Source organism: Mytilus trossulus, chromosome 8 (genome assembly GCF_036588685.1).
Source record: "Mytilus trossulus isolate FHL-02 chromosome 8, PNRI_Mtr1.1.1.hap1, whole genome shotgun sequence".
Classification (NCBI taxonomy): domain Eukaryota; kingdom Metazoa; phylum Mollusca; class Bivalvia; order Mytilida; family Mytilidae; genus Mytilus; species Mytilus trossulus.
Window position 1 is genome coordinate 14,650,582 of NC_086380.1, and position 144,179 is coordinate 14,794,760.

Here is a 144,179-nt window from a genome sequence, read left to right on the forward strand (position 1 = left end):
TTATCAGAGGAATTTGAAATATAAGTTAGTAAACATGTCTCCCTTATATCTACCTTTAATTGAAATGTTTTTTACAGGATCAAACTAGGATATTGAAAACAAGTTACTTTGAAAAAGGACTTCACACATATGACATAATTAGATATAATGAAACTATAAGTTTGATCAACTTATGCAGTATAACTTGGTTTGTCAACTGCATGGTTGGAGAGAAGAGCTTTCAAACGAATCACAAGACAGATGAATGTGGAGCTAATAGTGGTAAGATCTGCTATATCATTATAATGTTATTAAAATTGATAATCAGATCGTGTAAATAATATTGATCAATGAATGATATCAAACGTTTATACATTTTAACTTATCATTATCTATAATGATTTTTGAAAGTACTAAACTGCCGGTAAAAAAAATCATAACTATCACACACTTGTATGAAATTTCAATCTTTATGCGTACAATTTCAATCGAAAGGTGGAGTAACTAGCTCAACATAATAATTTACATCTTCCGAATATGTTGGAGAAGTAAAATTGCGCGGGTACAATATCTGATTTTATAGAAATATTTACATTTCAGTTTTATGAATAAGTTGCACCTGTAAACTAATCTATACTGGGCCATGTCCACTTGTATTTTTGTCTATCTGATGAGTTAAGCCTTTTTTAACTAATTTTTATAGTTCGTTCTTATGTTGTACTGTTATACCACTGTCCCAGGTTAGGGGGAGGGTTGGGATCCCGCTAACATGTTTAACCCCACCACATTATTTATGTATGTGCCTGTCCCAAGTCAGGAGCCTGTAATTCAGTGGTTGTCGTTTGTTTATGTGTTACATATTTGTTTTTCGTTAATTTTTTTACATAAATAAGGCCGTTAGTTTTCTCGTTTGAATTGTTTTACATTGTCTTATCGGGGCCTTTTATAGCTGACTATGCGGTATGGGCTTTGCTAATTGTTGAAGGCCGTACGGTGACCTATAGTTGCTAATGTCTGTGTCATTTTGGTCTTTTGTGGATAGTTGTCTCATTGACAATCATACCACATCTTCTTTTTTATATACCATGTCAATCAGTGTAAAGGACATCATAAAACAACCGACTTTTTTCTGTGACGTAATAAAATACGCATTGTGACATCGGAAATATACGTGAAATTGCACGAATGTGAAAGTCGTCTATCATCAAATGATACGGGGCGCCGAATGGGACTCTTGTGGTTTTGTACTCAAAATTCAATTTTGTACGGACAAAAGTGACTTTTGTTCAACAAAAATGAGTTCAGTTTAACAAAATTTGTATCATACTACAAATTTGAAATTTTGTCATACAAAATTATCTATCAGCGGACAAAAGTCACTTTTGTCATGACAAAATTCATTTTTGTTACACAGACTTGACTTTTGTTACCTAATTTGAAAATTGAGCGACAAAAGTCAATTTTGTATTTAAATTAGTTTAGTTTGGTTTCTGTGAACTAATTTGCATACAAAATCGACTTTTGTTACACAAAATTGACTTTTGTTACACAAAATTGACTTTTGTTACACAAAATTGACTTTTGTTACACAAAATTGACTTTTGTTACACAAAACTGACTTTTGTTACACAAAATTGACTTTTGTTACACAAAATTGACTTTTGTTACACAAAATTGACTTTTGTTACACAAAATTGACTTTTGTTACACAAAATTGACTTTTGTTACACAAAAATTACTTTTGTTACACAAAATTGACTTTTGTGAGACAAAATTGACAAAATTGATTTTTGTCTCAACAAAATTGACAAAATTGAATTTTGTCTCAACAAAATTGACAAAATTGAATTTTGTCTCAACAAAATTAACAAAATTGAATTTTGTCTCAACAAAATTGACAAAATTGAATTTTGTCTCAACAAAATTGACAAAATTGAATTTTGTCTCAACAAAATTAACAAAATTGAATTTTGTGTCAACAAAATTGACAAAATTGAATTTTGTCTCAACAAAATTAACAAAATTGAATTTTGTCTCAACAAAATTAACAAAATTGAATTTTGTCTCAACAAAATTGATTTTTGTCTCACGAAAGTCAATTTTGTCTCACGAAAGTCTGAATTTTGTCGTCACAAAATTGACTTTTGTCTCAACAAAATTGACAAAATTGACTTTTGTCTCAACAAAATTAACAAAATTGACTTTTGTCTCAACAAAATTTACAAAATTGACTTTTGTCTCAACAAAATTAACAAAATTGACTTTTGTCTCAACAAAAATGACAAAATTCAATTTTGTCTCAACAAAAATGACAAAATTGAATTTTGGCTCACAAAAGTCAATTTTGTCTCACGAAAGTCAATTTTGTCTCACAAAAGTCAATTTTGTCTCACAAAAGTCAATTTTGTCTCACAAAAGTCAATTTTGTCTCACAAAAGTTAATTTTGTTTCACAAAAGTCAATTTTGTCTCACAAAATTGAATCTTACCGTACACAATTGACTTTTGTGATTTAATTTCCATATCAGGTAACAAAAGTCAATTTTGTATGCAAATATGTTTATATTTGCATACCTTTAAGACAAAATTGACTTTTGTCATGACAAATATGAATTTTGTCTACAAAAATGAATTTTGTTATGACAAAAATGAATTTTGTCTACACAAATGAATTTTGTCATCACAAAATTGAAGTTCTCACAAAACAAGTCTGTAGCACATAGTTTTGTAAGACAAAAATGATTTTGTTATGACAGAATTGAATTTTGTACAAAACCACAAGAGTCCCATTCGGCGCCCCGTAAATGAACATTGCTGGACATTAATTGGTGTTTAATGATAGAAGCACAAAAAAACTAAGGTAACTTACATCAGAATGGGGAGCAAAGAAAAGTCGCTGTGGTTGTTAATATTATTTTCGTTTTTTACAGATACGAACATAAGGAATTTAGCTATCGGTATTTCCGCTTCTGTATTTACATGTATATTGGTATTCGGGATATGTGTATATCTACAAAGATCTAACTGTTTGAGACGTAAGTACTCTTTATTCAGAAATTATATCATTTTTGGAGATGATTGGTGTGCTTCAAGAATCAACTTGTGTATTAATCATCAACGTTTTCATCGTATACGTCACTCGGGCTTTCCGTCTACAAAACAATCATCAGTAACGCTCGAATAAACAAAACGTTACATGTTCCTGGTCAAAGAAAGCAAGAAAAATAGAAGAATAATGAGGACATAAAATTCCATAACAGTTTATGGTTCAAGAGTAACTTGAAATCACAAATCTGTTATAGACGTAATATATTTATAACCGATACAAAAGGTTTATATAAGTTCAACTGTTTGGAGTTTCGATCTTTGTGTTTAGCCATGTATTGTTATTCCCTAAATTACAAACATTACAGTCACGTAAATATGTCGTTTAAGGTAATGCTAACACAGAAGGGAAAGAACAGCATTCAAGCGCAACTACGTCAAGGCAAGAAGAAGAAATACCCATGTTGACAACTTCTTAACTTTAGATTGTTTCAAAAAGAATAGTTTTGTTTATTAAATCTACAAATTGGTGACCATTTCAAAACGTAACCACTTTGGGTTTGTTTGGAAACAAGTGATGTCCTAGTTACATGATTACTGCATCATCATATATCGCGCATTACATGCTGGTTTTTGATTGGTCAAATATATCTAAATAAACTGACAACGCCATAGCTAAAAATGAAAAGACAAACAAACAATAGTACACATGACATAACATAGAAAACTAAAGAATAAACAACACGAACCCCACCAAAAACTAGGGGTATCTCAGGTGCTCCGGAAGGGTAAGCAGATCCTGCTCCACATGTGGCACCCGTCTTGTTACTTATGTGATAACAAATACAGTTAATAGTCTAACTCTGTAGGTCACATTCATGAAAGGGAAGGGGGTTGTAGTTACGACGTAAAGAACATATCCGATATCACTTGTGAAACGGTTATTAATTGTTTCATTCAATATTTATATCAAATTGATGGCGAAAGCTCTTTTTTGAGAGCTCAGGTGGTCGTGTGGTCTAGCGGGACGGCTGCAGTGCAGGCGATTTGGTGTCACGATATCACAGAAGAATGGGTTCGAATCCCGGCGAGGGAAGAACCAAACATTTGCGAAAGCAAATTTACAGATCTAACATTGTTGGGTTGATGTTTAGACGAGTTGTATATATATATATATATATAACATCTTCATGCCTTATATATCATGTACTGTAGTACGCCGCTAGATTAAAACTGACGTGGAAAGGTAACACATGCCCACCGAAAGCTCTTTTATTGAGAGCCCAGGTGGTCGTGTGGTCTAGTGGGACGGCTGCAGTGCAGGCGATTTGGTGTCACGATATCACAGTAGCATGGGTTCGAATCCCGGCGAGGGAAGAACCAAAAAATTTGCGAAAGCAAATTTACAGATCTAACATTGTTAGATCACAGCGGCACATCACAAGAACAAACTAAACAAAACAATATACGAAAAACAAACATGAGAAACAACGAAAAACGACTACTACTTAATTACATGCTTCTGACTTGGAACATGCGCATATAGAATGCGGCGAGGTTAAACTAGTTAAAAGTCATTAAACTCTCCCTATAACCTGAGACAGTGGTGTATCAGTACAAATTACGAGTAAAACATAGATTACGTTCATTGAAATCCAAAACGTCAAAATAGACACGGGTATATATGAAACGAGATGTGATATATCAATACTGTAAGATGACGCAAGAACATCACCGTCCAAAAAATTAATAATAGACAACGAAAAATCACTAAAATAGTATAACATATGGATCAGAGTTTAAAGAACGAAATGTAGACCGTTTCTATTATATAAAAGAATACATTGTACAACTTTTCTGCAAAAGTATTTTACTTGTATCCTTGTATCATTATCACTAAGCTTAGTTTCTTTTGTTACCTTTTCTGATATCGGAATCGGACTTCTTTTAAACTGAGTTTTACTGTTCGTATTGTTTTGTGTTTAGTTTGTCCTACTGCATTTTGCACCTTCTCTGGACTTTGTCAGTCTTATGCGATTTTTAATTTTGGTTCATTTACATGTTAAGGAGTTTGGTTTTACGTTCATTTTCACTGAATTAGTACACATTTTTGTAGAGGACTAGCTGAAACCCAACTCCGAATGCGGAATTTTCTCGCTGTGTTGAAGACCCATTGGTGGCCAGTTCTGCTCTTTTGACACAGTCCCCATTTCTATTCTCAGTTTTACTTTCTGTCGTAAGTTTAACTGTGGAGTTTCCAGTGTACCTGAAATATCTAAATATAGGAAAGGACAGTTATTACCGTGTTAATTGAACTTATCTAAATTGAGTTCCTTTGGGTAAAAAAATATTTTTCTTCAAAAAGTTTTCATTAAGAATTTTTTGAAAGTTTGAAGTCCAGCACAAATCAAGAATTTATTAAATCGTATCCTTGATGAGGATTAAGCCAGTTAACCTTTGTTGAGTTTTCATTGAGCTTTTTATGACTCATTTATACCTTGATTTACACCTTAATAAGCATTTATTAAGGTTGAGAGGAATCATTTCCTTGGACTGATATAAGTCGTGTCAATGCATTATCGGTATTTGTCTTTGTGTTTGACTTTTTCGGATAGTCGGAAGGTGCCAGGTACTTAAGAGCAGTAGCGAAGACAAAATTGAGACATAAGAACGAACGGGTGAACGGTGATCCATTCCCATCACAATAAACAAAAACTTAGATTTTTACCCCATTTGCATACAATTGGTAAAAACAGTTTTGAATCGTAGACGTGAAATGAGTCCTATACAAACACACATAAGAAGATGCAGTACGATTGTGAACGAGACATCTTTCCATTAGAGAACACATGAAATGAAGTAAGCAACTGTAGGTTCATAAGCATTATTATCAGTGGTTGTCTTCGATAACTAGTTTTTCGTTAATAGTTGGTTGTTTGATATATTGTCAAGCGTGTGTTCTATTACGTTGTATATCTGCTCATTGATGAAGGTCGTACGGTGGTCAATAACTGTCTATAAATTCCATTCATTTGTGTTCTGGAACACGCACCTGTCATGTCGCTATCATACTGGGAGCTTTCAGTAAGTATTGAGGGAATGTTTGGAAACAATTTTGATGTGAAACAGAGTCAATGGAATTTGCAATTTTTGTATGGATGTATCACTATGTATGCTTAAACTGAGGCGTTTGCTGCTGTTATTTGTGGGCCTTTCTTGCTAATCATGCTCTCAAATGTTCTTTATTTGACTGTTCAAAATCTTGGTCAAGATCGTAATTGATGCAGGTTATTCAAGAAGCATAGGGCTCTCGGAAATACATTTTCTTTTCTAACGCTAATATCGAAGAAATAACATTTCCACGAATGAACAGTAAAATTGAGAATGGAAATGGGGAATGTGTCAAAGAAACAACAACCCGACCAAATAAAAAAACAACAGCAGAAGGTCACCAACAGGTTTGAAAGTACAAATACACTAGAAAAATACTTTATAGATATGATATTTGCATACATACTGTGACATACATGAAAAAATATATTTATAACAAAGAAGGTGTAAGATAGGTAAACAATGTTTACACGGAAAAAAGAGAGATATTTCCTGTCAATTTGTAGATAGTGTACAGTAAAGGCTTATGATAAAAAAGAATCCTCTTAAAAGAGGATACAATAAATGCATCTTTATGGTATCGAATTAAATTGTTGGAGTATTTTTCATTCATGTTTAAAAAATCAGAATATGCAACATTCTTTCCACATTCTAACAAAAGGACATCTAGGTAAAAGATGAAACATGCATTAAGATAAAATTAAAAGACTGGAAGTGTGGAATGTGTCAAATGGACAACAACCCAACCAAACAGACGGAAACAGCCGAAGGTCACCTATGGGTCTTCAATAATTTGTATATTTTAAGATTTCTTTTACTTAAAATCAAAATTTTTCTTTGAGGCATTATATCTACCAAAATACATTAAAACATCAAGCTCCAATCGCATTTACATATTGGTGATTCATGCTTTTAGCGAGCCTAACTTTAAACACTTTGTTAAATGAACACAGTAGGTTATAAGAACTAAAAAGGCCTTAAAATAGAGTCACAGATTTAAAATGAATTTTAATTTAATAAAATTGAGAATGGAAATGAGGAATGTATCAAAGAGACAACAATCCGACCATAAAAATACATGTATGTGATGTTGTTTTCAAAAGTTCTCATTCGTTTTCCAATATTTTTCAAAAGCAATGAAATATTGTGTTTTCAAAATGTATGTATGTGTCAAAAACTGGTTCTTTAGGTTACGTTGAGAATTTTTACTGAAATTTCATAATAAACTTTTATTAATCCAATTGCCTGTTTTGGGGGAGTTTGTTTTGTAAACTACGGTTGCCAGACAATTTCCTGCTGATGCTGTAAACAAAAATTGATGACAAAAGGTGCATGGTCATAGTCCTATTATGGGTATGCATGACTTCAAAAATTGTCACTACTTGAATAGGAATATAGATATACTAATGAAAGTGATTCATTATAATGCACCTACGTCAATCATATTTTGGGACGGGGGTACCTATTCCTTTTGTTTTCGGATTTATTGGGGAAAAAACATTCGGTATTAGACTCTAGATTTTTGGGAGACGATGTTGTTCCTTCGAAAATCTCTTCCTCCCGTGTTATTAAAAAATACAAATAAAAATATACATTTTTAAGGGGATTTGTAGGTTGTTATCTCTTTACCAACTTCCTCGTTTCTATTCTCAATTTTAAAGTTTTACCTTTTTTATATTTAAAAGCATGCTCCAATATACAGCCAGCATTCAACGTATTTAAAATTCTGCATGGAAAAAAAATCGAACTGGAACATGTAGATGACTTTATCCGTTACAATTTCTGTCGTATCATTTTGCTCGTATCAGAAAAAAATAAACATATAGCCTGTCTTTGTATTTTTATTATTTGTAGACTAAATACCCCACAGTAACTTTACTGAAAGTAAGTAAGTAAGTAAGTAAGTAAGTAAGTAAGTAAGTAAATTATTTATTATAGTGACATGTGTAAATATGTACAGATTATAAATAATTAATGTTCATAGAAATAAAGGAAGAAGTTAACAAAAGTTCACCAAAAACATGTTCTCGTATATCAGAATAGAATGTACAGTCCAGTAAAAAAATGAGTTTCAGTTTCGGTCACGTCTGCAGTGCAAAATTTGCAAAGTCTTACTTCTGGTACGTACGTCGCGTCTTTCCCCTATATATCGTCCTGTTTCTATCCTCAGAGGTAATATTCCACACCTGAATTGTGCTAAATGCGAGCGTTCAACTTTGGTTAAACTTAGTTTTACATACTGCTCCTGATTAAAGGCAGATTTGAAAGGTACGAATGAATTGTAGACTTTATCGTCCATAGATAAGAGTCTGGGTCATAAAGTGGTATAATACATGTATTATCATATGATCCTAATTCAATGAACTTCTGTCCTATATTGGACGATAGTCAAACATGGATTCTGAAATCGTAATTCCAAAGGATAAAGTTCACAATTTTATAGTAAGCTCATTGGAAGCTGTTGGATTAACTCCAGCGCGTGGATCATTGGTTGCAGATATACTGGTATCGGCAGATTACAGAGGAATCTATAGTCACGGGGTCATATTACTTGGTAGCTAGTATCTTATTTCAATAATGAGGTGTTAAATTTTACGGAGTCAACAACCAAACAATGTTAAGTCTCTAGTGTTTTGTTTGTATTTTATTTTATTTTGCAATGTATTAACGAATCAACAGAACACATATAACATTTAATCATGATATTTATAAAATACCTTTGTTGAATAAAGTTATTATCTTTTTTAGAATAGTCTCGGTCTACTTTTCGTCTTTTTAATATCTGGTCCAAATATAATGCTAATTTAGGCAGAAACAATTGTAAATTCTGTGGCATTAGTCTTTTGTGAAGAGTTTTCTCATGTGGGAATTATACCACCGCTTTTAAATACATTGTCAACAATAAGAAATAATCGCATTGTTGAAGGTGGTACGGTTGTCTATAATTGCTAACATCCTTTTATTTGAACTATAGAAAATACAGTTGTTTCATTACCAACCATACCACATCTTTTCTTTTTAAAATGTACTTGTTTGTTAGTAGGACTAAACGTTAGGGGCTAAATATTCATGTTTGTATTGTCTTCCAACCTGGTTTTTAGATATAAGATATAATAAAGAGCAGTAATGCTATGAAATATCGAAATTATTTTTTTTATACGTCAATTTAAACTGTTGACCTTATTCAACCTTTGTACCAAAATGTATTTTCTGGCCTTTATTCACATTTATTGAATTAATGCATCAGTTTATGAATTGTCGGTATATGTGTGATGTTGAGTGGAAACTGTAAGACATACTAATTTTGACTGTAACTTCTTTTAGATAAATATATGGACGAAATCAGATCAGGGGTCATATCATTAGAAGACAAAGAACCAACAGTTATTAAAGAATCAATAGGAACGGCACTTGTAGACGGACATAGCTTAATTGGTAAGTTAATTAAGGTTGTGTTGACTGTAATGAATCAATTATTGCTATGAAATTACATGTTATCATCCTTGGTGACATTCTTTATTTCGTCCTCGGTTTACACATTTGTCTTAGAATGCGTGCTTAGACCGTTGGTTTTCCTGCTTGAATGCTTTTGCACTTTTAAGTTTTCAAATATATATAAAATGACTGAATAAATAGTCTACTGTAACAATCAATCTTACAGGTCGATGGATCATGTAATATGATTCTGTACACTACAAAATATAATTTATAACAAGTCAAAAAGGGTACAACATCACAATTAGATAACTGTTAAATGATCAAAAAATAGATATTTCTTATAACAGATATCCTTCTTCAATAATAGCACGATGTCAAATGAATCCTGTAAATCTATTCAAACTGAGAAACTTTTTTCTAAATCTTCAAATTTATACAATTTAAGCGAACATCACAAACGCTGGTACAATTTTAAAATGTCCAAACACGGCGCAAAGATTACAAAGATATGCCAAATGAAAATAGTTATTTTCGATGTGAACTGGCACAACTCTAAATTTCCAAAGGTTGTGACAGTTTAGGTGTTATAACTGCATTGAGGGCAGTCCTCAAACAAAAAAATCACAAATGTCCTAACCGATCCAAGTTAGTATAATATGTCAAATTTGATAACGGTAGTGCAATTGCAACATAAACTAAATTTTTAAGCCTCCCAAACGAAAAGCAGTCCAAAAAAAATTAGAAAAATAAGTTTTATCTAATGAGGTAAAATAATTGAACGTGGCTACGTGTTTATACATCCATCCTGGATGAATGGAGCCCTGTAATTTGAACTGGTATTTAAAAAAAAATTCAAACTGCAAAGCCATTACTAAAGCCGTAGTTACTGGAAACAAGTGATGACAGGAAAGATGAGGGACTCATTCTATTTTTTCCATTAATGCCCTCTGGGGAAACTGTCCGTAACTTTCCTATCCAAAATCTTTCCCGATAGACTATGTCGACCTTCTACCAACCCTCGTTGTGGTCTATGATTGTGATGGTAAGGTTTTTGAAATCAGCTTGTGTGTGCCCAGTGATCTCAAATGACGACTTACGGGTAGTTTAAAAAAGAAGATGTTGTATGATTGCCAATGAGAAAACTATCCACAAAAGACCAAAATGACACAAACATTTAAAATTATAGGTCACCGTACGGCCTTCAACAATGAGCAAAGCCCATACCGCATATAGTCAGCTATAAAAGGCCCCGATAAGACAATGTAAAACAATTCAAGCGAGAAAACTAACGGCCTTATTTATATATATGTAAATGAATGAATGAAAAACAAATATGCAACACATAAACAAACGAAAACCACTGAATTACAGGCTCCTGACTTGGGACAGGCACATACATAAATAATGTGGCGGGGTTAAACATGTTAGCGGGATCCGAACCCTCCCCTAACCTGGGACAGTGTTATAACAGTACAACATAAGAACGAACTATAAAAATCAGTTGAAAAAGGCTTAACTCATCAGATAGACAAAAAATAAAAATGGACGTGGCCGGGTACTTATACATCCCGACACAAAAAGACACAATAAACGTTCACACACAATAAGTGGGAAAAGACATTTATTGTTCAAATGAACAGAATCGCAACTTCTTTGTCAAAAGACATCAACATGTATAGGTGATCAAATTACATAGATGCATATTGTATAATCAAATATAAAAGTATTTTAGTGACCAAATGTAAACAAATCAAACGAGAAAACTAACGAACTGATCAATGACAAAACAATTAGCGAAAACAAATTTAACAGGCAGCAATAAACAAACCAATGAATTATAGACTATTAGTTGATACTTTTATCAAAACAAATGTACCTGGCTTTCTTAATTCTTCCTACATGTACATTGTGCGAAAATATATTTTAAATGTGAACAAGCATACGAGCCTAATACAAATTGATTTAAAATCCTACAAGTAATCGAAGTTTAGTACACCAATTCTACCTATAATTCCTGGTTTCAAAAAATTTCAATGCTTTTTTTATTATTTCCATTAAAAATATTTTCAGGTGCGTATGTTGCCCGGTACTGTATGGATATTGCTATCAGAAAAGCAAAAGTAGCTGGAATTGGATTTGTCACGTGTAGAGGTGAAAATATTGTTTCGTCTTATCATGGCATTTAATTTACAAAAAAAAATACATCCCTTCGGTAATGTTTCATGTCAACACATACATGTTGACTAAAAGATTGCTGACACACAGGATAAAAATATGTCCACTAGCAGTTTGGGTCAAATGCACTTTTTAGTTGATTAAGGCGCTACTGGTTTTCAGTTTACTTATTGCAAACTTCGTGTTGATATTTTTCTTCTACTGTATATTTGCGCTTATTTTTATGTTGTTTATCTTGCTATATATGCTTCTTTTTGCGAACGATAACGAAGGACATAAAATAAACATATCAAATTACATTTAAACGTGTTATTTGGTCGCAACTCAAAGGCGTTAACGCTGCTTTTTCTTTTATTTATGTTATCATTATTTTTTATTATTTTAGGAGCAAATCACTTTGGTATGGCGGGATGGTACAGTATGTATGCGATGGAACAAGGATTTGTAGTAAATTATATTTTTTATTATTTATTAGTATGCATGTGATAGTAAAAAAAACCATTTCTACTTTAATATCAATATAAAACAAGAACTTCAACATATATTACTCGTTGATGTGCTTGCATTCAGTATTTCTATTTGTTTTCTTTTTTTTTGTTTTGCCATACACATACTTTATTCTACTTAATAAAAACATGATATGAAAGTATGTTAAAATTAATGGGTTAATAGGAGACTTTGTATTAACTTTCATACCTGAAAAATATAGATATTTTCAACTGATAATCATTGTTTATTTTGTTAGGTCTGTTGTTCTATCAATTCAGCTGTTTTCTTTTATCTGCAATCAGGGGCGGATGCAGGAATTTTCGAAAGGGGGTGCTAACCCAGGGCAAAGGGGGGGGGGGGGGGGGGGCAAAACATATGTCCCGATACAAATGCATTGATCGGCAAAGATAAAGGGGGGTGCGCACCCCCGGAACCCCCCCTCTGGATCTGCCACTGGCAATTACAGGTTAACAGACAATAATGTCATGTTTGTCAGTTTTCCTTATCATCTTTTTATATTTAAGATAATTTATTTTGTTTTCCTACTCAATTACAGGGAATAGCGTTGTGTAATACTAATCCTCGAATGGTTCCCACTAGAGGGACAAGGGTAAGTACAGGAATGGTTCCAACGTAATAATGATGGGTACAATAGTAGATATAAATAGACAAGTAGGATATATGTACTACTATAGTTCTGGCTTTTATAATACATTGAAACACTTGTATAGATTTGGGCAAGACAAATATCTAAAATCTATTAGGAACAAAATTCAAATTTGCAGGTTGACAGTTGATGTAAACCAAGTTGACTAAATCAAATTATTTCATTCCATTTAAACACCAGAATAATGCTAAAATGGTAAAAGTTAACAAGAAAATGCTCTGAATAAAAAGAGCAATACTTGAAAGTAGGGATAGTGAAGACATTCCCCGAATAGTTCCGAATATAGCAACAATTGTAAATATAGATACTGAAAACAATCGTCGAATAGTTCCTAAAAGAGATACAATGACAAGCACATATAGCCTAAACAAGCATTTAATGGTTCCGAATACAGCATCAAAGATACATACATGTACATATAGCCTAGACAACCGACAAATGGTTTCAACTTCAGGAACAATAGTATGTAATCAAAAACCGTCTGGATAATCTTTAGGTATTTTAGACTACTAAGGAGAATACTTGTATTGAAGGTACAGTTTGGATAAGACGAAAATGCTTCCTACTAGATGAACTGCAGTGTACATGTATTTGTTGTTTGACGTCGAAAATTTCATTTATAAAAAGGTCAAAGATTAGAATGACTATAGGATAGCACGGCCAGAATTATCTTTTGTACAAATAGGTCATTATATGATGTACTTAATTTTTCATTGTCAGAGTAAAAGAGGGACGAATGATATCAGATGGACAGTCAAACTCATAATTATAACCTTCTTTTGTTTTTGTTATTGTTTTTTGTTTACTATTTTGGCAAATCAGAAAGAATATCATTGAGTTTTATTCAAATGTTTTTTTCATTGAAGCCGACTTTAGGTACAAATCCAATCAGTATTGCAGCTCCTGGAAATGATGGTGACAGTTTTATCCTCGACATGGCTACTACAGTGGTGGCTGCTGGAAAGGTTAGATTGTTTGTCTTATTCGTGATAACATCCGATTATCCTAGTCTTATGTAGACGAAACCTGCGTATGGCGTACTAAATTATAATCCTGGTACCTTTGATCAATATTTACACATCTGGGTCGATGCCACTGCTGGTGGATGTTCGTCCCGGAGGGTATCACCAGCCCAGGAGTCAACACTTCGGTGTTGACATGAATATCAATGATGTGGTCATTTAATAAATTTCCTGTTTACAAAACTTTGAATTTGTCGAAAAATTACGGATTTTCTTATTCCAGGCAAAGATTATCTTAGCCGTATTTGGCACAACTTTTTTGGGAATTTTGGATCCTTAATGCTCTTCAACTTTTTTCTTGTTTGTTTTAATAAATATTTTGATATGGGTGTCACTGATGGGTCTAATGTAGACGAAACGCGCGAATGGCGTAATGAATTATAATCCTGGTACATTTTTTGTACATTTGATATCTATTTACACCACTGGGTCGATGCCACTGCTGGTAAACGTTTCGTCCCTGAGGGTATCACCAGCCCAGAAGAATAAACGGAATATAGTATAATTTTAGCTAATTATACAGAAAAAAAATGTAAAAGAAAAGATTCATTCTTTAAACCATAACTGCATGAACTGAATAGAGATATTTATTAAGAGAACTGTACAAATGTGTGATTAGGATTCATAGTTTATATAACAAAAGCACATTTATCAGTAAGAAATTTATTCAAAATATGTATATGTTTGGAAGAAATGATGCCAGTACAGCAACGTTATCCATCTGACAGATAATATATTTGATGACTCAGTGTCCTTAATTTTTAACACACAATTAAGTCGTCTTTATCCCTCTCAATTTCATGTAGTAAAACATAACGGAATTGTATTATTTGATAGATTTGCTTATAAATAACACGCAGGGTGCTTATCACAGAACATTGAAAACAATTGTTTTTCTTTTTTAATTCAGTTGAAGATCATGGCTTCAAGACATAGTATTCTTCCAGCAAATATGATTGTTGATGTGAATGGGCATGTGAGTATCCATACAAATGATTATATCAACATTATATTTTAAAAAATTCCAAAGATCAGATTATTGATTGCTGTTAACATTATGAATTATAAAACGTACTAGAAACTAAGCAATTGCCCAAACTTTAATGTGATGCTGGTCCAATATTTCAGTACATTCCTGTCTCAAGTATCATTGAATTGAAAAACTTAAATTTAAGGGTTTAACCGAGATGGAGCGAGCTGCAGCTACGTAAATCCGTGAATGAAACGTGAATGTTGGCGGGAATAAGGAGGAGAATGATATATGGTGTAACTGCTTGTCAATGGCAGCTTCACTTCTACAGTTGAACTTTACAAATCTGTTTCTTTATGGACTAGACTAGTATGGTATCTAGTGGCCATCGAGACGACTGCAAACGTCAAAGCACGGTATTGGTGCCACTCAGCGTTACACGACGTTCCTATAAAGCAACCCATAACAACTAGTATTTACTACCCAAATGAAAATAATATTAGGGAGCACCGATGTCAAACAGAACAAAACATATTATGATTCTACTTTAATATACTTTGATAATAAACTGTTGAAGATATGACACAAGAGGATCATATAATCCTGTATACTAGTGAGTGAATGTACTCTATGGTGACTTGACTGTACGTTAGGAAGCTACCATTTGACTTTTATGGGGGGGGGGCTAGGATGAAAAAGTTTGTCCTGCTTTTTTTTAGCTGTAATCTCTGTCCTGCCTTTTTGTTTTTCACTCTGTTCAGTCCTGCATTTTATTTTAGTTTATCCTGACTTTTTTTTTGCAAGTGTCTCCCCCCATGAAAATCAAATGGTGGCTCCCTATAATAATATTGAATCAATTGGTTGCCATCAATACTATGATTTTATCTTATTATTTGATATCCACAGGAAAGCCGTAACTACAAAGATTTCAATGGAGTGTTTCCGGTCGGGGGTAGAGAAGAAACTGGTAGGGTACGCAATTAATAAAGTAAAGTTAATATTTGCTTAGATATATATCGGGTATATTCGTTCAGTTAATATGAATACAAGTTCTCAATTACTTCAGTGATTTTGTAAATTTCTTAGTCAACAGTGATTTTGTAAACTCCATAATCAATCAGTGATTATTCAAATGATTTTTACTTTTACATATACAAACGAAACAAAAAAGTCATGCACTCCCTTTGCCGTTATCACTTAATACACAAAACCTCAAAACTTAATCAGAAAGACAGTCTTAGTTAAATGAACGCTAGACGAAAACTTCGTAAACTAGTGAATATTGTATTTTAAATTTAGATTCGTACATTTAGGAGTGTCTCAAAGTCATACAAGGATATGTGGTATGATTGCCATTCAGGTAAGTTTTTAACAAAGTCAAAATAATGTGGATTACAGCATTCACATACAGCACTCAACACCGAGCAAAACCCATTCCGTATAAAAGTTCATAAATGTGAAGAAGAAAAAACGAAACCACGAAGAAAAACATCTTTGGCCTTATCTATAACAAAACATGGATTAAAAAAGTCTTCCACCAATCATCTGATTTGTATGACAATCAATCACAGTTTTAACTTCTTTTGAATAGATCAAGTTATTAGACTGATTATTTCGAAAATAAATTCATCATAGATACCAGGATTTCAATTTTATATTTGCGTCAAACGCCCGTTTTGTCCATAAAAGACTCATCAATATAATGTCTCTCGAATAAAACAAGTTTAAAGGCCAAATGAAGTACGAAGATGAAGAACAGTTTGAACAATTTCTTGACCAAAGAATTGTAGAATACAAAAAATAACACATTTGTTGCTTCTGATCGTGTCTCCAAAAGTCTGGGATGTCAAATTAATTGGACATGATTGATAGATTATTGTCAATACATCACACATGATTATTGATGTTTTTTTCTCTCTCCTAAGGTGGTTATAAGGGGTTTGGTTTAGCCATGATGATTGATATCCTTAGCGGTATTTTAAGTGGTGCAGAATTTGGGCCAAATTGCAAAGGAGCAGGAAATCTGGTAATATATTGAAAGAACTTTGATTTTAACGTTTTTGTTGATAAGCCAATACTGTTCTTCTGCTCTTGAATTTTGGAGAACATTTGATTGAATTACGTTGTTTTTGCTGATTTTCCCCGCAATATATGTTCTGCTCTCTATATATATATACATTATACAAATAATTCGTGTTTAACCGAACTTCTTCTTTTGCATTTGAATTTAAGAATTGTATTTGTAATATTCTATTTTATACTGTTTTATGTGAAGACAAATATGCTTTCAGTACTTAAGGAATTAACCCAGTTACGAAATTTGATGACTAATGTAAACAGATATATATCATGTTCACAATTTTCTCAAAAGAAAGGCAAAGGATACCAAATGGACATTCAAACTGATAAGTCGAAAATAAACTGAAATTGCCATAGCTAAAAAAGAAAAAGACCAACAGACCAACAGATCTAGACAAACAATAGTACACAAAACAGAACATAGAAAAATCTAAGTACTGAGCAACACGAACCCCACTCAAAACTTGTGTGATCTCGTGTGTTCCGGAAGGGTAGGCAATGTGAAGATCGCAACTGTTGCCACTTTTTGTTGTTTAATTTTTACATAATTGTGAAGAATATACACGTGATACAGTTATAAGGGATAAAAGCCTTGATTCTTTATGATTATATTTTTTCATTTTTTTCAACAGGGTTTAGGTTTTATAGCAATTGATCCTAATCAATTTGAAGATGGTTTTACAAACAGAATGCAATGTTTGATAGATGCTTGCAGAAATCAGCCCCCTGTATGTTATTAGACTCCATTAATTCACAATAACGTAAATAAAAATATATTTAACTTCATTGTTGATGTAACACGTCCTCTAACTGGCTGCACTATCTATGTTTATCGCCTCATAGGCATGGTGTTCTATATGAATTGCTCATTAAGAATGGAATTTAGAATTGTATTATAAGTAATGACTGTAAAATTCTATCCATACGAATTTACATTGTAATAACGCGTTATGTGTAGACAGAACAATATTACAGTTACCTATTCCTTAAATGCATTTGTGTACTATGTTAACATTTATAACAACTTTGAAACAAATTTCATAATTCAAAGTGTAGGTTTTTTTTTTTTCATTTTCTTTATTATTCAAAGATTACAAAAACAATTATATATAATACTATAAAAATGTCTTGAAACTAATAATTTCTATGTTGCTAGGCATGTAAAGTCAAGACTTCAGCATGAAGATACTAAAACGTTTAAACAGTTTTATATAAATCTATTTTGGTAGAACAGCGACAGAAAGTAGTCAGAAGAAATCGCTGTTTGTATATAAATTTGTACTGAACTATGACATATGTCTGTGAAAAGGGGACTCCTGAACATTAACATTTCAATATAGTATTTTATTGACTTCAAAGGCTGACAAGGATCGTCCAGTATTAGTTCCAGGGGATCCAGAAAAACAGCACATGGAATTGTGTGATAAACTCGGTGGTATACCATATGCAAGAAATCATTTACAGTTTGTTGTAAGTAAATAAAGACAAAATATAAATTGCTTCTAACGTAGCTTACAAAACAGGAGTTATCCTGCTATTGATGTTACCACAAAATGAACATGCATATGTAACCAATAGAAAACAGTCTACTTTTTAAATAAGAGCAGATAGATATGCGTGGTAAGAATCACTTCACTTGGTCCGTCACTGCTCTGCATTATGCGCATTCCTCTAAAATGACGAGGAAAATATTTAATGCGACTAATCAAAATCAAAAAAGTTTTGTGACGCCTTGATTGAGTTAATACAATATTTGACAGGAAACTAGTCCATTACACGAAGTGGGTTATACTTGGGGTTTGGTTTTTTTTTCATCTTCTCATGGTTGGCCAAGTTATATAATAATATGATGATGACAGAATTGTTTAGCACAATTAGTGAACAGGGAAAATATTGTTTTGAAATTTTGAAATTTTACTGACTAGACTAGATTCATAAATTTTTATGTTTGAAGTGAAAACATTTCATTTATTCTAAATAATGTTGTGTTTTGTCTTTTTAGGAACGTATTGCACAACGATATAAAATCACACCACTACTATAGGAGATATATCATTAATACAACTAGAGGAGCGACGTAATAATAAATATTATTTTGCACACCTGATGTTGATTGTTTTACAAAAGCAACTGTAATTTATAAAAAAACAAAATAATGTGCCTTTAGAAATTTTCGCCTCTATTTAAGAACTTCATTTTAGTGCTGACGTTTGGGACAAAGATCGATATACTTTCATATGGAAGTATGGACTCTTGGTCAGTGATATCATTTTAAACAACCATTTTAAAATTAGAAAACATTAGTATTCAGCTTCCTTTCATTGTTCCTTATACGATACTGGTAAATGATAAATACAGGTGATAACTGTGAAAACTTTATTAATCTACATGTGGCTCAGTGTTTGTTTTCAAAATGTTTTAAAAGCGCTTTGGCTTAAAGGAGGTTCGCTAGTAATGTTTTGGCTTTTTTGTCAGATTTTCGGAATGGTTTTGACAATTTGAATGCCTTAATAATGTTTGCCCATTGACCCTCGTTTGTCTTTTAATAAATCTTTCACGTGTACAATTATCAGCCATCTGTAAAAGTCTTATAAAGTGGGTCTCATTGGGGTTTAAGCGTGACGCGGGATTTCCGATTTGTTGTAAGCGTAACACGTGGAAGTCAAATTATTGTGTCGTGAAAACGGGAAATAAGGTCTAGCGGGACCCGGGAAATCACAAAAAGATGAGAATTGCTTACGTACATTGTGTAAGCGGGATACGGGAATCTGACAAAACAGGAAGCAGGGTCAAGGATCGGAACCCCCAATGAGACCCTTAAAAAATCTTTGTTATTTTTAAAAGTTTTTCAGACCTTAAACTGGTCAATACTCAAGCTATGAAAAATCAAGGAAGACCATTTTCCCGCTACATGTCAATGGCTAATATCTTGAAAACAAGCACATTACCCTATATCTTTTCTACTCTTTCGGTTCCTTTATTGATCTCCTACATGTATCAATAGAACAAGTGTTATGAAAAACTTGTTATTTTTAAACTAAGTAGCGAACTCCCTTAACGGTTGGATGGCTTCTTTTATTTTGTGCCCAATAGATTGAGTTTGATTTTTTCAGTAACACTTAAGCCTACAACCAGTGAATCCTTTGAATTGTTTTGTTCGTCTGTACGCACAGGACTCCAAAACACGGTGGGCTTCATGGAAGAGCGTAATTTCTGAAAGAATAATAAAATAATAGCAAAAACTAAGTACATGCATATATCTATAAGGACTTTGGTCTTGTGAGGTAAAGTCTACCGTTTGGTCATTACAAATATGACGGTGAGGTTTCATTATGTAATAAACTACTAGTATATAATATGTTCATTTGGGTTATTGCCCATGTCAATATATTAAGATAGTTCAATAAACTGAATGCTGTTTGGGAGGAAAAAGTGACAACTTCTCGCTATTACCCCTACCGGAAATTAAATGCAAAATTGTGTATTAGAAAAGTTGTGTCCTAGTATTTATTAACCTCTTGATTCAGCCTTTTGCATTTGTTAAATGAATCTTAATATATTAGAAAAGAATATCATCTAGGACATTGAGCAACAGTATTTAACCGATGTTCAAATCGATTATAAAGATACAAAGTACGAACAAAAGCAGAAGAATTGATATGAACTTTTATATGAGCGACAATGTTAGAGTCTCTTTTGAAAGTACCACACACCATAAGAAAACACAGTTTTCGTAGAAGTGCACATCATATGTATAATTTTTAACCTTAAAAAAGTTAAATCATCTTTTTTTTCTAAAATCGCAACATCCGGTTTGTATGAACATTATATCAGACAAGAATTTACACTGGATGTGATCAATTATACTCACTTCTGAAAAAGAGCTCCCTTCTGCTTTCCGAATGGCAATGATTGCAAAAACTATAATAGGTATAATAGGAGACACGGATATAAGTATTCCAATAACGGCTGCATATTGTGGATATACATAACTCCCATACGCTGGTCTTTTATATCCTGCAAATGTTGATATAACTAATACCTAGAAAGAAATTAGGAAAGACAATATGAATCTGGTGAATCAGCAATTCATTCAATATCATCACTTAAGCAATTCGGTATTTCCCGAGGTGTGTCGTATGTGAAAGGGAATGGTAGTTGTGGATCATATTCCTACAAACAAATGCATGCCACTGATGGTGCAGGTATTCTCTTCAAATCTTGAAGACTTGTTTTATCATTATTATGGTCGTAAATATAAATCAAAAGTGTTTACAAGCTTTTCCATTTCCTATTGTTAATTATCCATTTTTAGATGATGACGTTCCCTTGTCACCATCTTCTGGTGTTTAAATATCTCAACTTGTATGATTCGCTCATGTATGTAATAACGTATTTGATTTCAGAGAAAGAAATCTATGAATTACAGAAATTATAACAACAGGGTTTTCGATATCACAACTAGTCAAAACATTTACTAAATCTTATCATCAGTACAATGACACCATTCGTAAATATAAATGAACATGCAGGCATCTTATACGTTCAAGTAATTCACATCCAATTGTTTATTACTATATTCTTTACAAAGCACAAATATATTGACATATTCATCTCAAAAGTTAACTAAACCTGTAAACAGACTTATAGAGAAGGGGTATAGTTACGATACTGTTGTAAGGAAATGGCATATTTTTGATTTACTATTGGTTCCATTATAGGATTTTGCATTGGGAATAAACTCATTATAGATACCAGGATTAAATTGAGTAAGCACGTCAGACGCTTTTTCGACTACAAAAGACTCAACAGTGACGTTCGAATGTAAACACTTTTTATTATAAAAAAAACAGTTGTTGGCATGTGACGGGTTATGTTCTTCTCATATATTTCATGATGGTATGATACGGGAGTGGTTGTGCCTGATAGTCACATGATGAAGACATAAGCTTTCAAGCAGTGTAATTGAGGTCTTGAGTTGGCATGTCAGTACCTGCTAGTAGTCCTTTGTTTATGTATGAATCACTGTCATTTTGTTTAGTTCATTTTGTTAATAATCTAAAATCGGTCTTCTTTTAAACTGAGTTTTATACTGTGCGTATTGCTTTTCGGGTTTTTTTTTCTACATTGGCTACATGTACCGGGGGATGGTTGATATCCCAAATAACCTGTTTAACCCGCCGTATTTTGTGCATGTCCCAATTTTTATATGATTTTTAGTTTTAGTTTTTTTATATATGTTTTAGTTTAGTTATACGTCCTTCATAACTGAACAAGTATATATTTTCTTTATGGGCCAGTTGGAGCACGCCTCCGCGTATGAGATTTTCTGGATGTGTTTAAGACCCATTGGTGGCCTTGGGCTGTTTAGTTCTCTTTGTTCGGGTTGTTGTCCCATTTCCATTCCCAATTTAATTTTAATATGCTTTCCACATATATCGATTATCGATTACCCAGATGAATTTGGAAAATAATGGGATTTTGGTCCATAATGCTCTTCAACTTCATGCTTTAGTTGTTTCGGTTTTTTTTATTCGAGCCTTACTTCTGAGTCTTTTGTGGACGAATTGCGCGTCTGTCGTACACACATTTTAACCTGGTATCTATGATGGGTGTTGTAGCAATGTATTTGAAATCATGCATGTTTTATTTATTCAATCTTTTTCTTTGTATTTGCATTACGGGAATATTAAATGTACATACATATTTTATTTAAACTTCAGCTGATTTAAGAGGAAGATACTAATAATTTTCTGCAATATCTAAATAAATCTCAATATATTTTAAGTATTTAACTAACCATCAGGATTGCAGGCGTAACAACTGCTATACAAATTCTAAAAAAGGCAGGTAGTCGTTTACCAATCATCAGGTGAAGGTCGTGTGATAGACGTTCGAGTCCTGTATATGAATTCATTTGGATTAGAAATATTTAATGGAAAATATTATTTCTAAAATATCACTTAAAGTAAGCATTAACTGTGTGGTAAAGTTATTGAATCCGTTAAATTTGACACTTACCTTAGTAAGGAATCTTTCTGTGTTGCTGTCTGCAATGTTATTTAAGTATATGTTTGATCTTTGGTGTCTCGTCGGGATTGTTGTCAGGCCTTAACGTGTACTGTACGTTATAGTTTTTTTCATTTCTAAGGATCGTGCGATGGTTAATAGATTTTTTTACATCCGAGTACTTTGATTTCTAGTGGATATTTCTCTCAGTGGCAACCATGATAGCACAGCTCTTTGGTTCTTTCAACAATGACACGTGTAAGAAGGTTTTATTTTAATGATGAACAAGCATCAATAGTAATGATAATATCGTCCGAACGTTTAAAAACAAGACATGGGCAGTCCAAACATTGACAACTAAATTACTAAGTACATGTTAAAGTCTACAGCTAGCAAGATTCAAGATTTCAAGATTTTATTCATAACCTCAGACACATACTTGTGTACAAGAGGACAATATATACAAACATATTAAGATAATACATAACGAAACAGGACAAACGAAACACAAATACATAGTATATTTTAAAAGACATTTGGTATAATTTTATAAAGTATTTTATGATTTTCTTCGCAAAAATTGATAAATCCCTTGAACTTGTACGTTACAAATAGACAACAAGCCAGTGAACTTGTTCTTGCTTGGATGCATTACATAGTAATTTGGTATAAACTTTGATCTAAGAGCAGAAACATCAGCATTTTTACAGGTAAACAATATATGAAACTCATCCCCTATTCCCTCAATACATAATGTACATATCCTATTTTCCCTCGCGATCCCCGCCCATCTACCCGTCTCAATAGGTAACTTCAGATTCGAACATCGAAGTTTAGATATGTAATATCTGTCCTTGGGTAATAATCGCAATAGATACGGTTCCAAACCAAACTCGAGTTTGAATAAAGAATAGAATTCACCCCTAGATGCATTATGTATCTGCGAGAACCAATGCTAATAGTACTGATCTGTTAATCGCTGTTTAACCATACTTTTTAACCAATCAATATTTACAACTAATTGATCGTTCCATATAAAACTAAGACCTGTATCATCAAATATAGATTTTACATATTGAATCCATTGAGTCATTATGCATTAAAATTCATTTTTGCACATAGTATGTGATTAACCTTCAAGTAACAATATATAAATCAAAATACACACCATATATCCATCCAAATATTAAACATTCTAAAATACCAATGATTGGTCGTGAAAATGCAGCAATATACCAATCTATTAGTTGGAAAATATATATCCCTCCCTGAAAAAAGGCAGAAAATAAACATCAGTTTGTGTGGAGTTAGTGTTGCCCAATCCTGTTTTTTCATATCTGTTAATTAATTATCCTATCATCCTTTTTGTCTGTTTTTGTTTTATCTTATGATGTTTCATTTTCCCTTAATTATCTTTTCTCTTGAATCACAAGTTCAGAAACATACCATGAAAATTCAAGGTTACGAAAGTCATATACTCTTTCTATACATTTGTTTAATTATTTTTCATTTCATTTCCGAATTGTCACTTTCAACCTAGTAAATAAAGCATCAGCATTTGATATTTTTTTTGTTTTTACTATCATATCTGTTTTTCATTGCAAACCTGATTGATATATGTACGTATTAATGCATACTATCAGCATTATACTATTTAAGAATTCTTATCGATATTACGTTAAACATATGCTAATCTTTTTTTCTGTATGTTTTCTGTCAATATCATTTACTAACTAGTATGTGATGCATTTGTCTCGCAGTATGTTTTTACAATACATCAAATTTATAGAAAATATAAACTCACCTGGAAACAGAAAATAATTCCAAGCACAAAACACAGCAAACAAAACAGGACTGTGATAGCGCTTCTCCGTCTTCGTAGTCTCGGGAAACTATCCGTTAATACACCAACAGCAGATTCACAAATGGCAAACTTAAAAAAATAATATAAGATATAGCCCTCTCTCTTTGAGAATGTTAATAACTCTCCTTAATATATACATGTAACACACCGGTAACTGACTCTTAATAATATATGTTCTTAAGCATAAATCATGTATGAAACATCTGTTATGTGTATGAAAATATCGTCAATACTACCATCAATATAATACCCCTAATAGGGAAAATAAATCTCCCTTGTTACTACCACTCAGTGCTTTGATTTTGACTTGAATTGTGTTATTGTGACATTATAAGTGAACAGTAGCAAATTAAACTGTTAGGTTAAAATAAACCAGAAATGAGTTTGTTCTTCTTTATATTTCCTTTAAAAAAAACAATCCGCTTTCTCAATTTTTGAAGCAAACTATGTGAATATTTCTCCTACGTAACATAATAAAATGATTGTGATATGCGCAGGGAAATTACACACTATGTTCGTTTCTGGTGTTTGCAAAATCTATAAATAAATCTTTGTAAATAAATAAATATTTTAGTAAAACAGAGAACGAATACTTTTGCAAGCAGCATGTCAACCAAATGCAACTCACAATCAACATACACACAAAGCATGTTAAAAATAAAATGACTTACTATTAAATAGTTTTTGCTAATTTTTATAAATTTTCTGTTACAAAACTTTGAATTTTTCGAAAACCTAAGGATTTTCTTATTCCAGGAATAGATTACCTAAGCCGTATTTGGCACACCTTTTTGGAAATTATGGGTCCTCATTGCTCTTCAACTTTGTACTTGTTTGGCTTTATAGCTATTTTGATCTGAACGTCACTGATGAGTCTTATGTAGTCGAAACGCGCGTCTGGCGTATTAGATTATATTCCTGGTACCTTTGATTTCTATTGCTATAACAATTCCTTACCTGACTATCTAAGCCAACAGTTAAAAGCATTATGAAGAAGAGACACGACCAAACATTCTGACCTGGCAGATGTGCTAGTGCTTCTGGATACGCCATAAAACCTATTCCTGGTCCTTAAAGACATAACATATTCCTCTTATTGATATAGCAATTAACAATTAAACAAGTCTGTTTTCATGTTACATGAATAACAAAAGTGTATTGCCTCAGATATGGAAATGTACGAAGATTTTATTTATATTTTTTTCTGATACAGTTCGTCATATTTGGTAATGAAAAAGTCTGTTATAATAAAGATTCCCTATAGGCTATAAATACTTTGATGTTGTCCTGGTATTTACATTGCAGCGTCACTGTGGTGTTGCTTTTCTGCACGTTTTGTTGGCAACGAGATTAATATCACAACTTAATACATCAGTCAATAAACTATTACAGCCATTATCGACCAATTAGATTAAACTAAAACACATTCGTTCATGTGATACACTTTTTAATATAGATGCGGAAAGAAATGTAAAACACTACGGATTACTTTGATTAAAATACTAGAACTATTTGGTTCCAATTGGATGGTGCACGAGTGGCGTTTTAAAACTATTGATTAAACCCCAAAACAAAGGAACAGCGCCTGAATTGGTGTTCTTTATCGAACAAAATACCCAAAACGCTAACCAGCTCAGTAAAATCGATATCAATCTAGCAACGATTAGAGAGGATTTTTATTAAAGAGGTCGATTACACTGCAGAACCGCACGCTGTTTATGAAAAATATTCAACCGATCGGGAAAGTACAATTAAATCGGCTAGGCATTTGAGAAACATAAAATTCAACACACCTGATTTAACTATTTTGTCGATAGGCAGTCCAAACTTTGTAGCCATGAATCCTAGGACAGTAAATATGACCAGTCCACAATATATACTTGTTCCTTCACTTGTAAACGACAACAGAACAGAATCCCTTAAATAAAATATGGGGAAAACACAACTTAATTTCTGATAGTAAAATGTATAATATATAATAAAAATTATTTATCTATGGAATACACTACACAATAACATATATATATATCGTTCAACAACTGCAAACAATAATTACATTGCAATTGTATATATCCCAGTGCCTTGTATAGCGGAATAAGTTTCGCTCAATATTTGTGATCTAAAGTTGTTGACCATTGGCGGATCCCGGGTGGGATGTGTACCGGGGGATGGAACCACCGCCCTTTTTTGGCCGATCAATGCATTTGAATGGGGACATAAAGTTGGAACCCCCCTTTTTTGAATGGCTTGATCCGCCCCTGTTAACGTATATATTGCTTTGGTCTCTGGTTGAGAGTCGTCTCATTGGCAATCGTACCACATCCTCTTATCTTTTTATGCTTGTTTTTTTTTATTTGCATCCCTTTAAAACATCTAGTTGCCTGTATACTGTTTATATGGTGTGAGTACTATTCCGAATTTATTTTTTTTATATTTTAAAGTTCAGCTGAATGACGTGAAACCATCGAGAATAGTATGTTTTGCTTCGAATACCAATCATGATACCAAGGGACAAAGAAACAATGAATGATAAAATTACAACATAAATAAATTAAGATTTACTGTCCAAACGACGTTAACTTTTAATTAGTATTCACAAAAGTGTATTTCTAATGCGAATTGGATAATTCGAATTAGCCAATTCGAATTATTTCGAATGAAAAAAAGAAAAGTGTGTGAACGCGATTAGCGAATTAGATTCACATTCGATTCGAATTCAATGTCCGAATAAAAGTATAACGCTTCTTTTGTTAACTGGGTTTTGATTGAAAATAGTTTCATTATTTCAAAAGGAGTTGGTTTATTATATTAACCTCAAGCAATTGTTGTCAAATTTGTTGAAACTAGCGAGAGAAATAAGGAGACCGGTCCCAGTTCCTAATGAAAAGAATACTTGTAAGCCAGCTTCGATCCAAATCTGAAATTGAGAAAAAAAAAACATTAAACATTAAACATAATTAAATTATAAATTTTAAAGTCCTCGCCGAGACGGCTCGGACTTTAAAATTGATAATTTAACTATCTTGATTGGATAAATCCGATAATCAACTGGTATCAATGTAAGAATCTATATGTATCAACCTCATCAAAAGTCAATAATTGTATAACATTTACCTCACCAAAAGACAGTAATTGTATAATATTACGGATTACAAATGTGTCGAGGTTTGTGATTGGATAACAACACAGAGATCTATGTCAGTGTATATTCAGGAAATTGCCGGGGTATATACGACGTTTTTATCCCCAATTGGAACCTCAAAAACGTCATCAATAACACCGGTTACTATGTGACGTAGTCAAAAGCTATCAGATTGTCAGAGGCTCACAGAGGGAAAATAATGACGTGCTTCAGTCAATAAAACATTTTTTATACTTAAATTTAATGTTAAAAGTGTTATTATAAATAATTACATACACCATAAAATTATGATAACAGCAAGTTAGAAAATCATTCACGTGTGCCGAACATATTAAGGTTTTCAACTTATATGTGTTGTGAACAAAAACCTGCACTGGAAAATAATCCGTGATATATATGTTATTCAGGTCTCAGAAAGGGTATATACTGTGACATTCCCGGCTCAGGGGATATAAACTCTAAGCCGGGAATGTCACAGTATATACCCTGTCTGAGACCTGAATAACATATAATTTTTAGTTGGATTTTATGTTACATTTGTACCTCTCTATATCTTACATCACAATGCTTTAGAACGAGCTTTTCGATATCAGAACCAGTCTCTGGTATATCCGTTATTGCGCTTGCATATATATCATTGCTGCCCATTTTTTGCCTTTCTAATACTTAGTACATGTTTATCATAAATTAAATTCGATGTACTTAATGCGGATCGCAACAATTACATGATACATGTATATACATTCATTTATACTCTCAAGTTTCATACAAAAAAGATAGATGAAGCGAGAAGTCTCTTTCTCTCTATCTATCTTTTTCATTTTAAATTTCGTGCACATCTTTTTTGTTATATCTTTATACTAAAGTTAAAATATGAATATACTTATTATATCTTATATGATTGCCTTATTACATAAATTTAAAAGTATAAGCCAATTCTGTTTTGTTTATACTTTAGTGTACATGGTCTCCGAATATCATTATAGTACACGGATGTCTGTGAACCCACTTTTAAATTGTATGCACAACAGACAATTTCTATAACGATGAACAAATTCAATACTCCTTCAAAAATATTATAATATCCATGCAATGAAATACAAATTTATTTAAAGAGTCATTGGTCTTAATCTATTTATCTAATAGCATTCGAACGAACAACTCAGCATGTATGCCGATACATTCGTTTTATATTGTAATAGGAAAAATCGGTGAAAAATCAGTGATGTGCACCGGCCGTTAGTCATTGTTCACCCCTAATTTGACACCCGTCGTATTGTTTATGCTACATGTACAAATCCAGTAAAATATCTCATTCAGTAATATCATATCAAAATAACCAGAGGACGGATTTGTTGTTACAATCTGCGCATATCTGTGGTCACCATAATGGGATATATATCTCGCACATTTTCATGAATTGAACATTAATTTTAATGACATGCAGTATCAATCAGATGTTGTTTTCCCGCGACCAAAATAGTTTGTTCTTTAAAGATGGAAATCACAATATTTTTTCCAGTTCTCTCACAGCGAAATGGTTGTTGCAATATTATAATGTTTCATACTTACACTGATTTCTAAAAGTTTACTAAAATCTGGATTCAGAAATGTCATAACTCCGTAAAGAGAACCCTCAAGTGTCAGTCCTCTGATGAATATCACTGTCAGTAAAATATACGGTAATACTGCTGTTACGTACACAACCTTTAAAAAAAACATATATACATGTAATGTAATTGAGATATTTTATACACTATTTCTCCATATAGCTCATATTAAAAGATATTTTCAAAATTGCCTTATAAGGATTGACTTTATGCAAATGATGTCCAATCTTAATACGTAGTGCTTTTATTGTTTTAACTTATGGAAAATGTTTCAAACCTTTTTAGAATTATTTGGCTTTTTGAGGAAAATAAAAATGGCTTTTTAAATGTAATGCTTACATATTCATGTTAAAACGTTCACCAACACTCGTAAAATATACTAGTAGGTAAACATTTATAGTCATTCACACGATGGCGATAAAACACAACCCTTACTATTAGGTATGCATGAGGTAACAATGTATACATTGAGAGTTGTCTCATTGACATCTTCTATCTTATATCTATGTAGTAAAGGGAAGAATGTCGAGAACAATATACTAAAAGTAAATCAATGATCATAAGAAGAAGAATAAGAATAGAATATTTATAATTCCAATCAAGGGCCCTTGACGGGCAGCATAACATGTACACATAGAACAATACATCATGATTTGTGACAGAAAAACATTTTTATATAATAAAAATAGATCATATGATATAAACTACTGTATACTAACTAACCTTCCCTATTGATTTGATCCCTTTCATTATGCATAATCCTACAATAACCCATGCACCAAGCAAGCACAACAATAAACGCCAGTTCAAATTACCCAAGTCTTCTAAACCTGTGGACATTTGCAGTACATTGTTTCTGCAATGAAGAAAATTTGTTCCATAAGAAATGCGTATTTATTTATATTTTTGGCTAATCAGTAATAGGATATTGCAAGAATGCTAAAAAAAATGAGACTGATGCTTTTTTGCTTCATTGTATATGTAAATGCATTCGACATGCAAAACCACAGATCATTCGGATATGAGTCGGAATAAAATGTCGTAATAGAGATACAGGTTTTATTGCAGAGAATTACCTTGTGAACGTAACTTGGGAAACATTCGATTTATTGTATCTAAAAATAAGGAGATAAAGTAGGATTGCCAAAGATATTATCCACAAGAGACCAAAGGACAAAGCTTCAAAAAAAGTGTTTTTATTTTCAATAACAAAAATGAATATCGGCGTATGTAGAACCTGTTTTTCAAAAAGAAATGAACATGTGGTATGATTGCCAATAAGACAACTCTTACAATAGATCAAATGAGACACAAATAAACAACTGTAGGTCGACATACGCCCTGCAACAATGAGCAAAGCCCGTACCGCATAGTTAGCTATAAAAGGTCATGTTGGTGATATATTTTCTAGGAAGAATAACTTAAGAGAGAACTGAATAAGCTTAACACCAACAGAAGGGCTCATTTTGAAATACATGATGTGCATTTCTATCACTCAATGGTCCTTAAATTATATAAGCCCAAAAGAAGGATCTATAAGGCCCGAGAACTTACTGCCAAAAGTCTTCCTGTGCAGTAATCCATTCGGAACTTCTGTTCGCTACAAACTCCATTTCTGTGGTATCTTCATACAACTGCGAACTAATGTTTAAACTCTGCCCTGTTATGTTATTAATATTCTTCAAGAACCCGTGGTCCACTACACAATTAGGACTATTCCAGTAGTTGTCACAATTTGTCCATGGTAACGGACTCAGAAAAGAGTTTCCGATGTAATACAAAGTCCATGCGATGATCATGTTGTAATAGATACTAAATACAAAAATAGGAATCATCATACCAACACCTATTCCTGGAAAATAAAATCATCATTCCCGATATAATACAAAGTCCATGCAATGATCATGTTATAAAAAATACTAAATACAAAAATAGGAATCATCATACCGACACCGATTCCTGAAACATATGATAAAATTATTCCCGAAGTAAGGGGGCTACCCTTTGATTTATAGGGGGAAAAGGGGGGTTAAGGATGCTAATTTTGTTCTGCATATTTTTTTACGCTTTGATGTCTTGTTCTTTTTCACTCTTTCTATCCTGTCTTTTTTTATTAGTTTATCCTGCTTGTTTTTTTTTGCAAAATTGCTTACTCATCCTGCCTTTTTTTAAATTTTATCCTTGACCCATAAAAATCAAATAGTAGCCACGTATATCTAATGATCATGTTATAAATATACTAAAATTAGATGTAGGAATCATCATACCAACATCTTTCCCTGAAAAATAAAATCATCGGTCAAACAACCTACTATGACAACTCTTATTTCATTTCAGTGGTAAAAATTCTTCAAAGTTTGACATTGTCACATACATACAATGTTCCTGTATAAAAATATAAAAATGACGTTTGTGAATTTGTACAAAAAAAAATCATACACAATGAGTGAGTGCCTTTTCCAAGACACACACACACACACACACCCACACACACACAGAGAGAGAGAGAGAGAGAGAGAGAGAGAGAGAGAGAGAGAGAGAGAGAGAGAGTATATAGAAAGAGGGAGGGACAGATTGAGACAGACACAGAGAGGGAGAGAGGAGAGTATACATAGAAAGAGGGAGGGACAGATTGAGACAGACACAGAGAGAGATAGACACACAGAGAGAGAGAGAGAGAGAGAGAGAGAGAGAGAGAGAGAGAGAGAGAGAGAGAGAGAGAGAGAGAGAGAGGATGGGGTATGGCAAGTGCGTTGAAATCTAACATAGTTTTGACAAATTTATTATCCCCCCCCCCCTAATGTGTTTCTTCGGTAGAACAAATATGTTTGCATTTATCTATATATTGAACCCACTGATAGAAAACGGTATTTTACCTTCAATTGATAAAAGAAATTGATGAAAATTTGCATAAACGAATTTTAACATTAAACAGTCGTGTCTCACTACAGATAGATACACATGCTACATTAAGGGGCGCCGAATGGGACTCTTGTGGTTTTGTACAAAATTCAATTATGTCAAAACAAATTTTTTTTTGACTTACAACACTATGTGATACAGATTTGTTTTAAGAGAACTTCAATTTTGTGATGACAAAATTCATTTTTGTAGACAAAACTCATTCTTCTCATGTCAAAATTCATTTTTTTTTTTTTATTCAACAACAATTCATTTTTGTAGACAAAATTCATTTTTGTAGACAAAATTCATTTTTGTAGACAAAATTCATTTTTGTAGACAAAATTCATTTTTGTAGACAAAATTCCTTTTTGTCATGACAAGATTCCTTTTTGTCATGACAAGATTCAATTTTTTCAAATAGATGTGCAAATATAAACTTATTTGCATTCAAAATTAGCTTGTATGACACAAAATTGACTTGTGTGACACAAAATTGACTTGTGTGACACAAAATTGACTTGTGTGACACAAAATTGACTTCTTTAACAAATTGAATTTTGTAACTTTTGTGGTAAATTTTCACTTCTGTTTAACAAAACTCAATTTTGTATTCACAAAAATAAACACAAAATTGAATTTGGTCATGAAAAAAGGAATTTTGTGTCACAAAAGTCAATTTTTTCAACACAAAAGTCAATTTTGTCAACACAAATGTCAATTTTGTCAACACAAAAGTCAATTTTGTCAACACAAAATTAAGCACAAAATTGAGTTTTGTCATGACAAACATGAATTTTGTGTTTATTTTTATGAAGACAAAATTGACTTTTGTGTGAAATTTTCACTTCTGTTTAACAAAACTCAATTTTTTATACACAAAAATAAACACAAAATTGAATTGTGTAACAAAATCTCAGTTTTGTATGCAAATTAGTTCACAGAATCCAATTCAAACTAATTTGCATACACAATTTACTTTTGTCGTCTAATTTACAAATAAGGTAACAAACGTAAAGTTTGTGTTACAAAAATGAATGTTGTGATGACAAAAGAAACTTTTGTCCACTGAAAGATAATTTTGTATGACAAAATTTAAATGTGTAGTATGTATGCTACAACATTTGATAAACTAAACTAAATTTTGTTGAACACAACTCACTTTTGTCCGTAGAAAATTCAATTTCGAGTACAAAGCTACAAGAGTCCCATTCGGCGCCCCGTACATAACACAATTATATTTCCATTTCAATACAAAATGATAATTTAAATCTAGTATAAACACAGCTTCTACCATATTTTTGAACAGCTTTTTACCAGCTCAGTATATGTCACAGCATGATGAAGCAAGTCAATATGTATATAAATATATATGTCATTTTAATAATCTGCACGGATCGATTGATCCTATTTGTCCCGAACGACGTATTAGTCAAAGTGAGTGTTTAATTGGTCATTTCCAATTGACTCGTTGAACTTAAATGAACAGTAAAGATATAGAAAAGAACATGTGGTATGATTGCCAATGCGTCAACTCTCCACAAGAGACCGAATTGAAGATTTTTAAAAGGTCACCGAACGGTCATCAACAATGAACAAAGACCGTACCGAAGAGTCAGCTATAAAAGGCCCAGAAATGGTCGACACTTGTAAAACAATTCAAACAAACAACAGAAGGCCTAATTTATGTACAACAATACAATGAACGAAAAACAAATGTTTAACACATCAACAAACGACAAACACTAAATTACAAGCTCCTGACATTAGACAGGGACATATGTACAAACTGTGGCGGGGTTAAACATGTTAGCGGGATCCCAACTCTCCCCTATTAGATGTTTCTCAACATCTTACGAACGAACGAAAATCGCCTTGACTTGACGTAACATACCGTAACAAGAAAAGAGGAATCATTCATTTATTGAATTATTTTTTGAGCTATTGGACGTGCACTTCCTTTCATTAAGATATGCAAGCACGGTTCTTTTAAACCATTTCGAGTTGTGGACATATTATTATACTGAATGCGAGTTCTCTCTCATGTGTACTAAGTGTCCTTTTTTTTTAATTTTATCTAGGCTCAGATCAAAGGTAAAAGGTCATGCGCAAAAAAGAAGTTAATTGAATCTAGGAGTGAACGACTCTAGTTTTTAATTTGAAAAAAAATCTTAGGTCCGGAATAACTTAGTTGCCTCAAAGCTCTAAAATCAAACTGGTTAGTTTTTCACCTTATATAATTATCATTGAACTATGTTCTACCTAAATTGCCAAGAAGGTGAATTCAGGGAAATACTGAAATAGATATTTGAGAAAAAAAATCACTTGAAATGATATTCTGTAATATAGTGTAGATTTTTGTTTTATTTTTAAAGGGTTTCTTATCCTTTTTATCTATGTTTTATTATAGTAAACATATCAGAATATTAGTATAATTAAAAAAAATTAATGAACATTTTTGATAACTATATTACAATGAGTTTTGAGGATGCTGTAGCACTAATACTTGCCATTAGAATACACACAACTTTATAACTTACGATATAATCGCCCACTCCCCCCTCCAAAAAAAAGTAATAATTAAAAAAAATAAAAAAATAATTAAAAACATATAAATAAATAGCAGTTTTTACGACATATATATATCAAAGATGTATGAAAAAAAGAGTTCCTTATATCTACTACTGAATACTATCGAATAAATATGGAGATAAATGGAGAAATTTAAATTGTCTTAAACGACATCTTATATCTTTATCCGTTTTTATTCAATATGTAAAAAAATGTATATTTATCGAAGCTGCTTTCCACTTACACAAGTATTAACACTTATCAGAATACTTGTATATGAAAAATGGGTTATGGTTTGATAAATAATAAGCGAATATGCCGTGGTTCCTATACAGAAAAAAGCGTTAAAACGTTATATTTTAAAACTGTAACATAATAGCTGGACATTTTGAAAATTCAGGTGTTCAGTCTGAACTCGAATCATTCGTAATTTGCAGATTTTTTAAAACCCCTTGTAATGCACATTTTGAATATCATATAAAAAGAGAAGATGTGGTATGATTGCCAATGAGACAACTATCCACAAAAGAACAAAATGACACAGACACTAACAACTATAGGTCACCGTACGGCCTTCAACAATAAGCAAAGCCCATACCGCATAGTCATCTTTAAAAGGCCCCAATAAGACGGCAATGTAAAACAATTCAAACGAGAAAACTAACGGCCTTGTTTATGTAAAACAAATGAACGAAAAACAAATATGTAACACATAAACAAACGACAACCACTGAATTACAGGCTCCTGACTTGGGACAGGCACATACATAAATAAGCATTTATCAAGTCATTTCGAAAAAAGAAAATAGCAAGAACATAATTTTTTTTACCGATTCTTCCATTTTCTAATATTAATCCTTCCAAATTACTACTTCTTACACATAACGATTCTACATTCCAAACTCATCAACCATGTACATTTTTGAAAATTCGTATGAAGTCATAGTTCAAATCCGTAAACTTTTATTGTACAAAAATGCAGCTAAATACGTTAAATTTTACATAAGTTTCATTTATTTTTGCACTTTTATCCATGTTCGTTTCATACTCTAAGATTTAATTTTGATAACAATTTTTATTAAAAGGATTTTAATGGCTATCTTAAATCATTTTATCATAAAAAAAAATACCATTCAAAATATTATGTTTAACACGGTTGTACATGTATACAGCTACTTTTAAAAGCTCATTTAACAATGGCTGTCAACTTTGTGCACGCTGTCACAATTCAATTCAATGTTTGATTAAAGTCTCATCTCTCAACAAGTACAATCAATCATTATACATTGTAAAATAAGATTTAAAATTAAAATTAGAGCCATTCTATACAGAATTATAAGAGACTATTAAAATGCATAGATATAATACACAATATGAAATAAAATACTATTTACAATATATACATAAAATTTCTACGTCTTTTTAAAATCAAATGACAGGTTTTGGCACACACACGTATCATATGTACATCTGAGAATAAAAACACTAACTTTTGATTATCATCTAAAGAATTATAATTATCATTAAAAGTTTCAGCAACATAATATAAATGGGTTCTTAAATCGTCATAAAGAGGACATCTAATAAAACATGCGCTTCATCTTCAATAAAAACGTCACATATATGACACACTCTATTTTCTAAAACAATATTTTTATATCTCCCTGTTTCAATTCTTAGGGGAGCAACACCACATCTAAATTTGGCGAAAGCACTTCTGTGAATGAAGGGTAAAGCTATGTTGCAGTATTCCTCCGGTTCAAAATTTGTCTTAAACAGTCTGTAAGTTCGTAGCTTATTGCCACTTCTGTCCAATATAGATTTATCAGAATGTAAAACAACAGGCCAATTATCGACATGTTTTCCGTGTAATTTTGACATAAAAAAATTATATGTTCAGTGAGGGGACCGTGAAATTGAAGACACACTCTAATTTGGCATTACAACTAGAAAGATCATTATCATATGTAATAATTTTCAAGTTGATTGGACATCAACTTCATAAAAAAAGACCTTCCTGAGCAAAAGAAAGGATGCATAGGCCGAAAACTATAGTACACCTAGGTGGGGTATACAAAACACATAATACTCATCGTGATTGACATTATATCCAGTCGCTATCGCTCGTATTGAATTAGTGGTAATCATCGATATAAATTCAAACCCCATAAATTATTTGTTAACTTGTTTGTACTGATACAAATACTTAAAGTTCAGGTGGACCCTATGGCTAAAATGGCTGTATTTTCACCTCAAAATTTACTCTGAGTACAGACAAACCTGCGCATCTGTAAAAAAATTCAGGCATAGCATGCCCTAGATAACTAAATTTCAAGTATGTTTTATGTTTTAGAAAAATAAAAACTTACCAGGATTTTGTCGTGCACTTTTTTTCATTCCTCCAGAAGGTGCCAAAATAAACTAAGTTGGGAAACAGGTTTGAGAACTTCCCCACAGGTAAAAATTAAAGTGAGTATTTTTAATTGACATGGACATTAGATGGACAATAGATACCTGACAATAATTGGTTATTTAAACTGTGTACCTGAGTGGACCATATCAAGGTTAACTCAACTGTTTGTTAATTTCATCATCTTCTCCAGAGACGAAAAAAAGTGTACGGCAAAATCCAGTTAAGTTATGAATTTTCTTAATCATACAATGCATTTGAATTCTATTTATCTTGGGCATGCTATGCTTTAAAACTTTTCCAGATGCACAGGTTTGCCTGTACTCAGAGAACATTTTGAGGTGAAAATACGGCCATTTTAGCCATAGGGTCCACATGAACCTTAATATCTTCATCAAACGAAAGATTCATTGGAACTATTCTCTTTTTGTCAGAATTCTTGTATTATTCGTTGAAATATGGCATTAATTTAACATCTGCTAGGAAAAAAATGAACTAGATATAGTGACCTGTGTCCATTGATAAATTTACCTTTGAATAGTGGACATACTTCCCAAACATGGAGAAATCCTTTACCACTAAATTGTCCAATGGTGGTCTCCAGGAATAATAATGGTAGTCCACATAGAACCAAGAAAAACAGAAATGGAATCAAAAATGCTCCTGAAACAAAAACATGATGTTCTTTTTAGTAAAAAAAACAACTAATATACATGTAGTTTTTAGAAAAATTATGAAGTGTAAATGTTGGTAATTTTTTTGATTTAGACTGGATTTCGTTCTTTTTTCCATTTCAAAAAACGCATCTGGGAATTTATTACATTTCCTCTTTTTTAATTTTTAGTCACTAGTTCGAACTTCAATTCCCATTTCCATGCAAAACATATATAAAAAATTGACAAATGATACATGCTATACTTTATTTTATCTGGTAAATATTCGGTCAATTTGAGAGAAAAAAAAACATGCCTTCGTCTAAACAGTTTTGTGACTAAAATTTGGCTAAAAGATTACTAAGTTCCAAATTATCCGATGTTAGAATAGGTACTATGAAAATCTTCTGTAAGCAATATGTACAATTTGCAAAGTATAGAAAAAAAATCTAGGGAAATAATAAGTGCGCCATCTTAAAAATCTTTAACAGCATACACATTACAACTCGCACATCAATGGTGTAAGAAGGTCTCAAAAAATGTAAAATAAAATGATATATATATATATATATATACACGTATATTAAAATATATAAACATGAAGTGTATCTTTTTTTTTTAGTCTTTTGAGGGAGAGGTAATTATTTTTTGACGGGGGAATTTTTCACAACTGTAAATCAGACTTAAAAGGAACCCTAGATTTGATACACGCATGCAACTGTATCCCCTTGATGGTATATCATTGTTTCACCTACCTCCACCGTTTCTCATGCAAATGTACGGGAAACGCCACAGATTTCCTAATCCAACAAGATAACCCACCATTGACAAAACATATTCCACTTTTTTGCTCCATTCTCCCCTTTCCTGGCGATTTCTTTCAAAGTCGTTGCTGCTGTTAGATAAACTGCTCATTTTAAAATAAAACATATAAAATTCTCCTACAAAATGAAACTTTACGACATTGAACGGTCATGTATGGTTGGTTGAATTATATTCTATATGCTTACTGAACGAATTCAACTTTTCAAGGTTAATATGTGAAAACTTCATGCATGAGAATATCTGTTTTTCACTTCTTATACTTAAATTGACTTTAATTTTTTATATTTACTTTTTTTAAATACGCTGATTATGAACATTCCCAGTTCCGTAAAATCTTGAATTGCAACTTTTATATATTTATATTCATATTTAACTAAATGTCCCAAATTAATGGGGTGTACTACCATAAAATTAACTGAATCTTATTGTCGTTATTTTTAACACCGTGAAAACTTCAATGCCATAAATATGGAAATGTAAATGAAACTATATTATAAATCGCTTGGTGAATTTTCTAGTTGATGATAGTTTATATACCAATTCTTCGTTTGTGACAATTAAGACTTGAAGTGACATTTTCGGTTATGAGATACATTTTTGATAGATCATTACTGGATGTGTTAATGTATTATTTTATTAAAGTTTTTTTGAAATTTGGATGCATTTCTTTCTAACCAAAACTTTGTACAAACGTTGTGCGGCGTGTGTTGTTGTTTTCTAAACGCTACAAAAGTACAAAACAAATACATTGCTTAATAAGTCTTTACTGGACCTGTTTGAACTTCCAATAATGCATGCACATGTTGTTGGTAAACAGACTTTTTACAAACGTAGAAAACATACATCGTTATATCAGGATGAAGTTAGAAACAAATTTAGCGTGTGTACTAACAAAAGATTAACAATAAACTGTAGACGCATCTTTAGCGAGTACATGTTCAAATTTTTCCAAAGTTTATGTAAACTTTGCGAACGTATGTTAGAAACAAATTAATGATCAAAACATGTGCGCGCTTAGTCGATTGCATCGTTTGTGTTAGAGAAAAATGCACTCTAAAACTTTAATTATTATATCTTTCAAAGACATACTCACCCAATGTTTCCCAATTAATTTTTTGGGGGTTCAAACTAGTTTGTAAAGAATTTTCTACGTTGTATCTACGATATGTTTAAGGGCATACGATACAGTTACAGGGAAGGTAATGACGTTGCTAACGTAATTTGTTATTTTCGCGACGTCAAACTGTGAGATATCGGGAAAAGATGCATTTTCGAACTATTTACACCACTGGGTCGATGCCACTGCTGGTGGACGTTTCGCCGCCGAGGGTATCACCAGCCCAGTAGTCAGCACTTCGGTGTTGACATGAATATCAATTATATGGTCATTTTTATAAATTTTCTGTTTACAAAACTTTGAATTATTCGAAAAACTAAGGATTTTCTTACCCCAGGAGTAGATTACCTTAGCCGTATTTGGCACAACTTTTTGGAATTTTGGGTCCTCAATGCTCTTCAACTTTGTATTTGTTTGGCTTTTTAACTATTTTGATCTGATCGTCACTGATGAGTCTTATGTAGACGAAACGCGCGTCTGGCGTATAAAATTATAATCCTGGTACTTTTGATAACTATTTACACCACTGGGTCGATGCCACTGCTGGTGGACGTTTCGTCCCCGAAGGTATCACCAGCCCAGTAGTCAGCACTTCGGTGTTGACATGAATATCAATTATATGGTCATTTTTATAAATTTTCTGTTTACAAAACTTTGAATTATTCGAAAAACTAAGGATTTTCTTACCCCAGGAGTAGATTATCTTAGCCGTATTTGGCACAACTTTTTGGAATTTTGGGTCCTCAATGCTCTTCAACTTTGTATTTGTTTGGCTTTTTAACTATTTTGATCTGAGCGTCACTGGTGAGTCTTATGTAGACGAAACGCGCGTCTGGCGTATAAAATTATAATCCTGGTACTTTTGATAACTATTTACACCACTGGGTCGATGCCACTGCTGGTGGACGTTTCGTCCCTGAGGGTATCACCAGCCCAGTAGTCAGCACTTCGGTGTTGACATGAATATCAATTATATGGTCATTTTTATAAATTTTCTGTTTACAAAACTTTGAATTATTCGAAAAACTAAGGATTTTCTTACCCCAGGAGTAGATTACCTTAGCCGTATTTGGCACAACTTTTTGGAATTTTGGGTCCTCAATGCTCTTCAACTTTGTATTTGTTTGGCTTTTTAACTATTTTGATCTGAGCGTCACTGATGAGTCTCATGTAGACGAAACGCGCGTCTGGCGTATAAAATTATAATCCTGGTACTTTTGATAACTATTTACACCACTGGGTCGATGCCACTGCTGGTGGACGTTTCGTCCCCGAAGGTATCACCAGCCCAGTAGTCAGCACTTCGGTGTTGACATGAATATCAATTATATGGTCATTTTTATAAATTTTCTGTTTACAAAACTTTGAATTATTCGAAAAACTAAGGATTTTCTTACCCCAGGAGTAGATTATCTTAGCCGTATTTGGCACAACTTTTTGGAATTTTGGGTCCTCAATGCTCTTCAACTTTGTATTTGTTTGGCTTTTTAACTATTTTGATCTGAGCGTCACTGGTGAGTCCTATGTAGACGAAACGCGCGTCTGGCGTATAAAATTATAATCCTGGTACTTTTGATAACTATTTACACCACTGGGTCGATGCCACTGCTGGTGGACGTTTCGTCCCTGAGGGTATCACCAGCCCAGTAGTCAGCACTTCGGTGTTGACATGAATATCAATTATATGGTCATTTTTATAAATTTTCTGTTTACAAAACTTTGAATTATTCGAAAAACTAAGGATTTTCTTACCCCAGGAGTAGATTACCTTAGCCGTATTTGGCACAACTTTTTGGAATTTTGGGTCCTCAATGCTCTTCAACTTTGTATTTGTTTGGCTTTTTAACTTTTTTAATCTGAGCGTCACTGATGAGTCTCATGTAGACGAAACGCGCGTCTGGCGTATAAAATTATAATCCTGGTACTTTTGATAACTATTTACACCACTGGGTCGATGCCACTGCTGGTGGACGTTTCGTCCCCGAGGGTTTCACCAGCCTAGTAGTCAGCACTTCGGTGTTGACATGAATATCAATTATATGGTCATTTATATAAATTTTCTGTTTACAAAACTTTGAATTATTCGAAAAACTAAGGATTTTCTAACCCCAGGGGTAGATTACCTTAGCCGTATTTGGCACAACTTTTTGGAATTTTGGGTCCTCAATGCTCTTCAACTTTGTATTTGTTTGGCTTTTTAACTATTTTGATCTGAGCGTCACTGATGAGTCTTATGTAGACGAAACGCGCGTCTGGCGTATAAAATTATAATCCTGGTACTTTTGATAACTATTTACACCACTGGGTCGATGCCACTGCTGGTGGACGTTTCGTCCCCGAGGGTATCACCAGCCCAGTAGTCAGCACTTAAGTGTTGACATGAATATCAATTATATGGTCATTTTTATAAATTTTCTGTTTACAAAACTTTGAATTATTCGAAAAACTAAGGATTTTCTTACCCCAGGAGTAGATTACCTTAGCCGTATTTGGCACAACTTTTTGGAATTTTGGGTCCTCAATGCTCTTCAACTTTGTATTTGTTTGGCTTTTTAACTATTTTGATCTGAGCGTCACTGATGAGTCTCATGTAGACGAAACGCGCGTCTGGCGTATAAAATTATAATCCTGGTACTTTTGATAACTATTTACACCACTGGGTCGATGCCACTGCTGGTGGACGTTTCGTCCCCGAAGGTATCACCAGCCCAGTAGTCAGCACTTCGGTGTTGACATGAATATCAATTATATGGTCATTTTTATAAATTTTCTGTTTACAAAACTTTGAATTATTCGAAAAACTAAGGATTTTCTTACCCCAGGAGTAGATTACCTTAGCCGTATTTGGCACAACTTTTTGGAATTTTGGGTCCTCAATGCTCTTCAACTTTGTATTTGTTTGGCTTTTTAACTATTTTGATCTGAGCGTCACTGATGAGTCTTATGTAGACGAAACGCGCGTCTGGCGTATAAAATTATAATCCTGGTACTTTTGATAACTATTTACACCACTGGGTCGATGCCACTGCTGGTGGACGTTTCGTCCCCGAAGGTATCACCAGCCCAGTAGTCAGCACTTCGGTGTTGACATGAATATCAATTATATGGTCATTTTTATAAATTTTCTGTTTACAAAACTTTGAATTATTCGAAAAACTAAGGATTTTCTTACCCCAGGAGTAGATTATCTTAGCCGTATTTGGCACAACTTTTTGGAATTTTGGGTCCTCAATGCTCTTCAACTTTGTATTTGTTTGGCTTTTTAACTATTTTGATCTGAGCGTCACTGATGAGTCTTATGTAGACGAAACGCGCGTCTGGCGTATAAAATTATAATCCTGGTACTTTTGATAACTATTTACACCACTGGGTCGATGCCACTGCTGGTGGACGTTTCGTCCCCGAGGGTATCACCAGCCCAGTAGTCAGCACTTAAGTGTTGACATGAATATCAATTATATGGTCATTTTTATAAATTTTCTGTTTACAAAACTTTGAATTATTCGAAAAACTAAGGATTTTCTTACCCCAGGAGTAGATTACCTTAGCCGTATTTGGCACAACTTTTTGGAATTTTGGGTCCTCAATGCTCTTCAACTTTGTATTTGTTTGGCTTTTTAACTATTTTGATCTGAGCGTCACTGATGAGTCTCATGTAGACGAAACGCGCGTCTGGCGTATAAAATTATAATCCTGGTACTTTTGATAACTATTTACACCACTGGGTCGATGCCACTGCTGGTGGACGTTTCGTCCCCGAAGGTATCACCAGCCCAGTAGTCAGCACTTCGGTGTTGACATGAATATCAATTATATGGTCATTTTTATAAATTTTCTGTTTACAAAACTTTGAATTATTCGAAAAACTAAGGATTTTCTTACCCCAGGAGTAGATTACCTTAGCCGTATTTGGCACAACTTTTTGGAATTTGGGTCCTCAATGCTCTTCAACTTTGTATTTGTTTGGCTTTTTAACTATTTTGATCTGAGCGTCACTGATGAGTCTTATGTAGACGAAACGCGCGTCTGGCGTATAAAATTATAATCCTGGTACTTTTGATAACTATTTACACCACTGGGTCGATGCCACTGCTGGTGGACGTTTCGTCCCCGAAGGTATCACCAGCCCAGTAGTCAGCACTTCGGTGTTGACATGAATATCAATTATATGGTCATTTTTATAAATTTTCTGTTTACAAAACTTTGAATTATTCGAAAAACTAAGGATTTTCTTACCCCAGGAGTAGATTATCTTAGCCGTATTTGGCACAACTTTTTGGAATTTTGGGTCCTCAATGCTCTTCAACTTTGTATTTGTTTGGCTTTTTAACTATTTTGATCTGAGCGTCACTGGTGAGTCTTATGTAGACGAAACGCGCGTCTGGCGTATAAAATTATAATCCTGGTACTTTTGATAACTATTTACACCACTGGGTCGATGCCACTGCTGGTGGACGTTTCGTCCCTGAGGGTATCACCAGCCCAGTAGTCAGCACTTCGGTGTTGACATGAATATCAATTATATGGTCATTTTTATAAATTTTCTGTTTACAAAACTTTGAATTATTCGAAAAACTAAGGATTTTCTTACCCCAGGAGTAGATTACCTTAGCCGTATTTGGCACAACTTTTTGGAATTTTGGGTCCTCAATGCTCTTCAACTTTGTATTTGTTTGGCTTTTTAACTATTTTGATCTGAGCGTCACTGATGAGTCTCATGTAGACGAAACGCGCGTCTGGCGTATAAAATTATAATCCTGGTACTTTTGATAACTATTTACACCACTGGGTCGATGCCACTGCTGGTGGACGTTTCGTCCCCGAGGGTATCACCAGCCCAGTAGTCAGCACTTCGGTGTTGACATGAATATCAATTATATGGTCATTTTTATAAATTTTCTGTTTACAAAACTTTGAATTATTCGAAAAACTAAGGATTTTCTTACCCCAGGAGTAGATTACCTTAGCCGTATTTGGCACAACTTTTTGGAATTTTGGGTCCTCAATGCTCTTCAACTTTGTATTTGTTTGGCTTTTTAACTATTTTGATCTGAGCGTCACTGATGAGTCTTATGTAGACGAAACGCGCGTCTGGCGTATAAAATTATAATCCTGGTACTTTTGATAACTATTTACACCACTGGGTCGATGCCACTGCTGGTGGACGTTTCGTCCCCGAGGGTATCACCAGCCCAGTAGTCAGCACTTCGGTGTTGACATGAATATCAATTATATGGTCATTTTTATAAATTTTCTGTTTACAAAACTTTGAATTATTCGAAAAACTAAGGATTTTCTTACCCCAGGAGTAGATTACCTTAGCCGTATTTGGCACAACTTTTTGGAATTTTGGGTCCTCAATGCTCTTCAACTTTGTATTTGTTTGGCTTTTTAACTATTTTGATCTGAGCGTCACTGATGAGTCTTATGTAGACGAAACGCGCGTCTGGCGTATAAAATTATAATCCTGGTACTTTTGATAACTATTTACACCACTGGGTCGATGCCACTGCTGGTGGACGTTTCGTCCCCGAGGGTTTCACCAGCCTAGTAGTCAGCACTTCGGTGTTGACATGAATATCAATTATATGGTCATTTATATAAATTTTCTGTTTACAAAACTTTGAATTATTCGAAAAACTAAGGATTTTCTTACCCCAGGAGTAGATTACCTTAGCCGTATTTGGCACAACTTTTTGGAATTTTGGGTCCTCAATGCTCTTCAACTTTGTATTTGTTTGGCTTTTTAACTATTTTGATCTGAGCGTCACTGATGAGTCTTATGTAGACGAAACGCGCGTCTGGCGTATAAAATTATAATCCTGGTACTTTTGATAACTATTTTATCATTCAAACTGATTTAATTTGAAAACGAGTTCATGGACTCCTATTTTTCAAAACGGCATTTTGTTTCATTTTGCAGGGAAATTATGTGACCCAAATTTTATAAAACTGTAAATAGAGGATTTTTTTTAATTTAGATAAACATGCAGTAAAAAAATACGTTTTTTCCTCAAGTCATGAACATTTGATAAATATAAGTTATTTCTGAATAAAATATTCATATTTTTTAAAGATATTTATAAAATACAGAAATTACCGATTATTTAACAAAAAACAATTTGTTATCTTTTATAACAAAAAGTTATGTCTTTCTTTTGAAAAAGAAATTACGGCCACAAATCTGAATTTTGAGCAAATATACAAAATTTCTACCTCATTTTCCTCAAAAGTAACACATGAAGGTATATTTTTTATTACATATTTGATTTAATTAGGTAAAAAATAGCCTATATGCAAATGTTCATGAACTTGTTAATACAGGATCAAAACTGTATCGTATGCCCTTAAAACTCTGTGTTCAATTCAGTCACGGCGAACGTTTTGGTCGATTGACACATATATATCATAAGACATCAAAATATTGAGAAACGAAAAACTGAATTTTTCATTAAAAATGCACCAAAGGAAAAACTCAACAATTTGATTTATCAAGTCAAGTATAAAAAAGAAGATAGAATTAAATGAATAATATTGATAATTTATAAAAACTAAAGTGAAATAGATTAATACTTACAGACTTATGTTTCTGTCGATCGATCGATCTTTTGAACGTGAACTCGTAAAATGTGACTGTTTCATAATTTCTGTATCAATTTTCCTTATGCATAGTAGTTTAACTTTTTAATTTTCAGTGATAAACATATGTTTTCTTTTGCCGGCATACATGATTAACCCCGCATCATTCCGTATGTGCCTGTCCCAAGTCAGAAGCCTTGCTAACTATTGTGAAGGCAAAGAAATATGTAGAACATTGTTCATCCAGTGAAAATACCTGTTAAAACAATTGACATTATACTAAAAATATCAAACATTGTAGACCGAGATAACGTTAATCACTTTCTCTGTTGTTTGTAATAACAATTCTAAATATAGTTTTATAATCATACACAAGAAAAAAATTAAACAAATTATGAATAAAAAACAAACAATATAGGCAAACAATCACATACAATATACATAATCCAGTTTATCACCACTTTCAACACAATGGTTCGAAGAAAATTAAACGCTATTGTAATAAAATAACAGAGTTCCATTGTCCCCTGCGTTGAGCATATCATATAAATCCAAGATGCAAGGTCGATTACTAAGTAAAACACTGTGTAACGCTAACGAGGAATTTTTTCATGGAATTAATATTTTAAAGAGACGCAAAACCACACATGCTTCTTTTCCTTCAAAGGCAGTTTTTATTTTAATCTCGTATTTTAATCTTCTGATCTCATGTCAAAAAATACAAAATTCAGTAAAGCATCCAACGATCTGATTCCATACGACTGGGGTGCTCGAACTTCCTTAATGTCTTTACCTGTCAAGCTTTCCACAATGATATATTCTTTGCCAATTTTACATTGTGCCCATTTAATGATTTTATCCATGGTTGGTGTTTTTACGCTTACGATTTCTGCTATACCTTTCATGACAACAAGACCAAACGGAATGTCCTCTGTTATGTAGCGATATTCAAAATCTGGAACATATCCATTTTCTATGACCTTCATCGGATGTACAAACTGAGAATATGATTGGTTTGTTCTCATGCACGTCATTACTGAACTATCATCTGATATCTGCATATAGTAACGCTGTTTAAACCAATCATGAATATGAATGACGTCAGACATATCCATATCCCGTTTCAGGTCTGATATCCGCTTTGCCGTAGCCACTAGTTCATCACTTAAGGTTGACATGATATCAGCTTGTTCCTCACTTACTGTTGTAAAATATGAAAGAACTGCAGATAAGGGTTTTCCATCCCAGTCTTTCCATTTACCGTACATTAGTGGAGGATGAAGAATAGAACCAGCCATCAATGAAACAGACAAAAAATTAGAGGCTAGTTTTATTATTGGTTTCTCACCGATAATGTATTGTATAGTTTCAATTACTTGAAATGGAAGGTGACAGTCAAAACCTGTGAGCATTGTGGCATACACTACGTCTTTTGTTCCTAACAAGCGAACATGTTTACCATAGTCCACAATACGACATCCCCAGGGTAAGGAGTCGAATCCAACGATTGTACATATTCTGGATTTATCTCCTAAAATGTACTTACATTGAAATTCAAATCCTGCATGACCCGGGAGACCGATTAATAGCATGTTAGGTTTAATGTAAGGGAGTATACTACGGATATAAAGTTCATGTCGGTAAGCCGGGGCAACAATAAAAACGACCTGTATTTGATCCATTGCTGCAGCTGCATCGTTTGTTACAAAAGACGGTGATGATTCAATATTTTCAACTGAACCATCTGGTTGCGTTGCTGAAATAGTCAGGCATCCATCCTTTAGAGAATTGTTCCAAAGATCAGCTGAGTCGTCATGCAATGTTAGTACGTTAACTTTGATATTCCTTCTTTGTGACGCAAATACTGATAAGCAATGAGCGCCGTTTCCTCCCCCACATATAAGAATTTTAAGTTTTGTATCCATCGTCAGTGGTGTATCTGGATAATAAAGAAAACCGATTGTGAATCTTTTTTTTAGTTTAATTCTGTTGGCTTGTATGTTGGTAAGTTAGCTAATTATCACTACACGATTGAGGTTCTCCTAAACAGTTGAGATCGATCCCGATTTTTGTCGGGGTTAATGTTGCACAGTCTTTCATATTTTAAGTTGTGTTTACAGTACTGTTGTTTGTGTTTTGTGCCTTTTTTATTTTCATGATGTTGTCAGTTTATTTTCGACTTATGCGTTTGAATGTCCTTTTTTATATGCCACTTGTTCACGCCGTGTGTCCATGATTCATTCCGCTGGTTACATTATTGTTGAGAGGCAAGCTGAAGTAGTAAAGATAAAAGTCAAACGCATTAAAACTTTGTCTTGTGTAATCGTGTAATGCCTGAAGATCGAGGCCCTCTGGTCAATATGATATAGCCAATAGGGATGCCATCTAGGATAACAACATCAATAAATCAAACATTACAAATATTTATCGCATGTACGCGGCTTAATAGTATTGACCACGATTTCAAAAATACTGCCGCAACATATTTTTCGCATTTTTTTTTTACAATTATTGTGCATAACTCTAAGAAGATATGAACAGAGAAACCTCATTCTGATTGGTAAGTAGTCATTTCTTAAAGTATGTCCCACTGATCGGTGTTCTGGCAGACTTTGAATGCTCTTATAGATATTTCACTATTGTATTTAGAAAATTGAAATCCGTTTAGGTTGAATTTCTGTAAATATAGACCATCCAATTTCTTATAGGAACTCCCTTTGCGGCTGAAACTGTGACACTTTAAATATGAAGTTTCGTGAAAAATTATATCCTAGAATTGAAAGTTGATATACACTTTAATTCAAAGGTCATACATAGGGCTATGCGGCATATATTTTCCACATGTATACATTTCCATTCTCAATTTTATGGTATATGCGCTGAACTTAATGATTAAACTTGTACTAAAATTATGTACTATCCATACCTTTACTTTTTGCCTACTTTAGAATAATTTTTTCACCGCAAAAGTTACAGTATGTTTTTTTTATATTTTATACTGATAACAGCTCCAAGTTGTATATCTATGAGATGAAGCATAGAGAACATATCTGGGACCCAGTATGTCAACAAATAAATAATCTATAAATATCTTCCAAAAATAGGCATAGTTTAACAAACATCTGTATTTACAAAGTGCAACCTTTGTGTTTTTCCCTCATGTTTTTGTTATGTATGTATTATATTGTTGTAATATGCATATGTATTAATGTATTATTGTTATACATACCACTCTACAAAGATAAAAGACAGTTAAAGATAACAAATGTGCCTTTAATATAATTAACGATCATGTACACATACAGGTAACATATACAATGTAGAGGTAAATGGTCACACATGTATGTAAGATAAATTAAATCATACACATCGACGAACGTCTATATGGTTCATGTTCATATGTATTTGTATCTTTCCTTACTTTGTGTCTATTAGTTTGTGATTTGTCTTTTCATTATTGTAACCGAAACTTGTGTGTCCCTCCCTCATAGATATGTATTTCTCCTTTCGTCTGTATCAATATAAGAATCGTCGCAAAAAATTTAAAAAGTACTTATTTAATACTATAAAGCACAGAAAACAGGGCATTACATGCATAAAAGTATTCCACAAATATATTATATATTTCTTATATAAATTTGGTCTCCGGCACAATAAACAAACAATGAATAAACAGAGACTTAAATAGCTTATATTGACTCACGAGATACATTGTACATGAGACATGTTAATGCATGAAGCCCGCCTCAAAGTGCTTTAATTTCTCGCTGCATTAAATACTCACATGTACATGTAGCCATTTTCTGGTTTTAAACACGACACTTGTACCGTTAATTTCATTTGCGTGTCCATCTGATTTGTTTGCGCGTACAATTCACTCAGTTTATAAGCAGCATTCAATAATATGTGTGCATTCAATTTACAGGTAAAATCATGAAAATAAACTCATCATAGATTAAAGTTTGTATTTACGCAAGACGCGCGTTTCGTCTACAAAAGACTCGAATCCAAAAAGTTAAAAAAGCCAAATAGAGTACATTGTACGAGGTCAAAGATATTTGAGTACGAGAATATCTAAATATTTTGCGAAATACAGCTAAGGTTATTTTTTCGAGGTAGAAAAGTCTTAGTATTTCAAAAAATCAATAGTTTTGTTAACAGGTAATTTATAAATATGACTCTATCAATGATTATTCAGAAGTGATGATTCACCTTCATCTGGAATGCCCAAAACACAAATTTGTCTTTTGTACCTAATCACGAAAAACTGTAAATGACTAAACGGAAACTAAAAATGATTGTAAATTCAATTTGAGCTTACAATGCCATATCACTTTCTTCCTATGTAAATTTGAAGCACGGAAAGAAATCACTTGCTTCATGTCTATAGCTGGACGTATTCTCAAACGAAAGATATAAAAACCAAAACTTTGAAAGGTATGCGTTGTCTCGGTTTTTTCCCTTTCTTTTTAAGTAAATATAGTTGCTTTTGTTTTCAGCAATACAAATAGTTATTTCGGTTTTAAAATAAACGAAAAAGCAAACAGAAATATTCAGAATAAAACAAAACACAACGGACTGGTGGTCTAAGATGCATGCGAGAAACAAAGAAATTATCTTAATAAGAAAGACATAGGTATTCGTTTGATTGAAAATAATGTTGCTCATGTTTAAAAACCCGGAAATGGCCTAATTCATTAGATCACATTCGTGGAAAGGGAACGGGATTATAGTAACATATCCAATATCATCTGTGAAACGGATATTTCGTAACGGTCAACTCGTTATAACAAACGAAATAGGTAATTGAACAACATAATTGTTTTTAACATTGAAGTTTTCTTTGACAGATATATATTTGCACTAGTACTATGCTAATGCATCCTTAAAGGTCTGAATCTCCCTCATGCAAAGCTCTGATGCCTTTCACGGATTTGGCTATACTTTTTGGACCTTTTGGAATATAGCTCTTCATCTTTTATTTAAGCTTTATACTTCAAATATTTTTGCCACGAGCATCACTAAAGGAACATGTTTTGTCAAAATGCGCATCTGGTGCAGGAAAATTGGTCCCGTTAATGTTATTGACAACAAGTCGTAAATGATAGTTGCAGATGGTCAAGCTCTTATTGAAAAAAATAGATTCGCGGGCTATTTATAAAAGATTACTTATAAGAATTAGTTTGATGGACACACATACTGTCGACTCTCGGGTTGATATCATGACCTAGGGCTGATATGACAAATGCCATGTTATAAGCTATATATTTCATGAATCAAATATCGTGGAAGATCAAATTGTAAAAAGGTACTTTGAGTTGATTGATTATTTATTGTTTGCCAACATATTTAATTTATATACCAATAGGGAACACATTAACATTTATACAATGTGTTAACACTTCCAATTTAAATGGCGATTACAAATTGCACTTTGTACAGCTAAATTACAAACTATTTCTCTTTTGAAGCGACATATTATTCATAAATAATTTTTTTCGATTACATATTGATATAAAGATGTTGTCTCTTCGTTTCATATCACAGAGAAACAATTAATTTTAACGAATACATTCTGTTTGATAGCGGACAAATTGAATTCCTAGAAAGACTGAACATGAGGAGTTGAGCAGTACAGAATCAAAGTTTAAGTTTAAAGTACATCTTTCTTAGCTTGACGATATAGAATTGAAATGGAATTGGGTATTTAGTTTAAGAGTTGAAAGGCTTTTTTTATATAGCTCATTCATATTCGAAATACTCGTGAGTTTACCATGATAGATAAGGATAATCATATTCATAAAAGTAATTTTTGTATTTCTTGTGTGTCACAAAAAACATTGCAACACGAACCACACTAAATCACTGATCGTGACGGGTAAACCAACTCTGACCCTCATTTGACAGCCGTCGTGTTGCTCAGGAAATCACACAGAGATGGAGCAATTTGAACACATATATCGTTATTTGTAAAATATATATTTCATAACGATGTTCAAATTTGTAATGGCTTCCGTAAACGTTCCCAAAGCATAATTTCAACTTGACCGCTTTCAACTCTTTGTTGAGTAGTCTACTCGTGATCAGAAACCATTTATCAAGGTAATCATGATGGGAAAGCAAACTTTGCACTGCTAGAATGTTGCTATATAGAAACCAAATCTATATAGGTAAGTCATGAAATTAGATAGGCTTTCATGTATCTGTTGTATCAACGTTCGATGGGATTGATGCGTTCAAAATAGTCACCAACTATGAACTATTTAGTAAAAGGATAACATGTATGTAATGGAACGTGAAGTTAAAATCTCATTCTAGGTTCTTCTCATTCTTTAATTCTCAAACGCTCCTGTAGGACGTCAGACTCATATACAAACAGTTACAAGTCGACAAGAAGTGGAACACTGTTGGTTATCATATGACTGAAACTGAATTTTAAAGTTAAATCTTTTATTGCGCATATTTATTTTTGTCATGTAAAATATAAGTATAAGTATAACATTAAAAAAAATGTAGAAAAAATAAAAAACAATACAAAAAACAGTAAAAAAATGGTTTCTGATCACGAGTGTATATATAAATATATGAAATACAGAAAAATTGTAAATATTATCATTATATCTGTTAATTTTTTAACACAATGAAAGTGTGTGCATTATGTTTTATAGTTAATGTGTACAATAATGCATTATAGACAATAAACCTGGTTACAAAATGTAATTTTTTGTATGTCTACGATTTAATTTTATATGAACATTTCTTTAACGCAATGTTTCTATAATTAAACTCTTCTGAAACAGGTACTACGTGGTAAATCATATTTCATTTAGAAGCTAGTTATCAATCTTGAACAATGAGTCAAACCCATGTCGTTTTGTAAACGATAAAATGCACTAAGGGTGGCACATGATAACTGATCCCTCAACGTTTGAACTGTTCTGTGCAACAGTAAGTGATAAATAATGTAGGCAAGATAAAATAAATATTAAAGATAGCTATCTTCTTTATGTTTGTTCTATTCTGATCAACAATAACTAGTTAAAATTTAATTAGCTACTTAATGTTTCTACTGTTCTGTTTAAAAGTTACTGATATAGGCAAGATTTACTTAATATAAAATATAACGGACTGCTTAGCATTCGTACTGTTCTGTTCAGCATGCTAATACAAGGGATTGGCATATAGTTCAAAAAATATTTTTTTAACGTGTCTTCGTATCCTTTTTTATATTAAAATAAAATTTAATCAAATACCCCCTGTACAAATATATATATTCAATTTGATTATTTTTTAGGAACATCAGTCTAATATCGTTTCCCTTGTTAGTTATATAAAGATGACAGTCAGTGGCTATACACTTCAATAATCAACAACACAATATTGTCAAAAGTCATTCTTGAAAATATACATGTATAATATACCATATAGAAGGTATTTTTATTTTCTTACAACAATTAGAATAATTTTAAATCTTAGTTTTCTTTTGTATTCTTTTAAATGGCGTTTAGAATAGTTTGTTTTATAACTCATTATATAATGTTTTATTTCTTTTGTTGCATTTTCTTTTATTTAAAAAACATCGAACGGAAAAGGTTATCCTTTACAATCTTTCTTGCATCCTTTATAACATAACTAATTTCCCTAAAGTTATGAACTGTTAAATATCCAACGAGGAAGCAGACTTAAATGCACATGCGAAATAATTGAGAAACAAAGTGCAACCTGTAGAGGACGTCATGTAAACCAATATCCCTGTTGAATCCTTTCACTTTTTTTTATATTGGCGTTTTTCTCGTTTTATATATTGAATTCTTCCATCAGGATTTTTCGGGTTTATAACCGAATGTACTTCTGTGTAAATGGTTGTATCATATCCTTTTTGTTTTATCATCAGGTATAGCACTATAACGACAACCATGAAAATAAACATGAAAATGGCCACAATCATTGTAATCAGCATTTTGTTGTTTACGAGATTTCCATCCGTTCTGGACTGAAAAGTCAATAATACAATATTTTATTAGTTACATAAAAATAGTATTGATTAATAGTTGCTTAGCGTCCAGTGGCAAATATGTCATGCATGTTCAGCACGAGATAAGAATAAAAAAGTTGGTAGGATTGTAATTACGGCATTTAGAAACCAAATAACGTAGTAAGCAGGTCAGTTTTTATCATGTTTGTGGTGCATAACGCATAGCGCATAGATGTGTATCTGTAATCTTTTTGGAAACGACAAAATATGTGTATAGTCGTAAATGTACACCGGAACCACCAACAACGAAAATATTGTATTTCTTTATATTTATACTAAAACAATATACAATTAACAGAGCACGTGTTGTTTCTTAATTCTTATGTATAACTGTTGGTGAAGATGTCCTTTGGTTTTGTGAGTCTTTGTTTACTCCTTGGTTTTGATTGTTATTGTCATAACAGCTTGTTAACAACAGTCTATCCCTTTTTTAGGGGTGGGGAATTTAAATGACGTCCTCTACAAGTCTAAAAAGCAATCAAAATAGTGTAGATCAATTGATAAAATTCCAAGCAGATAAGTTAAGCCTGAGAGAGTTGTATCCTTAATGCAGACCCTTTAAAAAAAAGTGTACGGTGAAAATGTATACAAATGTGTACAACGTATTTTAGGTATCAAGACAATTGAGAAGCACTAACAACAGTGGACAACTTAAAGATTGGTGCCTCTAAACAACGCGTGTCTGATATATTTAATACATTTTAAACAATTGAAACAATTAGACAGATAAACGTAACATTCATCCCCAGTTTTATTGGACTTACAGCAATGGTACTGACCCAATCATATTAGTCAATTTAATGAATGCAAACATGTGAGCTTCATGCATTTGTTTCAATATACATGTTTTATCAATAGGTTGAATATCGATTTTTACCATGTCTATCCGTGTAAGAGCCTAATAACTAATACAGCTTTAAACAGAAAAGACGAACCCGTCTAAGGTAAACTTACAGATAATAAGTTGTAGCACTGCCATAAAAAAAAATGTTTGATGAACTAAACACTAAAACTTCACTGTTTGTTTGCTTCATTTTCTCCTATGATTGTTAATTATGTGTTTGTTTGTATATAACTTGTTCATTTATATTTCATTTTTCATTATTCGGAAGGTGTTAGTGTTCACACATTAGTATACTTGAATATTGGTGATTCTAGTTACTATGTGCCCTACAAATGTTTGCATTTTTATAAATTAGAACAATGCGGCAGATAAAACGTGCAAATATATGTATGTAATGATCAAAAATGATCTGAAGTCGTAAACGTTATAATACACTAGAACACACCCGTGACTGAATTAAAGTATATAACTATGCGCAAGCCTTATTTTAGTATTAGTATTGTCATCTGATAAAGTCATGCCGGTTATACGATACACAGTTTTCTCTGCTTTCAAATCTTTCTGTTTGAACCCGTCGAACTGGAACTTATCAATTATTGGTAATATTAATTATTTGGAAAACAAAAGGTCCTCGAATGGAGTATTTTTTAATCAACAGCATTGTCCTATATTAGTTATGAATAAAGTTGAATTCTTTGATTTGCTGTTTTACGTCATGCCCGCTAACAAATTGAAAACTGTACCTATACGCCTTATTCTTAGTCCAGATTTACAATAGGTAACAATTTGACAATTTAGTAGTGTCAACCCTGTGATTATGACCCGTGTATATAGCTTAAGCCTGAATACACCGTTTGTTGGTGCGCCTGTCAGATGCGGAACGTACAGATAAGGTAATAGGTAACAGGTGAATATACTATTGGTATCGGTATCGGACTCGACCCGGAACTTCTTAATTATTGGCAATATTAATTACGTGGAAAACAAAAGGGCCTGGAGTGGTATAATTTTTAATCTACACCTTTGTACTATATTAGTTATATATAAAGTTGAATTCTTTGATTCGTCGTTTTTACCTGATGACGGCTGACAAATTGGACCTCGTAATTTTAGTATTATAGATACCTGTGACTGGACAGGTGTGAAATTGTTCTCTGCCAATCTCGATACGCTTAGTACCAATCTGGCATGAATCCAACATTTCACCACTACACACATCACTTTTGAAGACATGCTTTAGACTCATTTTAACAGAAAATAGCTTGCCATTTTTCGTCTTTGTCACTCTAATACGTTTTGCAAAGTTTAATCTCTAACAAATTAAATGAAATGTCATAGTTTTGAAATTATTACAACACACATTATATCCGCAACTAAAACATGAAATTGTAGAATGCAAGCAAACGCTCGCAAAAATACAATTAGTTATCAATGGACCAGGTTTAATCCACCATTTTCTACATTTGAAAATGCCTGTACCAAGTCAGGAATATGACAGATCTTGTCCATTCGTTTTTCATGTGTTTTGTCATTTGATTTTGCCATATGATCATGGACTTTCCGATTGTATTCTCCTCTGAGATCAGTATTTTTGTGATTTTACTTTTCACATTATTTTAAATTAAGGTTTGAAATCGAAAAGACTAGTTATGATATAAATGATACAAATACGTTTTTCTTAATATGAGGACATCAGCAAATATACAGTACAAAACTTGTTTTTTTCTTATTTCTTGTTCTTCTCTCCTCCTGCGTGTTGTATTGCTGCGTGTTTACCTTTTCGTAAAGAATAAAATTTGTCAGTAAATGTACGAGGTAAAACAATACTCTATTCCTACTGGCATGTGTTTTATTTTTAATGTAAACTATCAAACAGAATACAGGACTATAACGTTACCTCAAATATGATTTCACAAACCGGTATCGGCCATACTTTCACAAAAGTTATGGTTACACTAAAATGTCCATGCCTTAGGCTTGATACAACAGTTGTAGATTCCCTTGAAGGTAAATCTACAACATGTATTAAAACAATCAAACTCTCAATGAATACATAACATTAACTCATCATAGATACCAAGATTAAAATTTGATATTTGCGCCATGTGCGTGTTTTGTTTACAAAAGACTCATAAGTGACGCTAGAATCAAAAAAGTTTCCTAAACAATTTATTTATAATTATGACCATATCAATGAAAATTCAGGTCAACACAGAAGTGCTGATTACTGGGCTTGCAATACCCTCCAGGAATTAAAAATCCACCAGCAGTGGCATCGACCTAGTAATTGTAAATAAACTCATCATAAATACCAAGATTGCAACTGCATTTTTACAGGCTGAAGGACAACATCTTGTATCATGAAATAATGTAAAAAATAATTTGTTTCATTGAGTGAACCAGTTAAGTGGTGAAGTTTTTCAGATCGAAAATTTCTAGTACATGCATGTCGTTCTTGCTAAAACTTCTATTGATTAATTAAAATATTGTTAAAATGAGACGTCTACATGCATAACAACTTGTTGTCTCTTTGACATATTCACCATTTCCATTCCAAGTTGTTTTCTGTTTACAGGGTTTGTCGTTAGTGCCATGTAATGACAGTAGAGTGCATCATCGTGCTTCAAGTTTGTGCTCTTTTAATATTCTAAATGATGAAGTGTGTCATATTATCGCTGCGTTTAGGAGCCATTGGTGGTCTTCGAATGTTGTCTGCTCTTTGTTTTGGGTTGTTGTCTCTTTGGCATTTTCCCCATTTTCATTCTTAATTTTATATTTGTTAACCATATCTTAATCTTAATTTAACATATATATATATTTTTTTGGTGAAAATTAAATTTTATTGAATTGTTCTAACGAGCATTCTATAAAACGATATTTACATTCATAGTCTTTCTGGTTGAGAGGAAATGTTGATCGTGTGATATCCACACCAAACACACATGTATATTTACAATCAACGTCCATCACAGAAAAGTTACTAATTTCTAAAATGTACTGATTTTTAGTTTTTCCTTTTACTTCATTATACTTTGAACTATCTGCGGAAACACCATTCATACACAATAAAGCATTATAAGGTCCTCCTGACCAGCTCCTGCTGTGTGGTTTATCAAGGGGAATCTCGGTTTCGTTGGCCATGCATGCAAGTTGTACACTTTCTCCAAATACCCCCGGTTTTGTTAACATAACTAAGTAAGCTGTAATGAATTAAATTATCTATAATATGAACGTAATGAACAACACTTTAAACAATCCTACACAAAAACAGACACATATGCTTATTCATATTATTACTCGATTTATTTCACTTGACTAGGTGGAGTTTAACCGGTTCGCTCATAATAAACAAGTCCATCTATAGATAGGTGTTTTAGGATAAGCTCATCAATGAAGTGTCCAGTCATTGTTTTGTAAATTCCTTTGCTGACATTGAGAAGTGATTTGAAATCAGTAATCATTAAAACGGAAATCATCCTTATCACATACATATATAGATTATATGCAAATTGCAACGTACGCTCCGCCCGATCAGTTGAAATAACCTTGGTAAAAATAATATATATTTAAAAGTCAAGAAAAAATGGCTATAATTTTAGCACTGTTTAGCAATGTCGTTGGGGTAGTTTGTTGTGTGAAACGCATTAAGTTCTTTAAAACAACCCTATCACACCAAACGAACAGAAAACAACTGTCATATTATTGACTTGGTCCAGGCGTTTCCTTATGCAGATGAATGGTTAATTTGAACTGGTTCCATACTGAGCTAAACCAGTCGCATAAATGCAAGTAAATGAAAAACAGTGTGTGAACAAAACAAACTGACATTATAGGTAAAAATGTCAAAAAATTAGTACAACATTCAACATTGTGTTATAATCTTAATCACTATAAAACAAACAAATATGTCAACAAAGAAAAACAGCATTATAGATTACAGACAAAGCATGAAAATAGAAAATAGACCGTTGAATTTCCCGTTTGAATGGTTTTTGAACTAGTAATGTTTGGGGGCCTTTATAGCTTGCTGTTCGGTGTGAACTTATGCTCCGTGTTGATAACCTTAACCTGGCTTATAATGGTTTACATTTTTTAAAGTGTGACTTGGGTAGCGATTTGTCTCATGGGCACTCTTAATGGGTCCTCAATGCTCTTCAACTTTGTATTTGTTTGGCTTTTTAACTATTTTGATCTGAGCGTCACTGATGAGTCTTATGTAGACGAAACGCGCGTCTGGCGTATAAAAATATAATCCTGGTACTTTTGATAACTATTAATGCATCTTTCTATATCTATAGGATGATAACATAATGACGGGAAGTACCTAAAAGGATAGGGACTAAACAGTAATGGTTTTAATTGATAAAGAAAAATAATAAAGGAAACGCTTCACTCAATCGCAAGAACTTTCAGTTAAATTCGTTGAATTCATTTTAACCGCAACAATAATTGAAATTATCTTGTTATCTTTATATTTAATAATTAGCTCATATTTCTGCTTAACATAAGCATCCCTTAAAAAGTGGAATTAGTTGGGGGGGGGGGGGGGGGGGGGGGGGGGTATATAGTTCTTTCAAAAATATAAAACTACACTACAATGGTGGCAATAGAAAAAATAGGCAGCATTAGTGAGCGAAGATACACATTCATTAAGAAAATAATTGTAAAGTGCAAATTAGAATTAAAAAGAATGTATTGTATACTTACTGGAACGGAAAAAAATCAAAAATTAAAAAAAAAATAATAATTACCTTTTGATGTAATCTTCACTATTTAATTATTTCATAACGATACTGTGTATGAATTAGATTAAATGAAAACTGAACATTATATTATTATCTTGTTCAGAAACAAAACGACCAGCAGATATCACAAACTAAGCATCAACGTCATTTGCATTTCTTTGGTGTTTATTTGAATCATTAATATATTTTCTAAACCTGTATGTAAAAAAAACAGGCTGGCACATTTTTTTGGAATTTTGGATCCTCAATGCTCTTCAACTTTTTACTTGTTTGGCTTTATAAATATTTTGATTTGAGCGTCACTGATGAGTCTTATATAGACGAAACGCGCGTCTGGCGTACTAAATTATAATCCTGGTACCTTTGATAACTATTTCATCAATTTCATGTATCTTATCCAGAAAGTTTTATTATATCTAATGTGATCTGTATTTTTCTAGCCTTTGTTGATAATACTACGTTATTTTGAGTTTAAGTCTGACGAATGACACATTGTTTCTATAGTTTACACTTACCGCATCCTCTTGCATAAAGGTAGAGTAATTGAAAAACTATAATGTATTTCAGAATACAGCTCATTTTGATTGTATTTGGCTTTAACTAGAAAGAAACAATAAAACTACGTTTATCACACCATATTGTATTTGTTTTTAAGTTATATATATTGTTTCCAATCTATATATAGAAAAAAAATGGTATCAAATCTTTTGACCATCATCTCTTTAATACAGAGGCGAATAAAGTTTTATGAAATATTTAAACATTTCAATACTTAAATTTCTCTATTTTTCGAAAACCCGAAACAGTCACTAAGCCGTTTCATAAACAATCATTAACACGTCTTGAACAACGTATTTGATTGTTGCGTTACCACTGTTTTGGTTCTAGCGCCACTAACAAGATGTATATCAATGAAAAGTACATCTGGTGAGCCAAATTACAAGCTCGGTATTTTTATGAGTATTTTATGAATAATGTTTACAGTTTTAAAACGTAAATTGAATTTATGTCTGTACCTTACCTTTTAATTTTTGTTCAGTCTTGTATCATACATCGCGTGACTGTTTGTTTTTTTTTGTTTTGTTGTTGAAAATTTTGGGTCTATATTTAGTCATGAAAAAAACCTAAAAGGAAAAAATATTCTATTATAAGTATAAAAGTTTCCATATCATAGTTTGTTTGTTAGAGCAATTTGAATATAGCATGTCAATATAGTATTGTGTATAGACAAGACATTTAACTGGACTTGATATAAATCAGAAAAAATGTTTTAAATGGTTAAATATATTTATACGTGCGTATGTGTGCAGCGAAGTCTAACATTCGTGTTATATTCGTTCTATTTAAGGATCTTTCTAAACCTCTTTCCACGTAATAGTATTATATCCGAAACCAAAATCGCGTTTCAAAGTTACTTCTGTGAGGCAACGTATACAGCGGTTAAAATCGAATGTGCATCCTGCCTTATATATACGTGCCTTACCGTACATATAACGTTTACTCAAATTTTCTTTTGATAATCTTATTTAAATTCAAACACACTGACTCTTGAAAACAAGTCCCTGGACATACATATTTGTATTGAAAAACATTCTTCATTTCTATTTGAACTGACTGACCTTTTATTATTGAAAAGTGGTGGCTTTTTTTTAATGAAGCTATCTTTATACAAAGACTTTTTTTTTAAAAACAAGATGTCCTACATTCATACTTTTGCTTACTGTACATCTACAAATACAACGTTCTCATATCGACTATGTTTTTGTCTGCAGGCACTGTTGTTTACATTTATCCTTATTGATTTCGAAAAGTAGATACTGCAGACACATATATATTTTCATTCGTCATCTAGACATTCACATTTAGTGTTGGTGTAGAACTTTGATACATTTCAATTTCTTGCGTTTGTTTTCGTTTTACCTATTCATTCATATACTGAAACATTCAAGAAAGAAAAATCTCAATTATACAGGCATCCCGAGACCAAACATTTAACGAAAAGACAAACAACAGCCTCGAAAACTATACATAGAAAACACGATTTCATTTTTCTTTAAAAAAGAAGAAAAAAGAAAGAAAAAAAACCTGATATATTCGCAAACAAAATCAAGACGGAAGACATTAACCACCAATATTTAACTCGTTCGAAAGGAATGCAAATAACCATATTCATGATATGTAAATCTACAAGGGCCAGATAACCACATCTGTACAGACACCAACTATTGTTGTTTTAACTATATATTGCTATGAATATTAGCTCCTCAATCTAGACCAGGTGGTCTCTAGTGTATAGTTATCAAAGGCAATCATACCACATCTTCAAATTGTTTATTTATACGCGTTTCGAAAGATTTCTTAAGAGGCTGGTGATTGTTTACCATGTCATAAAAACTAAGCTGTTGTTTGAAAAAATTGAATAGCTTGATATTACAACACAAGTGTCTGTTTGTGTTTGAATCGTGTAGTATAAACGGTTGGATATAGATGTGCGACGTACAGCTTTTATCTACATATGTTATGCCTTATAGGTTATATTTAGTTATGGAAAATACTTTTTTTTATTTTTAACATACCAATCATTAAAAAGTTTCAAAATGAACTATTTTTAGCCAAAACTTTGTTGTTTGTGTTTTCCAAAATGCGACATAATTGAAATCATGTTTGCCTAATAAGTACTGATAACCTTCTTTTTTCTGCATGCAACACGCGAGAGAAATAGTTCGTTTCCATTAAATCAGCCTTTGTTTACTTTCAATACCAGCAATTTCCACCACAATTCTTTTACATTCTGCTGCTGTTTGTAAGGTTATTTTTTAATTCAATTTTATTTCTTAATTGTTTGACTATATTTTTCTTAAATGGAATAAATAAATGTTTACCTTGAAGTAATGAGTATAAATATCCAAGAGGTATATAGGTATATAACTGTATAAGGCAAATTGTTTAATATGTATTCTGTTGTCCATTCATGTTCATCGACCAATAAATTTAATTCTATTGTTCATTGTGTTCCTTTACTTTAAAATGTTTGTATATATTTGATTTTTTCATGATATAATTCATTTCACACAATGTTTGATTAAATCGCACGTGGAGGCTGCATCATACTCAACAATTTGACAAACATTCAATTTAGTGATGACAATACACTTACTTTTATACATGAAATGTGAAACTAAAAACATTGTGGTAAATACGCGTATAAGGTTTCACCTATAAATATATACATATGTCATAAGATGTATTTTACGAACAAAGAAATTATGTCGAACATAATTAGTTTAATTTATATTTAGCATTGGTGTAATTAAGTATACAAAAATACCAACGGGACACTGAAACTCAAACTTCAATACATGCATGAAAATATGGATATTGTGTTATCATGTAAGTTTTAATGCCAAATGTGGTTACGTTATATTATTGAAGCACGCATAAGTTAAAAGCACACAGTTTTGCAAACAAAAACCGATAATCGAATAAAAAATAACGATATAGGCATAGAATAATTTAACAATGCCATAGGTCGATTACTTCACAAACGCATCCAGTCACCCATCGCCTGTAGTTCTCAAGTTCTCGCAATTTCTAAAGTTTTGTTTAAATCTTGATTTTAAATAGTCTTTATTTTATTGATGAGATTTGATCATCGAATAACTACTGTTGCGTCTAATGTAGTAAAAACTGTTGGGTTGATTGTACCCATGGTAGTCGTTAACTTTATATGCGAGTTTTAAATTTAGCTATAACCCATAAGATACTTAATGTCCACTAGCAACGGTGTCGACGTAGAGCATATAATTGATTTTTTTTAAATATACATGTTGACTTCTGAAGCGCAGAATTATTATTCCAAAGGAACTTGTACTTCAGTGAATGTCGTGTGTTGCTGTTTCTCACCGTATTTTTTGCTGATTATTGTGTACATGAATGAGGGCGTTTGTGTTCTAGTTTAAGTTATATTACGTTTGTTATCTCTAATAGTCTTTTATAGAGTACTATACGGTATGGGCTTTGATCGTTGCTAAAGGCCTTACGGTGAATTATAGGTGTTATTAAATGTGTTATTTGGTGTCATGTGAAATATTGTTTCATTGGCAATCATACCACAACTTTTTTTTAAATTTTACGTGTTGAATTAATATTAGTGTATTATATAATTGAAAATGAAAATGGGAGATGTGTCAAAGAAAACACAACCTAACCTAAAGTTAAAAAAACAGCTAAACGCCACCAATATGGGTCTTCACGGCGAGCAAATCCCTCACCCGAAGGAGTGCCTCAGCAGACCCAAGTAAAAAATGTGTACTAGTTCAGTGATAATAGAGGCCATACTAAACTCCATACATTTGAATGATCTAAAATTAAAAATTGAACTTACAACTGCCAGGGTAGCCTTATTTGGCATAGACACAAATGTTTTCAAATGTATACTTTGATTCTTTTAATGCTTTATCATTAATATTTGACAGATTGTCCCTTTTTTTATCAATTCAAGCCCGTGTTCGTTTATCTCCAAAAACATTAAAGAAAATTTAAAAAAAACAATGCATTTGCATTGTCAAATGATTAGCATTATCTGACTTTATCGTCATAAAAGTAGACGTTTAGGCTAGCTATTATACTAAGTTAAATATCAAACTGACTAACATTTGTTTTTTCTAAAAAAAAGATCAGGCGCGGAAGATCACAAAGACGTATGAAAACTATTTAACGAAAACAAACTGACAACGCAAAACATGCTAAAAAGATTAAAGACTAAAGAAACAATGGATCATAAGATCCGGATCCACATGTGGCATCGGTCGTTATAGTCATAAAGGTACAAAACTGATAATAACGCTAATCAAAAGTTTACATCCGAGTTTCGTCCACCAATAAAAATTGTATGTATTTATTTTAACATCTTTGACGAGTGATAAAGGAGTCGTATCATACAAATAATTAATCAATAACTGTATGTTATGCAAAAAAGTGCACTTCTCTGCTATTGCTGATTTTTTTATTTATCCCCCAATGATGCATAACTAGTACAGAGACTCCTATAATAAAATAGGAAATACACTGCATTGTCAATAACGTTGCGTTTATATATGATGTCCTTCTATTAAATTATCCTAATGCCTAGGTCACACATTCACGGATCTACTCACCGGATCAAGTACGGATTTAATATCACGGATAATCTCGGAATGCTGTTTCCGCATTCTGATACGGATGCACAACGGTATGACTACGAGTTTTGACGTTACTAATTCAGATAATCAAGGAGTTGGTTTATTTTGGCAACATGAGTGATAAGGGTTCTTACGGTAAGAAACGGTAAAATACGGAAATGAAACGGCTCAGTGCGAAACGACATGTGTCCTGACGTGTGTACTGCAGATAAACAACGGTTTGCTACGGTATAAGTAAGAGTACGAACGAATGAGAACGGTCTGAAACGGAATAGTACGAACCGTCACATTTCTATAATTTACTTGTTATTGATTATTTCGAATTCTATATGGTAGTTAATCGTAGATTATTTCTCGTTGTTGTTGAATAAAATATTTATCGATCTGTCTGTACTATGTGGTGTTATTCGTAATCCTCGGACCAATGACATGAAGCAGTTCTTATATATAGAAACTTATTTAGAATTATTCTTTCAAAATTAAGAAATGGAGTTGAATTTTCCGCACATAATTAAGTCATGAGGGACTCAAACTGGCCATTGATAGGGAAGTCAGTCCTTAGTCCACCATCTTCTCTGCCTCATGTTACCTCTACGTCTGTCATTATGTGCCATACCAATATCCAATTCCAGTTAACTAAATGCAAGTAGCATTTGTTGATTGTTCATGAAAAATAATCATTGTGTATACCTCAACGTAAAGACACATAATAAGTAGGGCCCTATAAGTATGGAGTATTTATACAGAAGCCTAATGTCAGTTTGTCGTCGTAATATTGTGCATTCATTATTATTCGTCGAATACCCATATGTGTGGGTTTCATGGGTTTTCCGAGTATAGGTGAATCCCGAATTTAAATATCAAACGAAAAACAAATTACTATACAGTTGTATCCAGACTTTTGCATAACCATGAAATCAAATATACTCGAAAATGCAAGGTGTTCGCAATCCACAAAAGTTGGTACAAACGAAAGTAAAAGAATCCCAAGTATTCCGTTTTTGTCGTGTTGTAACGTTGTAACCCGTAATAGACTTTATGAACCCTGGCTGACACCTAGCTATCCGTATTGGAACGTAATGATATGGTGCCGTTTCGTTACACATTCGTAAAAAATTATATTTTTTCCTTTCTAATACGTGTTTTAACCGTAATAGTACGTAGTTCTCCGAAACAAGCCGTAGGAATCATTCTAGTATATGATTAAGTACGGATTTATACGGTTTTGATAAGGACTAAAACGGATAAGTACAGTCTTATACTGTTTAGTAAGAAATTTCTACGATCGCTAGATTCGTGGTCAAATTTTTAACACATTCAAAAATTGTCAAGGATACATAAGTTCTACTACGTATGACTTAGACAACAATACTGATATCTACGGACTAATACAGATAACCACGAATGATGCCAAATCGTAACAGTTGCTAATCTAATCCCGCGTCAAATTCGTGAATGTGTGACGTAGGCATAATATAAACATTTAAAAGATTTGGTATGATTGTCGATGAGACAAATCTCCACTATAGACCAAATTGCCAAAAACTCAACATCTGTTAGACATTTTACGGCCTTCAACAACGTGCCATACTGAAAACAGTAAAAAAAAAAAGATATATTTCAAAATGATTTATTGGTTATCAAAGGTACCAGGATAATAAGTTTCCTTGTAGTGCGATATTTTTGTTATCTTACATTTTATGATGACTGTCAAATTATTACGAAATTTAACAAAATCAATATGCTCTATTATATAATTAGTTTTTATGCATTAGTATTACATGTTTTAGGTCCCTTTTCTTGATCACGGTCTATAACAATCATATATGCTGGTCCAGGGATAAGGTAATTTTCATCGTCTGAATTATGATCTAGAATTGGTATTTCAAAACTTATTGTTTTATAATATTCACTTTTGTTTTGATTTCTTTCCGTGGGTGCAACATTCAAATCTTCGTAAACATTGATGTATGGAGCAGGAATAGTTTCTCCCGCGATTTTGAAATGTTCCTCGTCGATTTCTCCCTCTAGCACTTGTTCTGAGATTGGTGTTGGACATGCATCAGCGTTTTCGTTGCAGATTTCTTCATGAATATCGTCCGATAACGTTGGATGTTTAACATTCTGAAGGATAATGCCATTACTAAAAAGAAAGAAGATAAAATCAATATTATCAAACCTGTACTATATTCGATAACCAGTATTATCAAAACTGTAGAATTAGAGAACTTTTAAAATGCATTATCATAACTGGACTGGACGTGGTTAAACATGTAGGTTCAGTTTGTATAACCGGACTAGATTAAATTTGAAAATATAAAAGATATTCCATTCAGATGTTTTCAACACTATGTATTCAATTAATGAATTGCAAACCATCTGAAATTAACGAGTACAGGAGAAACAATTATAAAATACTGCATTGTCCATTTCTTTAAGGTTGAAATTACAGTGTTACGCAGTAATATGATTTTGTATTAATGAAGCATTTCTTTACATACTAATATAATATCTCACTGACATATTGTCGGTCGCTTGTTAAATTTAGTTGCCAATCGTTCATTGATATGATCAGTTTAAAGTGTTTTTACATTACAATTCTCTTATCGAAAATAGACTGCCATATTTTTTCGTTGATTGTTTGGGTCATAGATGACGTCATAACTTCGTGTTAATGCTTTTTATAACCAACTGCGTAATGTTGAAAATCGTACACTGACCTACAACGTCATTTTGTTAACGGTTACTTGTTTCATTTACTACCGTATCACGTATTTTTTTCATAACTGTAACTGTTAGATGGTATAACAGTGTATTTCCTAAATTTGTATACATTACTATAATATTTTAGTTACTTTATTTGTATTTCCGTTTCAATGGTTGTCGTTTCTGTAAAATAAAATGCAAAATGTATATATAATAAACTTCCATTTTCTACATAAGAAAATGTCTGTATCAAGAATATGACTATTGATATCCTTTCGTTTGATGTCTTTGAGCTTTTTCTACCATTTGATAATGGTCTTTCCGTTTTTCTTTTTTTTCTTTTTACCTTTTAGATTAAAAAAAGATATTGGGCAAAATAAATAAGGAATAGAGAAAACTGTATTACAAATGTAAAGACCTCACATCCAGACTGTAATGTATTTATTAATTTGCACATATACTTAGATAAACTCACAAATACATATCTGAAAGTATTAAAGTAAATATGCCTTTAAACAATGATTTGTACTGCCACATTGCACCAGCTAGCGTCAATACAACAAATAGAGTCAGTTCATCTATCAGAAGTATGACTGTGGGATTGTCTTTTGCAGAATCAATAACTGTAAGGATAGAATTGTTAATTTATTGTGTAGTACGAATAAAGCGTATTTTTATCTAGAATGTGTTGTATTGACATTGTTTCATCTTTTCGTGTGAGGAAAATGGGTCTGAAATAATACTTTATGGTCTGTTTGTACTTCTATATTACCGCATGTGTTTTAATGTTATCTTTCTTAACAACAAAATTGTATTTTAAATGTTATTACTTCCACTGGGTCAATTTATCTGCTGGTAGACTGTTAGTCCTTTAGGGTAACGCAAGCTCAAAAGCCATACAGTTTTTGAAAAGATTTTGTTACTAGATGTTGGTAAATATTCTTAATCAAAAGTTATATCTCACTTTCACTATGAATCATTGCACGTCCTAACCTTTTTTAAGCTCTTCATATCAATAATATTCGTATTTTCAAGTATTTTGTATTTGCATATCTGGTACAGAAATGATGGTACCATATTGTTAAAATGTAAGTTTTAAGGTCAAAGGCAACTTTTAATGTAAAAAAAACTTTTTTCATTCGAAAATTATTGTTTGGTTTATGATTTTGTATTTATTATAGTGACATCGATGTGTTGAGTTGCAAATGTGAGAGAAAAGAAAACTAACCTTCAGTGTTAACCTCAGACGAATTCAATGGATGCATACTACTGTATACTATTGCCTCTCTGTGACTATCAGTTGTTGTGAGTGACTCTCTTAAAAGTGTTCTAATGTATAATGCATTAGATACTTTTTCACTATTACCAAATCTGTTCCTTATTAGGCATGCAAGCCATCCCTTTTCAACACTTCGAGGGTCGAGTAATTTCAGATCTGTTCTTATGCAGTTTATATGAATATTTTTATCGTAAATTATGATATCAGAAGATGCCCTTGTAGATGAGATTTGAAAAATCGTAGACTTTGATTTTATTACACTTTCTTTGTTTCAGTCATTTAAAAACCAAGATATACTCTTAGTTGGAGAATGAGATACAAAGTACGTTGATAACACAATGTAATTGCTATATCCATTCACTTCGCTTTTCAATATAATGGGTGATCCTGAAATGTAAAAACTTATGAAATTTACCGCAAAGTTTTGTCTACCCTTTGTTTTGAATGGTTTATTGTGGTGGTATTTTTTATTTTTATTTTTTTTTGTTTGCTTTTTTTTTGGGGGGGGGAGTGCATTGTTTATTGGGTTGATCTTGTTGTTGTCTTATATCTTATCTAGTTTTTTGCTTTTACTTTTTACTGTATTTATGTTTACTGCTCCATCAAGGTCTTGATTAAATATAGGTTTCAATATTATGAATACAAATGAATTATATTTGATAGGTTATTTGAAAACGATCAAATTAGTCAACAGAGCATTATAATTTTAGAAAAGAAAAGCCTGAGAAACGTATACTTTAAATGATTATACAATTCAAGTAAACCTAATTATAATCCTTGTGTAAAACACCATTGTCTTAGGACGATACGGGTACTAAGTCAGCTACCGTGTTGCTAAGACTTTAGTTTTCTATCTTGAGTTTTTTTGTGCTGTTATTTGTTGTTACGAATTATTGAGAAAAACTAACATTGGTTGCATTACAATAAGTGTGTCACCTTTAATAGACAGTTCTGCATTGGAAGAAAAATTCCATGTTGGTGTTTCCAAACTACATTTATAAATGCCAGTATCCATGTAGTTACAAAATTTGAAATGTAATCGAGAAATGCCATCCTTTACATTACATGGCAATGACCGTATGAATTCATCATTGTAAAAGTGCTGCCAATCACAAGACCATTCTTTGTATAAATTCGTACTGACTAAGCAATTCATAGATGTTGAAAAGCCTGTGCTACAAGTGTTTCTCCTTGGTGTTGCCAATACTCGAGTATCTGTGAATATGGAAAAGGCTACAAACTATTCAGGACATGTGCTATGCTTGATATTGCGAAAAAAACATCCACTACTATATAAAACAAAACGAATGAATATAGTATAAGTAAATCATACTGTCTTAATCAATGACTAAACTCAAGCTGTTTTAAAAGTGAAGAGCTACCTTTAACTGGTTAGGCCAAAATGTATGCACTATTACAAATTAATATAGATTTTAAAAAGCAGTGATTGTTTGTTATTCAGTCGATTTGCTTTTTTGTTTAAACAAACTGGAGTTAAATAGCCTGAACACATTTCAAACAGAAAACCTAACAGCATGATTAGAGCAAATAAATTGCAATTTTTCATTTTCGTCAGAAACACAATTCTTGTTTGGGTTTCTTTATATATCATGACCACTTCTAAACATACCTGTATAATCAAGCGTTATATCTGCGTGAATACTTCCAACAATATTTCTAACACTGATTGTGTATTTTCCAAAATGAGGATGAGCACTTGGAACTATCTTTCCCTCAATGACAAACATGTCTTTTTGTTTTTCTTTTACACTCAATAAACCAACCTGAAGATTTTCTTCACTGGACAGAGTCCACGAAGCAGTAGGTTTTTCAAAACTTGGTATAGGAATTGAAATTTGTGCTGGTTAATTTATTTCCGTAGTAAAAACTAGAGGAGCGTTTGAAACAAGTCATGGCTTATCTGAATGAAGTAAGATAAAAATAAAAATACATTTAATGAATTTGTTCCTGTTTTTTGCTGATACTATGCAGATAACTATGACATTAAGGATGCTTGTGGTTTGCAAACTAGATAGTTTGGCATCTTGATTATATTTATCTCATAGGTGCAAATGTTTAAATGAAAGACTTAACATTTCTATTTTCAGAATATTCGATGCACGCTAGTGACTTCATCACTTGGAGCTGCATTAACATGGGAGAATTAAGTTTTTGCAGAATTAATGAACTGTTCATAGAATTACCGTTAGTTAAAGTTAGTACTAATCATAAGAATAGCAAATACAACTTAGCCAGACTGCTACTTAATACTAAAGCGAGAAATAGTTATGTGCATGGTCACAATTGTTCTATACGATGATTATTTGTTAATCTCTATCACAATAATACTCTGGAGCGACTATTTCAAAGTGTTGACGTGATGATTGTTTTAAGCTGTTTCTGTTGATGCTTAATTATATGTTACCATTCGCTAGATTATCAATGTACAATGAGCCTGCGATTGTGAGTTCGGAGGGTTTCGATTGATGAATAATGTTTGGTATTTTGATGGGAAAACATAAATCTAAAAAAGTACTCACATGTTACAAGTGCGTCTACTTCAGCATTCCCAATCCCTACAGTGTTGTAAACGTTGCATCTGTAAGTCCCTGAATTAGTTCTGCTTAAATTGGTAATATGTAAAGTGCCATTTAATGTATCTTTCTCAGAAGATTCGTCCAGAATAGTGTCATTATTGAATATCCATACCAGTTTATAAGGCTCGACGTTAGTTTTATATTCACATTGCAAAACAATATCTTTACCTTTGGCTCAATTACAGTGGTACCAACAGGTTGAATAGTTGCAAATTGTAGCTCTTTAGAAATTTACCAAACCGATCATCAACCTGTACATTAACATATATAATTTAATCAAGATTACAAATAATTGATTATTAACAGATAAGTTGTTGTTTTCTAAATAAAGGCACAAAAAGTATACGTATCTTAAGGACTACATAATGAATTATATAAGTTTAACTTAGAACTACGAATGAAATCTTTGCATACAGGTTGTGTTATCAATAAGTTATATTTGTTTGTATAAAGTAATAAAGTGTGACTTCTTCCACAATCATTCGTCTACATCTTATCTTTTCAAAATACCCTGCGTCATGTAAAATTCGTCTGTATTCTCTATGTAGGGTGTTGTCGATAATGGCTTTGTATTTGCAACTATTCAACCTGTTGGTACCACTGTAACTTAGTATGCTAACCTCCTTTCAAGAAACAAATCTTACGATACAGTTATCTTTCTAGATCGAGAGTCATTCTACCTACTTCCTTAGTAATGTTTACAACTTTTAACACACATGATGAATTCGTGTGTCTATTTTGGCTGTACGGAATTTGGAAACTAATAGTCACGTCCTATTATAGTAGGAAGTTTAGTATAAACTCTGGATAGAGTGAGCTACGCACTTTCTGTCAATTAATCAACCCTTGCAACAACTATCTGTTCTCACTTACAAACATACCCTTAATATTCAGTTGAAGCCGATATTTCATCCCCCCATCCCACTTGACTTTTGTTTGCTCTCGTCCTGAATATTTAGGAAACATTTGCCACTAGAAATTAAGTAAACAACAACTAATCAATTGATCAACGAAATCGCAACACTAAAAGTTTGTGTGTGTTTTTCTAATAATTTTTTTTTGGCAAATAGCATATTAATTGATGATTTTTATAAATTAATCATCTAGAAAAGTTGTGTTTGTCCCATGCAGATTTATAGTATGTTTCTTTTTTGAATTGATCAATGAGAAATGTGACGTTATCATGATGATGTTTCGTTTTCGAATCGTGCACATACGCCTTTTTACAACTTGGTTGTTTTCTTTGACATCACAATATGATTTAACACCGAATTTTTACGTAATATGCAACACTTTATGTGTCTGAGTGTATTGTGACATAATTTCTTCCTGATCATTACAAAATTTTACTTTCGATTCAGTTAAGACTGTATCTTGTACTGATAATTGTTAAACCTTTAAAGGCGTCAGGCTAGCGACATCAATCTACATTCCATTACGTGACGCAACTCATAAATATTATTTTACTAAAAGTATCACGGCCGCTGTCACTAATAAAGACAGAAAAGTTGACTTTTTCCAGATGAGATTCTCCAAGATTTTGTAAGGTCAAGTTCGTTTTGCTTAGTTTTTATAATCTATGTAGAAGTTTTTTGTTCGTTTAATCATTATTTTCTTTTTCTTCATGGCGTTGTGTGTTTTAATTCGATTTATACGGTTCCAGGTGAAACCGTGGACCCTCACCTGTGAATCGAACAACATATTGCGCCAATGGCTTTAGTGAGTGATAAACATATGCATGTTAGAATGCCATGTATGAATACAATAAATTAGTTGTCGTTAACCGTTCAAATTGTAAAATACCTTTTTTCATCAACCAAACAAAAAATTAAATAATAAAAGAATCAATTTGATGAAATATAAAGCAAAATATTATTAATTATACACTTACTGTAAATTTCTAAATGTACAGCTGTGGAACCATTTATGTTATTACAACGGTAGAGTCCTTCGTCTGCAGTTGAAAACCCGCTGATTTCCAAATTGTATTCTCCAATTCTATGGTTTCCAGTGATACATAATTGGACAAGGTATTCCTTAGATATGAACCATCACTGTAAGCCGTTAGAGATTTTGGTCCAACCCATTGTGCTTTGTGAATTGTTGATTTGAATGGACAAAGTAGTGTCGTATTTGATGCCTCTTTTATATACCAAGTGTCTGCGTATGTATAAGTATAGAGCAGACAAAATACTTGAAAAATAGAAGAAACAAAACATGGATGATAACGGTAATAATTATTGGTTGCTCAGTTTACCGCACTGACACATGTGACATGCTTGGGTTGTTAAGGTTGTTCTTTTGCATGTTATCAATATTAGCGAGCATTGTTATTATGGGGACGAAGTCCCCGATAACTGTAGAAAATTCAATAAAAAAAAAATCGGGAAAATTTCCCGAATTTTTCTTTGTACTAATGAACTCAAAATCGTTCAATTTTTTTTATATCCCGGACCTGCGCAGAAATCTACAATGTGCTTCCTTTTCCGGTCTTGTATTGTAAGAACCTTTAAGGAAAATATATATATTTATCAGTCTAGTATAAAATTGGAAGAAATGCAATACCAATTTCATTTTTAATAATTCTTTGATATGAAGAAACGTTACCTGAAATTAGCGTTTCTTTGTTTACATTGCATATGACGTCAAATAACGTCACATAGTTAAATAACGTCACAACTAAAATCCCTATCAACAGAATTAAAATCGGAAACGTTACGGTATTTCCGTTTCTTTGTTTGAACAAATACTTAAGTTACAAAAAAAACAATTCATACAGACTTCGTCCTCATTTTCAGGTAATGCCTGCCTCATATTATGTAAAATAAAGAAATTAACGGATATTATACTTAGTTTTAGTTTAAACATATTTATTTATAGTGGATTGGTAAACAAGTTTTGCAACTTATATAAATCCCTTTCCACTTTGCGGGTGCGAGTGCTGCCTTGTAGCGGCATTAGCCTACTCTTTTTCGAAATCTACAAGGATGTCTTTAACGTGCAAGAGAAATGGCTCTCTCTTAACACGGGTCAGCCATTTATCGTCCCCTTCCGACGGACTATCATCGTTTCCTCAAGACCATACTCGCGAATGGTGTCAAGGGAGAGCCGAAAATTGAGTTCCTGAAATTTTCATCCCGAACGAGAATCGAACCAGGAACCTTTGTGTTAGTAGTCCGATGCACTAACCACTACACCACGGCTCTCTTATTATACTTAAAGACTTGTAATGAATAAAATGTGCTTGTACATGTTGTAAGTATTCGTGGACAAGTATCTTGAAAATAAGAACCTCGTTATTGATATCTCAATTTACCCGATCTTGCTATGAAACGACAAATTATATTAATCACATTGTTATAGTGGTTTTATTGATTTGTTATTATCGTAATTTTAAGTTTGGACGAACGCGATTGTTGAGAGGTATCAATAATTTTGTTTTTATTCTATTTATCATGTTTATAATATTTGATGTTTGATATGGCGTAGTTTTCAATGTGAATGTATTTTTTTTTATAAAAAAAATATTCTTGTATTAAAAGGATGTTTCTGTTTGCACAAATCATTCTAATATTGTATTTAAAAACAACCGCTTAGTTTCAATCGAGGAAATCTCTTACCTTTCGTGGCAAAGACAGTTCTATGGATAATCATGATGCCTCCTATTATGAAAATAATTTACAAATGTAAAAAAAAACCACACCATAACACAGATATCATATTGAAGGTAAAGTATATCATATTCAATATTTTTTAAATGGTTAGAAATAGAGAAAAATATGGTTCGAAATACATTTCATACATGAAAAAATACGTCATACTAATAGAAATGGAGCTGTTATGACCTACAAGAAATGATGCATGTTTTTAAAAGTCCCGGGTATGCTAAATAATGTTTTTTTTTGTCTGTATCATAGTTAACTCATTTATATAAGACTGATAGGAGTAGTTTTAAAACGGGTTCATTCGGAGTTATGTATATGTATAATATATTGACGTGAAATTCTTTTCGATTAAAAGGATTGAGTTTTTGGCTTTTCTAAATACAGTTTTCGGCTGTCAGCTGTGCCCAAACACTATTATTAAAAAAGTTTTGTCTTTTTGTTATCATATATATGAATACTTGAGTCTTATATCAAACTCTTTAAAGGGGCAACAGCTTTCAAATTCAAATTAACCGATTTTAATTAAAATCTCATATTTCTTTTATAGCATACTAAAACGAATATTCAAATAACAATAAGTCTGAAATAAACAGTAACACTGCAAGTTTTCGATAATATATTTGAATCTTGTTGGTATTTTAGTCTAGACGCCATCTTATTTACTTTTGAAATGACTACCGGACACTGCCGATTGTTATATCATCCTAGAAAAAACATAAATATAAATAAAAACCTGGTGCAATTGGATTTTCTAGGTCTGTTTGATTTCCTTGACATGTTATAGGTTTAATAAAAAGTTAAAATTATCATTTTTACCTGTATAAGAATGATTATTTTGTGGATCGAATCAGGCAACGAAATAGTTCAAATTTGTTTCAATTTCAGTACTGACATTCTTTATCTTTTAATGGGTGACCAGAGTTTTTTTTTTAATAAATTGCTAATCAACTTTAGTTCTGACTAAACACATGCCCTTTACAAATTAAAAAACAGGTACCAGGTTCTACAGCTTTCCAAACCTCCTGTTTGTATAAGTGTATTATTGTGTGTAATGAAATTTAAATGTTGCGGTACATCAAATATTTGTCAATTTTTAAAGAGTTCACGGTTTTGCATGTTCTTTTTTTTATTTGTATATTTTATTTTATTAATTCTTATAACCTATAATAATATTCAACGAAATGAACATAGTTTAGGAAGAATAATACATAGGGACAAAATAAAGTCATTAAATTTCTTTCGAGAAATGTACAAATGCACCAGTAATAAATAAAAAAATGACACAACACTAAGATAGGCTAGATGTTCCTGATTTGGGAGACGCAAAAATATGGTAGGGTGAAACATAATTTTTGAGATCTCAAGCAACTCCTTTACCTATAGGTTACAATACACCATAAGATTTTATGGGCGCAGCCATTTTATGAGCATAACATGGTATTAAGAATTAAGAGTATGGCTAATCCTGATTGGTCGATATTTGCGCCCGTAATTTTTTTATTTTTAGAGACTTCGGGCACTCTGCTTTATACAAAAGGCAAAATAAAAATTATTCCGTAGCCTTAAAGGCACTGAGATGACTTTTCAACGCCAGGACAAGACACGTATTTTTAAGCGCAAAATTGATAGGCATGAGAGATAAGTACAAAATACGCTAAGAAAAGCAACGCGAACCTATATTTTTGGGACCAAAAAATACTGTCCTAATAACTTTTCTTTGATTCTAGCAAGGTTTCGTTTAAAAAATCAACTTTCTAAAGTCTGTATCTCGAAAAAGGCTACCATTGTCGTCTATGGGAAAATTAATTGTTTATTTCAATCTATACAGCATTGACATTTCTTTATCATAGTGCTCAAAAAGTGTCAAAAACAGTCATTTAACTTGACATTTGATGTGAAACCATATTTTTTGTGACAAATGAAATATTGATTATCCAGTTTTTAAGCTATAGTCTGTTTCGTATTTGTGTTGTGTTTTACCTTAGAAACAAGGGTGGGCTTTTGACTTACTGAGGAACGAATATGTCATTTTCTGAAGTTCTGCTGATTTGATCGAAAAGAGCAATTACACGTCTAGAGTTTGTGAATATAATTCGATTTTTAAATATAACAATATCGAGCCAAGTGCTGTTATCGAAATTACCAAATTCAGCGAAAATGTACGGAAATGATCCCCTTCGCGATCGAACATTGAAGTGTTCACACGAATAACAAACTAAAAGAATAAGAATAAGCATGCCATTTTGTAGTTAACAAACAGTAATCGATGTTAAAACACAAATATTTACACATATTCCGTATTTTGAAATGCTATAGTCTGTTTCAAAAATGTACTTTTAGACAAAAATGGTTTCATTTAAAACTGTTGTTCAAAATTCACCGTAGTAGTTACATATTAGATTGGTTTTGGTAGCAATATAATCAGTACTTGATGATATATAAAGAATCATTGGAGAAAGTGGGCATTATCTTAAGGCCCTTTTTAGCAGTACCGCATTTACTCCAAAAAACATATTTTTTTTCCTCACATTTTTTGACTGGGGTCACCTCCGATAAAAAAATGTGAAAATTCAGAGAGTAATGCCAGAATGTTTTGAAGATGATTTATTTGTGGCATATATATTTGTGCATCTAACGCACTATGAATTGCACGATACAGGAAAGTATTAAATACCGTATACAGCATTGACATTTCTTTATCATAGTGCTCAAAATGTGTCAAAAACAGTCATTTTACTTGACATTTGATGTGAAACCGTATTTTTTTGTGACAAATGAAATATTGATTATCCAGTTTTTAAGCTATAGTCTGTTTCGTATTTGTATTGTGTTTTACCTTAGAAACAAGGGTGGGCTCGACTTTTGACTTACTGAGGAACGAATATGTCATTTTCTGAAGTTCTGCTGATTTGATCGAAAAGAACAATTACACGTCTAGAGTTTGTGAATATAATTCGATTTTTAAATATAACAATATCGAGCCAAGTGCTGTTATCGAAATTACCAAATTCAGCGAAAATGTACGGAAATGATCCCCTTCGAACATTGAAGTGTTCACACGAATAACAAACTAAAAGAATAAGAATAAGCATGCCATTTTGTAGTTAACAAACAGTAATCGATGTTAAAACACAAATATTTACACATATTTCGTATTTTGAAATGTTATAGTCTGTTTCAAAAATGTACTTTTAGACAAAAATGGTTTCATTTAAAACTGTTGTTCAAAATTCACCGTAGTAGTTACATATTAGATTGGTTTTGGTATCAATTTAATCAGTACTTGATGATATATAAAGAATCATTGGAGAAAGTGGACATTATCTTAAGGCCCTTTTTAGCAGTACCGCATTTACTCCAAAAAACAGATTTTTTTTTTCACATTTTTTGACTGGGGTCACCTCCGATAAAAAATTGTGAAAATTCAGAGAGTAGTGCCAGAATGTTTTGAAGATGATTTATTTGTGGCATATATATTTGTGCATCTAACGCACTATGAATTGCACGATACAGGAAAGTATTAAATACCGTATAGGTTACAATACACCATTAGATTTTATGGGCGCAGCCATTTTATGAGCATAACATGGTATTCAGAATTAAAAGTATGGCTAATCCTGATTGGTCGATATTTGCGCCCGTAATTTTTTTATTTTTAGAGACTTCGTGCATTCTGCTTTATACAAAAGGCAAAATAAAAATTATTCCGTAGCCCTAAAGGCACTGAGATGACTTTTCAACGCCAGGACAAGACACGCGTATTTTTAAGCGCAAAATTGATAGGCATGGGAGATAAGTACAAAATACGCTAAGAAAAGCAACGCGAACCTATATTTTTGGGACCAAAAAATACTGTCCTAATAACTTTTCTTTGATTCTAGCAAGGTTTCGTTTAAAAAATCAACTTTCTAAAGTCTGTATCTCGAAAAAGGCTACCATTGTCGCCTATGGGAAAATTAATTGTTTATGTCAATCTTTAGCCAATGCGGAATAAAGAAAATCACAGCAAAACACACAGTATAGCCCACTTGAAAAGCAGCCCGAGTCTGATACCAGACTAAGTAACAGAAGAAACTGGTTGTAAGCAAAATGATTATGATCAACATTATTTAACAAATCAATACTGTCAGTCACTGACATGCCAGCTCCAGTCCTCAATTTAAACTGATTATAAGATAATGTATTCATCTTATGAAATAAATAATATTCACTGTATGTTGGATTCAAAACGTCTACAACTAGTTTACTTCCATGTTGCCTCATGTGCTCGTCTCACTAGGAACAATTGAACTAAACTTTGATTCTTTTTTAATAGAATATCTGATCTAGAAATGCATATGTTTCAATTGCAGATTTTACTATTTGAAAAAACGAAATTCACCAAAAAGTTAAACAAATACTTACATGCAAATACTAATTAATCCAATACTTACTGTTGTTGTTTGCCAAATAGATACGTTTTTATTATAAATTTCCGTAATAAGCTCTTCTTTTTCCGGTAATTGTTACAAATATGTGATATTAGTTCCAGACACAAAAAACATCCTGCTCATACTAATTATTGTGTTTTATAATTACAAATTATTTCCTCTAAAATTTGGCTTATTAGATGTATTTATTTGTTGTAAATTTAATCATAATTGTTCTTTTGTAAGGTCAATGTACAGTAAATGAGCTATGTCCTAGATATTTGTATAAGGTACAATTTTGGTTCCATGACATTTCACTGTAAATTGAAAAACTCGTAGTGCATTCATAATTTTTATTTCCTGAAATATTACTGAAAACATTCTTTCAAAAAAGATTTCCATATGTAACGTCACAGTATCCAAATTACACTGAGTACTTACATTGCAACTATTTATCAAAAATAGAAGCGAAGATCTTAAAACGTTTTCTAAGGGACTTAACAAGTATTTTTTTTTTCATCAGTTGACATTGTGCACGTCTCTGAGCCGAAGCGAAGGGGATATCAGCCTTAAGCCGGGAATGTCAAAGTACATACCTTAGCTGATACTAAAATTACACAGATATTATGGATTAACCCTGTCTTAATTGATTTTTTACAGTGCAAATATTGGTTAAAATTCACAATGCAAAATGTTTTTATCAAAGTGTTTAGATTGCATGTTTGGTTTTCTTGTATGTGTGTGTGGCTTTGTTTTTTTTTCAACACAGACATTGAAAACTCCAACCTGATATGTTCTGCATACGTGAAGGTGCAATTTGCTTTGGAAATACTTGTATCCTTTATGTAATAATTTATAAAAATACTTTTAAAACATTACATTTTAGTATTCGAAGTGTAAATTGCGTGATTTGGTATAAGAAGAAATGTATTATTGACGTCATTATTTTCCTCTGTGAGCCTCTGACTCTCTTTATAGTTCTGAATAGCTTTTTACTTAGTCACATTGTAACGTATGTTATGATGAAGTTTTTGATGCTTCAATATCGAAAAAAAACGTCGTATATACTCCGGCAGATTCCTTAATATATACTGACATTTCTGTGTTGTTATCCTGTCACAAAACTCGACACATTTGTAATCCGTAATATATATTTAAACATTCACAAAACGTTCACTGTATATATCAACAGTTGAAGTGTTAACTTTGAAAAGTCAAATCTACGAAAACTTCGACATGCGACGTACACATAAAGTCAAAAAAGGCATCCATTTTTTTTAAATGTATAGCTAGCATTCGGTTCTCCTCATTAACGAATCGTATGTCGTTTAATTTTGAAGTCAGTTCAAATCAATTTTTCTATGATTCAATATGGATTCAAAATTCAATTGGTAGGACTATATAGTAATCATGATGCATCTTCAAAATAAACATAAAATGAAAACTATTGTCTGGATCGGAAAAAATAGGTGCAATTTTGGTATCCTTTTCCTACACAAAGCAATACAATCGGCGCTAAATGTTCTTAAGTTTGTCTTGAAACCATCAAATCCCCAATTACCTGTAAGCATATTATTTTTCTTTTCTTTTAAATTGATATGTTGTTGATACAAATATTTTCGTTTAAAGTATGTTGAAGAAAAACTGGTCACCCGTTTTAATCATACGATAACAAGCATGATGTCTTTTCATTGCAAGACGTGAAAAATCTTATTTTGTTTGTGTGTTTTATAACCAAATAGGTTATAGATAGTCAAATCACGGGCGGTGGCCAGTGCAAATTGTATTTAAATCAAACAGACACATGGGTACCAACCACAAAACATTTTGTTTAAATTTTTGCATTTGCACTGGACAATTGATGATTTTAAATATTTTCTCAGAACATTTTCGCAGCTATCATTGCTTTCTATATATTGTCTTTTATCTTTTTTGAAGTCTTTATTTAGTACTGCATTATTTCAGAGAGTTAGTGACGATGTCATTATTTTGTTAGATTTTCATTTAGAATTCCACTATTATTAGTTGAATACAAAATTTTGCACAAATCTGTGAGATAGCCCATTTACTGTATCTGGGTCTCCAGCCATTATAAAATTTAAAAATGTCTTTCACTTTTCAGTAACTTTCATTAAGCGTTCATATCTATTTTTCATTTTATATTGGTACTATACATTTTTCAGGACTGTTTCAGCACCTCAGATCACCAAACCTTATGATGCGGTTTGTATAACACAGTCTTTTCTTCTATGATGTATTTTAAAGAATGCTATTGTATGTGGTCGTTGCCACGGTATTGTCATTTTGTTTCCAACTTATGATTATGCATATCCTTTTGATATCTTCCTCCTCTTTTTTACTCTTCCAACTGTTTTAAATATTAACAAAGGGAGATGTGGTATGATTGCCAATAAGAAACCTATCCACCAAAGTTCACATGAAGTGGATGTACGCAAGTATATATGTAACAGTACGGCCAGTTCTTTAGTAAATGTTTACAACAGTTCCTGCTAGTCCTCAGAAATTTTTTTATACTTTATCGACATACGAAGGTTCTCATGAAAGTGTCTCATCCACAAGTCCCCCTCTTATATTTAATGCGTTTCCCTCGGTTTTAGTTTGTTACTCCGATTTTGTTTTTTGTCCATGGATTTATGAGTTTGAACAGCGGTATACTAGTGTTGCCTTTATGTATAGACGTGTTGAACATAAGACTGTAAACGTGGTCCTCATGTTTATTGTGACTATATTGTGTATGTAATTGTAGCATAATTAAAAGATAAACTGAAGATATAACTAAAAAACACGTTTTTAGACGAGCTATTTCCCATTTCGAATCTAAGAAGCAATAACAGCATTATCAGATTCATACACGAAAAATCCAAATTTCATATGTGTTTTACTTTTTGCCAATTATACCATTCTAAGGTATAAAATATACACACGACCTCTAGTCTGTAACTAGTCGATTAAGGTCAACGTCTACTGGTGTGTGACAATTTTACCATATTGAAAGATGTATAAGAAAAAATAGATAAACTTCTTATAGCATAAAGTAAAACATTATAAAACATAACGTTTTTACATCTAGAATATTTTTTGGGGAAATTTTAATTTATTTCAAATGTGAAATCTATACCTACTTACATGAATAGACAGAAAATGTCAAATCTATATTTTGTTTATTTATTCAATGGTGTGTTAACAAACAAATATATGTTAAAAGAACAAAACAGTATGCAAAACATAAAAACTTCAAAATAATATGTATTAATTAGCAGGAGTGATACAATTCACTCATTTTTTCCAACAAATGCGTCATGAATATACAAATAAGCAGACGTGGTATGATTGCCAATGAGATAACTATCCTCCAGATACTAAAACGACGTAGCCCATGCATACCCGAATACCAAAAATATTTCACTCAGTTAACGACAAATCATATACATTTTGTAATCATATTTATTATTTCTATATTTTGTTTTATCTGAAATAACCATTGATTGTTAAGAATTATAGAACAAAATTGTATCCTCATATTGTTAGATAGCAAAAGGTAACGATTGAACTTTCTCACAGAATAAACAAACTAAGGCAACATTTCATAAAGATACAACATGTGAAAAACAAATGTTTATACTTATTTGTTAAAGTATAATATGTTTCCTATTTTGCGGGATAGATATTTATATCCTGTCTTGGGCAATTCGTATTTTTTTTGTTTCATTCAAAGCAGGTCGAGTTATTGATTTAGTTCAAAAATACTATTGCATCCCCATTCATCTCTATCTGATAATATCAGCCTGTACTTTAAATGTTACTTATATGAAAATGATAAATGACATTTTGTGTTGAAATTAGTTAAAAACGTCATTACACGTATTCTCGAGAATCTCTGAAGAAACATTTATTGTCGATATATGCATCTGATGCAGTATCATTGTACCCGTAATATTATTGCACTCTAAGCATGATCTGTTTAAATTCAAATACTACATGTTTACTAAGTATGTAACTAAGAGCATTCTGTAAAAACTGTTTATTATTTACCATGATGGAAATTATGTTGTCATAATGAAACCTGGATCATACATTATTAAGATTATGAATATCATATTAATTGTGGAATGTATAACACGAAATACATGGACGTTTCTTCCGTTCTCAAGATGGCTGTTCTTGTGATGCCTGTGAAGGAATTTCCATATGTGTTTCTTTCAAAAAAGGTTGTTCGTTCAGTGGTATTTGGATAAAACGTTTCTCGGTATATCCAAAAAAGAGATTGAAGACGGACTTGATGTAGCCTTTTTGCCTAATTGTTATGGAAATCATTATAACAATTACCACAACTAAAATCATGAGAACAGCAATTACCAGTGTCACTAGTCCGACATCGTTTAGGAAGCTCCTAACCCTGTGTGGAACTGAAAATTAAAAAGGATAATTTCACGAATGATTTCTCTTCTTCTACATTTCTAACCTGACAATGTGTTTAATGTTTTATTTAAAGCAATATCGTCTTAAGGTTATTTTTATGTAAATGTAATTGATTACATGTAAATTGTGTCACTACATTTACCTACTACTAAAATACTGTTAAAATACTGTTCAATCAATACATGTAAAGAAATAGAGATGTAACAATTACACATTTTATAGAAGTGATATTTTAAAAATATATAAAAAGATACTATTCACATTGTTTTTTTAGATATATTAACAATGCATTCCGCATTAAATACTTATGACTTGTAGATACGACAAGAATGGCAATTAATTATGCACTAAAATATCCAGTCATATATCCTTTAGATATCAAAGTACATTTGAACTTGCTATTTAACGTCATGATAATGGTTTGAAAAATAATTGCTTCTACTTTTACGAAAATGGGATAAATCAGAGTTGTTACCACTTTTTGTAAGGTTTGGTGTTCAATGCTCTTCATCTTTGTTTTGATTTCACTTCACATTGTTATTTTTCGAGGGACTCTGATCAGCTATATATGGCCCAGTATAGAGTAACGTGTGTCTTAGATTGTAAGATTAATAATTGTTCATAGCTAATTGGTCGTTATAGTACAATGATAGATTGCTTTTTGATCTGCTTCATTTATCTTACTCTTAACATTTACTTTTGGTTGTGCTAAAAAGCAAAAATGTCTATATTCCTTTCCTATCACTTTTGTTCCATTTGTTTAGGTAGTTCTTTCCTTTTATTGTCTATTTATTTGCTCTATTTGCTAAAATTTCTAACATCTCTTTTTATTTGTAGAAACGGCTTGCGATCAGAACGTGATGCCATATAACTAAATATAAGTCTCTTAATGAATGTGTATAAATCAGACAGATCAATGTTTGAAAAGATTCTGCAGATCTAATATGCCTTCGCTTGAATAGCAGATGGTACCTGGGACTATTATACTGACAGAATAATACTCTCAGATTGAACCAATACATTTTAAACATACATACCTGCAGTGACTGGGCATGTGTTAAAATGTTTTCTCTGAACCTCGATGTGTTTTGTTCCAATCTCGCAGAAAATCAACATTTCACCGGTACAGTCTTCTTTTCTTAATGTGTGTTTTAAACTTATGTCGACAGAATATAATTTTCCATTTTTCCTTTTTGACATTTTAGCTTTATTTCCATATTTGACATCCTAGAAAAAAAAGATATAGACATTTAACTATGATTAGTTCATATTGACTGGTATATCTGATTTACATATAATTCCATCAGCATTGTTATTACTGATGATATTAAACTGTTTATCATTGTTGTAGGTTTTTGATAAAACAAAGAAGTACATTTGGTGCCGTTGTTATTTTTTAGGACCTAAAAAAGGTTACAAGGGTTTATTTATCCTACCCTGTGGAAAACATTAACCATACAATGTAAAAACTATTTAAATTTGTATTGCTCTAAATCTTCGGAATTGACGAAAAAACATATTTTAAAACCAATGATGAATCTGGTGTACATGAAACACGCATCCGGTCAGATTTTTTAGTTAGCTGTTTCATGTATTTCGTCTTAGGTGGTTACATATCTTTCATGCTGGCAATTGTAACAACGAGTCTTTTTAAAACCATAATGTGTTTCAATAGACCACTTTCGAGTTCATCCGTCACCGGAAAAAACTCGTCAATTATACGCGCCTTTATCACCGTCATCTGTGCGTTTAGGGGCGTCGTCACTTCCCTTCCAATGTTGAGCGAGTGGTTGGAAAATTATAATTCTATATTGTACGAATTATTCGGCAAATTGAATTCTGAAAATAGACAATCAACACTGCTGTCATTAGGGAATTGTCAGTAAGTACCTACAGAGCAACCATTATTTCTAGTTTATCCTGCACAAAGACGATCACTAAGACGCTTGATGAACGTAAATAGTGCAGGGATACAGGCGAGCCCCTCTATCTGGTAAATGACGTCATAAAGGCGTGCATAATTGACGAGTTTTTGCCGGTGACGGATGAACTCGAAAGTGGTCTATTAAACTTCGTCCTCATTTTTTAACATATTGGGCAAACTTTTATTTTGTACAATGAACAATATCTATACGAATAGTGCAACTAGTGGAGCATCAGCTGCAGGTTGTCTTTTGCATTTATTATTTTTTTGTCTTTTCGTGGTTATTCAATTTTTTTTGATTTTTTTTTGTTTTTTTTAAGTAATTTTTTGTCATGGCTTTGTTCACATTAGTTAAATAGATTTGTTTTCAAATATATCTTGTGAGCTTTCGGTAAGATTCATAATTTAATAAAATAAAACAAATGGCCGTACTCTGCTGTGACGTCGATGCAACTTTGAATATTTAAACTTGTAAAATTCATTAAATTTTTTTTTTTTTTAGTTTTAATGTACCTCAAAAATGATTTCACATTCTGGCGTTGGCCATACTTTATCAAAATGAACATCAACTCTGAAATGCCCATACATTAAACTTGAGGTTACAATTATTGTTTCTGTTGCTGGTATATCTATTAAAAAATATAGCATGTATAATGTTAACAGGGAAACAACATGAAGTGTGCCAATCTGACATGTGTTGATTTTACCTCCTTAATTAATAAGATTGAAAACGAAAACGGGGAATGTGTTACAGAGACAACACACAGCCCAAAGCGATCATTGAATTAAAAGATGTTATACAATTGAAATTATGTTAAACATTTTGAAATGACATTTTGGTGAAATACATTTAGAGAGCGAATAAAAGCTGAAATATGAAATTAAAATTTTGTAATAAAATTTACATTCATAGTCCTTCTCGTTGAGCTGGAGTGTCTTTCGTGTTTCGTCTACTCCAACGATACATTTATAGTCACAGTCTACATCAGCCACTGAAAAGTTGTTTATTACAAGGATGTACTCATATTTTTCCTTTCCGATTACTTCATAATATTTCAAAGGATCTGCAGATATAGCATTCAAACACAATACTTTATTTAAAGGTCCACCTGACCATCTTCTGCTGGGATGTTGATCTAGGGGTATTTCAGTGTCATTGGCAGCGCAAGCAAGTTTCACATTTTGTCCAAAGACCACAGGTTTGGTTAACAGTTCCAATTCGGCTGTAATAAAAATATAATGGAATAAAAGAGAGACCCATGTGAAGAAGTCTCGATTCCATAGATAAATTAGTAAACAGAGTGAATGAAAGAAACCAACATTTGAAGTATTCATAATGATAAGACTCCAAACACACCCAATGGCGCTTTATAAACACTTCATTATACTAAGTTATCAGAAGCTTAACGAGTAAAGGTTTTGTTCGAAATAGACTTTTAGCAATTCTCCAGATTACATTTGTTAACTCTTTTGTACTTCTGTATACTAATAAATTGGTAGCTATAAATAGTTTTCTTCAAATGTTTGAAGATAAAAAGATAAGCTTATATATTAACTTTACCGTAAGAGGAAATATGCAGCTCAGAATTGCTGGTTTTCTTATAACCTTGGTCTTGAATGAGTATTTAGTTTGCACACAGAATAAAAGTATGGAGAATACAATTGCACGAAAGTTATTAAAAGGTTTCATATTAGATTTCAGAACAAACTGTTAAGTTTTTTAAGCCGTTACTTTAAAATGTAATACTAAAAAAAAATCAAATTATTGGTAACCATGTTAACAACTTCAAACAAATGTTTTAATTGTTGTGATGGCTTGAATTGCTTTGTCAAAAGTGATATATAAATAAGAATGAAAAGAGAAAAAACACCAGTAGATTGTATTACTCAAATGTACTTTAATAATTTTAACTGATATATATTTTCTTTCTTAAAACTAAATTCAAACTGTGTCACTAAGAAAAAACAAACAGAAATAGTGAACAAAAACTAAACAGCTAACTTTAGAAATAATTTAATAGTTAAACAAAAAAAGTATAATGCATCGTACTTACTGTCGAGAAAAACTTTTTTAATAGAAAATAGAAAAGAATTATAAGAATTTTGTTTTATTTTAATGATACAATGTAAATCATAAAGCATTATGAAAAAACAAGAGATTGATTGACAAATACTTCAAAACATCATGATAATTCATTGCATTATTCCTTTCTGAAAGAATTAAGGGTACGCCTCCTTCAGAAAACACACTTATAAATACTGACAGTGATTATAAATTACAAATATCGATATCATTATTTTATAGAAAACCATTTTCACCAGTAACATGTATAAGAGTGTTTTATGTTATAAAATACATTACTTTATTCTCATCTCAACCCTAAGTGCACACCAAACAGCAATGTAATAATGTTGCGTTTTTGAAGGAGAACTACAATTAACTTACATATTGTATGGGGAGCGAGATTTCTGATCCAAATCTATTACTTTCATAAAACCATACTATAATATCTGATATTTACTTTGTCTGATCAGATTTTCAATATATTTTGCACTATTAAACGCCAACATTAAAACTAATTATACTTACTACATGCATGTATATGCCACGAAAACAACTGAAACATAACAAACGGCAGAACAGACATCATTTTGCTTGTCCTTTGCTTTTATAAAACGATCTAAAAAGTATCATTTACTGTAATACAATATATACATAATTACTTCTCCAATTAAATATGTTATTTTTTTAATAAGCAAGCGATTTCAAAGAGTGGTCTTTATACTACTGAAACATTGGTTTGCGATCATGTTATTTTTCTAAACTGCAATGCTATAGACGTTACGCACGATATTGCGTCCCAATTGGTAACGTCAAAATTTGACGTGTTACGTCGGTAATCGAGTATACTTTGTTCGTTTTGATTGTAATCATTTTTGATCGATATGGATACTTCAAAGTCTTGAATATGTATGAAATATTTGCTACTGGTAGATACGCAATCAAATGAACCGTTTTCGGACTTCTGATTCGGATTTTTCCTTATATTTATTGTAAATTTTATTTTTTTGCTCTTTTCTTTTTAGTTTCTTTATCTCTTTACAATATTTAATTCTCTCTGTCTCGGATATTAAATTCTTCTTTTCTGTAATTAATATTTTACCTATTTATTGACAAATGACCATATGTTTTTTTTTTTCATTTTAGATAATTATTCATTTTTTATTTGATTATAACTACTTTTATATATTGCAGTTCTTGTCGTGGTTTCTATGATTCTATCTATTTTCGAAATTTGAAATTTGGTTATTTTGTATTGTCCTCTGATCTTAAAACATAAAATCGAACCGTACTTGTTATTTAAAAACAATGAAATATCGTTCATATATCATAAGATAATACGAACTGCTTTCAAATTCGATTGCCTAGGAGGATGATTGGCCTAAATAATGAGTTCATATAAAGTGATAAAAAAGCATGGTAATTTTAAGATACGCTCGTGGCGATATTTGTTCGACTCCGATCCTAATCGACAGTTATTGCAACTATTTTAACTTAGGTCGCCTGATGTCCGGCTTCTCCTACCTTTGATGACAGGTCAATAAAATACAACAAATGTCGCTTATACATGATGTGGGGTTTAACACCAAAACAAAGAACAAACTTTTAGAAATAATTTGAAACACATATATGTATAGCGTCCCGAATCGAAAACGTTCAAAACGTAAAAAAATGCTCAGTGGACAAACTTGCAAGACATTTGATTTGTTAAAAAACGAAGTCATTTCGACTTAACAGCTTATCAAAAATTATGTTATGACGGCGTGCACAAAGCTGAGTCCACAAACGTAACGTCTTCAAATTACTAAATTCATTTACGACGTCGTCATTTCCCCCCAGAAAACATAAGCGTAACAAAAATACTGGACTCTCAGTTTATCACATTACTTTTAACATAAACGTTCTACATAATGCTTTTTTAATGAAAAACAAAGAACAGCAAATGCACATTCTGAAAAAATTAATAAATATAAGCTAAGAGCACTTTAATGGAAATGATAAGCGACTATGTCGTGGACCCTATTCAGAAAATAGCGTTAAAACGACATTTCTTTAAATTGTAACATAATAACTGGACATTTAACAAATTGAGGTGTTCAGCCCAGACAATCGAATCATTCTTATTTTGCAGATTTTTTTAAACCTCTTGAAATGCACATTTGGAAAATCAAGTTATTCTAAAACAAAAAAATGCAATTACACAGTTTTCCTTATCGATTCTTCCATTTTCGAATAAAATTTCTCAAAATTACTACTTCTTACACATAACGAACTACATTCAAAGCGTATCCACAATGGTCGTTATTCAGTTTTTTTGCTCTGAATTTCGTATGACGACATAGTCCAAATCTGAAAAATTATATTTTACGAAAATTTGGGAAATATGTTGAATTTGTATAAATTTCTGGTCAAAATCACTATTTCATGCTTATTCAATGTTACAAGTTACACATGTTTTTGCCGTTTTCTCTATGTTCGTTTCATACTTTAAAGATTTAATTTTGATATCCTTACTAGTAATGTGGATTTTAATTGTTAATATTCATAATTTTATCATAAAAAAAATCCACATAGAAAAGATATTTCAAACACGATTGTACAAAATTACTTTTAAAAGCGTAATTTTATAGATGCCGTCAACTTTGTGCACGCCGTCTATCGTACTGTGGGGTGAAAGCACAATTACGAAAAAGCACTGTTTTATATGCTACAAATTGAATATTAAATAAAATGACGTTGAAACTGACAGTGTTTATGTAAAAAGCGGCGAAATTCGACATTGGACAATCTTGCAAGACATTTTCCCAAGGCCAATACGTATTTATTTGTGGTGCGAGTGCTGTAAAATTCCGGATTTGAAATGGTCTATCTAAGCACATTTTTAGGAATAATTTATAAAAACAAAATTTTATATCATCGGATATTTTAAAAAGCGATAAATTTTGATAACTTACCATTTTCAGAAACCTGACCATGGCGAGGAATATTCATTTTTGAAAAAATAAATTTTTACCGTTCGATCAACACAAAAAACTGCAATGGTGTCATAAATTATATTAGACGTTTATCATTCATGCGAATTTTCGCGGATTTTAAACTTTTTATTAGACCACAAAAATTCCCGCAAAAGTTATTTTGCGAATAATTTGTTACGTCTGACACGGATATTTTTGACGTTTTGGTAATATTTGTATCATTATTTGAAACTATTATGAACAGTTAAAGAATATTTTTATTATTTTTGGAAACAGTTATACCTGCCTAATCTATGGATATAAATTCCATAAAGCTGAACTAGTTAGTTTTCATAGAAGAGCATTTATCAAATTGCTCTGTCCCATTTAACGGCATTGACGCAATAACGTGCTTAACGTCATACTGTTTTTGACCTTTATATTCCTGTTCAATATAAAAGTGTATCCAAATGAGTGCATATACTACAGAATAAAAAGCAAATATTTACTAGCAGCGGTTCTAGATCACTAATTGAAATATAAACTGTTCATCTCCGGATAATACCAGCTTAGCCATCAGTGTTTGTCAGTGTCTAATTTATATCATACGAGGCTAAGGTTTTAACTTACTCAGACAAAGTTCAGTTTAAGATACGTTATTCTTAATGTATATATAAAAAAGAAGATGTGGTATGATTAGAAAGGAGACAACTATTCACAAGAGATCAAATGACACAGAAATTTACAACTATAGGTCACCTTAAAGAATGAGCAAACTCGTGTATATTTATATATCCTTGGCTCTTTATGTTTTTGATTTGATAAGTTCTGATGAGGGGACATCCCATTTAAGCGTCGTCCTGTACAAAAGTTAATCTATAAATGTCCTTTACCAACAAAACTTATACGCAATATGTATGTTGTCAATAATATAAATGTTATCCAAGTGATAGTTACTTAAAGTTTTCGAATAAAAGAGGGACGAAAGATACCAAAGGGACAGTCAAACTCATAAATCTAAAACAAACTTATCTCTCTTCCTAAGAAGTTCATGTATGAAGTCAGCCTCATAATAATAAAGAAACAAGTCGGCAAGTAGAAGGGCACACTTTGCTCCCATTGGAATGCCGACAGTCTGTTGAAAAACACGTCCTCCGTAACATTATATGTTGTCAATCAAGAAATCAAGCTTCTTGATAATATCAGTTTCAGAGAATTTTTTGTTTGAATCAGAGTGATCCTTTACAAAATGGATTTATCCCTCCTAAGGCGATATACTTGTATCTACGTTGGCCATTCTTTTGTATGAACCAAAGCAATACTAACTCTTTCAATTTGTCTTTTAGTTTGGCATGTGAAATACTTGTGTCAAGAGTAGAAAAGTGAAATGTTTTAATACTGTTACAAGATGAAAGAGAGTTAGATTGTATGTACTCTAAAAGATCTTTGCAATTTTTAAGTATCCACATCTGATTCACGCCATCTCTAGAATAGGCAGTTTCACAATAACTTTGATGCCCGTCTTTGATTGCTGATAAAATAGATGTTAATAATTTAGAAAAAGGTTTCGTGGAGCACTTGAAAAAGCGTCTCCATGGTTGTGTGAAATGGTCTTGGAAAACTTTCTCATTTTTAAAAACCAATGTTTGCAGTACTAAATTATTGAAATGTGCTCCAATTTCTCCAAGTCATTCGCTGTCACAAAGACGTACGTTAAATACGCAATCACATCAGTTGTATAATGATTTTTTAAAAAAATATTATCCACACTCCGCCATCTATAATACCTTGAAAACCACTGTTGTAAATTCACACAATATGACAGTCCCTGAGAGTATCAAAGAGCTTGTATAAACGGCCTAGTATCTTAAGACATATGTAGTGGCATAAAAGTACATATCTAGATTGTCTTAAAAAATTTCAAATCATTCAAAACTTAGTTAAAAGTTTTCCTCCATGTAAACCTGTTTGTCCGTGTTTAGTTCAAATAATTATGTTCCTTAAGATTTATAAGTGCGCTAAACGTTACTATAGTTTTGGATTCTCCAATATTTTGACATTGGGAATCGCGTAAGTGACATGAGTAGTCGAGATGTCAATAGTTTGTTAAAAAATATCATAATATAACATAATGTTGTACACATTAATTTGTAAACTATTATAACGTTAAATGAATGTCTGTTTATTTCTTACCTTCTACGCTTTCTACTTTTGACGACATAAGTCATATGACAATTGTTTGGGATTTTGAAAATTTTTGGTCTATATATAACTGCGAAACTTACAAAATTTTATGTATCTATTATTAATGCGTAAATTTCCACCCTTAAGTATGCATATTAGGCCGTGTTCACACCAAACGCCGTGTACAGTAAACATGTTTACATTTGGTTTAATGAACTGTACACTAGTTTCACATAAGATTTGTCCACATCTATACACCTTGTTTAGTTACCTGTACATAAGATTTGTTCACACTTGTAAACTATATGTCATTTAAATGTTCATTACGTAGAAACCGAATTCAAACTTTCAAACAACTTTTCTAGCAGTAAGGGAACGACCATTTGACTTTAAAAAAAAGGGGGATGGATTTTTCCACAATTTGATTAAAAAAAAATTGGGTCATACAGATGATTAGAATGAAAAAATATTCTGAATCCAAAGTTTCCCCATACATTATAGTGTTAAATATTAAATTGCTATCATCGAAATAAATATTAACTTTGGCGCGAGAAAAAATTGGGACTCAGACCCCCCCCCCCCCCATTTGGTTTTAAAGTAAAGTGGTTGCTCCTTTAAGAAAGTAATTCTGGATGATTTCGACTACGCATTTAAAAAAAAAAGGCTGCATCAGCTTGCTTATAGACAGAGAAAAAGAATTGCGATTTAAAGGATCAGTACATTTCTATATTTTCTGTTTGTTTCAAATGATATTTTTTCTACAAGTTTTTCTTTGGCAAAAGAAGAGGGTGATATATTTTTTTTTATTTCTAATTGTATTTTAACGGATCAGAGATTCTACACAAACAAACAAGTAACCTCACCCTTTTTCAGTAATGCATTAATGAGTGAATCGTTGTTTGAAAAAATACCCAGTGGCAAATATTTCTGTCAAGTGTGTACGTCCAGTCGATATGGGAAGAACAGGCACTTGTTTTTGTCAATATATGGTTTACTATCCATACCAGTACAAACAAAACATTTTGTACTGGTATGGATAGTAAACCATATTTTGACTGAAACAAGTGCCTGTGATGGGAAGACCTTTTCTAATAAATTATGTGTTCGGCAAAGATGATGGATGAGTCTTGATAAGGGGCTAATAAGGCTACGTAAAGTGTTTAATAACAAATAAATATATCAAGTTTAGACAAATATTTCTGTAAAGAACTTTATTAATAAGTGTTATAAGTATCAATTTTATATAAAAATCGTTTCTTTTTTTACGTATAAATGGAAAAATTACAGTTCGGAATGCCTAGTTTTGTGTACACTGAACCTACACAAGGCCTACATCGACTATCGACTGCATGTAGGCAAAACATGATTAAAACTACATGTAAACATTGAGTGTTATCAATGGGAACGTAATTATGTTTAGTTTATGTGTGAGTTACACTAACATAACACCGAGTTTAGGTCAATGTGAACACGGCCTTAGTTACTTTATGTCAAAGCAATTTAAATGAAACGTGTCGAGAAAAATATGTTATTGTATTCAATAAACATTTATCTGAAATTTGATGCATATAAATGTTTACAGTAGTTGCATGGATATACGTACAACAAAGGTTTGTAGTCAGTTAAAGGGCTTTGATTTTATCTATATATTTTATAAAAGATAATTAAAATGGCCATCCTTAACACAAAATATCTCGATAGTGGTAATGCCGTAGAAAGGTGAACTAAATATAGCAGTTGAGATAGTTTATACTTATGAAAAACAAAAACAAAAACATGTTTCGACGAAAAGGATACTCCAAAATTGTGTCTACAACGTAATAAATATTGCGAAACATCTGTCCTACGTTCAGAACACATATATAATGTTTATAACATAACATTTCTGTGTTAAAATCCGTTTTAATTTAATTTAATTCTTTGTATGATAAGTGAATTAAGTATTGCCAATAATATTTAAAACCCAAATATACAATATGTCGACACTTACTCAGGTAGGAAATCAGAAACAATCATAGGTTAGAAGATCCTACCACTTAGTAAGACCTATATTGTTTCTGTTGTTAACATACGTTTCTGAGTCATATCCAGAAGTAAGACATTAAAAGCGGACTGGTAAATGTATAACCCTTATACATCTCAAAATTCCTAAACCATTATAATTAGCAATTGATGGACTCTGTCACATAACAAGAATTGACGTGAAAGTTACATGTAGAAACATCATAGACTGCAAAACAATAAGACAGCATAATATAATGCGGAGGTGTTGCGCCTTTAAAATGGTTCAAACCTCCACATAATGTATGTGCCTGTCCCAAGTCAGGAGTCTGTAATTAAGTGGTTGTCGAATGTTCCTAAATATCATGTTTGTTTTTCGTTCATTGTTTTGTACATCAATCATCCCGTTTGATTTCTCGTTTGAATTGTTTGACGTTTATCATTTCGGAACCTTTTAAAGTTGACTATGCGGAATTAGATTTTTTGAATGACCTACGGTGACCTATAGTTGTTAACTTCTATGTCATGTGGTCTCTGCGGAGAGTTGTGTCATTGGCAATCATACAAAATCCTTTTTTTTTTCTCATGACCAAATTATCTATTCAGGTTATATGTAGCGCTTGCATTTCATATAATGTTTTTTTTTTTAAAGTTAATAAACCAAGAAATATAAGGGTATAGTTGAAGTTCTCTATTCAAACGTTAAAAAATGCTTCGATTGGCATTTCATAATCATGTTGTTGGTGATGACCACTGACATAGTTTACTTGTTTAGATCAAAAACCATTTCCTACTTGATTACAACATTATATGTGCTTTATCACAGAATAGCTGGACATGCTGTTCCAGCCACAACACTCGCATTTTGGGAAGGCAAAGTTGCATAGTTGTAATGCGTTTTTATACGCCCGTCAAAATTTGATCGATCGTATTATGGTATACAAATGTCCTGCGTCCGACCGTTTGTCTGTCATCCTGTCCGTCTGTCCGGCGTAAACATGTAGCACCGTAACTTGAGAACGACTTATCTAAATTTCATGAAACTTCATATAGTTGTATCGTATGCTGGTCAAATGATCTGTATACCTTTTGGTGAAAATAAGATTAAAGTTTTTTGAGTTCCGGCACTTTGTAAAACAAACAAGGGTGGTTTTTTCACATGTCGCACTGTATCTCAAAAACGATTTTTGATTATTGCTTCAAACTTCACAAACTTTGTAGTTATATAATCTTAAGATCTGTATACTTTTTGGTGATGATTCGAAATTTTGTTTTTAAAATAATTGAGTATTTTGTTAAAAAAGTGTGAGGGTTTTTTTTTTACATGTCGCGCCGTATCTCAAAACAATTTAGGATTATTTCTTAAAACTTTACACACTTCTTTGTTATATTAATCTTAAGATCTGTATACTTTTTGGTGATGATTCAAAATTTCATTTTTAGAGATATTTAGTTTTTTGTAAAAAAAAAAAACCAAAAAAAAGAGGGGGTTCACATGTCCCGCCGTATCTCAAAAACAATTTATGATTATTGCTTTAAACTTTACACACTAATCTTAAGATCTGTATACTTTTTGGTGATGATCGAAAATTTTATTTTTGAGTTATGGAGTATTTTGTAAAAAAGCAATTTATGCTTATTGCTTAAAACTGTTCACACTTCTTTGTTATATTAATCTTAAGATCTGTATACTTTTTGGTTATGATTCAATTTTTTATTTTCAGAAATATTTAGTTTTTTGTAAAAAAAAAAAGGGGGGGGGTGGGAGGGGGGTTCACATATCAAAAACAATATATGGTTATTGCTTAAAACTTTCCCAGAAAATATTTATGATTATTGCATAATACTTCGGAGGAATCAGTCGCTCATGGCGCAGCTGTTTATTAACTGATGATAACGATGATGTTACATTCACAGTGGATATTTATTTCATTGCTATTTTATAAGTATTGATTGAACGACCAACCACCAACTGTGGATTCATTTATTTTTGTGGGTACCAATTCGTGGTTTGAGGAAAACTTACATATTCGTGGATATTTAATTTCGTGGTTTTGGCAAAGTCTACACTCATTCCTTTACAAAATTTGTATTTCGTTAAACATTTGAATTCGTGGTTCTCCTGTACCCACGAAATCCACGAAAATTGGTATCCAACGAATATTAATGAATCCACAGTAATTTGCAATTACCTTTATGTATTTCAGTGAGGATTTTACATTTTTATCTTTTTCTTAGGTTCTACATGTTCTACATGGTTCTAAGACGTAATAATTTTTTTTTTAAATTTCGTACCATTTGTAGTATTAACTCAATCGATATTTCCTTTATAATTTTTATGTATTATATCACTTACACGGCTTGAAAACATAATATAGATGTGCGTTTCTATATTCATGATATACCCTATTTTGAGAAAGCTATTTTTAGATATGATGAATAATTATTTCCATTTTTAACATACTCATTTAAAATTAAATCCAAACGTTAAATAAATGAGAAAGAAACATCATTAAGTCATCGTTTACCAAAACTTAATTACATTGCATTTCAGGGGCAGACATATAATTTTTTATGTTTGATTCCTTAAAGCTTACAATAAGTCAATTTTCGGTATGAATATTTGTTTATTTTTAGAATCAAATATTCAAAATAAATATAAAAAACGCATCCTTGAATATATTTTTTTAGATTTAGAGTAATTCAAATATGTTTTCTGTCTAAAACATAGAGGCACTTAACTTCAAATATTTTGCAAATATTAAAAACTTATGAATACGATAGAAAGTGTTTCAGTTTTATCTTATGTTTCGTCTAACCGCGAAAGGCGACACATATATATTTATGAATATTAAGTTATAGTTGATTGAATTTCAATCAGTGAGTCACATTTGTGAAGAAGCGTATATATAATATATATCAAATATACTTTAAATTGCGTCAGTTTTATAATGTTTGTTCAATATTCTTTTGTATATGTGCAATGCATAACTGGAAAACCCATGTAGTTTTAAGCAATGTTTTCCAAAAGTTATAAATTGAAAGATAAAGGGACACTTTGTTTACATAGAAAAAAAAAGGGGGGGGTGGGAGGGGGGTTCACATATCAAAAACAATATATGGTTATTTCTTAAAACTTTCCCAGAAAATATTTATGATTATTGCATAATACTTCGGAGGAATCAGTCGCTCATGGCGCAGCTGTTTATTAACTGATGATAACGATGATGTTACATTCACAGTGGATATTTATTTCATTGCTATTTTATAAGTATTGATTGAACGACCAACCACCAACTGTGGATTCATTTATTTTTGTGGGTACCAATTCGTGGTTTGAGGAAAACTTACATATTCGTGGATATTTAATTTCGTGGTTTTGGCAAAGTCTACACTCATTCCTTTACAAAATTTGTATTTCGTTAAACATTTGAATTCGTGGTTCTCCTGTACCCACGAAATCCACGAAAATTGGTATCCAACGAATATTAATGAATCCACAGTAATTTGAAATTACCTTTATGTATTTTAGTGAGGATTTTACATTTTTATCTTTTTCTTAGGTTCTACATGTTCTACATGGTTCTAAGACGTAATATTTTTTTTTTTTAAATTTCGTACCATTTGTAGTATTAACTCAATCGATATTTCCTTTATAATTTTTATGTATTATATCACTTACACGGCTTGAAAACATAATATAGATGTGCGTTTCTATATTCATGATATACCCTATTTTGAGAAAGCTATTTTTAGATATGATGAATAATTATTTCCATTTTTAACATACTCATTTAAAATTAAATCCAAACGTTAAATAAATGAGAAAGAAACATCATTAAGTCATCGTTTACCAAAACTTAATTACATTGCATTTCAGGGGCAGACATATAATTTTTGATGTTTGATTCCTTAAAGCTTACAATAAGTCAATTTTCGGTATGAATATTTGTTTATTTTTAGAATCAAATATTCAAAATAAATATAAAAAACGCATCCTTGAATATATTTTTTTAGATTTAGAGTAATTCAAATATGTTTTCTGTCTAAAACATAGAGGCACTTACCTTCAAATATTTTGCAAATATTAAAAACTTATGAATACGATAGAAAGTGTTTCAGTTTTATCTTATGTTTCGTCTAACCACGAAAGGCGACACATATATATTTATAAATATTAAGTTATAGTTGATTGAATTTCAATCAGTGAGTCACATTTATGAAGAAGCGTATATATAATATATATCAAATATACTTTAAATTGCGTCAGTTTTATAATGTTTGTTAAATATTCTTTTGTATATGTGCAATGCATAACTGGAAAACCCATGTAGTTTTAAGCAATGTTTTCCAAAAGTTATAAATTGAAAGATAAAGGGACACTTTGTTTACATAGAAAAAAAAAATTGTCAGTGTACATAGATATAAGAAGATGTGATATGATACAAATGAGACAACCCTCTATGCTAGTAACAATTTATCAAATGTTAACCAGTATAGGTCAAAGTACGGTCTTCAACGCGGAGTACATTATATACTTTGAAACGCAAAAGTAAAATAAATTAGATACTGAGGCGATGTGGTAAGGTTGTTAATCAGACAACTATCTAATTGCAATGGGTCAATTTAAATAACTTCAATTTAAAAGACAAAAATGTGTCTATAGTACACGGATGCCCCACACGCACTATCATCTTCTATGTTTAGTGGGCTTGAAATTGGGGTAAAAACTCTAATTTGGCATTAAAAATAGAAAGCTTATATCACAGGTGACCTGTATACTAAGTTTCAAGTTGATGTGACTTCAACTTCATTAAAACCTATCCTGACCAAAAACTTTAACCTTAACCCCTTCCTGTTCCGAACGGTACTCTGGTACCGATGGGCTATATTTTTGGGTAACTAACTTGCGCAAAGTATTGAATCTTTGACATTTGTTGACGTACAGAAGTGGTTGATGGCTCAAATCAATCCCCTATATCACAGCTGTGTGATTAGTGGTGCCTAAGTACTTCTTCCGAGTACGGTTTGGTATCAAATCGCCCCTAACGGACAACGTTTTCTCCTGTAAAAACCGTGTTTTTTTTTTTTATTTGAACTTAATATTTCCGTCGAGTATGGGAAAATAAACTGTTGATTTTAGGGGCAATATGACTTTTTTTTATTAACTTCGCCGTGTATTTTTGAGGGAAACTATTCAAAGTATGATTAAAACTTGTACTTAAGTGAAAAAAGTGATTGAAAGTGTACCAACGCAATCATTTACTTGAAATGCACTCTCAATTTGTGGTCATTTCTTTCCAAATTAATTGAAAAAAAGACAAAAAAGACAAAAAGTCATGAATTTTTTTTTTTCGAAGTTGAAATAGATGTAACAGAACATTGTTTCTGATGTGCCTGGTTATGGAAATGTCGAAAACACTTTTGTTCAAATAAAGAAACCGGTAAACGTCTAGAAAAAAATGGCAGACTAAAGTATGATATCATCCTATATTTGCTCAAAATAATGGGTTTTACAACAATTCTATGTTATATCGAGACTTAATTTCTAAACGAAAACAGTAAACAGGCTGATTATTTGATTACTTTCACTTCGTTGCTTTATGAAAGAGTTAAGTATTAAAATTTCGATGAATTAAACTGGAACTCCCGTGGTCCAGTGGGAAGCTGCACTAGCCCATAGCAGGAACAATGTTTGTATGTTTTTAAAAAATGTGTGTCCTAATTGCACCCCCCCCCCCCCCCCCCCCTTAAACTAAAACCTCATAGGCCCAAAACACCAAAGTAATTATTGGTAATTCATTGAATCTTTACTTTCAAAGTCAAAATTCCATGTGCTGCTTGGAAAAACATAATTTAAGCCTCAGTGCGAATGCTATATGCGATTGAACTTTGATAGTGTCTTTCCATAAGTTTACGTCCAATTTGGCGGAACGTGAAAGGGTTAAGCGTGACAGACGGACGGACGAAGAGACGAACAAACAGACGGACGCACAGACCAGAAAACATAATAAATCATGATTTCCAAGAGTAAAACTTAGTGTAGCTTAGTACTGAGGAGATGTGGTATAATTATTAATCAGACAACTATCCAATTGAGTCAATGCAAATTTATAACATCGATTTAAAGCTAGTAAAAAGCCAATAACATCTCTTAATAAATCAAGATGTCCAAGAATGAAATTTAGTCACGATAAACTTAGTTTTAGTCTAGGTCATTATCTACATTTACTATTATGTTGTCGTAAAGGCTTTATTGAGACCTGACTTTTAATATATATAATCCGTTATTTTAACCGCAGAAGATGTGTCTAAAACGTAAAGAGATCTCTCTCCCAAATTACGAATCGTCAGATAACTATAGATGAACACACACTTACTTGTATTTAAAATCAGTTCACTGGAAAATACCAAGACCTTGTTGATAAATATTATGTATCAACTGCACAAATCATACACGATGGTCATGAAATAAACACTGACGAGTAGGTTCTGACGATTTTAATCATCTTAATTACTTCTTATATTGTTCTTTCATTTGTCTGTACATTGTTGTTTTTATTGTTTATTAATCTATTTTTATGGTTTCCATTTGATGTGGCTCGGTACTTAGGTATCTCGTATTTGTGCAATGTCAATTGCGTGTTTTATTGTCTTTCGTTTTTGTTAATGTGCATTGTCTATATGCTTTTTTGTTTTTTCTGTGTTGATAAATTTACTTGTTTTATAGTGATTGAGATGATAACACAATGTTGACTTATGTACTCCTATTTTGACTAGGTAGGACATATTTTTGTTTTGTTCGCACAATGTTGTCAATATAATGAAAATTTGTTCGACAGTCATACGAGCCAGAGGTTCAACTAGAACAAAACCAGGTTCAAGCCACGATTGTCCTCATTAGAAAATGCCTGTATTAAGTCAGAAATATAACAGTTGTTTTCCATTCGTTTAATGGGTTTCAGCTTCTGATTTTTTCCATATGATTAGGGACTTTCTGTTTTGAATTATCCGCGAAGTGCGGTGTTTTTCTAATTTTTTGCAACATGATTTTCAAAAGCCACATAAGACATAGAATTACAGCTGTTAAGGGTATTTTTTTTTAGTTTGAAAATACTGAATTATTGTATAGAAAATTAGTCGAGGAAATTTATATTTCAAATAAAAAAAAAAAGCTCATCATAGACACCAGGATTAAATTTTGTATTGAAGTGAACATAAAAATCTTTTTTTTCAATAATGATACATATATAGTTTATCTTGAAATTAAACATTATCGGCTTATAGATAAATTAAAAAAAAAGAAGAAGACGTGGTATGATTGCAAATGAAACAACACTCCACAAGAGACCAAAATGACACAGAAATTGACAACCATAGTTCACCGTACGACCTTCAACAATGAGCAAAGCCCATACCGCATAGTCAGCTATGAAAGGCCACAAAATTGCACAATTTTTAACACAAAAGATTTAACAAACATATCATAATCTTAATGACAATAACAACCATACAACGAGGAATAATTGTAAGTGTCCGCTATCTGCTTTTAATTCAAACATGATAGTATATGATTGTGTTTCCTTTAGCATTGGTGTAAGGTTTTTTGTCATAATTAGTTAAAGTGCCTGCTTTCTCTTATTAATTTGAATATGAATTTTATAAACTGTCGTTTCCGTCTTGATGAGCATTATTATATACAACTCTGTTTTGCTCATTGTATGTGTTTAGCATCGCAAAAAGTCGATATGTTTTAAAAACTGCTAGCTGAACCTCTCACTGGTATGACAGTCGCATAAAGTTCCCTTATATTGACAAAACAAACAGACGTCACAGGTTACAAGATCCAAATTTGGGATAGAGCAGTAAACATTGTGTTATAATTTTCATCACTATGAAAACAAAAAAATATGTAACAAAGAGACACTAAAAAGCATTAATACAAAGCAGAATAGCAAAAATAAAAGACAAGAATACGAAAAGGTACCATAGCACAATAACACAATGAGGGGATGTATTATAGAATGTAAAGAACTATCAAAACAACAGACAAGCACCATCTCCTATTGCTATGTATAACAAATTGTCAATTCTTGAACACTTTATAGACACATTGGTCTTTAGAAGCGTCAGTTTATTGTTTATTCGGTAATTGAATTGCATCGTAAATAATTGTTTTTAGTTTTTTAGTCGTTGTTACTTTTTCCACTTCTCGTACATTTTTCCTGATGAAACTTTGTCATTCTTCTATAAAATATATAGGATCGTCATTGTAAATAACAAACACATATAATATTTTACAAAAATTCTACGTCCAATCCTGCAGAATGTTTACCATTAATTAATTATAATTATTTACAATAAATTGCAGAGAATATCTTAAGGAAATGCATGCGTGCAAGTTTCATATGTCGAAGAAGCCTTTATTTGAATTTCAAAATTACTGTGCAATTTAATGGTGTTTTATTTTAACATATTTAAAATGCTCTGTATTGCGTACTTATGGAAGTTTGATACGTCATACCAATACCAAAAAAGTGTTTTCTTCATGGCAAACGTATTTCAAATGTAGAAAAAATAATTATTTATCTTATTAAGGGTTGCATTTAATTAATTCATCTGTTTCACAAACCGCACCTCTATTGTTGTTATATATTATAGTCATAGATAATTTGTTATGTTTACGACTGCTTCCCAGATATGATCTCTTTGTTTCATCTCATAAAGACATAACTTCAAAATGTTACTAAAATAAATAAACATAATTGCAGCCGTCTTCAATTCTGAGGAAAATCACGAATTGAACAGATGAGAAGAACAGAATTTAAGTATAATTTTAAGCTTGTTGAGTTTCGGGAAATATAAAACAAATAGTAGTGTATATGAACTTTTCATTATAGGATATATTTTCTAAAGAAACTTCATAGTAAAAGTGGTACAGATGTTACTCTTAAAAGGAATTCCTATGGGAAAATGCATCGTCTATATAAAACCAGAAATTCAAAGTTAAGAGAGAGACGTGGCGTAAAAGAAAAGGATCGACAAACAATAGAACATAAAACACTACACAGAAACAACTATAGACTAAGCAACAGGAACTCCTACAAAAATGGGGAAGTATCGTGTTCTACGGAGGAGTAATCAATGCAAAATAGTAATACCAATTATTTCGCGCCACATTAGTTTGTATCGAAGCACATCAATTTGATAATGTAGCACGATTGAATTTTAACAGGTGTTTGATTTAATAACATATTTATATGGAACAGGACAGGTATTGACTCGTTTCATGTGAATGTCTATATGTTTGGTACCAATATGTCAGGAAACAATTGTTTCCCAAGTTCGGAAGTCTCTTCTGAATCGATGCTCCAAACTTATGCTTGTAGAATAATTTGCTCCAAACTAAGCTTGCAGAATACAATTTACCGTTCTTTCCATATAATATGTTGGTTATATTTACAAAGTGAACTCCTTGTCAATGGAATATAAATGAATAAAACTGTCAATGTAACCTGGGGCAGTGGCCTAACGGTACAATATAAGAACAGACTGTAAAAATCAGTAGTAGTTGTATGGCTGCAAATGGTCGATAGGGGACACAAATACTATTATCATTTCTATCGCTTTGTGAACTTGAAATTAATATATATTATTATTAAAAATCAAAGTCTGCATTTCATACCCATAAAATATGGTCGTTGTTGTTTTGTTTTACGTTGGCTTATTGCTTAAATTTAATTATCAGTGCGCAAATGTTTAGTTTTACCTTGTTCAGAAATACATAGAAATCAGAAAAGACACGCTATATGATTGCAATGCATTATGTTTCTAGTTTAAGGCACCAAATGTTGGCACTATCTCGGTACTGGCATGGTTTATAAAAAAAAATCAAATTGTACGTAGATACAACTCCCTCGGGCAAAATTGACCTAAAATGGATTATGGTATGTTTATGTCCTTATACATTCCGCCATTGCGTAATTGTTGTAATATTTTATTATATTCTTGTCTTTCATATTTGCTAATGATTTGTCTTTATGCCCTTTTGATTTTTTAATACCTTTTTCCGAAGAAATTCACAATAGGTTTATTTACAAGCGGCTAACTAAATTCTGCAATTTCAATTTCGTCAGGCAACGACGGCCTAAGATAGATTTGGTTATTAATGTGTCTTTTTAAATCACATAGCTCCTTAAGGCAAACGCAACATGTCTCCACAGTCATATCATTAGATACTAGTAACAAAAACGTCGTCGTATGTGTAATTAATCAATTGTGTCATATTTCAGGTAGTTGCACAGAATTGAATTGGAATAGTGGATGATGAAGGCATAGCAGCAGACACTGGCTACGTCGCCGCAACCGGTCGTGCCTCTTTTAGAGTTGGTGCAAATCCCTCAGTATGTGCTTTAACAACTATTTTTCATTCTTCTCGATTGATATTTTTTTTTTAAATCTATGTCCTATTTTTACGTATTGAACTTTTATTACACACTTTTTTAATACATTTGTAATGTGTGATGAAATATTTGTCTTTGCAAATTTTCTAGTGAAGGGGAGATGATCCAATTTGCAGCATGATCCATGCTTTAACTAAATCAATAGATACATGTGTATTATGTATGTGTTTAGTGTTAAGTGTGTCTACATAGAATTACGAATGAAAATGTGGAATGTTTCAAACAGACAAAAACCCGAACAAATAGAAGAAAACTCTCAAAAGCCACCAACAGGTCTTCAAAGCATCAATAAAATCTCGCACCAGGGGCGTTCTTTCGCTGTTCTTAAGCATTAAGATGTATACTGGTTCAGCGGAATTAAATCCGCACAAAAAAAACATGTTTACAAATGAACCAAAAATGTTTAAAAGGTTCTGACTTGGAACTGGAACAAAGGTGAAAGAACAGGGAAAATACATATTTTTGTTCACTCATTATCAATATTAAAACATTTTGAAAGAGATAGAACACACAAGTTAAATTTAGCACATTTATTCAGTCATAACAAGCTGAAATTTTATTAGATAGTTCAATTATCGTAGCATACCTTAAATAAATATTATATTTGATACATTATCCAATTTACAATAATAAAAGCTGCACGTGAAAACCCAGTGTCAAAGTTTTAGAATAAAAAAAACTATAAAGTCTAAAATTTTCAGAATTTCAGATGTTTAAAAACATAAATTCCTTAAAACATTTTTAACCAAGTCATAAATTTGATATATTTTTTGTTTTCAATTGATGAACTAAGCAATCTAAATATATATTGTTAACGATAAGAATATGTGGACCTTACCTACAAACCGTCAACACAATGTTGCACTCTGGGAAGAATATTACATCCAACTTCAATTATTACCACAGATAGTTCATGTTATGTTTAAAAATTACAATTAACAAAATTTGGGGACATATTAAAATGCTGAAATCATGACATTATATAAACATTATTTCATAAGCTGCAAAATGTAGTGCTATCATCAGAAATAAACATAAATGCAGTATAAAAATAAATAAAAAAGGGAGGTAACTATAATCACAACTAGCAATATATATTTTCTACTGACTTTATATAATGTTTAGTTACATAGTAACAAAAGGATGTAACGAATACACCACGAAACATCAGCAAGTCAACACAAGCTTGATCGTCTTTTTCATTTATCAAATTCTAAACAAAATAGAAGAAAAGAACTGACAACGCCTTTTTTATCCTAACTTTCATGTTGTTATAACAAACAGTTAATTTCATAAGAAATATTCAATTATCAATAATACTCATAACAAGGTTTGTATCAGATTTAAAAATCAAAACCACTTCGAAAATAACAAGCAGGTCGTCGAAACCTTTAAGTTGAAGAAGGACAGATAACACTATTTACTAAAGATTATAAAACGAAAAGATCATGTATCGTTTAGTTTTCATTGACCAAACATACTAGATCAGGTAAAAGTATGGTAATGCAAACCTTTCTTCAATATTGAAATGCTTTAGTCTGATCTCACAATATTAACTTAAAATGAGACAACGAAAAAATATACTGAAAGATTAGAAACGACAGTCTATGAACAAAAATTACTTTGACGTCACGCTATTTGAGGAAATTTCAAAATAAAAATGTTTCCAATAGAAAAATGTTCGACATATTATTTGTTTTCATGGTGTTGTCTGTTAGTATTTAAATTAAAATTTTCGATTAATATTGATTTCTTTTTTCTTGTTAGAGATCTAAATAAAAAAAGCAAATTATGACAAAAGCAATTTATAAAGGCTAAAAACTATCTTATTAATTGGAGGTGGTCACATGTGCTCCGAAAAGTCAAACATGTCATTCTTTGTTGAATGATTTACACAAATGAATGTGATACTTGAACATCGTCTAATAAAAAGACTTACATTTATGTCATTACAGTATAGAATTCAGGCATGCTAGTAAATTGTATTTCACATGGAGGTCTTGGACATAAAAGAATATACGGCACCTAATATAGGTGACGGCCTAACATAGTATAAATATAGTACACGTCTTTGTTAAATGATCAATTTGAGTTATATATCTGATTTGTAAAACCCCAAATAATCATTTTTTTATTATAGAAAGAACAGATCAGAATGATGAACTCGAGCATGCAATAATTAATAAATGATAGAATGTTCTTAATTGTGCAAGTAACGCCTGATGATTATATGAAACGTAACTACCCATAAAATGCAAATATACGTATGTATCAAAAAAAAATAGACAAAATATATCAGTTCTACATCTGAAATATGCATTTAACATCAAGTTCTCCATCATATCGAACCTATGTATGAATGTAGATAAACAAAATAGATTTATTTGGATAACCTTGATTTGCTCTCAAAACATGTCAAATGAAATATATCTAAAACACTCTAAAGGAACTACAGTCTCGGTCAACTACAAAAATAGCACCATTAGAACGATTAGTTCCAAAAGTTACAGGAGATCGTTAACTGTAAAATATTTTAGCAATGAGTTAAAAATAATATTGCAGGATATCAAAACATGTTCATACAAAACTATAGCTAATCATAAAAAAATATAAGCATAAATTTCATGTTTGAAATAACAGCAGTATCAGGCACTTAAAACTATTCTTCTGTAGTATGGTTGTAGATCTTCCTTAGGCTAGAATATTTTTGTTAAAGCTATTTTTTATTAAGCCAATAATGTATAATTTGAAGATAAACTATATATCATGTATACCTATACAATCAATATAAAACATATATATTTACCTGTTGATTAGATTATAAGTTTTCTAGACTATTTTATTCATCTAGTGTATGTTTTTATGTCATCTGAACAAAGCAATATTACAAAATATATGTATATACTTATCTAAAAAAATATAAATTTACTCAACTAATTTGCTTTCCTTTGATTAACTTTTAAGACTAAGCAAAGCAGTTTCTATCCTGGTTCCCGGGACTACGTTCTAGATATTAGCTATTAGCATACTCTCTCACGATGGTATATGTGTAACATACTTAATATTGCGATCGGGAACCAGTATAAGCAGTGGCAAATCTGTATATACTTTTGTATTGGATCTCAGCCCTATCTATCGAATGAAACATGTTCACTAACCTTTACACTGTAACCTTTAACATTTGATGCCCTTTTTTCTAATGCAATGAAATACGAATGACACTTCAAAATTCAACAATACAGGAGGTTTTTTTTTATCACAATAACATACCAAATTTGTCAATAATGTTCCTACGTTTTTTTATTAAATTTTCAAAAAATAAAATCATACCATTTTATTATATCTAACAATTTTCAAATAATTATGATCACATAAAATACATTCATATGTCATTAAGGTGGTACCCAACACTACAGGGAGATAACTCTGTAAAGTCAGCTAAACGTTTTAATTACGTTGTGTTGTAAAAGGAATATTTTAAAAGCTTCTCAATGATCAAAATCGGTGCTTGGCAAACTGCTTTATAACCAGTGTAATGTTTCTGACAAAACGGCTGGTTCAAAATTTTTGAAAATTTTATATTTTTGTTACTGGGTCAAATTAAATACTTTGCCAAAATATGACAATTAAACGAGCCAAATTAATCTTAGGGAAAGTGTTGGGTACCACCTTAAAAAACATGTTGTTAGCAATATGCATAACATGATACTACTAGTATTGTATGAAATCAAAACAGAGTTATAAAAAATAATGCTCATTATGAAGGAAACGAAAGTATAAAATATATATATCTTTAGCAAACAACAGATAACAGGCACTTAAAATTATTCTTCTTTAGTTTGGTTGTTATTCCCATTTATTTTGATTTGTTCTTTACGTTTACTTTTAAGAAAAGGTCGAATAAGATCCGTATTTAACAACCTCCAAAATAATACAACATTAACAACTGCTACTATAACCATAATCACACTAAAGCAATTTACATAAGCTACAGATAGCTGTTTCCTATGAATATCACCATGGCTACCAAAAAGATGAAAAACAATAAATCCTATTGGTATTATTCTACATAAGAAAAATGAAATTAAGTTAACGTAGCTACATGTTCGGTAAAGAATGGTGTCAAATCCGACATTTTGTATTTGTAACAATTTCCGGGAATGTAAAAAGAAGCTGTTTATTTCTGCTGTCAAAGCAGTCAGGCTGTATCCTATACAAATATTATGATGCCAATTATACCAAAAACCAGGAACTACCTAAAATATAAGAAAATGCAAAATTTAAAAATTATAGAGATAATATTAACAAGAGCTGCCAGAATGACAGTAAACCGGATTTTTTTTGTGTCCTGGTATTTATCTATATCACAAGGACCAAACCTCGAAATGGTAAAAGTTACAATCATCAATATCAAATTTGAACTCCATTTTGTCAACAGTAACAACATTGTAAAATTTGAAAAGCTGGAAACGCCATTTTTCAATCTTTCAAGAAGCATAACTTATGAACAGTAAAGTCAAAATCGTCATTATTGAACTTGACCTCCATTTTGTTGTACTTAACAACATATTAAAATGTTAAACGCTTTGGTTGGACGGTTCATGAGAACACATTTAGCTGTCGCCCGCCCGACCCGCCGTACATCCCAAAATCAATAACCGATTTTTACTTCGTAACTCCGGTAAAAAATGTGAACTGCGACAAAGAACAGCAATAATCCAAATCGTGACCACACCGGTAATTAAAACTGGATCTTTGTTTTGTCTGCTTTTCGTTTCCCCTCTGGCATATGTCTAATTACAGAGGCTACCGTTCTTTATAAACAATATTTGTTGTTTTTCAATACAGCCCATAGTTACACCTAGTAGAGTAGGTTTTTCAATAAATGTATTCCCTTGGTTCAGGCATTTTTGTATATAGAAAATGGTTGATAAACCTGGCATATAGTTAGCTAACGCTCCCACTTTTATGACAGTCACATACAATTCCGTTTTAGCAAAACAAACGGGCATAACCTGTTGTTCAGTTGTTGTCATTTGATAATGGGGTTCATAGGTTTATTCTGGTTTCTCGTTTCTTATATACATTAGACCGTTGACTTTTTTCTGTTTGAATTGTTTTACACTAATTAAACTGTGCTTCTTTATAGCTTTTTTGTTTGGAGGTAACCAAGGTTATTTCAGCTATAATTGTAAACTTTTATACATTTCGATTTAGATAGAGTGTTTGTCTCAATATAGCTCATACAACATCTTTTTATTTATATTAACATACAACATCTTTTTATTTATATTAATATACAACATCTTTTTATTTATATTAACATACAACATCTTTTTATTTATATTAACATACAACATCTTTTTATTTATAGTAACAGCTTGTTGTTCGGTGTGAGCCAAGGCTCCGTATTGAAGGCCGTATATTGACCTATAATGGTTTTCTTGTATACATTGTTATTTTTAATGGAGAGTTGTCTTATTGTCACTCATATCACATCTTTCTATATCTATAAATGGCAAACAATGGTATACAGCAGTCATGATCTTATTTACTATAAAAACAAACAACTGTGTCAAAAAAGAAAAAGAAAACGGCTTGAAAACAGAAAAATAAATGGCGAATACAAAAATTTATCATATCACAATTACACAATTGGATGTATAAATACCGAGCCACGATAAAAGCATAATGCCAAAATTTGACGTAATACTATGTAGATAATTTTGGATATGGTCGCTTTTGAACAAACAATTTTGTACGACGAACAGTATAATGGATAATGGATTGTTGGATGTCTACAACGTTGAATTGTGGCTCCAGCTGTATACAAAAACTTAACCAATTAGACATGTTAAATGAATCGGAAATATTAATTTTCTCTTCGGGCCTGTCCTACTTATACAAAAAAACTTACTTTAACAGACTAGAAAAAATTAGTTTATGCAATATAATAAAGAATAATTGATACTGACACTACCGAGGTACTTATCATAAACAATTGCAAACAACGGTCATCGTTGACGTTATAAATGAGTTTTAATCTGGTATAGAGTAAAATCACAAAAATACTAAACTCTAAGGAAAATTCAAAACGGAAAAAATTTAATCAAACGGCAAATTCAAAACCTCAAACGCATTAAACGAATGGAAGACAACTGTCATTTTCCTGACTTGGTACATACATTTTCTTATGTAGAAAATGGTGGATTGGTTGTACACAATCGTTTATCATTGCTTATGAATACATCCCATAGAAATGGATTGTTAAATTAAACGATATTAATTCGAATTTGAAACTTTCCAAAACTCGTGTACATTTGTGTTGAGGGGCCAGCTGAAGCACGCCTCCGGGTGCGGGATTTTCCCGCTGTGTTGAAGACTCATTGGTGGCCTTCGGTTATTGTCTAGATCTACTCTTTAATCGGGTTGTTGTCTCTTTGACACGTGCCCCATTTCCATTCACAATTTTATTAGAAATCAATACTTACAAATATATGATGAAGTGTGACCTCCCAATATTCTAGTAACTTTTTGTTATACACCATATCTATAGTATCATACAGAAAATACCCTGGAGAAGAAAATTGTACATATATATGTGTTTGTTTCGGCATTGTTCTTCTTAAAAAAAAGTGGCATGCTATCTTTTACAACGGTACACTTAAACCACAGGCACTTGTCTAAAAAAAAAATCCTATATACCTTGATATTAAGATATAAAGCGAAAAAAAATCTGAGTATTAAGGTATAGGAATTTTTTTTCGGAGACAAGTGCCTGTGACTTAAACGCAAAAACTTTTGTAACATAGTAGACATTGAGGTCATATGGTTAAGTATTGTTTGCATAGAGGTTTACTTTTTACCTGGGTGTTACAATTTTTCTTAAGTGCACATTATATAAATTGCCATGATTTCTTTACATAGCTTAACTTGCACAATTGCGATTTGTATGTGTCACTATAGTATTGTTGAATGCATATTATCTATCAATGTTTGTGTGTTGTCGTAATTTTTACAACAAACAAAAAAAAAAAAACACAAATATTGTTCTTCATATTTTAGCTTTTATATATATTGATAATGCAGAGGCGGATTTAGGGACAGGAAGTCCGCCCGCCCCCCCCCCCCTTTTGGGAAAACAATGGGTTGTTTATATAGGGAATAATTGAAGCGTGACTGGAGCGGGACCCCTCTTAGGTCAGTCAGTGGGCCCCCACTTATGAAAATTTCTGGATCCGCCACTGTACTGCATGTTGTTCGTTTTGTTAAATTGGCACTGTGAAAATTCCTATACATCGTATATCGCTCAAGGGTGACAGGGGAAAAGAATGATACAAGGTTACACAGGACTTCTTCAGACCGGTGGTAAAACCCTTACCAAAGTTGATAGTCGGTTTGGCTGTGTGGGATGTATAAGTACGCAGTCACATCCAGTTATAATGGAAATGTTTAAACCGAAGCCATACCTAGAGAGTGTCATGTTAAGAACCATTGCGACAACCACGGGAGTCTCAAAGTAGGATATAGGGTACAGTTATGTAGCTAGGATTTCAAAAACACCCCCATTCATATATTGAATAATTGTGTGGAATCCCTAGGGACCTTTACATATATTTCACAGCGAAATCATAACCCATTCATATATTTATCAGCTCAACTTGTACCTATAGGTATATTCCATCTTCTTATATTAAACGTTTTTCAATTATATAATATACTTTAAGCAGATTTTGAAATTTTAATGAAAAGAGTTTTGGAAATTCAGTGAAGATCGTTGCAGAACATACTGAAAATTAATGACCTGATGATATATCACAATCGGTCGATTACTACCTATTGATATATTTCCTCGGTAAAATTGCACCCCATTGATACATTTGACGTATCAAAAAAGAAACCCAATCCAGTGGGCGCATATGTATATTGGTAGTGGACCCCCAAGTTTTCGTTTTTAACGTATAGTCTTCAACATTGCAATAATTTTGACTCACAAACTAATTTTGAATCGATCGACACTATTGAGTCTTTTATTGACGAAACGCGCGTCTGGTATGTCTGGTGTACTACTTGTATATATTATCATGAGTATAAGCGTTTTGTTACCTATTCTGACATCGGACTCGGACTTCTCTTAAACTGATTTTTACTGTGCGTATTGTTGTGTGAATATTATCTCGACATTGGCTAGATGTATATGAGGAGGGTTGAGATATAAAAAAATATGTTTTTGCGCCTGTCCCAAGTCGTGTGCATCTGGTCTTTGTTAGTCTTGTTGCACGCTTTTTAATTTAGTTTCTTGTGTATAATTCGGAGTTTAGTCCTTTATCACTGAACTAGTATATATATATATATATATTTGTTTATGGGCCAGCTGATGGACGCCTCCGGGTGTGGGAGTTTCTCGCTGCATTGAAGACCCATTGGTAGCCTTCGGCTGTTGTCTGTTCTATGGTCGGGTTGTTGTCTCTTTGACACATTCCCCATTTTCATTTTCAATTTTATTGCTATCGTTGATGATTTTTTACCTGTTGAAAATACCACCATGTAAAACACCATAGGACTGCTAAATGTTACAGGGTCGTTCACGAACTCTGGATGGTTGTAAATACTGAAATATAGGTATAGAAAGTATATATACATTACAATTTATAAACTGTTATGAAACTGAAATATAAACGTTGCTCTTGTCGATAGTTGGTGCAAATAGACTCGGGGGAGAGCGTTTACTTCTGAAAGTGAAAAGCAAACGTTCTATAGTCTAATAGTTCAGAAGCTAGACAGTGTATCAAAAAAATGAACAATAATATACATCATATACATGTTGATAAACAAAATGGGTGAACAAAGTAATACCCTACCCCCCTCCACACACACACAGATTTGGAATTGGGAAAACCAGCAATAGTACCCTCCTTTTTAAAACTGAAAATAGAATGAACCATTTAAAAGTTTTTCACGTCAAGCTTACGGCTATATAGATTGACATCTGCAATTATGCTGTTCAAAAAAAAATATCATAATATTTTGGGTACAAACTATGCGTTTCTGTGACATGTTTCATGATCTTTTATCCAATATCAGAGGTTTCAAACTTTGTATTGGCAGGTAGAAATGTATAACGTGCATTAAAACCAATCAAGTCAGTGAAGAGGGGAAACCCCATCCGGAGTTAACTTCACCCACGCGACTTGCAAACTTCATAAATTGGTTTTAGTAAAATAAAATATTTATTTTTTATCTTTTTGCATGCCTGATAGCTTTGTCATGTTTGTGTGTATTTTAAGATATAAACATCCTGATCTTGTAGTCAGGCCGTCATTTATTCATGTTATTGATATTGTTATCGTTCTGTCAAAATCTAGATCTTATGACATATGTGTGTATAATATATGAATAAATGAAAAGTAAACCGTTCCACTTGGTCAAATAATGCAATTTCACGTTAACATACTCATATTTCATGTATTTTATCAATGGAAGATGGTCATGATGGTATGCATGGCCTATTTTTATTTCGGTATTTGCATTTAAGTTCAATAGACTTTTAAAAATTCTAATCCAAAAATTGAAATATAATCAATACAAACTTATCAAATCGACCAAATAATATTAAAAGTAATGATGTTTAACAATGTTTAAAAGATTAAATCAGAAAAGTTTGGGTAAGAACCAAATGGACATGTATCCCTGGGATATATACACTTGTACGTGTTTATAACAGTCATTTTACAATATTGAATGATAATATCAAAATTGGACGGCTAAATATAAAATCATGATAGCTGCCTATTAATTTGTTTTGGTTTTATTTGTAAGAATGAAATGAAATAACTAAATGAAAGTATAAATTTAATAATTAGAGTGGTATATGACTACAATAATATTAAATGCTGAGATTAAATGTTCCCTGCATTCTGCCCTAAATTTGAAATACGCTTATCTGAGTCTCTGAAATTTAATATGCAACTAGATATTATCTTGACCTGTTGCTTTGTAAGAATTTCAAAGTAACTTTTAAAACCGAAACAAGATTACGACCACTAATTGCTTCCTGGTACGGTTCTTCAGGTACTCAATTTATTTGACCATGCATTCACGATCATTCACCACTGTTATCATAAGTAATTAATATTAATGTTTATGAATTCAAAGTATATATATCTTTCATTAATTCAGTCAGACAGAGTGAGACTGATCACATTGAGCAAATAGCAAAAAGACAATATATTAATGTTTTAAGAATGTGAAAGTTAAACAGTATCAATAAACATACCTCAATATACTCCAGCATCCACAAACCAAACCATGAATCCAAGATATAACAAGATTTCGCCATCGCCAGGCATCTAAATTAGCACGTGCAGATTTTGGTTTGCCGCGACGTTCGACGAGTATATTAATACAATGCAGCGATACTAAAGTTACAATGAATACACAATATCCTAGTCTATTATCGACACCAACACTTTCCTCCATAATATTAAAAATACACTAAACATAAACCAACTTTAAATATACGTTACGTGTGTGTATTTGTCATGATTTCAATTTTACACACAGAAACCAGGGCGGTTTATTTATAAACTGTGACACACGTATAAAAGTTATAGAAAGCCGTAATAACAATACTAAATATCGTGTCGTAGTATCGATTTTACTACTATTTAATTTATTTATTTTTTTGTTTTAAAAGGTTGTTGCACGGCGACAATAAACATTCATATTGCTTGTTGTATTGTATATCTTGATTAATGAATGAGCTTTAAATTCTATTATCCTCTTAGCTTAAAAAGATTAGAATGAACCCATTTACTTCAAACACGGATACTTTGTCTTGTCGAAGCGTTGAAGATTTTCAAGATATTTCACACTTAGATTATCGAAATAAATTATAAATCTTTAAATAACAGCTGTTTCGACATGAAATCGGCTACACATATTTATATCCGTGATTTAAATCTAATTTATCAAGCCATAAAAATATATCATATTTGATAAGATATTATAATTGGATTTAGCCTCAAGATTTAAACCTTGCAGATTTAGATTTTAAATCAATATCAGAAACAGGGTGACGTCTACTTGCAATTATACAATGTTATATGCAATTCGCAGAAGATCATTAAAAATTATTTGGCCGTGTTTACCTAAACATTTTACAAAACCTCTCTCTTTATTGTTAAAGGCTATATGTCTATTGACATTACTGTAAACTGTATTTATTCAAAAGATTATAAATAGTTATTAATATTTTCATTTGCAATAGAAGTACACTTGTAAAGCAAAGATGAAGTTGGCAAGATCCTATCAACACCACATAGTTACTTTTGACTAAAATAAGAGAACGGCGGACTATAAAAATTACAGTGACTATCTTTGGTATATGCATATAGAACTATTAAACAAATTAATCATACCTATACTTTTCGAAAGCCGAAAGAGGTAAAGCTAAGATTCCCTGAATCTATTTCACACCCGTATGAACCAGCGTTAATGTATAATGTATAACCATCTTGGAAGTATAACATGTATAAATATTGCTGATTTTATAATTCTAGTGTGTGAATTAATTTGCATATGTACATGAGAAGAGGATTTAGTATTTATAGACGATTACATAACTTGCGTCTAATCCTATATAGCTATTGCTTATTTGCAATTAAACGCCAATATTAAATATTCCACTGTCTAGAGTAAAATATCCGTACTTTAAACGTCTGAGAGCATAAAATAGAAGCAAACAACGGCCGCAATAGAGCAAGTAAAATTAATGTCAATAAATAAGCACAGCGGCCCTAAACAATTGATAATCAAACATTAGAATTCAATTGACCACCACCCCCACCCCCACCCCACCCCACCCCCAACCACCTCAATAAACATCCTTTGCCTCCTCCACTCCTACGTTACTGCCTAAGATTCTATAACGAAGCATATATAACATCATAAACAGCAAACCCTTTAAACAGAACAGCATAAACCAGACATGAATATCATCATAAACAGCCACCCTCCAAACAGAAAAAACAACCAAAAAGATGAATGGGAAACATTATATTCGGCAATTATATTCAAAGAACAGCCGCAACAATGTGGTTACATCTATGAAAACCTTATTAACAGCACCATCTAAACAGAAAATCCAATACCATATATAAAGATACAAAAGCCGAGACAACTACCCACAAGAGAACAAATGACAAAGAAATTATAAGGACCCGAAATGACCATGTAAAACAATTCAAACGAGAAAACTAACGGCCTAATTTATGTACAAAAATGAACGAAAAACAAATATGTAATACATATACAAACCACTGAATTTCATATCAAACTTGTAGAAAAATATTAACAGAAATTCGATCAGTCAAGACCAAAAACTCGTCTATATCAACCACTGATTTATTTCATTGACCTTACATTTGTAACACTGCTAGTTCTTTAGGACTTGACATTCTTATTCTATCGATTTAACCACTTATTCTTTCTTAATATCCCTAATTGTACCAAAGATAACCCTACGCGTTGATTTACGCTTCCAAAGTCTGCTTTCGAATGTAACCCTTGTGTAAATTACGTCTGTCTTTGTCGGGTTTCTTTTTAAGTTATATAGTACGTCGCTTGCTTCATGGTTTACGGTTTATAAACTCATAAATTTGTCGAAACATTAACATTATTCTATCATATATAAAATATAACGGAATGAGTGTTGTGTCTTCCTGTACATTGTATGGTATTGCCATGGGCGATCATTAAAATGAAGGATGTCATGATGTATAAGAACGGATATCCTAGCAAAATACGGAGAATACAATATACAATATTATATGGTTGGTCCTGTTGAGTTTCATTCAAAAGAATTGAGAACGAAGATACAATGATTCTGTCTTAGGAAAGGATAAATCGAACTTTGTAAAAAAAAATCATTATGACTCAAACAAAAACATTCTCTGAAACCGGCAACTGGATTTCTTAATTGACAACATATTTGCTAAATTTAGAGGACGTGTTTTTTTCAAAAACAATTAGCATTCATATGAGAACGAGCTGCGCTCCCCTTCTTGTCGACTGGCTCCTCTATTCATTTGAGACTACCTTCATACATGAGCTTCTTAGGTAGAATAAAAAAGGCTATAGCATTATCCTTTAACTTCGCTATCAAGATGACGATCTTTCAATGAGTTAGTAGTTCAAAGTTTGTTGACTATGTTTAACGCATATATCCCATCGAACATTAAATTAAGGATACAACAGCTGCAGTTTAGTCGGCATCATATCTTGACTTAATTCTAGAAATTGACAATGAGTGTTTATTGAAGGCAAAATCTTATGAAAAATACAGATAATGTCAGCTTCCCAATTGTGAACTTTTTATTTCTATGAAGTAACAGTTCAGCATGCAGCGCCTGCATACGGAGTATATATATATATATCTCCTAGTTGATTCAATATCCTAGGACTTGTGTTTGTAATCATGATTTTGTAGAGAGCTATCAAACCAAGAGTTCCAAGTGATGAAGTTGAAATCATACTTCGGAAAATTGTTCGGACGCCACCACGAATTGGTTAACCGCGTTATGAAAATCTGCATGTTTCACAGACATATGTTCCAATTGTGGTTACCACAAACTCATCCAGCTTTCCCCCAAAAATGATCTACCAAATTACCGATTGTTAGCATCATGACGGGTGCCTCGTGCATAGCAGAATCTTCAACTGAGATCACTCCTGGTTTTGACGAGGTGGTGTTCAGTCTTAAGTTTTCTTTGTTGTGTTTTGTTTTATACTGTTTGTCTTTTAATCTTTTTTTTCTTTTTCGGCCATAACGTTGTCAGCTCATTTGCGACTCATAGTTTAGATGTCCTTTTTCATATCTTCGGCTCTCTCTCTCTCATAAAATGGATCGTTAATCAAACACTTCTAACACACGTTTTGTGGCATGTTTCGACATTAGTACGAAACTCATACCTTTACCCTGAATATTTTGTTTTAATTGCTATTTTATTTTGACATAAAGGTGCAAACCATTTGGAATATACATCTGTATATATTTGTATAATTCAGTCTTCATCTATTTGCATTTATATATGCACTTGAACTTCAACCAAGACGTAAGCATACACGACCTTCTGACATGAAGCCACACATAATTCGTCCTTCAACTTGTCAACCACCGCTACCTTGTCGATCACCTTTTAAAACTTCTCACAATGTTGAATGTTAAATACAATACATATATACAGGTATAAGTTAATCTTATCAGTAGAAAAGGAAAACCAAAAACAGGTATGTAAGCAAAACATTTTTTACACGAGGCCATTGAAATTAACGATAATGATTCGAGCTGGAAGCAGAATTTAAGCATCAACTCGTCATATTATGACACTAACTATAACTGAATACATTATATATGAACCGTTCACAACAAAAAAATGCAATAATAACAAGGTTATTTTTCTTATTCCAAATACGCGCATTACACTAAAAAATGAAACTCGTCTTCAGCCTACATTTGCTACAATACAAACTCATTTGTCGTTATCGATGCTTTTCATTAACTAAATAATGAGCACTACATCGAAATTAGTTTTTTTATGCTTAAATTATTGAACTTGACATAATAGTATGATTCCCTTTTGAGGATGTTTTTTTAAGCATATCAAAATAAATGGGTCGGGGAATGTGTCACATGCCCCCGCTTGCACATAACGTTTGAATGGAACATAACTAAAAAAAAAAACTGCAATAATGACGCTTCCCAAATTTGAACTTCTTTGTAATCTGAGTTTTGTGGTAATAATCAGTGTATAGTTTCATAACATTTAGTTGAGACAAACTTGAGTGTGTGAACAGAAACGAAAAATTCAGCATTTTTTTTCATTTTTGTAGGGACACAACTCTAGAACAATACAAGAAACGCCACCAAAAATTCAAATTTGATCTGTGTTTTGTGCTATTTATACTATTAAGCGTTGTGTATGAATTTAATAAAATTTGGTTGAGGCAAACTAAAGTTACAGAACGGAAATGAAAAATTTAGCAATTATTTTTTCCATTTGTATTTAAGGCTCTAGAACAGTACAAGTGACGCCACCAAAATTTCAATTTGATCCGGGTTTAGTGGTAATAAGCATTGTGTATAAGTTTCATAACATTTGGTTGAGGCAAATTATAGTTAGAGAATTGAAACCAAGCATGAGACGTACAGGACAAACGTACGGACGAACAAGGATAAAACATAGCGGAGGGGGCATGTAAATTATTTTGAACGGGAAAATTATTTAAGGTGAATAGATTGAGGTCAGAAATATACAACTACTAAAGGCGGAACAAACTTCATATCACCAATTCATTTTAAGGATATCAAAAGTATAACAATAATAGTCCAATGATATCAGCCGTCAACGGCACCAAATATTCGTATTGCTATTGTTTGTAGGGCAACTAGTTTAGAAAACTTTTTGTCTTGTCTTGGTTCTTAGATTTCTGGAACTACATTATGTTATAACACTGCAAACATTCAACTGTTGATTGTTATATCATATCACATGACATGTTTTATTCGTCTTTGTCAAAATTCAAGTCGCCATTTTCGAAAATGCTTTTTCCAGAAGCGTTATCCACTTTTTGTTTTCCTTTTCCAGAAAAACCTCTTAAAATATCAGACTTTACAAGTCTCCCAAATAATATCAAGTTAATAACTAGTCCAGTTGTTATAGTCCACCAAAATGTAAAAACATACGTTAAACTTACTCTATGAAAATCTAAATATAATCCTGAGTAAACACGTAAAATTGGAATTAGGCGGCAAGTAACGAACGTAAAAATATTAGATAAAGACACAAATCGGTATAGTTTAGTGTCAAATCCGACATGACACATCTGTAAGAGTTTTCTCATATGAAGAAATATAGTGTTAATTTCTGCCATCAGTATAATCACATTATATCCTATGCAGCTTCTTATGTTAAAGTTGTATATAAATGACGAAACTATCTGTAAATAAAGGATAAAATCATAACAATTTATAATAAGTTTCTTCTTTCTCATAGTTTTCATCCAAGAATAAACTGTAAGTTTTAAATAAACAGTTGTCAAACGTATTTTTTTTTTATTCTGGGAGGGGGTAAAATGGTCTCGTGTTAATCGAGAATTGATATAGACTGGTCCTACCTCTGTCCTTTTCGTTTTTCGTTATTATATTCATTTAAATTTTCACATATCGTTAATTATGGAGCTTTTTTTTCTAGTTTTTCTTACTGTTGTGGTATTTTTTCAAAGGTGTACGGTATAAACTCCCTTACTTTAATGATATTTTTCAAAGGTGTATAACTTTCCTTACTATATTGGTAATTTTTCAAAGTTGTACGGTATAGCTTTCATTACTTTATTGGGAATTTTTCAAAGTTGTATACGGAATAGTTTTCCTTACTTAATGGGTATTTTTCAGAGTTGAATGCTATAGCTTTCCTTACTTTATAGTGGTTTTTTTCCAAAGTTGTACGGTATAACTTTCATTACATTATTGGCATTTTTTCAGAGTTGTAAGTAAGTAAATTATTTATTATAGTGACATGTGTAAATTATGTACAGATTATAAACATATAGTATATGATAAATAGTAATACAAACAGCCCAATGGACCTATAAGTCATCTCAAATAAAGTAAAACAATTATGAAACAATTAAATCACGTTCTAATCTTTTGTTGTATACTATATACAGTATATCTTTCTTTACTTTATTGATATTTTCAGAAATGTACGCTATAGCTTTCGATACTTTATCGGTATTTTTTCAAAGTTGTATACTGTATACCTTGGCATATGTGTGGATCTAATAACTTTTGAATATTTTTATGGAAATATGTCTTATTCGATCAGCTTCATTTTTATACTGATAAAACGTTTATATCCATATCAATTGCTAACCATATAGTTCAAACAATTTTTTAAATATTGCGATTATTCTTAACATGTTGCTATCGCATACATAAACAATAATAAGTTAATATGTGTATATGCTAAACAAAATCATAAGTGCAAGGTATTTCTACCGTTCCCTTTTAAATAAAAAAATATTAATAAATGTCATCATCTTCACGTATTTTAATTACTTGAATACAGTTGATATCTACATGCGTTATCCCACATTTGTCTTAAACATCAAAAGATGTAAATCCTGTCTTTTTGGTTTCTTAGTTTGTATATGGTGAATTATGCAAGCAAAATAACTAATAACTGATCTGGTACTTATATATATCTTTTTGAGTATATGTTGACATGTTCCAGTTTATTTTCTATGGTTGTTTTTTTGAAAATCAAAGGAAACCGTGTTCGTACGAAATAGAACGGTTGATTTTCAAAGATCATTGCGTCCGATGGATTTTTTCCTCAACTGTTTGCTTTGTTTAAATGCAATTGTACAATTATTTTGTGTTTTGTTTTGTTTTAATAATGGCCGTTAAACATTTAACTATCTATCAATGTGTTAACTTTATGTTTTACTTACAACAAAATGATGTAAAGTAACTTCCCAGTATGTTCCTATCTTGTTATTCACCTTCATGTCTATGGTATCATATATGAAATATCCTGTAAATATATACATGACTTATTTTGAACCGAGTTTTTACTGTTTGTATTGCTGTGTGCTTAGTTTATTCTACATAGGATATAATAGTCTGGTGCACCCTGGGAGTCGTGGCTCAAATTGTCAGCAGCTGATAGATCGGTCCAGGATACCAGACTGCATTTGATAAAGGTATATATACTGAGGGTAAGTGTTAATATCTTACAAAACATGTTTTACCAAGCATTGATTTTTTTAGTTTTATTTCAAGTTCATTTATATCTGTTTTGAAGTTTAGCGTGATGTCCATTTTCTGTGAATTAGTACACATTTTTGTTTATCTGCATATTATATATATTCGAATCAAAGCAAGGATTAAGGAACCAGACTGAAATTTGATTTTTTTACATAAACTACTGAAAACAACAAGCCAAAAAAAAAAAAAACCCTCCCCCTAAATCCTGCTTTTTAAAGAAGAGGTGTCAATTTATTCCCTTCAAATGGTAGGGGTCCAAAGAAATGCAAAAAAAATAAAGTCGTCTTTGGTTTTGCATGGATTGATTTTGTGTTTTTAAAAGATTCAGATACTATCTAAATCTGATATACATAATATCAAAAGAAGCACTGGTATGATCAAATATCAAGTTAATACATGATACATATGTAATTATCTGTTCCTTTGTGTCTTACTGAAATATTGAATTGAATAGAGTATAATAATATGTAAAGTATTTAATCCTATTCTAAACTCTCATTATTATATCATCATATACAAAGGAGGGTTGAGACTTGTTGGGTAAATAAATCATATGTAAATGTCAATAAATAAACACGAAGTTAAGTAAAAATAACAATATTTTTGATTCATTTATATTATATACTGGATTACAAGTCATAATGTGAAGCCTTATAACATTTACAATATAACCGTAATGATTAGGGAAAAAACGCGCTTGTACAAGCTATATCATCTTAACACTAAAGTAGACTACATGTATTGTCTTGATTTAACCAAACATGATGAAATACAGAAAATAAAACATAAAAAAATTGGTACTAAAAGAAGAAAAATAGGTAAGCAAATTGCATACTAGGAAGACGCATTATACATGTTATAACAATAATGAAAAACAAAATCTTAATTGAAATACTACAAAACAAATAAAAAGTCGTTAACTGTATAATAAGGTCACGATCGGTGTTTGGTTTTCATCTTTATGTTAGAAGATTTAATGGCTTCGTATCTATAAGATGAGTCGGAACATTTCAACTATTTTTTTACAGTTTGTGCTTATGTTGTATTGGTATGCTACTGTCCTAGGTGATTGGAGGATTTATAGCAGAGGCGACTCACAAGCATTGTTAACCCGGGCATATTCTTCATGTGCCCGTCCCAAGCCAGGACCATGTAATCCAATGATTGTCGACTCGTTGGTTGCTACTGCTGTCTTTCATACTTGGTTTTTATTTATAAATTTGATATAAATTATGAAAAGACGCAAAAATATGGTCAATTTCTTTATTTCGTATATAGCAATCTAAATCAGGAAAATAATGATTTGATTTAACCTTAAACTTGTTTCAGCATGTTGATGCCATGGATCAAATCAAGGAAACATTTTACAAAAAACGGTTAAGTTATGACTTTTTGTTCAAAAGTATTGTTACTTTCTTTAAAAGTCCTTATTTATGAAATTTTAGGGATTTTCTTCCAAATATGCAAATTTCGAACCAAATTATCTCAAAAGTAAGTCATGAAGGTACTTTTTTCTTTGCATATTTGGAAAGTACACATTGAAATTGACCTTCCATCAAAATTTTAAGAAAAAACCAACGAGGGATCTCTACTGTATCGTATGCCCTTAATTACTACTTTGTCCAATTTTTATGAAAATTAAACGAGCCAAATTAATTTTAGTGAAAGTGTTGGGTACCACCTTACTATCGGTGCATTACGTTTGCGAGAATTTACATTACTCTGTGCGCAGGCAGCTCAGATTTTGGTTACATTTACGCGCAGCTTTTGATGACATGTATGTCATTTATTGTATACGAAGATAACTTTAATTTAAATACCTGCAGAAAAGGGCACCATTAGATACATAAAGTTGTTTATATAAGCCACTGGATCTCGTACTAAATCTGGATATAAAACTAAGCTAAAACACAAAAAGGTGGAATAAAAACATTAAGTGCAAAATGTCTTTGTTCGTTAAATGTAACAACGTTGGTTGATTGGGGAAAAAAAGACATTTTGAGCACCAAATATACACTAAGTTTTCATGTGTTTATAAGAAATAAAGACTTAATTATTTTGTTTCGTTGGAGTCTTTTTGTTGAACAGTATTGTTGTTTTTCTGTCTTGTTGGCGAATACCCAAAATCAACATTCTATTTAAATAAAGATACTATGAAATATTAAATGTCTGTCTTGGCTATTGCTACATATAGGTATTACTTGCAAAGTATTTTGTTATATTTATCAAGATTAACAGAGTGTCCTTATCACTGATGATGTGTCGATTTTAAAATCTCAATTAAGCTTATGTTATATATCCTTATTTGTATAATATGCAGGCTCTATCCAAGCTTATTTATTAATTTATCCATTAATAATATAGTGTTATTGCATGAATATTGGGGAATATTGTCCCGAGTAGAATTTTATATTGCACGAGCTTGCGAGTGCAATATATGTTCTACGAGGGACAATATTCCCCAATATTCATGCAATAACCCTTTTATTGTATAGCAATATAATATTTGGAAGTAAAAATTGGTTTAAACTAAGATTTTTAAAACGTTGATGACGTCTTGAATTTTGAAAATTTATTGCACTAGTGCAATATTAGAATTTATTGCACGCTAAGTTTTTGTTACTTTCAGTGGGAAATGTTATATTGCTATACAATAATATAAATTCTTATCGTACAATTTATTGATGTCACTATTTACTTATTGTTATACACATCTCTAATTGGTCTTTGGTTTTCCTTTGAGTAGTTTGCACTTGTCATTTGTGGAGCTTTTTATAGCTTGCTGTTCGGTTAGCCATGCATCCTTGTTGGGGACTGTACTTAAACCTGTAATGGTTTACTTGTACACATTGTGACTCGGGTGGAGGGTTGTCTCATTAGCACTCATACCACATCTTCTTATATCTATAAAGAAGGGGGATAGGAGGGGCCAAAATCCCGGGCTTAAAAACACGAAATCTCAAAATCCCGGGCTTAAAAACACGAAATCTCAAAATCCAGGGCTTAAAAACACGAAATCTCAAAATCCGGCGCTTAAAAACACGAAATCACGAGGTCCAGAAATTCGAAAAAAAAAAATCCCGGATGCCGAAAGGGTCAATCCCAAAACCCTGAGCTTAAAAATACCCGATCCCGGAGTCCCGATAAAGGTCCTATCCCCCCTCTTTACAGTAACTAAGTTTCTATACTTGCCATAAAATAACCCACGTGCCGCATATAACTCCATGTATCCATGATATCGTAATATTTCTCCACTTCCAGAACTCTACCTCTGGTGCTACACATTTAGGTTTCCCGAGTCTATCTAAGATTTCTCCCAAGATATAAAACATAACAGTTGTCATTGCACACATAACATACGCTTGCCACACGTGCACAGATTCAATGCCGTCACCGGTAAGTTCTGTAGTTTCCATACTTTTAACTGTTTAATGTATCAATAATCGAATGACTTTGTGTTCTTCAATAGAATATCCGTTCTACAACGACAATCATAAATTGATCAATATTTCTAGTTTATTAAAATAATTTAAAACAGGTGAAGAAAGACGGATCATTAAGATCAATATAGGTAAAAAAGTCAATTAAAGATTAGAAGGAAGTTCGAGAAATGGCACGCTACATTTAAAAGTCTTTAAAGAGTTTAATATAACTTTGTAATGATAATATGATTGTTGCTTACCCGACAAAGTTTGACCAAATGTTTGTGCTGCATACACAGTTCAGATTTACTAATCCATGTTCTCTTATTTTTATTTCATGCCGACAGTGTGTGTTTTGTTTTCATCTACACAACAAATCACAACAAGTCTAGCAATGTGTACCTATCAATGTGTACACAATACCGGAATTACCGTTTTAATACACTTAAAAGTCAACAAGAAGAATTTATTTCATAAAGAACATATTGTATGTAATTGTGGACACGATTATCATGACGCTCAGGGTCATTTAACATGTTGAGATTGGTCTTTAAAAAAACTACGACAAGCAATAAGGGTCACATGTGTATACATATTATTTTCCCATGTACATGATATGTAAACGTTCTTGCTTGAAGATATTGAAATGAAACAAAGACAAAATCCTGCAAGATTAGTCAATAAATATAATTAACTAGTTTTTTAATGTCCGGATTAAGAAACTGTAGTGCGCCCGGAAGGCCGTCCTGATCACGTGACGTTGTATTGCGATGCAGTTTACAAAACATCAACCTTCTTTTAAGAATTATGATTTCAAATTTTAACCTAGAAAACTAGCCTCGAAAGCATTAGCGAACGCCTATTTAACTTGGGGTTATGTTTTTGTCGAGTCTGCCTTGCGACTTTTGCCGCCAAAACGATACACTATAGTCTATATAGCGATCCTACTTCCGTCGTTGTTGGCGGCAGCGGCGTCGACAAATATTCATTCTGTTGTTAAGGTTTTTGAAATTTCAAAACTTTCTTATAAAATCCTGGATTTCTCCAAAACTTGGACAGAAGCTTGTTTATGATCATAAGATAGTATCCAGAAGCAAATTTTGTAAAAACTAATCCTGTTTTCCTTATAAATGAACTGGATTTTTCTAACAAACTTGGACAGAAGCTTATGTATGATCAAAAGCTAGTAATAATATCTAGAAGACAATTTGGTAAAAAAATATTTCCTTTTTTTAGGTATATTTCTTATAAACGGATTTCCAGTTAACATTATACATTCAGTCTGCACTTAAATTAATGTACACCTTACAATCAAAATTCATGCAATACACTGAATATAGTTGACCTATTGCTTAAAGTTTCTAAGAAACAGACTTAACCAATAAAATAAACATTTACCAATGAACTATGAAAATATTATCAAGGTCAATGTCAAATTAACCATGCCAGGCAGACATGTACAACTTAAGATTCTTCAATACAATAAATATAGTTGACCTATTGCTAATAGTTTATGAAAAAACAGATCAAAACACAAAAACTTAACACCGAACAATCGGAACAGTGAAAATGAGCTCAAGGTCAAATAAAACCTGCGAGACTGACATGCACATCATAAAATATATCCATACACTAAATATAGTTGACATATTGCATATAGTGTGACTTTTCACAAAGTACAGTTTCAATTGAATTCGTAATTGTGAAGGAGTGATGCATCTTAATATTTTGAAATGGGATATTGTCTTTTTGGCCGCACTGATGTTTTTATGGCTTATACATGTTATAGCGTTAAATTAAAAAAAAATCATATTGAAACCATCAAAAACTATTGAAAACTAATGTTCGTAGTTAATTGATCAAAGGTGCTCTTTAAGTATACGTATATCCTGCTCAACATCTGACACCCGTCGGGTTGCTCATCGAAGTACAAATCCAGTGATACTTCTAATTTGGTAGATCACTTTGGTACCAAAGGTGGTAGGATTGTAGTTAAAACATTTAGAACATAACCGTCATGAACTCATGATGCCGTGCGTAAATCTAAGAAGGGATGATTTCAATTGCACAATTTGAAACTCTTGGTTTAAAAGATTTATCAAGTGGAGTGTTAGTAATGTTACGTCTTTCAATTATTATGACAAGCAAGTTGTCTTTTGTCAGCTTATCCAGTTTTTGTTGTACTGTGTATCAATTGTTTCATTTCGAACATGTTGCAGCTTATGTGTAAAGTTAAAAAAAACTTGTCTGTTTCATCTCAGTTATATCCTCCGATCATTGTATATGGTATTGTCAACGTAGTCCACCTAACAGAAGTTCCGCTGGAAACTTTTTTTATAAACAACGTCATAATATCTGTTCCTGTTCATATAATCTATACCATTTATTCCGTTAGGAACATATATATATAGATTCTTACATTGATACCAGTGGATTATCGGATTTATCCAATCGAGATAGTTAAATTATCAATTTTAAAGTTCGAGCCGCCTCGGCGAGTACTTTAAAATTTATAATTTAACTATCGAGATTAGATAAATCCGATAATCCACGAGTAACTATGTAAGAATCTGTTTCTCTAATGATTAAAAAGACATTTTCTTTTTTTGTTTACCGAAAATCCCCTTCGAGTGCCTTTCACATTGCACGAAGTTGTCAATTTCATTAACACCTGTTATCATATTTTGGTTCATCCAGTCAGCCAAAAAGGTCATGACCCTTAAAATCATCCAATGATCTTCTGAGATCACCAGCAACCACACGTTGATTAAATTTTTTTATACATTGGGTTCGAAAAGGAATAAATTTCCATAGAATTAGAGAAACTGAGATATTTATTCCAATGAAAAAAGTATTCCTGAATAAAAAAAAAAAATCCATTTTGAACTTTTATTTATGAACTTGAATTCTATCCCATATTTCGATTCGGTTTCACTTTCTTTAATTTGTGATTTCTTTTAATCTCATTTTCAGCGGGTTTTCTCATTTTCATAATCACTACATGAAATTCGTCTTTTTGCAACTTAGATTTGAAATGCGCTAATGATTGCAACAAGCATACAAGGGGCGTCTATTATCAGCTGGTCTGATATTAACAAATGGACGTTATATTTTCCAGATATGTTTTATTGTAGGATTTGTTGGTTTGAGATACTGATATATGTGCAAAATTTCGTATACCTGCGACTCTTTTTTTCCACATGTCCAAGGTTCATGTGTTCAAAGTGTTCGTGTCTACTACTAAATCGCCGATCAAATTGCAGAAAATACATGATAATCGGCACCTTTCTTCCGTGCTCCTTTCTGTTTAACATGTCTGAAACCTTATAAGCCAGGCAAATTTGGTTTTGCCAGTCATTTTTTTTCTCACTTTGTCATATTCCAACTTGACAATCAGCACATGTCATCCGACCAAAAGCTTCTTAATATCAATAATCATGTCATGTAGAATGTGATGGTTTCTAACTTGCGACACGATTATACATTGATTTCATTCTCTTGCTGTTGTATCTTTCAGATATAAAAATACTATATGTGATGATAACAGGGTGACAAGTATCTATCTATAAAATTCAATACAAATACATCCTGTTCTTCTTCAACCACAAAAGATTTTTAAAATATGTCAGGTAAAGCTTATAATGATTATATAATAAAGGGATGAAAAGATACGTAGACAGACACTATGAACCGAAACATCTCTCTTTTTCCGATATGAAAAATTCTCTTCAACTCTGTCAAGCAAGTTTATAGTGAGATGAACAGATACATAGAAAAAACTTATGAACCAAAACATGTACTGCAGTATCACCTTTTTTCCGATATGGATCTTGTTAATTCTTTACTTTTTTATTGGCAATGTAACTCTTTGATCACACGACATGATGTTCATTATTGATAATACTATCACAGAGTTTACAGACCAAGAAGTATAGCTCACGAAAGACCTTACCATCATAAATAACCTATTTAATCTTCTAGCGATATATATATATATAGATTCTACCACTGCATCGAGTGTGATACCATATTTATCCAATCGAAACAGTTATTTTTTCAAATTTAAAACACGAGGCTCGCCGATTATCTAAAATTTAACTGTCGAGATTTTGTAGTGGAATCCTCTATTTATGTTCAAACAATATGCAGGCAAACTTATTCCTTCTTTTCGAATGATCTACAAAAAGATGTGTTCTTTTATGTGACGTCATCAGACATGGTCGCCTTTTGTCACGCCGGCCCAATAGGAAATTCAGACGAAAGCAAGACGTCATAATCGGATTTTAACCAATGAAGAACTGAGATCAAACAAACTACATGTTGATTAAATGTTTTAATACAGTGGGTGCAGAAAGGGATAATTTGACGAAGAATAAGAGAAATCTCTATATCTAGACGGAGCTTGAAATCAACCCGATGAAATAAAACTTTACACAATAAAAGTAAACAACAGCTACTAGAACAGCCGATAAAATGAAAAGCGACCTATGTAAAACGTATCTTTTTAATGGTTGTATGCCAACAAAATAAATGAAAACACAACGAATTCTCTTTTAGCGACACCAGAATAACTTGAGAGCTTGGCATGCTTAATCGTAGAAGATACCTTCACACACAAGAATTTATTTAACCAATCAAATTGGATAGTTATATAGTCGGTTTATCATTGCTTATCACATATTCCTGTTATTGAAACTCTTTTATGAATGTTCACCTGATGCTGCTGTTCGATGTTCATGGTATAAAAATCCTCACAGACGAACCACATACACACACACATTATATAAACAGTCATGTACGTATGCGTTGTGTTGGCCGTTACTAATTATTGAGAACAGGAGCACAGCTACGGAGAATTTATTACGGGAATTGTTTTGAACTCTGTGAGGATGAACAGAGACTCGAATGTTCTCTTATCCATATGTCTGAGGTAATAACCAGACATCAAATGGGATAAAACCGCATGTATGAACTGAAGTTGTTAAGGAAAGCAACTCTAGCAGAAGTAATATTTGAAGCACAAATAAAAGCACCACTAGTATACAGCCGTTCAAAAGTCATTCATGGATTGAGAGAAAACAAATCTAATTTACAATTTAGAACCGAGGGAAACGTCAACTTTATAAGGGAAAACAACGAAACAGCAGAACACTGAAGTTCAACAAAATACAAACGACAATGTCACATATATAGAAACGAACTATTATAACTGCCATATTCCTGACTTGGTACAGGACAATTTAAAATAAAATGGAGGAAGGCCCGGCCCGATTGAACATGTTTTTGTGGCTAGCCAAATCTAGCGCATTATTACAATGTTAGTTATACCACTAACATAAAAACATAACATTACGGGAATACAGTACAAAAAATGCAAGAACATCCAAAACAGAGAAATACATAAATAAATAATATAATAGTACATTTCGATATGTTAACCAAAGAATAACAAAAATTTAATTAGGAAAGTTCACAAAATCAGCTTAATAGAATTGGAAACTGTGTGTCTGTCACACAACTGCATCAACGCTACAAAAAGTAACGTCGCAGATAAATTTCTAAAAATTGGATGTAAATTACAATTAGGTTTCTAATTATGTTATTGATGTATTATATAACAATTACACGAATATTGATATATAACTGTGTAAGTTATTGCAAAATTTCAATTTCCATTTTTAGAGGTTATTTTAAAGATTTGAGTCAATAGTTCTAAATTATTCCTCAATTTGTTACGAGAATTCGTTGTTGTAGTTATATCCTTTTTGTGCTATTAAAATTAATTCATAATTCAAATTATTTATTTGTTTGCTTTGATATTTATCATATATTCAGTGGAGGTCAACATGGAGTATATCAATATGTCGCCCCGCCATATACAATCACTGATACGCATGCAACAAGTCACGAATGGGACAGTTGTTATCCATTAGTTTGATGTGTCTGAGCGTTTCATTTTGCCATTTTTGTACGGACTTATCAATTGAATTTTCCTCAGAATGCTGTATTGCTGTATTTTTGTTATTTTGTTTTTTTAGGTTGCTCTGCCCAATCTAGAAGTTGCTTCTACTGTTAATTTAAACATTTAAAAATGTTAGATCGAAGAGCCTAATAAATAAAGGCAACAGTAGTATACCACTGTTCTAAAGTCATTAATCGATTGATAGAAAACAAATCGGGAATACAAACTAAAACCGATGAAAACACATCAACTATAAAAGGAAACAAACTAAACAATCAGAAATGCTGAAATGCAACAAAAAGCAAACGAAAATGCAACACATACAGTAACAAAAACCATTTCCATGACTTTGTACAGGACAACTTAAGATAAAATGGTGGGTTGAACCTGGTTTTGTTACTAGCTAAATCTCGCGGTTTTATTGCAATGTTAAATATACTACTAAAATAACAACATAACATGACAGGAATACAGTACAAAAAAATGCAAGCACATCCAGACCAGATGAATACACAAATAAACAATACAATAGTACATTTCGACATACTTACCATAGTATAACAACCAGCACGTAAAACAACCTAGGACAGCACACACAAACAGCACAACAGAAACACGAATTGTCCGTCACACGAATGTATCGACACCACAAAAAGTAACGTCACAGGTAAATTTCTAAAAATTGGATATAATTCAAGATTAGGTTGGTAATCATGTTTATTGGTGTTTTAATAACAATAACAAGGATATTGACATACAATTGTTTTAGTAATTTGACAATTAATTGTTTAATCTAGCGTTGTCGTTATTTCTTCTAAATCGAACTGTAAAACAAATCGTGTGCATATAATTGCTTAAAACTCAAATCATATAACTGACTCTGTGATTAATTATCTTTACGTACCTTTACATAATAAACAACAAGGACATCCGTTTTCTATATGAATATCGCAGTGAAATGCACGTGTTTGTAGATTTCAATAAATATATGCATTTGTTCAGTAATATATCCAATATAGGAGAAATCTGTAGGCAAAAGTCATATAAAAAATTATGCAATACCCGGATATAAATTATATATTGATAACTGTTTTTTTTACTTGAAGGTTGTTAAAATATGCACTTTTACACATATGTACCGTATAAAATAGCTATGCACGGTATTAAACATTAGGTGCCGTTTATGACATACTTGTATGTACCATTAGATCTTATTTTATCTTTCTCCAAAAAACGTTCCTTATTCAAATTGAATAATGAAAAATGTCAAAATCATCAAAACTCAATTGTAAATTAATTGTGTTCCGCATCATAAGTGTTTTGAAGCTTAACTATTTTTTTTTAATCAAAACCTGCAGATTCAAATTGCGTGTTCTTGAGACGTATTTACACATGTATAGATAGATAAAGGCAACTGTGTTTTACCGCTGTTAAAAAGTCATCGATAGACTGACAACAAAATTAATCCAGGTTACAAACTAAAACCGAGGGTAACACATTAACTACCAACTAAGGGCAATGTCTTGGTATAGCTGATACTTATTTAGGAGATAACTGTATTGTATTTTAAGCTTGGACTTCGTAAAACGTAGATTTTACTGTCGCAAATTGAGTTTACCTAGCGACGCGGAGCGGAGATAGGTAAACGGATATTTGCGACAGTAAAATCTAGTTTTACGAAGGCCAAGCTTAAAATACAATACAGTTATCTCCATTCTAATGTCACATATTAATATAAATTTCATTTAATAAATATTTTGGTTTGAAAATGCCATAAATGAAAAAGTCCGCGAAACTGTTGCATCGTCTTTAGCATTTAAACAATGTGACGTCATATTTATGCTCTGGTTGTCAAACATGAATACTTAACGCATTTTTACCTTTCGTACGCTTCAGAATGGTTTCAATATAGACAAAAAGATTTTGAGGCTCAGAATGTGACTATTTTGTTTATTTTTTGAGAAATTACGAGGAAATTGCATACCCAAAACATATCGGAATTCAAAATGGTGGCTTTCTTAGTTACGGCCTGGTAGAACGTGGAATCTAACCCCTCAAAATATTTGTCAACGTCCAATGAAAATTGTCGTTACAAACTTATTGCATTAGAATGTGTAATTATGGGACCAGTTTATTTCGTTTGAGATTGTTTCTGGCAGTATTTCTACCTTAATTATATTTCCTTAAATAAAGAAACGATGTATTCACCATTCACTGTATTCAAAATAAAAATTCAAAACGTAAAAGTCCCATATCAAATGGAAAAATATAAGGTACAAACAATAAAACAATGGTTAACAACTGTTATATTCCTGACTTGATACAGGCATTTTCTGATGAAATAAATTGTTTTTATATTTAGCTAGGCCGCTCAGTTGTATGGCAGAGTTCGAATACAATTTCATTATATTAACACAAATGTGTTAAAACAAACAAGCATTACAGACAAAAATGCAAAAAATAGGGATACAACAGTCAATATTGTGTAATAATATTAATTGCTTAAAAAAACACAAGATAAACAAAACGGCATGTTTGGATTACTATAAATGTTCTCTTCTTCGTACTATGAACATCAAAATAAGACCCTTTCTCCTTTTATACTGTATATACATCACACCTACTGGACCTGATCATGACAAACACGAAGTTTTATTTTATAGTTCTATTGTTGACACTCACCCCACATGTACCAAGTTTTTGAAAAGTTTTATTGAAATTTCTTTATGTGACTATTAAAACAGAAGTTATACAAACAGAAGACGAAGTATACCTAACAAAAAAAATGTTTTGCCTGTGTTTAATTTTATTGCAAATGCTGAATTGTTTTTCCAGGTTGATGTTTTATTCTGAAATTGTTTATCATTTTACTAAACAGTATAATAGCTTTTACTTTAATTATTCATCCCTAATCTTTTTAAATTTTGTATTTGCATTGTATCATAAATCAAATTTATTGGTTCAGTGTATGTTCATTTGTGTTACTACGTCTTTCAATTGAGCGAAACAATTTCAATTGATATATTATAGTGTGTCTTTTTATGTTGTGCTGTTGTTACTTTGGAAAAAAATCTGCCCTCTATCGTCTTCATTACCTTGTAAAATTTTAAGTAGCTGGTGGTTAATTGAATGCCAGTTTGACATTATATTCTGAAATCTCCATCAAACCCAAAACATAATATGCAGACAAACTTTGTATGGACCTTATGAAAGCTCTATATAGGAAAGGTCAAAGTGGTAGAACATGTGAATCTTTTTTGTGGTAAAACCGTTAAAGATAATCAATAGTGTGGAATTTAACATGTAAATTCAGTTACATATTGCCTAGCAAATGCATTGGTTTTGACCTGACTTAACTGATACATTGTATCTGTGAACTTTTCTAATTCATGAATTAGTGCAATATATTAAATCTATAGGGATCTTTTCTATTCTGTTTATTATGTCTTTTCGTGTTTCGTTATTGTTTTGTTTGGTCTATTTTTTGTTTCTGTGTCCCGCACGGTTTTTCCTTTTGATTTCCAGACCTCCTAAGAAAATTCGTTTAGGCCACGCGTGTCGTGAACAATGAAACGTGCCATACTTGTGTTCCTACAACTAGATCTAAATAAACTGTTCACAGGGTATTCTGAATCAGTACCATTGTTGATGGCCATATACATATATCATGAAATCCCATTAATTCTTTTTATGTGAAAAAAAAACCAATGACATTTTTAGTTATTCATAAATACTGGTCGTTATAGGTCCGTGTAACACTTATCAATTCAAAGTTTTAAAAAGTTTTGATATTTTAGATTTTTGGAATTTTGATCAAAGTTTAAAAATATCAAAATTTCAAATTGTGTAAAAGTTTTGAAATTTTGAAATTTAAACCAATTTATTAAAATATTAAAATTCTAAATATCGTTTATAAATTTGATAGTTTAAAAATTTGATCAAACTTTTAAAATACTAAACCCAACGTGCAATTTTGATTATTTCACTTTTTGAAAGTTTGATTTTTTAAATTTTTGATTAAAATATCAAAAATAGAAAATGGGCAACAAGAGGGGTACCTGTAAACATTGATGTAAACATGGCTCTGATAATAATAAGTCTTAGTTATAAATAAATAACACGAAATATATTAACTTATTTTAACTACAAAATAAATAATGAGAAGAAGCCGTGTTTTTTATGAAACATATAAGACATCGCATGGGATAACAGTATCCTGAAATTTTAAGGTTTTGCATTTATCAAAAAAATTAATAATTAAACCTATCTAAACCGGAATCAAATAAGTTGATTTAAATCTCTTATATAAGGTTAGCGTTAGAGATAAATAATTCAGAGCTATTTGGTGTTCCCCAGTGCCCAACATTTCGAAGTATCAGTGAAAACTCACCAACTCGCAGTAAACCAAATAGTATTATTCGCCTTTTTGCCGAATTATACGACCACTACCATCTGTTTACTCCTCTCATTATGAATCTTGTCTGTTCGCTTATGCATTTATTTCTGCATTTTTTTCTTTATTAAGAATAGGTGAGCTCCATGCCGATAAAAGTATCGTATCGGAGCCCACACAATTTTTCATTAATAATTTGTCAATGAAATTTTCATATATTAAATATGTATTGCATTTGAAGATTTGCAGTTCGCAAGCTGACCAGAGAGGTACTTCAATGACTTTGGTTATTCATCAAAGGAAGACAGAACTTTGTCCTGTGCGCATGTTACGTGCCTTTTTGGGAATAAGATACCTTGCTTCTGACAAACCCTTGTTTTTACATTTTAATGGGTCTCCATTGACTCGTTTTAGATTTATTTTTTATACTCGAAAGAAAAACCTTTATTTTTGTGGCGTTAAAGGTAACATTCTATCACATTCGTTTAGAATATGCAGAGCGTCGCATTATAGCAGAATTTACAAGTAGGGATGGGATGTTGGGTTTCTGATGTATATACTAGTTACATTCGGATTTGGTAGATTTATAGATCCGAAGTCTTGGAACTTGTATCTTAATATTTTTTGTAAAGGTTTTAACAGATCAGTACTTTTTAAGAATTTTTGTCATTGTAGAACCTTTCAAGTTTAGGTCATGGGATCATCTATTATATATTGGGCGACCACAAGCGTTAAGAGAAGACTAGGGGGTCAAAACCTGGAATTACAGCAGCTAGAGATGAAATGAAAAAAAATGTAAACTTCAGTTGAAGAGAATCTTAGATGTTATCCACCTCCCTCCACACATTTTGATCATCCATTTTGGGTTCTGACGATTTGGGTTTCATTTAAGGAAAAGAGCTTATTGAGCAGATAAGGTTAAACATTGTGCGATTACATGTATTATTGCCAAATCTCTCCTTGGTGTGGAGTGAACTTTTGCCTCGTAGATACTGGCACTTGGCAGATAATCAGGTGACTATCAATTCGACTCGACAACGAGTTAATGCAGCTCTTCGCAATATATTCAATAATAAAAAATAAAAAAGCTCAAGGAAGAGATTTATTCAGGAACGACGGAGTGCACTTGTCAGATATAGGTAATGATGTTTTCTTAAATAATGTTTAGGGAGCTTTAGAGTCGTTTGCAAGTTTGGACCGTCGAGTATTTCCTATTTGATAAGTTTAATTATCTGTCAGTACGGTGTAGTAAACTCGTTGGTGATGAGAGTGTATAAACCTTCTCATTTGGTGGGATCTGACCCTATAATTCTACGTTAGACCATATGTTAAAATATTCTACTGCGGTACCATAGGGTAGTTGTGTCATTTATTAACGGCTTTCTCTTGGTTACCAGAGCGGCCGGTTCATCGCTGTTATCAGTTTTGAATTTTATCATCCGAGTACGTACCGAGGAAGCGTTATTCAAATTATGGCCTAGCGTCAGTATGGGGTCGTGCTCCTCGTTCACTCTAATTTTCCTTCGAGGAACTTTTGTTACTTCTGTTACCACAAGAACACCTATTGCCAGTATTAAAAATGCCGGCGGTTTGTATCGTCTTGCCAGTCCTCGTTTACTTTTTTTCACCGGCGGCCGATTTGATTCCACATACGATTTCTTGAATTATTTAGTTTTAAGGAGTTGCGGAATGGTCGCCTATGAGACAACTCAACTGTATAAACAACGTTGGTATTGGCATCTAAAGGTAACCGTACACACTTCAACAATGAGCAAAACCCTTACCATATGCGGCTTGTTTTATTCCACACAATGTTTCTTGAATTATTTTAATCTTTAATTAACTATTGGATTCCCCAAAAGATTACCATTTCTCGCTGATTTAAACTTTTGAAAAGAATTTTTAATTTTTAAAATGCCGACACCTACAATTGGATTGATAAGCGCTTTATGTAGTACAGCGGCCACTATTACATAAAAATGAATGCCGAAAATAATGTTAATGGTATACGTTTATATATATGATATAAATGATTTCAACTTTTACAAAACCAGAGCTATAAGTTGGATACAAACGTTTACTTTATTTGGCCTTTTAAATTTTATTTGACTTTATTTGCCTTTTTAACTTATTTGATTTGAGCGTCACCGATAAGTCTTTTGTAGACGAAACGAGTGTCTGGCACAAAAAGCGGCAAAATTTATATCCTGGTATCCATGTATGATGAGTTTATGAAGATACCTTGTAACAGTATTTTGGCTCCAATCTACTTATATTTGATCTTAGTACTCTTAATTTCAGCGTTAATAAAATATATATATATCAAAAACCTCCCACATTGTAGACTAGCACAACCTTAATTGGGACACCATGCATTCAGTATTCCTACCGTTCTAAAAAATATATTAACTAAAATCATTGATACAAGGCAATATAATTATGATCGTCATACAACCGATAAAAATGAGAACATAACGTTAAAGTTACGACCAAAGCGCTTTTCTGGATCGACCTTCTTATGGAACGCTGAAAGCTGAATAATTATGGCCAACAACTTACAAAGAATAGATTAAAACGTTAAAGATGATCCTTCATAATGTTTATGGAATGATATATTCTTTAGCCAACATGATTGCAGAAAGTAAGAAGTCGTAGTGCAAAACAGAAAAAAATGAAATCAAAAGACATAATACACCGTGTATTGAGCATTTTTATTGCTTTAGAGTTCAGTAGAAAATATATATACAAATGTACATGCTCAACCTAACCATACCATTTGACCTACTGCGAGTTGTTCAGTATTTACTGTTACTCCTGTTTCTCCTAAATATAGGTGCTAGAAAAACCAGCAAGTAAAATGGCCAATATCAGAGCCGTACGTCTGGTTTTAAAATGAATTCTCTTCTTTTGAGAAATATTTATTTTGTCATCCAATATTTCACCGCTTACAACTGTCAGTCTGTGGTTTAATTTCATACATAAACTTTAAAATATCAGTAAGTTTTCAATTCATATTGTTTCGTTTCGTAAAAAGTGAAATAATCAAAATTGCACGTAAGGTTTAGTATTTTAAAAGTTTGATCAAATTCCTAAACTATCAAATTTAAAAACGATATTTAGAATTTTAATATTTTAATAATTTGGTTAAAATTTCAAAATGTCAAAACTTTTACATAATTTGAAATTTTGATATTTTAAAACTTTGATCAAAATTCCAAAAATCTAAAATATCAAAACTTTTTAATACTTTGAATTGATAAGTGTTACACGGACCGTTATAATCTCTTAGACATCAAATGATTCGGCCTATACCTGTATACAGAATTAAAATTCAAATTCGATCACAAAACACATCATTTTCGTTTGTTTGCCAGAATTAAAAATAAGATCAAACCAGAGACATATTGCTATGGAGTGAAATTTATATTTCATCATCATGTTCATAGGATCTTTCATTATTTACCTTAATATACTCGGTTTTGTCTTTACTATGTTTTTAAACTTATCTGCTAATATTGTCAGTAAAAGTGATATTTTATCTTTTACAGTGTACATGTCATTGAGTAGTACTGCTGGTGGACGTTCCGTCCCTGAGGGTAACACTAACCCAGAAATTATTCGGTGTTAACATGAATGTCATTTTTATGAATTTCCTGTTTACAAAACTTTAAATTTTTAGAAAAACTAAGGATTTCCTTATCCCAGGCATAGATTTCCTTAGCTGTATTTTGGCACTTCTTTTTGGAATTTTGGATCCTAAATGCTCTTCAACTTTGTACTTGTTTGGCTTTATATTTTTTTTGATATGAGCGTCACTGATGAGTCATATGTAGAAGAAATGCGCGTCTCACGTACTAAATTATAATCCTGATACCTTTGATAACTATTTACTGCAGCTACTGATAGAAGCTAGTTCCATTGTAATAGTGATCTTGGGTATAATTATTATTTGTAAAAATCTTTAGTGTTCTGTATAAGTCTGAAAGAAATTAATATGTGAATGATGTCTTCTTCTTGTATCGGATTGCGCATGTAGATCTGTTGGGTCTATATATGGCTTAGATGGTGTATGGTTTTGTAGAAGAAGAGTTTTTCAATATAGTGATTGTAGCATTTCAGTTACTGATATGGTGTTGTTAATTGAATATGTTGCCTGTGTACCTAGCTGCTCTGTGCTGGACCATCCCAAGTTGGTGTGTTTGTGATTTGGTATGTGGGTCCTAGAAGAAGCGGCTGTAGTTTTGCTTTGGTCTTACAAGTCTTAGTGCTATGTATGCTTCTTCTTTTACTGTTTTTAATTTACTTTTAAATTTCTCTTAAGATAAACTTTTGTGTAGCTGCAGTTAAAATGTTATTTACATGTTTGTTCCATTTTATGTCAGTTTGAATTGTTTTGGCAAGATATTTTGTGGCTGTTTCTCTTTGCAGTACATGTGAGTGGAAAAATGGTCTAATGTTTATGGGGTTGAATGACGACTGAGCACTTGTCTGGATGGTAGTACATGGGCCAATCCTTCTCCAATTTTTCTGCTGATGTAAGGTCTTCTTGCCGTTCTTTGTGTGTCTTCATTGTTTTGTTTTATAAACTATGCTGGCATCTGCATTTGCCAACCCTTCTCCTATTTTGCTGTTAATGTAAGGTCTTCTAGTAGTTTTTGTGTGTCTTCTTTGTTTTGTAAACATTGCTGGTATCTGCAAATATTATTACAGTGATGTGTGTGGTGTATTCATTTAATTCGTGCATATACATAATGAACATTATAGAGCCCAAAACTGTTTCTTAGGGAACACCAGATGCTTTGCTATTTTTATCTGAATAAAACACCTTCCATAATACTAGTAAGTTGGTAACTGTTTGTGCGCGGGATATGAGGAAATCTATCCATATTACGTAGTTGTATTCAATGCCATAATAGTTTTTGTCATATTATATGTCAGTTTAAATGTTATTTCTAGTTTTTAATGACTGATACTAGTTTTGTTTCGCATGGTTTTGACGCTCGGAATCTATGTTGAAAGACGTTCATAGTTTTGTTATTTTCTAGGTGTTCCCCCATACTACCGACTATAATACGTAACGTGATGTTACGAGATATCAAATGAGTGCTTTTGGTCTATAATATATTGCATTGTGTGTATCGCTTTGGGTTTTTTTTTGTTTTTTTTTAAATACATGGCCATGGCAAACCCTATCACATTTTCAATCTTCGGTGATATACCTGTGTCTAGCGATTTTTTTATATATGTAATTGATTTTAGCTGAGATGTCCCTACCACTTTCTTTAAATTCTGTTCCACAAATTTTATCAGGACAAGTTACTATACTGGGATTGATCTTGTCCAGTTATACTTACAAGATTGATCTTGTCCAGTTATTCTTACAAGATTGATCTTGTCCAGTAATTCTTATCAGATTGATCTTGTCCAGTAATTCTTACAAGATTGATCTTGTTCAGTAATTCTTACAAGTCTTAGTGCTATATATGCTTTATCTTTTACTGTTTTTTTATTTACTTTCAGATTTCTCTTTATGAAGTTTAGCGTTTGTGTAGCTGCAGTTAGAACCTTCTTTGAAATTATGATGCTTTACATATTTTGATAGTTTGAATTCAAATGTTTGTCGGTATGGGATCATTGAATTAAGTAGTTTCTTCGGGAAATGCTTTTTAAAATTGACTTTTTATAATGTTGGCTTTATTGAATGTATTATCAGTTAGTTTCCACATCTTTTCTAAGTGTGGCAATGTCCGATTTTCCTCTAATAAACAAGTTCTTTTGTTGTTTTTTTCTTCATCTTGTTTTTCTCCTAAAAACTCAAAGAACAATTCGAGTAAGAATTATGCTGTTATCTTTATAATTTTCTGTGAAAGTTTCTGTATTTATTTCATTTGTTCTGGACTTTATTTCCTTTTTATAAGCCATCTGAAGAACGCCTCCGGGTGCGAGAATCTCTCACTGTATAGAACACCCTTCGTGGCCTTCGGTTGTTCTGTGTTCCTTGGTAGGGTTGTTGTCTCCTTTACACATTCCCCATTTCCATTCTCAATTTTATTTCACCTAAACTTATCAAGATTTTAAATGTGTTATCAACACAGGTTTTTTTTACTTTTTTTTTATTAAGTCTACTGAGGGATGTTTTTCTTTACTGAAGAACTGGAGAAGCCTTTCTGTGAATATATTCGCTTATCATCAGCAGAAATGATGAGTAGTACTGCTTAGGAATGACCTTTATAGTTTGATCACATCTTTTTCTATGTTTCCCAGTTCACAATTTGAATTTGATGTGGGTCCTCAACGACTTTGAACTTTATATTTAATTGTCTTTTTAACCACTTTGATCTGAGCTTCACTGACAAGTCTTATGTAGCGAAACGTGCGTCTGACGTATCAAATTATTTTCCGGGTACATTTTATAACTATTGGATGCAG

General features: G+C 32.0%; 7 protein-coding genes across 10 annotated transcripts in view; 2 read left to right on the plus strand and 5 right to left on the minus strand.

Moving 5' to 3' along the window:
• LOC134681676 (uncharacterized) overlaps positions 1-3,626 on the plus strand; it is a 4,323-nt gene extending 697 nt beyond the window's left edge. Inside the window, exons 2-4 of the mRNA XM_063541324.1 lie at positions 78-261; positions 2,909-3,013; positions 3,414-3,626. Of these exons, the coding sequence (XP_063397394.1) occupies positions 78-261; positions 2,909-3,013; positions 3,414-3,502 (378 nt within the window). The 3' untranslated portion in view covers positions 3,503-3,626. The remainder of the gene's footprint in view (positions 1-77; positions 262-2,908; positions 3,014-3,413) is intronic.
• A 4,897-nt stretch (positions 3,627-8,523) lies between these two features.
• LOC134727379 (uncharacterized oxidoreductase YjmC-like) lies at positions 8,524-17,714 on the plus strand. The gene is made up of 10 exons (XM_063591755.1): positions 8,524-8,688; positions 9,459-9,569; positions 11,643-11,723; positions 12,133-12,194; positions 12,793-12,846; positions 13,770-13,868; positions 14,836-14,901; positions 15,802-15,862; positions 16,821-16,921; positions 17,607-17,714. Exons 1-10 carry the CDS (start codon positions 8,529-8,531, stop codon positions 17,712-17,714), a joined length of 903 nt encoding a protein of 300 aa, XP_063447825.1. The 5' UTR covers positions 8,524-8,528.
• Positions 17,715-19,335: 1,621 nt separating this feature from the next.
• Positions 19,336-39,111, minus strand: LOC134727380 (sodium- and chloride-dependent glycine transporter 1-like). Its single transcript, XM_063591756.1, has 13 exons — positions 38,890-39,111; positions 38,013-38,144; positions 31,154-31,451; positions 30,323-30,455; positions 29,562-29,696; positions 27,661-27,764; positions 26,641-26,765; positions 25,805-25,917; positions 24,788-24,916; positions 24,152-24,251; positions 22,775-22,875; positions 20,846-21,016; positions 19,336-20,187 (listed from the first exon to the last, which is right to left on the minus strand). The coding sequence occupies exons 1-13, from the start codon at positions 39,062-39,064 to the stop codon at positions 20,050-20,052; spliced, it is 1,854 nt and encodes a 617-aa protein (XP_063447826.1). The 5' UTR covers positions 39,065-39,111; the 3' UTR covers positions 19,336-20,049.
• An 8,236-nt stretch (positions 39,112-47,347) lies between these two features.
• LOC134727381 (opine dehydrogenase-like) lies at positions 47,348-48,580 on the minus strand. The gene has a single exon (XM_063591758.1). The coding sequence runs from the start codon at positions 48,578-48,580 to the stop codon at positions 47,348-47,350; it is 1,233 nt and encodes a 410-aa protein (XP_063447828.1).
• A 34,700-nt stretch (positions 48,581-83,280) lies between these two features.
• LOC134728335 (uncharacterized) lies at positions 83,281-99,823 on the minus strand. Of its 4 annotated transcripts, none has more exons than XM_063592911.1 (6): positions 99,748-99,823; positions 89,070-89,160; positions 87,385-87,702; positions 86,993-87,108; positions 85,593-85,782; positions 83,281-84,542 (listed from the first exon to the last, which is right to left on the minus strand). In XM_063592911.1, exons 2-6 carry the CDS (start codon positions 89,128-89,130, stop codon positions 84,283-84,285), a joined length of 945 nt encoding a protein of 314 aa, XP_063448981.1. In that variant the 5' UTR covers positions 89,131-89,160; positions 99,748-99,823; the 3' UTR covers positions 83,281-84,282. The 4 variants fall into 4 exon arrangements, with proteins under 4 accessions (XP_063448981.1, XP_063448980.1, XP_063448984.1 ...); XM_063592910.1 differs by lacking the exon at positions 99,748-99,823 and adding an exon at positions 93,689-93,739; XM_063592914.1 differs by lacking the exons at positions 89,070-89,160; positions 99,748-99,823 and adding an exon at positions 93,689-93,779.
• A 6,835-nt stretch (positions 99,824-106,658) lies between these two features.
• LOC134728336 (TLC domain-containing protein 2-like) lies at positions 106,659-117,090 on the minus strand. Its single transcript, XM_063592915.1, has 4 exons — positions 116,420-117,090; positions 114,672-114,754; positions 112,635-112,717; positions 106,659-110,399 (listed from the first exon to the last, which is right to left on the minus strand). Exons 1-4 carry the CDS (start codon positions 116,620-116,622, stop codon positions 109,968-109,970), a joined length of 801 nt encoding a protein of 266 aa, XP_063448985.1. The 5' UTR covers positions 116,623-117,090; the 3' UTR covers positions 106,659-109,967.
• Positions 117,091-121,476: 4,386 nt separating this feature from the next.
• On the minus strand, positions 121,477-127,935 carry LOC134728337 (TLC domain-containing protein 2-like). Its single transcript, XM_063592916.1, has 5 exons — positions 127,656-127,935; positions 127,166-127,452; positions 125,794-125,876; positions 123,658-123,740; positions 121,477-122,142 (listed from the first exon to the last, which is right to left on the minus strand). Exons 2-5 carry the CDS (start codon positions 127,387-127,389, stop codon positions 121,705-121,707), a joined length of 828 nt encoding a protein of 275 aa, XP_063448986.1. The 5' UTR covers positions 127,390-127,452; positions 127,656-127,935; the 3' UTR covers positions 121,477-121,704.
• Positions 127,936-144,179: the final 16,244 nt, after the last annotated feature.

Excerpts from the sequence above, each read along its gene's own strand:
- LOC134728336 (XM_063592915.1), bottom strand. The coding sequence starts at position 116,622 with ATGGAGGAAAGTGTTGGTGTCGATAATAGACTAGGATATTGTGTATTC. Across the intron at positions 112,718-114,671 it reads CATGGTGGTATTTTCAACAG|GGTATTTTCTGTATGATACT; the intron begins GTAAAAAATCAT and ends TTTCTTCTCCAG. Across the intron at positions 110,400-112,634 it reads TCACACTTCATCATATATTT|GTAGTTCCTGGTTTTTGGTA; the intron begins GTAAGTATTGAT and ends CTTATATTTTAG.
- LOC134727380 (XM_063591756.1), bottom strand. The coding sequence starts at position 39,064 with ATGTTTTATTTTAAAATGAGCAGTTTATCTAACAGCAGCAACGACTTT. Across the intron at positions 27,765-29,561 it reads GTAAACTTTTAGAAATCAGT|ATTTGGATCGAAGCTGGCTT; the intron begins GTAAGTATGAAA and ends TCTCAATTTCAG. Across the intron at positions 22,876-24,151 it reads AATATTTGGATGGATATATG|GACTCGAACGTCTATCACAC; the intron begins GTGTGTATTTTG and ends ATTCATATACAG.
- LOC134727381 (XM_063591758.1), bottom strand. The coding sequence starts at position 48,580 with ATGGATACAAAACTTAAAATTCTTATATGTGGGGGAGGAAACGGCGCT.
- LOC134728337 (XM_063592916.1), bottom strand. The coding sequence starts at position 127,389 with ATGGAAACTACAGAACTTACCGGTGACGGCATTGAATCTGTGCACGTG. Across the intron at positions 125,877-127,165 it reads GGCACGTGGGTTATTTTATG|CTTAGTTTTATATCCAGATT; the intron begins GCAAGTATAGAA and ends TTTGTGTTTTAG. Across the intron at positions 123,741-125,793 it reads AATGGTGCCCTTTTCTGCAG|GATATTTCATATATGATACC; the intron begins GTATTTAAATTA and ends ATATATTTACAG.
- LOC134727379 (XM_063591755.1), top strand. The coding sequence starts at position 8,529 with ATGGATTCTGAAATCGTAATTCCAAAGGATAAAGTTCACAATTTTATA. Across the intron at positions 12,847-13,769 it reads TTCCCACTAGAGGGACAAGG|CCGACTTTAGGTACAAATCC; the intron begins GTAAGTACAGGA and ends TTTTCATTGAAG. Across the intron at positions 13,869-14,835 it reads CAGTGGTGGCTGCTGGAAAG|TTGAAGATCATGGCTTCAAG; the intron begins GTTAGATTGTTT and ends TTTTTAATTCAG.
- LOC134728335 (XM_063592911.1), bottom strand. The coding sequence starts at position 89,130 with ATGATGTCTGTTCTGCCGTTTGTTATGTTTCAGTTGTTTTCGTGGCAT. Across the intron at positions 87,703-89,069 it reads GTGGCATATACATGCATGTA|CCGAATTGGAACTGTTAACC; the intron begins GTAAGTATAATT and ends TTTTTATTACAG. Across the intron at positions 84,543-85,592 it reads CACATGCCCAGTCACTGCAG|TTCCACACAGGGTTAGGAGC; the intron begins GTATGTATGTTT and ends TTTAATTTTCAG.